The sequence below is a fragment of the Haliotis rubra genome, unplaced genomic scaffold, assembly GCF_003918875.1.
Source record: "Haliotis rubra isolate DU_JTF1 unplaced genomic scaffold, ASM391887v1 Scf238, whole genome shotgun sequence".
NCBI classification, from domain to species: domain Eukaryota; kingdom Metazoa; phylum Mollusca; class Gastropoda; order Lepetellida; family Haliotidae; genus Haliotis; species Haliotis rubra.
The window spans coordinates 475,944-620,122 of NW_025766425.1; the positions used below are offsets into that span (position 1 = coordinate 475,944).

At 40.4% G+C, this 144,179-nt stretch overlaps 1 protein-coding gene, 1 long non-coding RNA gene and 1 pseudogene across 2 annotated transcripts; 2 read left to right on the forward strand and 1 right to left on the reverse strand.

Annotated features, from left to right (window-relative positions):
• Positions 1 to 19,645: 19,645 nt before the first annotated feature.
• On the forward strand, positions 19,646 to 94,380 carry LOC124278475 (annotated as a pseudogene).
• An 8,992-nt stretch (positions 94,381 to 103,372) lies between these two features.
• Positions 103,373 to 111,289, forward strand: LOC124278472. Its single transcript, XR_006899101.1, has 3 exons — positions 103,373 to 103,507; positions 106,287 to 106,292; positions 111,279 to 111,289. It is a non-coding gene; the product is annotated as an uncharacterized LOC124278472 (long non-coding RNA).
• A 20,073-nt stretch (positions 111,290 to 131,362) lies between these two features.
• Positions 131,363 to 137,304, reverse strand: LOC124278476. The gene is made up of 5 exons (XM_046714177.1): positions 137,259 to 137,304; positions 136,519 to 136,665; positions 135,569 to 135,831; positions 134,314 to 134,624; positions 131,363 to 132,221 (listed from the first exon to the last, which is right to left on the reverse strand). The coding sequence occupies exons 1-5, from the start codon at positions 137,302 to 137,304 to the stop codon at positions 131,924 to 131,926; spliced, it is 1,065 nt and encodes a 354-aa protein (XP_046570133.1). The 3' UTR covers positions 131,363 to 131,923.
• Between the last annotated feature and the right edge of the window lie 6,875 nt (positions 137,305 to 144,179).

The window sequence follows — 144,179 nt, forward strand, 5'->3', positions numbered from 1 at the left end:
AGAACAATGTTCTGATGTCACCAAGCTAAAAGATAGTGAAATCTAATCCGTACTGACCGTTACCCATAAACACCGTTATCATTAATCTATTCGTCAAATTGTATTATATAATTCCAGGAAGACAGAGCAGCTAAAGGTCACAATAACAACCATGTCGCCATTCTAATCAGATCACACGATTATCTATAGTAGTTTGGTTATGCGTAAACACGAACGACAGGCACACATCACTATCTGGCTGAGTAGCAAGCTCGCCGTATATTTTACTCAGTGTTGTTGTGTGGATGGTGACGTGAGGTGAGGTGAAATGGGGTTTAACGTCGTACTTGAGAATGTTTTGCTCATATGACGACGTGCATGCGTGTGTATGTGTGGCTGCTTGTACATGCTCAAACTTAATTGGTTTATAGTGCTAGCTCACTGAAATGCCATGCCGCAGTTAAGCATAAGGGTCGGTGGGGTAGCCTAGTGGTTAAAGCGTTGACTCGTCACGCCGAAGACCCGGGTTCGATTCCCCACATGGGCACAATGTGTGAAGCCCATTTCTGGTGTCCCCCGCCGTGATATTGCTGGAATATTGCTAAAAGCGGCGTAAAACTAAACTCAGTCAGTCAGTCAGTCACGCCGAAAATCCCCACTCATGACGCATTATACTGACTCCGAGCCGATATAGTCCTTATTGCTACCGCCGTAATGCCGAACTCAGTCAGGCAGTGACGCCGAACAAGTTCGACCATATGGGCACGTTTCTGAAGCCCATTTCTGGGTCGGCCGGGGATCGAACCCGCGACCTTCCGCTCTCCGGGTGGACGCTTTAACCACTACACCACAGAGGCGGTTGGGGTGGTTCTGACACATGTCATCGTATCCCAATTGCGTACATCGATTGATCACTGGACTGTCTGGTCCAGACTCGATTATTGACAGACCACCGCCACATAGCTGGAATATTGCTCGGTGTGGCGTTGAACTACAAACTCACCACCACTCTCAACGAAAAGGCTACTTCTATTGTTAGATTTTGAGATAAAAGTACAAATGACAAGGAAAGCAATGTCCTCTAATGTATTTATTAATATTCTGAATGATATTTGTCAAACTGAAAAGACCCTTTCTGAACAAAAGTGATAGAGTACATTGTTTACAAACAAAATGGAGGCAAGGAGTTTAATTCAAAATCGTTGTGCCAGGTGAAGCCTTCATAAAATATTACATTCATGTGTTCGATTGAGTTGAGTTTAGTTTTAGGCCAAACAGTTGAGGGCCTAATGGTTAACGCTGAAGACCCGGGTTCGAATCCCCACATGCGTACAATTTGTGAAGCCCATTTCTGGTGTCCCCCGCCGTGATATTGCTGGAGTATTGCTAAACAAAATGGCGGAAAAACATACTCACTCACTCATGACATTTAGATCACTTGGTCTGCAGACCCGTCTTTTTCAAAAGTGCAGAAGGGTAAGTATACTCTTGGATCACATGAGGGCATAAATTTCCACAGGTGCGGGGAATTTGAGGTCAGAAAACAAACGTTTTTTGTTTCACGTCTGAAAGAAAATTCAGGGAGAGCGTAAGATTAGACAACCTATAACATGAATCTCAAGTCATGAGTCACAGTTCGCAGTGGGTGCACAACGCAGACAATAGCCACCAGTGTTGTTGCTTGGTTTTATGCAATGCAGTCTGTAATATGATCGTAGCTTTGTAGAATTCAGTGTTTAACAGGGCTTGAGCTCTGTGCTAGTTACTAGTGTTTTAACGTGACCTGAATACCTTCAGTTTAACACAGTCGTTACTTACGAATGCCCAATGCTGACACTTTTTCGGCTTTTTTTTAAATTCCTCGTTATTTCAATTTTTTTTTCTTTTCGGAAGTTCGGGATTTTTTTGCCTTTACTCTGATTATATTTTCCTAATTTCAATTATTTTCCAATTACTTTTATATTTCATTAAATGAAACTTTCGAGTATTTTCTGGTCGTTTTGTGATCGGGATATTTCAATTATTGTCTCTACATTAAAAGGGTTTTCGTGTTATGGCTTCATTTGTCAAAGCACTGAAAATTGCAAGTTTCTATCTCGATCTTTCGGATATTTTGCTGTTATTTCAATTTTTTGTACATCTTAAGTACATTTAAGCGATCACTGTTTCAGTTACGACAATTTTGAGCCACGGGTAGGATGTTCGCCAATTCTTTTCCGTTGTAGTTTGTAAGTTTGAACCGCCTGAGTGACTACGACAAGACGAACGAGTGATACTGCAGTAGTAAGCAGTTCGCTCATTATTTGTACAGCAATTTCATTACTTGACTGTTGATAACACAGGGACCAAAAGCCGGATAGTACAACATTGAAATATACGTAAATAAAGTAGGAAATACATGCTATGACCGGATTTACGTATGTTTCCAGAGATTTCCCAACTTCGGGCATATATTTCATACAAATCTATACCTTTGAAACATATGCTGGTCGTACGTTTCCGTATGCACAAGCACCTCGTTCATGTATGCCATGACCGGGTTGTCAGGTATTTCCAAACGTGAATTGCAACACAGATACCCCAGTAAATACATGATTATACAGTATTTCCAGTGCATTCCTTTGAATTTCAATGGGTGCTGAAATTTCCGATTTCGTTCTAGGTTTACTCGGGTTGGAAACATGTACATTTACTTAGGTGGGGAAACGCATGTAAATTTAGAAATTTGCAAATGTTTACACACCCTAGATATGTATGTATCATATCGGATATCAGAGGTATGTAAATGAACGGTTCATACATCGTCATGATACCTGTGCTCAAGCAAGATGATGGTATGTTTCCATCATCTGAATTACTTGGTTCATGGAATTTTACTTTCACACATTTTAGTACGTTTGAAATCAACGTCCACGTGGCCTCATTATTCTTATTACCAAAAGAGCCTGACAAAGAAAGCAGTGTTACGCAAGCTAACACGCCTTATTAAGTAGACTAAGGCTTAGTCTCTGAATCTATATAATTTTGATAGTAACAAACAAGCCCATTTATATTGAAAAGGAGCCCTAGGGAGACCAGAGATTCAGAGCCTGAGGAAATCTAGACTTGCTTTATTTAGGGCTTTAGCACTGCAGAGAGGGCTTGGAAGTAGGGAAATTAATGTGGTTCAGGGACTGTGAGACAGACTACTTATTAAGCTGCACTCGCTCTTGCTACCAGTATCAGTTACTTCTTGTCTGCGGTGTTGGCAAATCTTGTGGGGTGCTTGTTTCGAGGGATTAAAAGGTTCAGTGGTGAACAAAGGGCGATAAGGTGCCCCTTTGTCCTCTCAAGTGTCCCTAGCTGTCCCAATAGAATACCACTTTATCTCTCTTAGAGCTCAGCCAAATATGCCACACGTACCAACTCGTAATTTCTTAAGTTTATTCAGCTCACTACTGTAAACTATTGTTCGGCAGTACATAATTGGAATATGATTGCACTCCATGTGACCTTTCTTAATAGTCTCACAGCGCCTGAACCATGTTATTTTTCCTTCCGCTCAGCCTTTGCTGTAATAACGCCATACATCAGCTTTAAGTTGTCCACATTTGTTTCACTAGCGCAAAAGTATGCGACAACAAACAATGCCATATCAAATTATATATTCTGTGAGACATGAAATGAAAAATAGTTTTCTTTGTGTTCCGTTGTTTGGAGCAGGCCTATATGACTATTACGCCCCAGTGCTGCTAAACAACTCGCAGACCTTAAGTCTGACATAGACGCAGACCTCCCATGTTCAAGTTCACATCTGATAGGTGCCGAAAATATTGATTCCGACATGAATGCAATATCTCATTAAGTCATTGTTTTCCTAAGTAAGTGGAGTGCCTTCTACAACATTGGAGATAAGTGTATCGCTGTCCTTCTGATATTCCCCCTAACGGAAGCTCTACCCATTTTAGGTACAATGTGTATGTTACAGAATAGTAGGGAATAGTCTTAAGACTTTTCAACTTTGACCAGGATTCTTCGAACTTGTAACAGTCGCTTGAGAAGATCAAAAGAGAAAGGGGTAGTGCGCGATGTACTAGCGACGCAAGTTCTCCTCCATCACACATATAATTGTATAGATACCCAGTGATTAGTGATAGCGTTGAAGCAAAATTATTAAACTTTACGACAGACACTATCAACTGCAGTAGTACTGCCACACCCAGCATCGTATTTATCACTCTCTTACATAAGGTAAAATATCACAGGGTTGGCATGGTAACGATAATTTGACATACTATTTATTGTCTTACTCTTTAATCAGCGATTAGAAATTAAATCAGTTTTGAGGTCAGCATGCTAAGAGAAAAGAAGCTGTAAAACAAAAAGTATTGTGATCGAATGTATTGGCCTTTGTAAAAGCAAGTTTCAAGCCACCTACATAAAAACCTGTTTTCATGATAAATATCTGCTAATCCGTGGCATGATTCCGACCATATCATGAGCATGTGTTTGTGAATCATTATCAAATAGTGATGTTACAAGGCGTCCATGCCGCGTCAACAACACATGCAAACGCACGAGAATTGCAATATGGGCCCCTGCACCAATGATTCTCCGTGACCTGGAGACACATGTGATTGAGCGTATGTAGGGACGTAGTCTGTCATATAGACCCTGAAGCAAATATATCTTAGCCCACGCAAGTCTAGAAAATGTGGCAAGTGTAGATTTCCACAGCTTCTGGAGAATGTCTCAGGGCTCCTTTTTATTATATTTTTTTTTTTTACTATGAACCTTTTTCTCTGTAAAATATGTTCATTTCAGAGACTAGTTGTTAGTCTAGTAGGGATAAATGTATATTTTCCAGTTTCAACCAAATGTACATTCGAAGGATATCGAAATCTAGGTTAAGCCATTTGAATTATATTTACAATTAAAAGACCCAAACAATGGTCTGTTGTCCAAATTTTTGGTTTTCCATATCTTGTCCCAGCCTGTCTCACAGTCACAGAACGATATTATTTCCCCTTCTGTCCAGCCCTTACTGTAATATGTATACTGCAATACTGTATATGTTGCACATATACTACACAATGTATTATGCATGTATTTCAATGCTATGCTAAGCAACGTCTACTCGTATTCGAGATTACACCTGGTTAGAGATGTAAACAAATGTGTATTCGTATGTGCATTTTAATAAAATGAGGAACCAAGCAAGCAAAATCATAGTATGCATACAACTCAAGTTGTTACACTGGGACTCGTTATCATCGGAGGAAGCTAAAATTTTACCTGTATGACCGATCTATTGTAAGTACGTGTTGTCAGTCTGTAGTAGACAGACACCTTACATAGCATGTAGAGCACGGACACACTGCTCGTGCATCCCACACACTCATGTGCACGTGCTTCACAACATTCGCAGCGCGTTCACCGTTAACATCTAGCGGTGAGTGTCACTGACTGACTGACTGTCTGGTTTTACGCCGCTTTTAGCAATATTCCAGCAACATCACGGCGGGGAACACCAGAAATGGGCTTCACACATTGTGCCCATGTGGGGATTCGAACCCAGGTCTTCGGCGTGACGAGCCAACGCTTTAACCATTAGGCTACCCCACCGCTCCACACTGACTGAAGACGTGAAGGGAGGCGTTGACAACTTCATGAGCGCATATTATCATATTTATCTAAATCATATAAATTGTTCATTTATATCACATGTGAAGCTCTGCAAAAGCGCAATGTCACTGTAAACAACACATTTTTATGCACAGTTACACTGATGTTACACTGATGTAAAGCATGGAGTCATGATGACTATCGACAGTGACTGTCCATGAGATCGTGCAAGGGCATTATGGGTATCTCATACAAGTTATCTCATGAATGTTATAGTGTTCATTTGTCCTGACGCAGACTAATCACCACCTTGAGTTTAGTAGACTCGTACACTTCATCGAAGTGCTGTTGGCGACCTTTCTCGCCGTCCCGTCCAGCATCTTTATGAGGATGCATGACCCCACTGGTCACCCATGATGCCTTTCTAATCCAAGACAAGTTGGCAGGCCCTTCGAGCTAGCGCTGCTCGGGATCCGGTAAGATCTTCACTGATAATAATTCGTGTCAACTGACAAGTTATTCTTCTCCTAAGGTCCTCATATAGCTTCCCGTCTCGATTACGATTTGTGAATCTTAAATCTGAATCTTATATGTGTTATTCAGAATGGTTGTATTGTATTCTCTCTTCAGAAACAGTTTTAAAAAAAAATAAAACTATGTTTTTCGATGGCAATGCTAGAAAATAAAATGTTATATATACACATATTTCACTTTCTGAATGAAAGCATGTATGAAATTATCTGCTGTGTCCATATATGAAAACAACCATAGGAATGTGGTTGTCCCGGTCACGTGTCCACGTTGATCATGGCGGGTCGGTTTGCTTGCCTAGTGGTTAAAGCGTTCGCTCGTGGATCAGGTTCAGTTTCCCACATTTGCATAATGTGTGAGGCCACCTCCACCCGCGATATTGCTGGAATATTGCTAAAAGTGGCGAAAACCATACCTACTCGCTCACTCGTTGATTACAGGGTAACAGCATGCTACGAGATTCCTTCTTATTGTTTATTTGCATATCTCCTTAAAGGCTTTGTAACTCTTTAACCTTGCACGAAAACGCAGTTAGGTGATATCAGCTTTTACTGACATTATTGTAACATGCAATTTGTATGTGTCTCTGTATGGTTCATACACGGACATGGGCGACGGCAAAATAATCGGGGCTGCATGAAATACATGGACAGTGTCGGTTATAATGGAGTGAGCGGGTGAGTTTAGTTTTACTCGCTTTTAGCAATATTCCGACAATATCACGGCGGGGGACACCTAAAATGGGCTTCACACATTGTACCCACTGGGGGAATCGAACCAGGGTTTTCGGCGTGACGAGCGAACGCTTTAACCACTTGGCTACCCCACCGCCCCTATAATGGCTGATCGTTTGTCAAGTTATGTTTATCAATAATACCATTTGCAAGGCATTGCATGTACTTGAAATTCATACTCATAGGCATATAATAGATTTGAGATATTATTCATATTGGTCGACCCATTTCGATCGTAATTAAAAAGTCATTACTGCAAAATTTACACTAGTCCTTCATGTTAAAAAGCAGTCTTTGAGACACAGAAAGTATTCCAAGCTGATTTGCTTTTCAGTCACTTCACGTCCCACGCCCAGCGATGACATTGGCATTATGCGATTTACACTATTTTTTTTATAGTCTTGCATGTTAAATAGCTGTCTTTGAAACACAGAATGTATTCCGCGCTGATTTGCTTTTCAGTCACTTCCCGTCCCACGCCCAGCGATGACATTGGCATTATGTGATCTGACAACGGAAAACAAATGGAACTTCTTGTGTTTATTTACTCTTTGCAATTGAAGTGTAGCGTTTCTACAACTTATCACATGCTAAATGATACATAATAGTGGATAAAAAGAAACCTGGCCTTTTTTTATTTAGTTTGTAAACTACTGACTGGTTTTGCTATTGAACACTCATTGTGACAACAACCATCTGTCGTCGTATATCTCATAAAGCGAGAGCGTGTAGTGAATGCCTGTGTTTGTTCGTGCTGGTCTTTCCTTTGTGGTTATATCTGAACATGACGGGAACATGAACCTAATCAATGCCCCGTATGGTGTTTATGCATAAATCCATGTTGAGTCACTCACTCAACAACGCTGGGAGTTTAAAAAACTCTTGTTACCTTTGATCGCGCAATGAATATCGAAGACATTCAGTCGCAGATGATAGTGTGAAGCTAATCTTAACGCCTTTCGTGTTGAACATGTAACGGATATTACTTCATACGTTTACACGCGCACCACCTCCTGTACAAACTTGACAGAGAACGGTTCCCTATGAACGATTCTATGTTCATGATAACTAATACTGTCTCTTACAGTACCATGTAGAGTTTCAAGTTCGGGTTTAGTACTATGGAAGCGCAGTAGGGCCACGGTGAAAAAATGTTTGGTCTCACTATCTCCTACGTAGGACTTAATGTCTCCTACGTAGCACTTAATATCCCCTACGTAAGACATATTTTCTCCTACGTAGGACATAGGACGTAGGACATATTTTCCCCTACGTAGTACTTAATATCTCGTATATACGTAGGAGATGAGCGATATATTAATAGACATTAATCTGAAATGGTCGACTTAAATCCCCAGACACGCAAACAATCAGTCCCTGATGCATATAATTTATGTATAGTTATATAGTTTTTCTACTGGAGTATATCATCCGAGTATTTATGGTGCTGCACATCCACGTGACCTCATTATTCTTATTACCAAAAGAGCCTGACAAAGAAAGCAGTATTACGCAAGCTAACACGCCTTATTAAGCTGCACTCGCTCTTGCTACCAGTATCAGTTACGTCTTGTCTGCGGTGTTGGCAAATCTTGTGAAGTGCTTTTTTCGAGGGATTAAAAGGTTTAGTGGTGAACAAAGGGCGATCAGGTGCCCTTTGTCCTCTCAAGTGTCCCTAGCTGTCCCAATAGAATAGCACTTTATCTCTCTTAGAGCTCAGCCAAATATGCCACACGTACCAACTCGTAATTTCTTAAGTCTATTCAGCTCACTACTTTAATTAAAATACTTTCGGCGGTACATAATTAGAAAATTTTGCACTCCATGTGACCTTTCTTAATAGTCTCACAGTGCCTGAACCATGTCCCTTCCGCTCAGCCTTTGCTGTAATAACGCCATACATCAGCTTTAAGTTGTCCACATTTGTTTCACTAACGCAAAAAGTATGCAACAACAAACAATGCCATATCAAATTATATATTCTGTGAGACATGAAATGAAAAATAGTTTTTGTCGTGTAGCGATTATGACCCGATAGCACAGGCGGGGGCGTTCTCTGAGTATACCACAGGCATGTTGGACCTCCGATTGTCCTGTTTAAACTAACGATCGATGAACTCAGATTGGGAAAACAAATGTCACACAAGTAAATGTGATGTTGCATTGCTGTATCTTTACCCGTCGGAGAAGTCCTTCTCAAAAGATATATATTCCGTTGTTTGGAGCAGGCCTGTATGACTATTACGCCCCAGTGCTGCTAAACAACTCGCAGACCTTAAGTCTGACATAGACGCAGACCTCGCATGTTCAAGTTCACATCTGATAGGTGCCGAAAATATTGATTCCGACATGAATGCAATATCTCATTAAGTCATTGTTTTCCTAAGTAAGTGGAGTGCCTTCTACAACATTGGAGATAAGTGTATCGCTGTCCTCCTGACATTCCCCGAACGGAAGCTCTACCCATTTTAGGTACAATGTGTATGTTACAGAATAGTAGGGAATAGTCTTAAGACTTTTCCACTTTGACCAGGATTCTTCGAACTTGTAACAGTCGCTTGAGAAGATCAAAGAGAAAGGGTAGTGCGCGATGTATCTGACGGACGTATATATGGAGAACGTTCGAAGAATGTTACTGTATAAATACAATAATTGAAATACCGGTTTTGATTAAAAGTACCCTCAATCTGATAGCCAGATAGATTATTGTAAAAGATCGCAGTATGTATCATCATAAACGGGCCAAGATAAAGGTACATGTCATTCATCCCCATTTTACATCCCTTCTATAGACACGGGGCATCGTTGTTACAGGTAGGGCAAACACTTTCTTCTATAGGTATCTGCCGGTTTCACGCTACATACATGTATTCCGATTATTGAGAAAACTAGCGACGCAAGTTCTCCTCCATCACACATATAATTGTATAGATACCCAGTGATTAGTGATAGCGTTGAAGCAGCTTATTAAACTTTACGACAGACACTATCAACTGCAGTAGTACTGCCACACCCAGCATCGTATTTATCACTCTCTTACATAAGGTAAAATATCACAGGGTTGGCATGGTAACGATAATCTGACATACTATTTATTGTCCTACTCTTTAATCAGCGATTAGAATAAATCAGTTTTGAGGTCAGCATGTTAAGAGAAAAGAAGTTGTAAAACAAAAAGTATTGTGATCGAATGTGTTGGCCTTTGTAAAAGCAAATTTTAAGCCACCTACATAAACACCTGTTTTCATGATAAATATCTGCTAATCCGTGGCATGATTCCGACCATATCATGAGCATGTGTTTGTGAATCATAATCAAATAGTGATGTTACAAGGCGTCCATGCCGCGTCAACAACACATGCAAACGCACGAGAATTGCAATACGGGCGCCTGCACCAATGATTTTCCGTGACCTGGAGACACATGTGATTGAGCGTATGTAGGGACGTAGTCTGTCATACAGACCCTGAAGCAAATATATCCAAGCCCTCGCAAAAAGAGAAAATGTGGCAAGTGTAGATTTCCATAGCTTCAGGAGAATGTCTCAGGGCTCCTTTTGTTATATTTTTCCTTTTTACTATGAACTTTTTTCTGTACAATATGTTCATTTCATTGACTAGTTGTTAGTCTAGTAGGGACAGGTAGAAGACAAAAGACAAAATGAATACTCGTGCTGTTATACTTTTGAAGTATATGGAAGGATATTGAAATTTAGGCGAAGATATTTGAATCATATTTACAATTAAAATACCCAAACATTGGTCTGTTGTCCACATTTTTGGTTTTCCACATATTTTCCAAGTCTGTCTCACAGGCACATGTCTATATTATTTCCCCTTCCGCCCAGCCCTACTGTAATGCTAACGCCTTATATCTGCGAACGCTTAATTCGCAAGTGGTGAGGGCTAATGAGGGAAGGGTTGTTACGACGTAAATTGTAATAACGCGGTAAAATGTAATAAACTGCGGCAAATTGTAATAACACCGCGGTAAAATGTAATACCGCGGTAAATTGTAATAAAAACGCGGTAAATTGTAATAACTGAGGGTCCTGTACTATGATTGTGAAATATCTATGATGCCTAGTATGAAGTTGTTAGGTTTTTATTGTGTGTTTTTTGTTTCTTTTTTCTTCTTTTTTCTTAATGATCTAAGCAAGTCTATCTATGTAAGTCACTGCTTGAAGAAAGGCTTCATTACAATTTTATTTGGTAAATGTTAGTATTTCACTGACTCAGTGATATTGTCATATTGGAAATCACATGTCAACCTATACTTCTTTGTAACTATGATTAAGGCATCATTGTAAAACACAAGGGTTATTTCCTTTGCGTTAACTGCCAGGTTTCGGTGTCAAATATTTGGAACTCCGGCCAAAGGTGATGTCATGCTGTCTGGAAATATGGCCTTTATGTAATGCTTTGGTTGCAATTAATGATAAGTAATTGTTAAATTTACATATGATGTTTTTAAAGGATAATCTCAGCTGACTCAGATGCTTTGCAGATGTTTTTCCCCACTCGTTCCATACCCGTAAAAATAACTTTCTATATATGTCTGTAGGAAAATACTGCATAGAAATATTGTTAGTCTGTAATTATCTTCCAAATTACTTGGTCTTTTTTTCCATTGAACATCTGCACAGTGATACTTTAAAACTGGTATATGAATAATAATTGTTTGCAATCTTTACCAAATTTAGTTTTCCATTAATTTAGCAATTTTCAGTTTCTATTTCCTGGAAATTCTGTACGAAGATACATTTAACAGTTTCACTCAATAACAGTAACGCATACAGACAATAAGTTTCGGCACTTTGATAGATTAATAAGTAAACATTTTTTCCATGATATCGGCAAACCAAAATGATTAACATAATTATGTAATGTATAACAAATCAGAGAGCAAAAAGCAAAATGAAAACGCATGAGTAACAAATGCTGTCAGGTGGTAAACTTCCAGTATTTATCGAAACTGCGTAGTTACCTAAGCTTATGAACTAATTGTAATCACAAGAATTTCCTATGATCTACCCTAGAACTGGAATCAAAATAGGTGTACACTTATGTATATTCCGTCGGGGAACTGACATTTTAGAAAACGTCCGTATGGGATAATATCTAGATTCCGAATAAAAAAGAGGTTATACCAAGTACGCGTGTGTATGTTTACACATTTACAACAGTAATTTACCCCAGGAATCATTAATACATTGTAATCATCATTTTTGAAAGAATAGATAATAACATTTGTGCAGCTATGATCAGTCTGATAACTCATACAAGTGTGCACTAAAATAAGGGACCTACCGGTTCATGTCTGTGTGAACACACCTGTCTGTGTTTTATTGCAATAAGCAGTCTCTCCTTGCATGTTATATATAAGAAGTGTACCTAAGATCAGTTATTTAAGCTGTAATGTAATTTCCATTACAAAAAGTATAAACGATATTACCTACTGACCAGCTGCAGAAAGGCTTATCAGTACCCCACCGCCATCACCCCAGCCTAGGCCTGCCCCATCAAACACCCCTCCCTCTCTCTCTCGCACACACTCCCTAACATACATATCGCTCTGGCCCATAGACCCAATATTTGAACCTTTTAAACAGACATCATGTGTATGTCAAGAAAGGCAGGCACGTTAATAGTGGTGCTCAGTAATGGGTATCACTTCGCCACGTGTTTCTAATGATCTCCGTGCATTATGGCTAACGAACCCGATGTGAAAGTTACATTACAGAACCATCGAAATACCTGTTAAAGTACTATTAACACGGTAAAACTAGACAAAGTTTTACCAATATTTATGACAGTATATATTATTGAAAACTGGACATGTACAGATTAACTGACCACGGTTCACAACCTTCAAGCTGCCAAGGGTCACATTGATAACGAACATCCGAAACCAGTATCTGGTCCGGGTCTGCAGATAGCAATAAACTAATCAAATTCACTGTGAACTTTGTCTAGTTTTACCGTGTTAATAGTAGTGTAAATCTTGTAACACTATATTTATCCATTACCAACCATTTACGCGTGTACTAAATATATGGCAAACCTAACCCTGGTCATACGAGATTTCAAAGGTATTAAAATGCATGTCCGACAATCACAGCATTTACATATGTTACACATGCTAGGAAACACATGAAAACAATAGTCAGATTTACACACCTGTGAAATACATGTAAATACAAAGTTGAGTGTTCGTTAATTTAAACACCCTTTTTAACGTATGTAAATCTGACAGCCAGATGACACGTAGATTTCAAACGTTGTTCATATGGCCACCGGATGAAACGTAATTTGTGTCTGTGCCGTCATGTGTACATGCACGTGCGCAATTTTGACCAATCAAATTTAACCGAGATGATTCGCTGCGGTATTACGGTATGCGTGTTCCTTAGCAACCGGGATGCACAATACTCCATTCGCTGGACCTTTGCTGTAAAAACGCCATACATAATTTTTAAAGTTGTCCACATTTGTTTCACTAACGCAAAAGTATACGATAACATACAATGCCATATCAAATTATATATTCTGTGAGACATGAAATGAAAAATTGTTTTTATCGTGTAGCGATTATGACCGGATAGTACAGGCGGATGCGTTCTCTGAGTATATCATAGGCATGTTGGATCTCCGTGCCTTTTGTGAAATTCGTATATATTGTCCTGCTTAAATTGACGATCCATAACTCAGATTACGAGTATATATCACGTAAGTAATTGTGATGTCGCATTGCTGTTAATTTCCCTGTCGGAGAGGTCATTCTCTCAAAATATATATTCTCTTGTTTGGAGAAGATCTATGGCTATTACGCCCCAGTGTTGCTAAACATCTTGTAGGCCTTTAGTCTGACACAGACGCAGACCTCGCATCTTCAAGTTCAGATCTGACAGGGGCTGAAAATATCATTCCGACATGAATACAATATCTCAGTGTTTTCCTAAGTAAGTGGAGAGCTTTCTACAACATTGGAAATAACTGTATCGTTGTCCTTCTGATATTCCCCCGAACGAAAGCTCTACCCGTTACGGAATTGTAGGGAATAGTCTTAAGACTTTTCTACTTTGACCAGGATTCTTCGAACTTGTAACAGTCGTTTGAGAAGATCAAAAGAGAAAAGGGTAGTGCGCGATGTATATGACGGACGTATATGGAGAACGTTCGGAGAACTTTATAAATACAGTAATAGAAATACCGGTTATGTTTAAAACGTACCCTCAATCTGATAGCCAGAGGGATTATTGTGAAAGATCGCAGTATGTATCATCATAAACGGGCCAAGATAATAGTACATATCATTCATCCCCACATTATATCCCTTTTATAGACACGGGACATCGTTGTTACAGGTAGGGCAAACACTTTCTTCTAAAGTATCTGCCGGTTTCACGCTACATACATGTGTTCAGATTATGACACAAGTTCTCCTCCATCACCCCAGAGACCACATAATCTATCATATGGCCTTTGATCACACATATAATTGTATAGATACCCAGTGTTTATTGATAGCGATGAAGCAACTTATCAAAATTTACGGCCGACGGTATCATCTGCATTACTCTCTTACATAAGGTGAAATATCACAGGGTTGACATGGTTACGATAATTTGGCATACTATTTATTGTGTTATTCTTTAATCTGCGATTAGAATTTAAATAAGTTTTGACGTGAGCATGTTAAGAAAAGAGAAGCTGTAAAACGTAATGTATTGTGATCGAACCTATAGGCCTTTGTAAAAGCGAGGATCAAGCCACCTACATATAAACCTGTTTTCATGATAAATATCTGTTAATCCTTGGCACGATTCCGACCATATCATGGACATGTGTTTGTGAATCATAATCAAATAGTGATGTTACAAGGAGTCCATGCCGCGTCAACAACACATGCAAACAGGGGCGTAGCTACCATTATAAAAAAACAGCTTGAGCTTACACATGATCTTTGCTAAACAATAATTTTTCTTCTAATTCTTGCCATAAATACCTACAAACACGTTCCATTTAAAAAGTGGAAATCCCTCTATGAATCATACTGACTACAATATTCTTTGATTAAAGCATTACCATGTACAATAAACAGGTTATTCTTCATATCATAACTTTCAGTGATGATTGTTTTTCCATCGACATGTATGAGGATGTTTTGTTACAGTCATGATTACATGTGAATCATCACTGAAATGCAGATGTTTATTTTTCATTTGTTTATCAATTATTTTAGAAAAAAAACACCAAATACCCGATGTATGGTATTGTAACAATGCAGCAGACATGTGTAAACTATGTCCAAACATATTTGTATATTAGGAAATCCCCCCCCCCTTAATTTAACGATGAGGAAAACTTTCTTTGAGTGGCATTTTTAGAAGTAGAATATGTCTTTCAGTATGTTCAGATACAATAAACAAAACACGTTAAAGCTCATCCTTATCAGATGAGGAATATATATTCAGGTGATATGATTTGACTAGAAGGAAATTTAAGGGGGGATACAGGTGGACAGACACATGTGACAGCGTATGTTGGGACGTCGTCTGTCATACAGACCCTGAGGCAAATATATCCAAGCCCACGCAAGTCTACAAAGTGTGATTTCCACAGCTTCAGGAGAAAGTCTCAGGGCTCCTTTTCATTATATTATATAATTTTTTTTACTATGAACTTTTTCTGTAAAATATGTTCATATCAGGGACTAGTTGTTAATCTAGTTCTGACGGGTAGAAGGCAAAAAACAAAATGGATACTAGTGCTGTTACATTTTTTTAATTATATATAAACATTCGTCCTTGTCTCGGTATAAATGTATATTTTCCACCAAATGTACATTCGGAGGATATCGAAATCTAGGTTAAGCTATTTGAATCATATTTACAATTAAAAGACCCAAACAATGGTTTGTTGTCCAAATGTTTGGTTTTCCATAGTCACAGAACGATATTTTTTCCCCTTCCGTCTCTAGGAAAACTCACTGCAGGGTTGGGTTATGGAGTGCCATACCAAACACCAGCTGGCGGGACCAACATCTCCAGTAACATTTACATCGCAAGTGGTGAGGCAATAAGCTAATGAGACTAAGGGTCCTGTACCATGTTTGTGAAATATCTATGATGCCTTATATGAAGTCTATCATCTAAGCAAGTCTAGCTATGTATGGCGTTAAGTCACTGCTTGAAGAAAGACTCCTTTTGAATTTTATTTGGTAAATACATGTACATGTATTAGTATTTCCATCATATTGAAAAATACATAGACTAACGCTTAGTGTCTGAATATATATAATTTTGATAGTAACAAACAAACCCATTTAAATTGAAAAGGAGCCCCAGGGAGACACGAGATTCAGTCCGGCTAGCCGTGGCAGTTAGCTATAGATATGTTTACTTTGTAACCCGACCCCCAAAGTGAGTTAGGTTTCTTGCAGATGTTAACAGACCCTGGACCTGAGGAGATCTAGACTTGCTTCATTAAAGGCCTTAGCATTGTAGAGAGGGCTTGGCAGTACGGGAAATAATGTGGCTCAGGGACTGTGAGACAGACTAAGCAGTAAGGAAAATAATGTGGTTCGGGGACTTTGAGACAGACTAGAAAATGCATGGCAACCTACACTTCATTGCGACCATGATTAAGGCATCATTTTAAAACCCAAAGGTTATTTCCTTTGCGTTATTTGGAACTCCAGCCAAAGGTGGCGTTATGCTGTCTGGAAATATGGCCTTTTTGTAATGCTTTGGTTGCACATAATGATAAGTGATTGTTGTACATATGATGTTTTTGAAGGATAATCTCAGCTGACTAATACTTTGCACGTGTTTTCCCCCACTCTTTCCATACCCGTAAAAGTTAATTTTCCATATATATGTCTGTAGGAAAATACTGTAAACTAATGGGATGGCTGAATATGGCCACCTGAGGTAGTGACCACAGCACTCTGGTTATACTGCATTGAGAGAGGACAGAGCTTGGCAAGATACCAATAAATATGCTTGTCATTTAAACCTTTATCTGATGTTTGTGGAATGTGATTTTATAATTGAAGATGCGTCCTGCACCTGCAGCCCCAATATAGATGTTGTTAGTCTGTGAATCTTCCAAATTACTTCGTCTCTTTTTTTCAATTGAAATTAAGATCTTTGCATTTTATCAAAATAATATATTTTCAGTCTTAATGTGCCTATGTTGGGAATCAAACACCGGCTTTTAACCTGACAGGCGAACGCTTTAACCACGAGCGTACCCCATGATTCCTTGATACTGTTAAAGAATATACATTGGTACATTTATTATACATTCAAGATTGAACCCAGTTTTGTCACCATATACCATTCAGTTTTTATGTTAGTGACATGATCTGCCCACTGATAATTTAAAAAGTGGAATATAAATAATGATTGTTTGCTATCTTTATCCAATTTAGTTTTCCATTTATCTAGTAATTTTCAGTTTCCATTTCCTGGAAATTCTGTACGAAGGAACTTTTAACAGTTTCACCCAATAACAGTAAAGCATACAGATAATACGTTTCGTAACTTTGATAGATTAATAAGTACACATTATATTCAATGATATTGAGATACCAAAATGATTAACATAATTATATAATGTATAACAAATTAGACAGCAAAAAGCAAAAAGGAAAACGCATGAGCAACATAATGCTGTCAGGTAGTAAGCTTTCAATAATTATCGAAACTGCTTAGTTATGAGCTACTTGCTCATCACTACAATTTTCTATAGTCTACCCAAGAGATGGAAACAAAATAGGTCTATTATGAAAATTATGAGCTAATTGCAATCACTACAATTTTCTATAGTCTACCCAAGAGATGGAAACAAAATATGTCTACAGTATATTCCGTCGGGTAACTGAAATTTGAGAAAACGTCCGTATGGGATAATACCTGTATTCCGAATCAAAAAGAGGTCATACCAAGTATGTGCATGTTCACACATTTACAACAGTAATTTACACCGGGAATCATTAATACATTGTAATCATCTTTTATGAAAGTATAGATAATGAAATTTGTTCAGTTACTCATACAAGTGAGCACTAAAATAAGGGACCTACCGGTTCATGTCTGTGTGAACACATCTGTCTGTGTTTTATTGTAATTAGCAGTGTCTCCTTGTATAGCATATATAAGAAGTGTACCTAAGGTCAGTTATTTAAACTGTTATGTAATTTCCATTACAAAAAGTATAAACGATATTACGTACTGGTCAGAAAGACTTATCAGTACCCCAACACCGACCCACCGCCACCACCCCACCTTAGGCCTACCCCATGCCACACCCTCTCCCTCGCACACACACACACTCCCTAACATACATATCGCTCTGGCCCATAGACCCGATATTTGAACCTTTTAAACAGACACCATGTGTATGTCAAGAAAGACACGCACGATATTAGTGGTGCTCAGTCATGGGTATCACTTCACCATGTGTTTCTAATTATCTCAGTACATTATGGCGTGGTCGGACGCGCTAACGAACCCTATGTGACAGTTACATTACAGAACCATTGAAATACATGTTAAAGTAGTGCTAATCTTGTAACACTATATTTACCCATTTCCAACCATTTACGCATGTACTAAATATATGACAAACCTAACCCTGGTCATACGAGATTTCAAGGGTATTGAAATGCATGTCCTACAATCACAGCATTTACATATGTTACACATGCTAGAAGACACATGGAAACAATGGGCAGATTTATACACCTGTGAAATACATGTAAATGCAGAGTTGAATGTTCGTTTATTTTAACACCCCTTTAAACGTGTGTAAATCTGACGGCCAGATGATACGTAGATTTCAAACGTTGTTCATATGGCCGCCGGATGAAACGAGTATTTCCTGAGGTTAGTAAATTTGGCTAATACAGTCATTTTGTGTGGTGTTAGTATTCAATCTGATCCATGTAGAACTAGTATAGCCCCGCTTCAATGAGTAGCCAACTGCATTGAGGTCCTGGGTTGCAGTCTATAACAATACTATTTTAAGTTAAAAACTCGTTTATATTTCCCCTTTACTTCAATATACTTTACCTTTACTCTAATATACTTAGCTTGGCTTGTTGTTTTCTATCATATAAATACAAGAACATTCACTAACTATAGCATACCCTTCCCTCTTGTCCTTTACTTTCTTGTTATTAGATTCCTATACAACAACATAATTACTGGTCAATAGGATTTTAAGCATGTAGTTCTTCATGAAGAGCTGATTGGCTGTGCTCATTACATGCCATGGGGGTGTTTCTACTCAGATAATTAATCCCTAATTAATCCTTGTAGTTAATTTAAGATGTAGTGCAAATGGGATGAAGTTCGTATGGGAGTAAACCGGGTTTTTTTCACATTGCGTATCTGTTTAGTGAGGCCGAGATGTAATGACAGATAACATCGCTGTAGATAACGTTAGAACACCCACGGAACAGACAGCTGTTCCAATTTCCTTTTAAAGTCAATCATCCAAACATTATATTTATTAAAACATATATAGCATTTAATTATAATTAACACATGATTTAAAATTATAGCGTTTACTGCGTTGCAATATGATCTGTCCGTTCTGTGTGGGCACAACACAGATGTGTCGGGATGTTACAAAACCGAAGCTAGCATTACAGCTGTGTCCCTACAAATACAGGATAGAAACCAGGGGTCAAAATGACTAGAGATCGTACTGACGCGAATCACCTGATACCTCTCACAGAAAGTAGGACAGGATTCTTGATTGGGTCACCTGATTCAAACAAGTGTTTATCCCAGTAGTCTTGTCTCAGCGTGTCTTGAGACCAGCTGGGATGTTCCGTAAGTGCGTTTAGACGGACAATGTGATAGTCAAGACCTGCATGACTGCTTTCAAATTACGATAGTGGATGTTATTCTCGGAGGCGTCTGATCTGACTTAATTACCACCGACAGTCAAGGGCAAGACAGTGTTGGACAACATAATTCCTTACTAGGGTAAGCATCAGAATAAGGTAATTCAACGCTTTTATATGTTCATATAGCACTTCTGTTTGTTTTGTTTATTGTTTAACACCCAGCTTAGTGTTGAAAAGAATTAGAAAAGTGGAGCTTGTAATATAGAATAGGGATTTTGACAACATTGCCAATGTTGAGATGAAGTTGCATTAGAATACCGTTTGTTTGTTTGGTTGGTTGGTTGGTTTTTCTCGTTTAACGCCGCACTCAGCACTTTTCCACCTTGACGGCAATCTGTAGATAATCGAATCTGGACCAGAGAGTCCAGTGATCAACAGCATGAGCACCGATCTACATAATGTAGATACGATGACATGCATCAACCATGTCAACGAGCCTAATCACCCGATCTCTTACCTGACAAGCTTGGGATGCTGAAATTTTGTTTGTTTCATGAATTAAACTTTAGCCAAACGATATTCATTTTAAGAATTACTTATGATGTTTAAGCAAAATGCATTTTGTTGTCTGTAATAGAGTAACCTACGTTTATAACGAAGGGACGGCTAATTTTAGTTCGTTATATCCGTAGTTCGTATTACCCATTTTGAAATAAAATATATATTGGACGGTACATAAAAAAGACTACTATAATGACTTATTTTCTATTGCAATAACGATTTACAATAAAGCCAATTTTTAATTTTCTCCACAACTCGCAATGCTGTGTTACGTCTCAAAGCTTGGCTTCAATCATGTGGAATCGAATCCAGGTTCGTCCTGACTGTGTTTCGATTTTTGTATGCACCGTAATCTTCCGAATGATGTTTTACCAAAGTAGGTAATGGCTCTAATATTTCATGGTTTCCAAGTCGATGCAGAACAGACCCTCAACAGATGAGAATTGTGACATTGTGTTATTTTTTTGTTTCAAAACACGTCTCTTATATTACATAGTTTCCAAGTCGATGCAAGACAGGATCTCCACAGATGATTATTATGAAATTACATTTCTTCCTTTCGAAACAATTCTTCTATATCGCAGGATGTTTTTAGTCGAAGCAAGAGAAAGTTTGGCTACTTGAACCAAAATCGGTCAACTGTCCAGCTCAATAAATTATCAAAACCCGGTCATATTCGTGCTTAGCATATAAAATACTTCTCAGATCTCGTGCGTGAAGTCATTGTAGCTCATTGTAGTCATTCAGAGCTCCAGATAAGATTTAGCTCACGTGGGTACTGTACCCACTGTATTTTTTAGGAGTGGGTATTATGAATGTTGAGTGGGTATTTCATGTTTCCGTTACCCACTGCTTTCAAATATGTATGTATTTCATGTATTACTCAACTAAGTATTACGTCATTGAGTAAGTTTACTAAGTAGGTATGTTCTGCGTTATGTCATACCTAACCAAAACCAATGATTTCATAAAAGATCACTCATCCTATACTGACAGTACAACACTGGTCCTATACTATCAGTACGACTTGATAGCAATCGATGTCTTTTTCATTACGCAAGCGATTTTTATAAATATATTCCGTACGCATTTGTTTTAAACTTTTTGCGTATCTAACAATTTAAATGCGTAATTAGTACTCAAAAATTATTTTTCACTGCGTAATTGAAAATTTTCTATGCGTATTTTACCCGGATACGCAGCTTATCTGGGCCTCTGTCTGTCATTGTATGTGTGTGCGTTTGCGTGTGCGCGTGCGCGTGACGGTGTGTGCGTGCGTGCGTGTGGATGTATCTATACGTGTGTGCATGTATATCGGTATGTATGTATGGTTCCATACGCGCGCACGCACAAAGGCAAATCAAACGGAGGCTTATGGTTTATTAACACGTACAGATAAATGTAGCATTTGTGAAAAAACAAGCTGAACTAGCCCAGCGGGTGAGACGTCCAACCGGCTAACAAACACAACACAGACAATAAACTACTTATTGCTAAATATACAACTGATAGGATCTTGTTAAAATGATATATTTATGACTACAATCTCTGAGTAAACTACATATTCTAGTTGCTTTGAGGTTTTAAGTTGTTCTGTGTTTCATCCGGGATTCAAACCACATCAAGTGTCCAGCACACCCAGAAAGCATGCTAACCACTCAACCACCACATGTCAGTCAACCCAACTGTAATAGAATTTGTTCTTTGTTTAGAAAATGTAACCCTAAATATAACACTCGTCACATTTGACTAGTTAATTTTTGTACAAAGTTCAATGGCCACGGCACCATTCAAAGTAACGGACATCGGTTCTAAGTACCCTTTACTTAACCAGCTTCTGTCTTCAGAGCAGGACAACGAAGCCACATTTGATTTTGCATTGGATAGCGATGGGGGAATACGAACCATTACTCAGCGCATACATTTTAGGGACCGTTTCTAGGTCAGTTGCAAAAAGGCGCGGACGTCGGAGTAGAACATCTCCCAAAAGGTCAACCAAGGTTGTTAAGTGTGTTTGTTGAGGACGTTAATCCGATAGGGGCGGTGTTTGCTCTATTGAGTATGTTTCGTATACAAGAACAGTCCACGTGGGTATTTAGTTACCTCAGAAATAAACTACAAATCCAAGTAAATTAACATTTAACCTATCTGAGCAATACTGGTAATAGAGTCGGTCTCCCAATAGAATAGAATCAAATCTTAATCTCAATTTCAATAAAACGTTACTGCTACCAAGATCTGAACCTGATGCGGTTGCAATGTACAAACGTTTCACTTTGGACACAGGTGTGTCTGCAGTGGGACGGGTAATCATATTTATGTAGATGACACCCGACGTCTATTTGTCTTATGTTCGGTATTGACTGGCTATTGTGTAGAAGTTTGTGATTTGATAACATAGTTCTTATAACGTTTAATACTATCTTTTTCCTTTTCCTTTATAATCATGCTTATTATGCTTGGGTTGCACATCCATTCAATAATATCAATATATCTAAAACCTCCAGCCATTCCTATGTTAATTTTAATGACACACGTTGTGCTCAGTCATCCTTAATGTACACCGCTCATACTGATGTTACATTTCAATGATAAATATACAAGTATCTTTATAGAGCCACCATTTTCCTGCAACAGCGAGGAATTCTCATGCTTAACAATTCCCCTGGCAGTAGCTATAGCAATGTTCCTGTTTACAATCCCTCCAGCCTTACGAATTTCCAGTAAATGGTCATAGACAAGTTTATCCAGGTCTCCTAGAAGCAGTGGGCGACCACGGCTTTTGTGTGCAATTTCAACAACTTCATCAGATCCATGTTTTGACACTTCAGAAAGGTACGCCTTTTTCATGACCCGAGCTGTACTTTCTCCGACGCTAAAATCCAACTCTTTGCTGAAGTGCTGCGCGGCACGTGTTTCCGTTTTGAATAGCGTACTTTGCTATTTTTGCTCTGGTTTCTGGAGAATAATGGCTGTTGTTTCGCTTCCTTTTGACGCCACGTCTGGAGACTAAACGAGTGAGTGAGTGAGTAAGTTTAGTTTTACGCCGCACTCAGCAATATCCCAGCTATATGGCGGCGGTCTGTAAATAATCGAGTCTGGACCAGACAATCCAGTGATCAACATCATGGGCATCGATCTGCGCAATTGGGAACCGATGACATGTGTCAACCAAGTCAGCGAAACTGACCACCCGATCCCGTTAGTCACCTCTTACGACGAGCATAGTCGCCTTTTATGGCACGCACATGGGTTGCCGAAGACCTATTCTACCCCGGATCTTCACGGGTCTGGAGACTGAATGATCTTCTGAAGCAGTTGAGGTTATAATAGCATTATTTGCAGCCTCCACTCGAGCAGTCTTTTCCGGAGTATCCGCAGTAGCTGGATCCGGAAGACCGATAGGTCGGCGCCTAGTGACAGTTACGTGGTTCAGTATAATTGTTATGTGAAGTTTGATGCATGATACATCTTCCAAACGCTTTTGTATGCTACTACTATTGACTATTTGAGTTTGAAATGTCACAAACTGAGATCATCCTGTCTACTGTCAATTACTAGTACTAACAGTTGAAAGGAAAGCCGTCTTTGATCCAAACGCCCATGTGTTCGGGGAATTAAGATGTTTACACTAGAGTCGGATTAAATACTAGTATAGTGTTTCCCAAAGTTGTGAGTGTAGTCATTCTGATCAACCATTTCCTGATTTGCCTCCTCGCATTAATAAATGCACGCATTTTTGTTTTGAGGTTTGCACTCGCATTATTTAATACACGCATTAGTTTGTTGATTTACAGTATACAATAATTTAAAACATTGCAGTCATGGTTCATAGTTCAACATTAATAGTATTATTCAAAGTAATGTTTATAAAAATTCATAATGATCATGTCATCTAGTACTGCCATATTCTTACGAATAATAAGCTTAATGAATAATCATAAATAATATTTTCTGATACAATTTAAATACTGCGAATTCATCATCATGTATTTACATCTGTCGTATTCGTTATTAACTGTTCAGCTCATAGACGACATAATGTAGCAGCTATTCAACCGTAGTTGTACTGTACAGTACCGGACATAAATACCTTGTCGTTTAGTACACGGTCTTCACCGTTTATTCACCGGCTGTACAAATCTTCGGCACTTGCTCAATGAAACATCGTAAGAAATGTGTAATGATAAGCATTTAATTCCAGTTGAAGGTCATGGAAGATCCCATTATTCCCACTATATTGGAATTTTGCTGATAACAACAACAGAACGTAAGAAATGTCCTACCCGACTAAAATCGTAATTCAGTAGCCAGACTCCGTGTCACGACCTTATGTCGTGGATGTTTGCTCATGGTGTTGACAGGTCGCCTTGCTGTCGCTCGAATAAATATGACATTCATTCTCTAGCTATAAATCAAGATGGCGATAGATACAACGACATATTCCGGATACCACTCAAAGTCTAGAAACTGAGTGTCCTTGATACACATGTTATCCTTGTCATTGACAGACCCGTTTGCCATGACATGTGTCCTTATTGTGCAGGAATATAATATTAATGGTCCAGAAGCCAGACCCCCAAAATGGTGAAAATGTCGTGCAGTTCTGGCGACCGAATGAGATGTGATTTTTCACAATCAGGAATGATTTAGCTTCGATTTATAACCGGTTGTCATCAGCTACCGTGCGTGACTACCGTGCAGGGGCCCTTTAAAGTGCAACATGTCATGTCAGTTATGGCAATATTTTAACCGACAACTGGATGGGTTAGTTTAATAACTCTCGTTTGGATTGACCGATTTTCATCAAAATAGTAGTTTTGGAATGCTCATATCATGATTTAAAATTGCAGACAATAATATTATGTATATGATCATCGCCAAAATGTTTTGGTAGGTCAAGGGTCAATTTCATAGAATGTGCATTTGATGAGAAACATATGAGTTAAACTTTACAAATAAAGGTAATTTTACTAATATTATGTTTTTCTAATTCATCTATATCATTTGAAGATATGTATACGTTTGGTCGGCACTGTATACATGAATAACCATTACAAGGAAACAAAAGCTGGAACTTTGTATTTAGGTCAGCAAAGTATTACATAATATCCATGTTTTACAAAGTATCAACAGTACCACACATATCGAATTGCTGTTGGGCTATCATGCAAATTCACGTTTATTGACAGTCTGGCAGAACAACAATTCAGCTCATGTCAGAAGAAGATGTGTTTTGATAAGTGCCACTTCACGCTTCAGCTGCAGTGCACTGCACTGCACTGCACTGCACTGCACTGCACTGACATGCGGCAAAACCCTTAAAGCTGACTGAGAATCATATGACATCCTAATGGAAGGTTTCTAGGTGACATTATGTTATTATGGTGTGCACATTTTTAAGTGTTTACAATGTGAAATATTTCGACTTTGCTTTTCTTGATTCATTTTACACCGGCAATCATTAATACATTTTAAATATTACACACTGATCAGAAAGGCTTATTGGTATCATGCCACCACATATACACACCTCTCATATACCTCAGAAATGTTTAATCATAAAGTATTTCCAGTACCTTCCTTTTGATTGTAATAGGTGATGTAATTTCCTATTCTTTTATTAAGACCCGCTGAGGGGCTGACTAAGCAAAACATTGTTATGCAAGCGGATAGGTTTCCATTAGGTCACCAACTTAATTACTTTGCTTCAATCCATAGTCAGTTCTGTAGACAAATGTGAGTGGGAGAAAAGCTTCAGATGTTACATGTGTAAATGTTGTCATTGAGACTGAGGTTTGATAGTTGTTTAGGTTATGCAATATGTTATTACTTTCTTCTGGTTTATTGGGTGTTTACTGACGTTAACATTACATTTTGCGACATGTTTTGCAGTGAGTGAGTGAGTTTAGTTTTACGCCGCTTTTAGCAATATTCCAGCAATATCACGGCGGGGGACACCAGAAATGGACTTAACACATTGTGCCCATGTGGGGAATCGAACCCGGGTTTTCGGCGTGACGAGCGAACGCCTTAACCACTAGGCTACCCCACCGCCCCACATGTTTTGCAACCATGCATTATACAATGCAGTTTTTGATTCATGATTCATGCAGTCAATCAATAACAAAAAATCTGTAAAAATTAGGGGTGGGTTTTGCAGAGAATTTTCATATTGCGATATATTGCGATTCGAAAGCATATATTGCGATACGTATTGCAATATATTGCAAGAATCTTTGTTTCATTAAAAATTACTTATAATCGAGTTAATGCTTGATTTATAAAGCAAAAACACAACAAAATCACTATGCTTGATTAAGCTTTAATAAAAACTTTTAATCATGTTAAAATGAAGGAAACAAGGAAAAGAACAATTTAACATCAACACAGTGGTTACTAGTTTGAACTAGTTTCTCCACTCTTAAAAAAGCCCTGAGACTTTAGACAGCAACTTGACCTGGTCAGGACATATCAGGGATCACTGGTCAATAATGAGTAAATTAAACAGTTGTGTAATGTGGGAGTAATTCAGGAATATAGGTATGGTCTTGAAAAACCAATAAGCATATCCGGGGTATGTTTCGATCAATAATTACAGGATCCTGGCAAGTTATGCAAAGCGTAAGTCTCTGATAACAGGAAAATTTGAGAGAAATAGATAACTCCATTTATGTTGAATTAGCCCCAGTCAGTCATCTCGGAGATTCAGAACCAGTAGGAGTCTGGACTGGCTTCGATTTGGACTATTGCATTGTAGAAAGGGTTGGGCGGAAAGTTTGGAGTACGAGACAGAGTACTGGCATGTCGGAGGTCCCAGCGATACAGAGCGGATGTGGTTCGTATGATGGGAGAAACATCTAGATCTGGGCAAGCAGAAGATGCGTGGTGTGTGGTGGGCGAGCTGTCCAAGGCGCCAGGCTAGTGATCCAGCGAGCTTGAGGTGCCGGGATCGAGCCCACCTGTGACCGGGTGTAAAAACCTTGGAGTCAACTTTGTGTGCAGACTCCTTCAGTGTTGTCACAACCCCTAGTGTACAGTGCACAACCCTGTGCACTTAAAAGAACCTCACGAATCTGTTGGTATATGACCAGATGGTGGTCACAAGAATACGTGCAAATACGTGCAATGATGCCCTAACTATTGTCAATTCATTCACTCTCTGCTTGATTGCCTACGTAGTCATGCGACATACTGAACTCTTGAAATGAACGCTGTCAACGCCTATACACTAACTTCTGTGAGTGAGTGAGTGAGTTTGGTTTTACGCCGCTTTTAGCAATGTTACAGCAATATCACGGCGGGGGACACCAGAAATGGGCGTCACACATTGTACCCATGTGGGGAATCGAACCCGGGCCTTCGTCGTGACGAGCGAACGCTTTAACCGCTAGGTTACCACACCGCCCCACTAACTTCTGTACGTGTATTGAATAGCTGATAGAGATTCAATATAACTTGAGGTACGATTTAAGGTACGATTATGCAGAGACCAGTTGATATTGGAGACATACATTGTGTTGTCTATAATAGCATTTGGAATGACCTACAATACATATCACGTTTCTGACTATGCATATATTCATTAACCATTCTCATTTTTCCACAAATATGTTGGACTCGTAAAACACTCTTGTTCTTCAGCATCCCATGTTGTCGTAAGATGAAACTAATGTGATTGGGTGGTCGTTCTCACTTACTTGTTTGATGTATGCCATCGTATCCCACTTGCGAAGATCGATGCTCATAGTGTCATGACCGTGTTATGTGTAACTATTTTGTGTATATCATTATATATTACTAAAACAGAGGCCTGCATATGTTTATGAACGTTATATTAGAATCAAAATGTTTTCATAAATATTACCTTTGAATATCTTTGAGTTGTCTTTCAGTGGCGTTTAGAAGTTGTACATTGATGTCCAAGATATTTTTATGGATTAAACTTCTTTTTAATTTCTCTCACGACGTTTCGAGACCATTCCAGGTCCCTTCATCAGGTGAACTGGTAGATAGTTCTAACTGCCAGTTCACCCGATGAAGGGACCTGGAATGGTCTCGAAACGTCGTGAGAGAAATTAAAAAGAAGTTTAATCCATAAAAATATCTGGGATATCTTTGAGTTGTCCATAAATGTTTTGTATTTTAAGCAATACGTTTCAGTCGTAATAGATCTTCATCAAATATTCCTCTGTGATAAAATTGCAAATACATTTAGACTACAGCTTCATATATGAGCATGTAAAAGTCAATGTGTAGCTATAAGAGGTTGAACCTGTTGTGTACTTCAGCATGTGGATGTGGACCTGAAACATGTTCCCGTGATCATGATATTGTCGACACTATGACTAATAAGAACAATAGATACGAATCGATATGAAGGAAATGTTGCTTGCATTATGAAGCCATGACTGACCCATCATTCTTTGATGAGCAAAGGATGACCTCTGGAATAATAGAATTAGAAGATAAAGCTACTCTGTTTTCAATTTTGCGGTCCTTTATCGTTGATTTAAGGCCGTTAAATGTAATTTAAAAACCGAACGCGTTTGTACATTTAGAAGCTTTCTGTTATGTTGTGTGATTTTAATAATAGTCCAACAGTATCTTTGACATATGTGGTATCTTTGATACTACGGTACATGTATGTAAAGCATTACGTAATATTTTCCTTATCTAAATACAACGTACCAACAATAAAAAAAAAAACCAAAAAAAACCACCAAACTTTTGTTTCCTTGTAATGGTTATTCATGCATACTCTGCAAGCGAAACGTATATATTATCTTCCAAGCTGAATTCACTATTTTGAGGGTCTGGCTTCTAGACCAGTTATTCACCTGCTGTACACATTTTCGACACTTGAGTGAGTGAGTTTAGTTTTACGCCTCACTCAGCAATAATCCAGCTATATGGCGGCGGTCTGTAAATATTCGAGTCTGGACCAGACAATCCAGTGATCAATAGCATGGGCATCGATCTGTGCAATAGACCGATCCAGTCTGTCAATCAAAACTGGCGCATGCGTCAATGTGTGGATTTGTCAGACTTATTTCCGGGGGTCAAACGATGCCCCAGAAGCGATGTGCTTCGAATTATGCCATTTACACTCGCTATATTTATTACATGTTGCTGCGATTTGATGTGTACCATTACGGTCGAGACAACACAAATGGAGGCGGATCAAGAAGCGCGATAGGCCTAACGATCAGTTAAATGTCTGCACCATCGTTCAGGAAACCTACGTCTGCCTGCTGATGAGATTTTGCACGAATTTCCACACTTTTGCACATGTGCAAAATCATTACCAATTGATGACAACAAATAGCAGTTTAAGACTTTGCAAGTGTTATAAACACGGACAATTCTTGTAACTGCAACATTGTTTTTGCTTAACGTTTTTAGTCACTACTAGGCATTGAGTTGGTACGCTATAAAGCTCAAATGAGAGAGGCGAGAAAGCCGTGACACAATGTTAACAAATCTGACGGCGATCTGATTTCGGTTAGGGTCATCCGAAATAGCAAAACTTGTTACATGAAAGAACAATGTGGCGGATATTGTCCCATTCGCTCTTAGATATTCTTCAATTTGTCACACATTTTAGGATGTTTTAAGTTTCATAAGCACAATCTGAAGGCCTACAGTATCTTGTTAACAGAGCAAAATATTCCAGGAGTAGATCTAATATTTTTTATACAAACGGAAATATTGTCAGTGTTATCACTTGCCCATCATGCAATATCCAAGTATCAAAATTAGTTCATATGAGTGCCTATAAAACCATGCTTTAAATATTTCAGAATTCTTATAAAGAGATGCATGGGACTTTGAATTGAATTACCTTCCTCCATGTTTTGTTACCACATAAATTATTCACATATATTGGTACATTTTAGGAGTAATATTACAACTGTAATTTTGATTAATTCACTAGAAATGATAGCAAAATATGTTTTAAGAATCTTGCTTTTTTCAGTAAACGTGGAAGGGTAATAAAATAAATAATCTAATCAATAAGAAATAATTATTTGATTGATTGACATATCAGATTCGTATGATTTTAAGGCAGGTCTGGGCAAACAAACACCATACATATCATGGCAGGACAATCACTTGTTATTAACTTAGTTTTTGGGCTCCTGCTTTTAGATGTTTTGTTTTTAATACTATATTTACTAATATAAGTGATTGCTAGTATCATAACTCATTAAAAGTTATTTCAACATCCAGAGAATTGGAAAAAGCAAAGGCTACGTTTTGGTCTAACCCTGGTCAGGCATTATCCAGTCCTGGAACAGAATAACTTACAAAAATCTCAGTTGACTTTTCATGTAACGGAATAAGTATTGAAACATATATTTAACCCATATTTGATGTAATTCTTCTGATAAATCATCAGGGTTTTTAAGGAGGTTACTAATATTTGAAGACTGAGCCAAAGCTAGTGTTTATTAAGATGATGGATTTGGACAAATTGTTCAAGGTTTGTTGATGGTTATGTGGAAAATGAGCTTCATATTAAATTGCACACTGTTTTGTAGGAGGTGAACGCTTCAGGAAATTTTCATTTGTGTCTTCCTAAACCTTTGTTATGACTTTTACCAAATTTTGAACCAACTTTACTATAATTTTTATGACACCAGTAAGTATCTCAGAAAAGGAAATAGATCAAAATCAGTGTTATGTCCTCTAGGGATATGGTCTCAGATCTAATAAAACAAAGATTATCATTGTTTAAGAAGCAATAATGTCAATATGTAATTGTATTGACAAAAAGCTTTGAACATAGGATATATTCTTTGCACCTTATATACACTAGTAGTTAGCAGTTAAACATCTCTGATGAAAAAACAATAGATCTACATTTGTATTTTGTTTAACATTCTATTTCAATGCTAGTTAACTGTTCGGATAACTGTGGATCCTCTGTTCAAAGAGTTTGCGTCACATGTTTCCTATTTCTGGAAGATGGGTCAGTGTACAGGTGCTGACTGTATGTTGGATCTTCTTTGTGTCCTAATGCTGTGACATACCTGTACATAAACACTGGCAGTTCATGAAGTCCAGTATTGTGGAAGTTTGTATGTAAATTAGGATTCCGCAACAAAGTACATATAGACAAATAAAATGGAAATGATGATTAAAAAAATGATTTCCTTATATTCAGTGTCATCTTATCATGGTGTACAGATTTTGAAGAGGGAAACTTTACTGAGAATTGCTGCAGATCAGCTGTTGAATATTTGCTTCTGGGTATGTCAAGATACGTCCATGGAAACATACTGTTTACAAGCCCAATGTACCTTTTCCAGATTTCCAAATAAGATCCAATAGGTTATGCTGTGATTGATTTGTTTACATTAATTATATACAGACAAATAAGGCGCACGAAGTAGTAGACGGGAAATAGTTTCTGCTTTTTATTTACCATTCTCTTAATTCATTAAAAGAAAGAAACCCATGTTTTCAGATTATTGAACTAAATTTGAACAACGCCAACGAATAACTAAGTAAAGGCGCCACGCGCAGTGTTGATAATCTTTTTATAGATACCGATCGATCTGCAACATGAACATGTGGTTGTGTTCACGGTTTTTATAAAATTATAAACCCAAACCAAAAAATTCAGTTACCCTTCCCATGCTAATATCTGTGACGGAGGTGAATTACTAGATAGATTAATTGATTCGAAAGAAATTACGCTTCCTACAGTCTCAGCAGCTAGTAGAGACGGTTTTTCATCGGCATGTAACTCATTTTCACTCGCCAATTGCAATCTGCCAGCTAAAATATATTCAAAATCACATACGTATAACTTGCCTCTTTAAATAACATTCACAAACGACGGATACCAAAGTATCACAAGATTTCATCAACAACGTTCGCAATCACGTACGTTTCGCCGGCGGTGACGCCATTGTGATTTGTCAGTGGTTGTCCCCCCTAACGTCAAAAACGAAGTGGGCGGGGCTTATCGGCTGGGACTGGATCGGTCTATTGGGAAATGATGACATGTGTCAACCAAGCCAGCGGGCTTGACCACCCGATCCCGTTAGTCTCGACGCTTGAGACTGTTTTAGTTATTCATTGAAACTTCGAAGGCGATGTTTTAATGATGAGGATTTATTTCCAGTTGAAGGGTCTTCGTAGGTCATGGAAGATCCCATTATTCCCACTATATTGGAATATTGCTGATAACAACAAAACGTAAGAAATGTCCTACCCGACTAAAATCGTAATTCAGTGGCCAGGATCCGTGTCACGACCTTATGTCGTGGATGTTTGCTCATGGTGTTGACAGGTCGCCTTGCTGTCGCTCGAATAAATATGATACTCATTTTCTGGCTATAAATCAAGATGGCGATAGATACAACGACATATTCCGGATACCACTCAAAGTCTAGAAACTGAGTGTCCTTGATACACATTTTATCCTTGTCATTGACAGACCCGTTTGCCATGATATGTGTCCTTATTGTGCAGGAATATAAGATTAATAGTATTATGTAATAATTATATTATGATAACCCGGACCTCTGAAGCACAAATTCACACCATTGCTAACTCATCTCCTTTGTAAACACAGATGACACAGAACTCCATGTCCTTTTTTAATGATCAAGGAATGACATTTGAACTCGATAAATGCATTCCTCTTCATGTGATAGGTGCCAAAGTAATGACTGACGCATCGGTCAAGATAAAATGTTGAGCACCGACTGACCATCTTTCGGAAGATCTGACCAACACCTATCTTGGAATGCAAGTTCGAGACAAGTCATATGTTTGGACCGACTATCCCGTTTAAAGAAAACCAGGAGCTGAGCTATATGCTCGAAACAAGGTCAAAGTCACAAATTCTTTAGCTGTGCCAGTCCTTTCTTATTCCTTTGGAGTAGTTGATTTGACTGCTCACAAGAAGGCAGTCTCTCCCACCACCTTCGTTCTTCTCTTATTCCCCATCAATTTAGCAGGTCCGGCTTTGGTTGATGTGTAGGCTATAAGTGGTAAGGAATTAATTTTAATGTGTACAGAATAGCAAAGTCCTAAAGGTGAAACAAGGAGCTTACTTCTTGATGCCCAGGGCCAGTCTCTTCCCACTTGCAATCGCCAAATAATGATTCTTGGGGAGAATGTTAAAATGAAATGTGGGTTATCTAATGCACTGGCTGAAACCTCGACAGTAGAAACTTATGACTTCTTAGAGAATAGTTGTATTTCATGTAATCTATATATATTTATGCAATGGTAAGTATCGATGACGTCAAATCCTCCATTTTCATGTTGTATTATATGTTGCATGGGAGCGGTGTTAATATAAGCAGTAATGCTTGTTCACCAACCCCAATTCATCTTCATGAATAAAAATATGTTTAAATCAAACCTCGACAGTGGATGTCCTTAATTGGCACGTTGAGGCACGCGAACGATACGAGACAAAGCTGAAGTATCGGCAGGGCACGCTCTTTGCCTGACCCGTATTGTTTGCGAAACGGCAGGGTGGATGATCCGACAACATGGCCAGGCATAACTTTCACGGATATTTATTTCTATCTGATAGACACACCAGGTCAGTTCACCCACGAATCTATGAGGGTCTTCAAGTCACTGAAAGCATATGAATATGTGGAAAGTGGACACGTTTATCCCATACAGTACCACAAAGTCGATGAAGTCTGGATTGTGCATATGGTACTTTCCACAAATGATTTAACAAAATAAAGGTTGTGTTCTTGTCTCATTATACAACCCAAACTACTCACTTACATAATTCAGAATGCTTAGTTATAGCATACATACTAGCTATAATAATGATATTGTCTTTTTCCTGGAATACCTTTGTTTGGTGAGGGTTCATTTTCTTTTTCCTCCTCTACTGGTGCGCTGCTCTTGTTAAGCGACATTTCCATGAGAATAGAAGCAACATCTTCTTTTTCGCGAAGGTCCATTTCCTTTCTTCCCTTTTCATCAACCCGCCTTTGAGCCCTTAGAAATCTTTGTTTTTTTGCTTCCGGGGTGGCCAAGGATGTCGACTGATATCCCATATTCAGATGTGGGACAAAGTCAGGATCATTCTTGTCAGAGTTTGCAGATCCTATGTACAATAAACAATGCAAAATATGATACATACTTTAATATATAATGATCTGATATTTTAAAGAGTTATGGTATTTTGAATTGCTCAGTTATCTATGGAATTTGAAGCATTTTATAACATAGTTATTTTGCGCCAAATTCAAGTGAATAAATTTCATCATTTGAACTTAATAATTAACATATTAATACTGCAATTTACTTGGTAAATAGTTTAAAGCAGGACCCTAATTACTAACATGTGCAGCTTGTGACAGTTTTGGTGATCGAAAACAGGACAATTATAAGTGATATAATTATTTGTTCAGGTAACCACCGTGGAACTTCTTAAAAGTGTTGATATAGTTTTGGTATTAATCAGTCTCATACCTGAGATAGAGTGATCCCCGCATACGCGATCTCCATTGTGTTCAGGGGTCCAGCCTTTCCGATTGATTGCCTGTAGACACTTCTGTCGTCTGCAAGTTTCAGTCGGTATGCGATGAAATTTCACGCCTGAACCTTTCTTGAAACGATTCGCGCAGCCCACTACCACACAAGAAATGACCATCTTATCAAGACACTGAGTGTCAAGCCAAAAAAACAGACCGGAAAGAGTTGTTACGTATGTAAAGTCGACGATCAAATGAGTGCAGCTTGTGTGGTTCTCTCATGTTTATGTTTACCTTTTGCCTACCGGAAGTACTCGGGCGCGTCACGTGATCAAAACACTGACGTCACTGTGGTCTTTCCTATAGCATGGTTCGTTGTTTCCATTATGTGATACGGCGCTGAACATGTCAAGGTCGCCATGTAAAAACGGTACTTTTAATTTCTTTGGAATAAGCCAATAAACAACCTAAGAAAACATATTTATGTCATCCAATTTTCTGCCCCTTCTGACAGTAATGCGATTAACAAAATTCAGGAGAAGCATGATAAATATGCGGACCTCGTCTTTAAAATCTCAAGTACACTGTTTTGGTACTTCTTGATCTCTTGACGCAGATCAGGAATGTGCTCGGATTCTCCAATGAAAGCACAGTCCTTCGGATTCTCAGGGTAATGCGGTATGCTACAGTGTTAGGGAGTCTACACATTATCGGGAAGGTTCTTGTTGGTTTCGACTTGGCAGCGGTTCCTGGGAGAAGTCCCATTCGCTCTCTTGACAGTAATGCAGAGGGCCCAGGGTACCTGAGCTAATGATGGCCTTACCAGTCTGACCGTGCCAAGACCACGCATCTCCTCTCTGCTTCATACTATTTGTATTCTGTAGAACATAATAATAATATAAGTTTCACAAAGTCAGAGATGACCGCCTCCGTGGAAGGTCGCGGGTTCGATTCCCGACCACGTCATACCAAAAGACGTTAAAATATGGTACTTGTTGGTCCCTGCCTGGCGCTCGGCATTAATGGGTACAACAAGGACTGGTCGGCTCGGAGTCAGTATAATGTGTCTAAGTGGGGTATTCATGCTTCACTGCGGCGTGGTATCTCAGTGGGCTCGCACTATAAAACCAGCTTAAGTCTGGGCTAGTACAAGCTGCCGCACATACACATACACACGCATGCACGTCGTCATATGAGCGAAATATTCTCAAGCACGACGTTAAACCCACTTTCACCTCACCTCACAAAGTCAGAAGGCTTGGTCCTTGGTTCCAATCCAGGTTGATTTTAAGTTTTGGTTGCTCAACAAATATGGTATACGTCTAAAAAGTGCATCTTCTTTTCCCCATATTCACATCACCGTGATAAACTTTTAATACTGATCAAAGTGGCGTAAAACCCAACTCTCTCACTTGTTTATTAACCGTTGTTGTACATTGTTTTCAGGATTAAGGTTGGTCCACTTAGTTTGCACTAAGAAGAGAGAAGCGTGAAGGAAGTACATCTCCATTGATTAGCATCATGACTGGGACGGAGCTAGTCTTCTTTGTCAATGGCGCAAAGGTACAAACACAGCAGAAGTTGGCACTGAAATTATGCCAACTGTCTGTGATTAATACTGTTGCTAAGCGACAGATGACAACAAGGAAAGTTTACTTATATCTTTAACTGTTAAATGCATAGATGATTCATATCGAATGTTTATTTATTATATTATATTTTTATATTCATCTTCGTCTCTTTCTTCTTCTTCCCTTTCTACTTCTTTTATTCTGTTTAATTAAGAGAAATGAATTGCCAATGTTGAAAGACAACTTTGAAGACTTGATTATTAGAACCAATATCAGACCGATGTAGGGCCTTTTGTATGAACCCAGTTGGTTGTACGTGTCTATCAATAGGCCATTGCTACATATTTCTGATGCTACTACTTGCCCCGAGCAATAAACAGTTAAATTTACAAATAAAAACGAACACGACTAGTTCCATGATACCCTTTTGTAAATCTGGTTAGTTAGATTTTGAATCTGTTTCAGGTTGTGGAGGGCCACCCGGATCCCGAGATGACATTGTTGACATACCTTCGAAAACACTGTAAATATGATTCATGTGATGTATCATTAGTAAATATTGCATTTACAATGTAGGCCTTTGTTACTGATTGATGATACTTACTTAATTTTCGATTCGATGTGCTTTCCATGTACATGTTTGTGCTTTCTCACTGTAACTTCCCTGACATTTTGTTTGGTTCGAGCATGTAATATACTTGCATATATTCGGGTTAGAACTGACGGATTCATCATCAGCGTCGCCATCGCCATCATCATTATCATCGTCGTCGTCGTCGTCGTCGCATTCACTGACTTCAACACCATCATCGTTGTCGTCATCATCATCATCATCATCGCCACCCATCATCATCATCACCACCACCACCTACATCATATTCATTACTATACATGCATTGATTGTTGCGTGTAGTATTATATCCAAGTACGGAATCGCTTTCAAGCTGATGATACTGTCAGTTGTTGGCGATCTATAGCCTGTTTTTATCTTCTATTGTCCTAATAGTGCTATTAGTTTTAACCTTCCACACTAGTTTTAAATCTACTTGTGATATTCTAGTTGTTTTACTGTCCTTCGATGACAGGTTTTGTAATATACACATATTCCATTTCACTGTAAAATGTTCTCGTCACGATATGGCCGAAATATTGCCGATGTGACGTTAACTATTAACTCACTCACTCACTCACTGATGATACCGAGAAGTGGCAATGAGCCTGTACAAGACAAACTCTGTGGAAAGAGCTTAAAGCAACTGCTATGACTGATGTGACAGGCATACTATGTTACATGGAGCGTCTACAGAAGAAATATACAATCCACGATCCACTTGTCACGTTCCACACTGTATTCTCATCAGTATTGTACATGTATGAATATATTTTGTCAGAAGGTTACAAAATGGTTGTCAAGGGAACGTATTATTGTTCCAGTGCGTCTCACAGGAAGTAAACTAGGATGTGGAGAGGGAGGGTGCGGCGCCTGTACCGTCATGGTGTCCAGATACGACAGAAACACAGATGCCATTTCGTATCCTGAAATTCAAGTAACCTGACATTCATGATCATTATTATATTGAAATATTGATTTTTGTGTCAGTCAAGAAGCTTATCACCATTTACCATCATGTGTTGGGATAGGGCATACGAGGCAGGTCAACTTAACCAGTAGTGTATGTCATAATTGCTCTTGGTGACCTGCATTCTCTTCACCACAGAGGTTACTTGTCATATCTTCCTACGAACCTCTGTTCTAATACGGCCTTTTCATGGTGCGAGTGTTCAGGATTCGTGATTTGTTGCAATCAGATTTAGTTGGGCAATCAGCGACGTTTTTTCAAAAGTGATTATTCGCAAGGCCTCAGCAACTTCCGTATGCTTCGGGAAAACTAGAACATCTTCCCATGCGCGATGCGCAAACGTTTCTTCTAGACAGAACCCAGTCCTGTAACGGTGAATCATTGGCGGATCTCCATCGCCCTCGTTGACATGCAGACAATGGACACGCTAGCTATTAAATGTCTTGTGTGTCACATCAACATACGTCCCCGGCAGAGGAGGGATATTTGTGGCCCCACGTTTGCTTGTATTAGTCACGTTGGATCTAAGTCGATGTAACACGTGTTCTGATTGGATAGAAAGAAGGAAGATAGTTCGTGTTGCGACTTTTTGCCGCAAGGGGATTTTTACCAGAACCGGGAAATATGGACGTATTAAACAGAGGTTCGTAGGAAGATATGTCTAGTAACCTCTGTGGGAAGAGAATGGGTGACCTGTTGATCACTGAATTGTCTGGTCCAGATTCGATTATTTACCGACCGCCGCCATAAAGCTGGAATATTGCGGCGTTAAACAACCAACCAACAAAACAGTGTATGTAATTACCTGTTAAATCACCATTGATTCGTATAGGGCCCGTAAACAGGTCACGGCACTTCCCGAGACCATAGTACTTCCGGTGACAAACAACGTTTCATACCTTTTCGAATAGTGTCATGGTTGTCAGTTGACGTTAAGGAACCGATAATTCTTGCAGGAATAAAAAAATTCCAAACTAACCATCCCCGATTTAGACACCTATTACGACTATCAACAGCTGTGACAGCCAAGCATGGTTGTACACTTTGTCCGGTCTAGTAAAGTCATATTTAGCGATCGCGCAATTTGGAAACAGAACCGGTTCTTGAATATATGCTTGTCACCGGAAATCTGGTACAAGAAGTAAGCTGAGCATATCGCAAGTTTGCGCGCACAAGGAGAGCCGGGAACCAGCTTAGTACCGGAAGTAGCGCCTCACGAGATTCACAGGCCCTATTGGCTTAAATACGTTCCAATGTCGAAGGTGACGTTCAACACTTTGGTATTTTCCACCAGCACTTGCATGGTACAATTAGAGTCGATTATGTGTGAATGATTCTGACTATATAGTGTTACTATCAAATTTTGTTAATACAGTTTTGATACAGAAAAGAAGAGTGTATCCTGCCCCATAGGAGGAAAACGCAATAAATACATGCAATGGCAAGTCAATTCGTCAAGAGAAAAATCACGGAAACATTTGATATATTGTTATAATAAGGAAGAGTTGTGACATCATTTTTTGTCACTGAGACATCAAAGTTCAAAAAGATAACTTGGCCAGGACCTTTCACTTTTCTCCTCCCGAGCATTCTCTCCGTCAAAACATGTCACTAGGGACTAATGTGTAAAATGCAATGTAGATATTGTTAGTCTGTTGTGATACTTAACTGCACAGTCACTATTCAATGAACGCATGTCTTGCGCCGTTGTGTTCTCTGCATGGTTTAGCAGTTACTACAGTGGAAGGGATTGGCAGTTGTAAGACTAGACTGCACCCAGTTCAGGTAAGTGGATTAGATAAATATAGATGTTTTTAATTCGCAAACCTTCATTCATTCAGGTCGTGATATCAAAATATGGAGTCTGAGAAAAATGACAAATACAAACTGTTTTAATACAGTAGGTGGGATATTTCTGACTGCCGTTACAAACAAACAAGGGGTGTCCTAGTGGTTAAAGCGATCGCTCGTTACGCCGAAGGCCCGGGTTCGACTCCTCACATGGGTACAAGTATGAAGTATTATTTCTGGTGTCCCCCGCCGTGATATTTATATACTGGAATATTGCTAAAAGCGGTGTAAAACCACTCACTCAGTCATGACAGTTAGATCATTTTGTCTGCAGACCCACTCACTCACTCAAGGCATATATTTCTAAAAGCGGCGTAAAACTAACCTCACTCACTCATAGCACAAAGCAGACACTGACACCTTACATAATCAGCGCCATTTGCAGCATAAAGATGATGTTATATGAAGCACAGGTTCAGCACATCTTCCATGAAGAAGTACTCTCGTGGTCAAGCAGATGATGTTCTGTATGATTAACTTTAGACCCGTGAAGATCCAGGGTGAAAAGGTCTTCAGCAACCCATGTGCTTGCCATAAAAGGCGACTATGCTTGTCGTAAGAGGCGACTAACGGGATCGGGTGGTCAGTTTCGCTGACTTGGTTGACACATGTTATCGGTTCCCAATTGCGCAGATCGATGCTCATGCTGTTGATCACTGGATTGTGTGGTCGAGACTCGATTATTTACAGACCGCCGCCATATAGCTGGGATATTGCTCAGTGCGGCGTAAAACTAAACTCACTCACTCACTCACTATGATTAACTTTAACTTTATATTGCACCATCAGGAACAGCTGGCTAACTCCCACGGGTCGCAGTGTGGCTTCTGTACCCCGGGTATCGTCATGTCAATGTACACCCTCCTCCGCAACAACCATCAGCCAACCAGACAACAGATAGAGGACAGCTTCGACGGTAAATAATCTTTACGCCAATACAGTTAAACCATAATATACTCTTCAAAAAATGTAGGGGAAGTTAATGTTTTATTTACGATTGAAAACATTGGGAGATATATCGGAGTCAATCAATGTTGATATAATAATGAATGTTTTGAGAGTGCATCACCTCTTGCACTTCCTTATGACCATAGTTGTTTGCACAGTAATCGCTCTTAAAAGATGACTGGTGTATGACGTGAAATTTGCACGTGTACGATTTTCATTTTCAAACAAAAAAAACCCGACTTGAAACAAACACTAACAACTGTGTGATGCAAGATGATAGTCAAAATTAATGGTCTACAGTGATTTATCTACCTTCCTGAAAACCGTCAAATTCAAGAATGACACCCCATGCACGTCTATGGCTCTATTGCATTGTGCACGTACATCCCGTTCATAATGTATAGGGGTGGTGATAAAGAGAAATGGATATTGCGTTCACAAGATGTCTGTCTTTGAAAAGTCTGTTAACGCTTATACTCCCTATCCAAATTGAAACTTCAGGTTCCCCTACTTTTGAAGAGTATACAAGGACATTCTAGGTATGTACTAGTATACAATATGAATCGTATACGTAACTCAAATGTAAGCTATACATACATACATACATACATACATACATACATACATACATACATACATACACATACATACATACATACATACATACATACATACATACATACATACATATACATACACACATACATACATACACATACATACATACATACATACATACATACATACATACATACATACATACATACATACATACATACATACATACATACATACATACATACATACATACATACATACATACATACATACATACATACATACATACATACATACATACATACATTTGTATAGCGCCGATATCCAGCTCAGCTCAGCTGCTCAAAGGCGCTTTGTTTTTCCCTCGTTCACTGGATGTCAATCTCAATGGCACATCGTATTGTCAATCTCAACTCCCTGGGGAGCATACAGCTCATACAAGCTATGTCACCATTAAACCCGAAGAGGGACAATTTTATGGACTTTCAAATTCTTTATTGCAATATATGTGAGAAGCACGTTATCATCTACACCGAAACGTCGCATCTGCAATAAAGAGGTTGTCTGTCCATAAAACGTGTTCCTCTTCATCATACCAGCTTCTAAATGTCACTTGAAGACGTGACCGTGTGTTTTGCAAAGCAACGAGGCAAACTACCGTCTGCATTTACACCAACACGTCGCGGTATATACTCAAAATAATACATGTGGGCTAACTCATTCACTCACTCGGCGTTTTACCAACGTTACTCTTTCTGTTTTCCTTCACGTTGAACCTGTGACCATCACTGAGTTTATATCCTCTACTGCAGGCAACCTGTGTCGCTGTACGGGATATCGACCTATATTGCAGGGCTTCAACTATTTCGCTAAGGTAGGTGTTTACGATGGAAACATGCTTCATATGTCAAGTATACGTCGTACGTTGACTGAGGGTATTTTTGTAATACTTATTGTATCCTGAGGTCGGCTTTGTAATGTAGGAACAATTGACACATGAGTACGTGAGTTGCATTATTCAGTGTGTAAAATGACACTAAACACAAAACGGTCCTGTCAATAACGAAACAGGTTTTTTTATGCTGACAACTTCTTCTTTATTACATACATCGACGTTCTGATATAAACTCTGACACAGTTATCAGGCTAAAGTGGCTACAACCAAGTTGTCCATCATGTAGTTGTATTTGTAATCATTTTCTTACCAACTTCCGATCAAACAGTTGGTTCCACCAAGATCAAGATGGTTTATTGTACATAAGGCCTCTGGCCCGTATACATATTATTGTAATGACAGGCAAGGTATGGACATTGCAAACAGTGGAAAGCATCATAACATTGTGAAATTAGTTGACAGACTCCACCAAAAGCATGAAGACAACCTCATTAAATATATCCTGATAGTTTGATATTTACTTGGTGTGTGTGTGTGTGTGTGTGTGTGTGTGTGTGTGTGTGTGTGTGTGTGTGTTGGGGGTGGTGGATTCTGTTACATTTACCATGGAGTATAGAGCTGAACAGCCGCTCCTAATATCGCTTTTGTTAGACCATCCGAGGGAAAGGTGTTTAATTTTAAAACGCCTAAGTCGAGAACCGTTTGTCTCGAATATCTACCGAAATAGCAGATGTGACACAGTTACTGCTCATTGGATGTCCAAGATGTCATACCTTACTAAGCAACTGTCACATCATTTTTAAACAAAATGTGTTAGTTTGTTTGTTTGTTTGTTTGTTGTTTAACGTCGCATCCAGCAATATTCCAGCTACGTGACGGCAGCTTGTAAGTAATCGAGTCTGAAGCAGACACAATCAGGTCGTTGATATCATGTGCAATGAACATATAATTGGGGATCCGATTACATACATCTACCAAGGCAGCGAAGGAGACCACCAGTTCAACGCCTCTTACATGTCCAATTTTAACCTGGATAAACAACAAATTTTTGGTTTGGTAATCTGTCTGTTCAAACTAAAGCTAAACTCAACGAAAGTGTTAACCAGGCACGCAAAATCATTGGCACTGAGTCAATAACATCTATCGGCCGACTTTACGAGCAGCAAATCTTAAAAAAAGTGCGGAAAATTGTAAACGACAGCTGCCACATTCTTTTTTATGATATTGAATTTTTTCGATCAGGCCGTCGTCTGCGCATGCCGATATCTAGAACAAACAGGTTCCGTCAGTCTTTTGTACCAACCGGTATTCATTATTTTAACAAACAGTTAATCTTAAATATTTATACATTCACCTGAACATCTTTCCATCATGTATACCATTTCACACCACTGCGTTTTTTACCTCAACATTTCAGTTCATCATATCCTACTCCTCACCCGTTTTAGTGCTCTCATCTATTTGTTTGTTTACTATCTCAGTGCTTACTGAAATGTGATATGTTGCGACTCCTTGTTTTGTTCTGCTTGTGTTTTACGATGTAACCAAAATTTCCTTCGGGATAATAAAGTATTATCTTACCTTAAATAAATAATATAACACGTTCTATTGCAGGATGCCTGTGGAATGGGGGAAAACTGTTGCAGGGTAAATTCAGGGACAAAGTCAAAGGTACCACAATAATACTGTTCATTTGATCTCATTTGATCACATTTGATCATAATATATTATCATGCCACATATTCTGAAAACCATGCAGTTTAATTTACCTGATAAAAAGACTGAAATCCTCTTTAACGACATAGAAACTGCAGAGTTAAAGAAAACATACAACTATGCTTCATGGTAACAGGAACATCAAACAAACGGGTATGTCATGGTGATGTATATATACTGGACAAAAATAGTTAGGGATATACGTAAATTTTGAAATTATGAATAATGATGTATTTATTCATTGACACATTGATAAACTATCAATCACAAAAATACCAATATCCTTAACTTATTTTGTCCAGTATATGTGATACGAGTATCATATTACAAGCATCGTATCAGTGATATCTCACAGTAGGGTTGAACCTCATATCGTTTTGACAATGTTTGTAAATTTGGGGTCAAATTTTCAAGTGTATGCTTTCTATTGCCCAGTCATTTATTTATTGTCTGCTTGTGGTACCCCATTGTTAACGAATAAATCTTTCAAGATCCAAGTACGCAGTATATTTACAAGCTGTCATAATACATGTACTTGACTTGAGAAACGTCATGGAAGCGCTTACATTTAAGTTTATCATGCTTAACAGGGCAATGGTATACTCTTGTAACGTCCATCAAAATTGAAACATCAAATTGAAACATAGTTTTATCATTGTGCTAGCGACCTATTTCGGATTAGCAATGTGACACATGGCATTAAGGAGCTATAAATCTGTGGGTCTGACAAAAATGGTCCCAACTTTGACAAGCATGAAAACTCTCACGTGACTGAAGTTGGTCAAGTGCCCAAAAGGACCCATTAAGGGCAGGGAAAATGCTTATGTCAATTACATCATGGATGTTTGTTAACTCATCAGAACGGGAAATATCTCAACTTTGTATCTGAAATTTAGAATTACATAACCTTATTTTGTTTCATCGTTCAAGGGAACTCAAAATGGTACAACGAATGGAGATACTGGTGATTCGGCCTCACTGGCAAACGGGCAAATGGCTTATGACCCTTCACAAGAGCCCATCTTTCCACCTGAGCTGAAGGTTATAATAAAGATTTATGTATTCAAAATTCTGATTGGCTGGGAGCTCATCAAAACCGTGCTTAAATGGCGGTTTAAGGACCGCTAATTAAACACCGACTCGCCGCGTATGAATACAATGAACTCGTTGACCCTTTTGTTTGTTAACAAACATGTCGGACATCGGCGATTTCTACCTCGGCAGCATCTTTGATGTTTTTAGTAAAAAGCGAATGGTTTGAAGAAGAATTTCACGACCCTAATCAAAGAAACTTCTAAGCACGAAAAAGCGGCCAGTATTCCGCCATACTTCAAACCGGGTCTACATCTAGCGGGCATGACGTCCACTCACACGTAGGCCCACACGTCCTAACCTGACCGTCCCGGCGGTAATGCCCAGTCCTTTCACTTCTACAGTCTATGTTTCCCACATAGATGCTGGCATGTCAGGTATTTTCCAAATTGGGAATAGTAGCGTGGTTACCAACAATCACGGCTTGAATTGGGGCGAGTCGATTGTCATACAGTAGGGGAGATTAATCATTCGCTTGAGAAAAATCCATTAATTGTACTTGCTCACAGCATAAACTGTATTTTGTATTATGTATTTATGCTACTTGTTACAAAAACAATCATATTGGTCCCTGAAATAAAGCATTTATGTTGTTGAAAATGTCTTATTTTATTCCTACACCTCCCACAAGTGGACGATTCCTATTGATTTCCAAAAAGGCCCCTTCACGCCTTGTGTTCTTGCGCGCCAAAGAATGGAGTTTTACAACGCTTATCAGTCGTGCTAGAATGAACATAAAGCTACTCTGTTTTCAATTTTGCGGTCCTTTATCGTTGATTTGAGACCGCTAAATGTTCGGTTTTTAAATTACACTAAGCGTCTTAAGTCAACGATAAATGACCGCAAAATTTATCTTTTAATTTTAATAACTTTATCTTCTAATTAACCTTTCTCGTATTAGCAAGACTCTGAACAAAATGAACGAATAACAACCCTACCACATAACAACTCCCGGCTGTTACGTCCAATGTATGCTTTTAAAATGCTCATTCTGACACAAATTTTTAAAAAGTGATAAATTTGATTTTTACCGGTGTTACCAAGTCAACCAGAAATAACATTTGGATAAGGACCCTTCAGACTGTTTACTATGTTCATACGTATTTGTCTCTATTCATGTAGACAAAGTCAACGTGCTACCAAACATCTCTGAAATTCTCCACCGATCGAGTAACATGGTACCGCCCAGTGACACTGGAAGAACTTCTGGAAATTAAGGCTGATTTCCCAAACGCCAAACTTGTCCTTGGGAATACTGAAATAGGTTTGTACACACCTAAATAGGCAGTGAGTGTTAAATTTTAAAATGTGTAACCTGGACGTCAACGATAAAACTTTAACTCACAGATATATAAAGCAAGAAAAGGCGACTTATGGCTAAGGCCCTATTTGATCGACTAGATATATAATTTTATATATTTCACAAATGACATTACACGGGACGTTGACACAATCCTATGATTGAGGACAAGCATCCCTTTCAACCACTAAATCATCGGGAATATTTTGAGGGAATATATCTTTGACACAAGCCATTTTAGGGCAAATATTTTCATGGATAGCAACTTCTCTGTTGTACATACCTTTTTTGGGGCTACCTTCTCTCCACCCATTATGTGAAATAATGTCTTAACTACACTTATACCACTAGGGTGTGATATGTCCATTGTTCTGGCAGGTTGATTTTCTGTGTATCAACCTTCTGTCTGCACGTGCAGAGGTTGATATGTGGATAACGACCTTGGCGGTGCAGGAAACGCACGTGCAACAAGCAATGTACGAGGCCATTCGGCGCCCACGTGGTATAAGTAGGTTAGCACCACACCCCACCCCCCCTCTGCGGGTGATATGGATTCAACGCTCTCGCCTGACGGCTCGAGCGTTGAAATCCATATCACCCTTGAGGAGGGTGCTAACGTATACATACACAATGTATCAGGGGGTACTTCTTGCACTTTCCTTTAATAAGGAAGTTGTTATCCATGATAACATTTGTCCTGAAATTGAATGTTATCCACAATACTTCTTGCCAAATATATACTTCCAGCCTCAAAATAAATACCTTTAAGGATTGTCTTCAAGCTTATTCCTCTCGAAAACACAGATCAAGAGCATGAAACATCATACTGGTCAGAAATTTGGTCAGTTCAACCAACCATTTATGTTTGTTCTAGAACTGAAGACCCGTGAAGATCCGGGGTAGAATAGGTCTTCAGCAACCCATGCTTGCCACAAAAGGCGACTATGCTTGTCGTAAGAGGCGACTAACGGGATCGGGTGGTCAGGCTCGCTGACTTAGTTGGCACATGTCATCGGTTCCCAAATGCGCAGATCGATGCTCATGCTGTTGAACACTGGATTGTCTGGTCCAGACTCCATTATTTACAGACCGCCGCCATATAACTGGAATATTGCTGAGTGTGGCGTAAAACTAAACTCACTCACTCACTCTATAACTGAAGTAAAAGTCACGAGGAGAAGCAACGTTGCCTGACCTCTTCAACGCCCTCCGCTGCATTTGTTACAGGAATCGAGACCAAATTTAAGAATATGCACTACCCAGTATTAGTTGCTGCCACGGACATCGCAGAACTGAACGTAGTAGAGATTATGGCCAATGGAATTACTCTGGGAGCGTCCGTTACCTTGGCAACCATGGACGATGTACTTCGGAAGGCAGTAACAGATTTACCAGGTAGGAATATGTCTTTTCGAGGGCTTAAATATGTTAATTTTTTAGAAGGTAAACATTGCATAGTCCTATGCATGGCGTCAGTATATTAAACCGATATGTTAGACATGGTAGTAGATAAAATTACTGTTTGGTTTAGAATCATAAATACATGCTTAGGATAGGATATTGTCAGAATCGTACAATGGACTCTCTTCCGTATAATTTCTTGTGGTTATGGAAATAGCATCTTCGCTTTCTTTATTATATGATCTTTAGATCATGACGTAATTACTTTGCAGAGCACAAGACCCGCTCCCCTCAGCGCCTTTGTTGAGATGTTGAGGTGGTTCGCAGGTCACCAGATTAGGAACGTTGCTGTGAGTTGGTAATACTATATGGAAGATAGCTCCATAATTATCAGGTCCTATTATGTTTGTTTGTTTCGTGTCTAACACGGCACTCAGCAATATTTCTGCCATATGGCGGTGGTCTGTAAATAATCGAGTCTGGACCAGTCAATCCAGTGATCAACGACATGAGCATCGATCTGCACAATTGGGAACCGATGACATGTGTCAACCAAGTCAGCGAGCCTGACCACCCGATCCCGTTAGTCGCCTCTGGAGCATGTGGTCGATGCCCTATGTGTGTCTAAAGGGAGCAGCCATGTTAAACTTCTGTATGGAATTCAACTTTGCTAGTTTACGACATCATTGCACATATCGTTGTATCTTTTATCTGTATTAACGTTTTGCATGTGTTTATCAATTATAGAGTATTGGAGGCAATATTATGACGGCCAGTCCAATATCAGACCTCATCCCCCCTCCTCATGGCTGCAGGAGCAGAGCTCACCGTGGGATGTAAAGGTACATTTTGTCAGCTCTGTTTACGGCTAGTAAAGACAGTTCGATTCAACTGGGACATCCACAGGTTTATTTGTTGAGTATAGTCCCATCTATAACAATTTATGCTTTGTTTGAGGATGCACATCATCACCAGCTATGCTCAGGGTGAAGGCAGTTGATATCCTTTTTGTGTCTGAGCGAGGCAGCCATGTTAAACTTCCCTGAAGTATATAAGGAACCAGACGCTTGTACAAAACACCCATAACGCTGGACACACACATATGGATACTTTCAAAGCAGTCAAACGTCCGAACTAGCTTTGGGACACGCACACGTGTATGCAGAAAGCCGTAAAAAGTCTGGACTATTTCAACTAGACGCACTAACGTGCATGCTCACACCTGTCAATAGACCAGACTATTTCAAGCAGACACACACGCACGCAAGCTCAAACTTGTGAAAAGGTCGGACTATTCCAACTAGACACACACGCGGTCAAAAGATTGGACAATTTTAAGCAGTCTCACGCATGTGCATGCACAAAGCTGCCAAGAAGCCAGACTATTTCAACCAGACGCACACACGTGAATAGACCGGATTATTTCAAGCAGACTGACTGACTGAGTTTAGTTTTACGCCGCTTTTAGCAATATTCCAGCAATATCACGGCGGGGGACACCAGAAATGGGTTTCACACACTATGCCCATGTGGGGAATCGAACCCGGGTCTTCGGCGTGACGAGCCAACGCTTTAACCACTAGGCTACCCCACCGCCCCTTTCAAGCAGACACACACACAAGCATGCACAATGCCGTCAAAAGATCGGACTATTTTAAGCAGACACAAGAGCATTTAGAAACCGTCAAAAGGCCGGACTATTTCAACTATACACAACAATAAAACCAGTTACTCTATAACGCAGTAATCTTGAACGAAATACAAATTTTCGAAATCAAAATTTATACAGTTTCAAGTATGCAACCTTAACGTTTTTCCTGAAATTCAACTGAAACTTATTTCCGTGGTTACACGCATGGAACCCATGGGACTCAAACGCGTTGCACACGGGACTCACACGAGTTGCACAAACGCGTTGTTACAAGCGTTCCGAACGCGTTCAAGGGGAATGAACTTTTAGGCAGTAGTGTAACCTCCTCACATCACCGATTATATCCATCCAGTATTGGACCGATAAAACATTCGTACTTTTAAACACACGGCCCCGTTGATGCCACACCAACTGATATTACTTTACGTTATAAAACTTTGCACCATATCCTAAATGACGCCAAGTACATTCATAACTGAACGTAATTATTATTTCCAGTTAATGTTATATATTTTATTTCAGCATAAACCCATCCGCATGAGTTTGTTGCAATTCAGGTCACACCTGCAAATGCAATGCACATTATATGTATGGATAATAAGGATATAATTGGGGGTATAAGGCAAGCTGTCGTTTTCCTGCATTTCATTATGAATTTGCAATGCATGAATGCTATAAGTAAAAAACTTGAGTGAGTGAGTTTAGTTTTACACCGCACTCAGCAATATTCAAGCTATATGGCGGCGGTCTGTAAATAATCCAGTCTGGACCAGTCAATCCAGTGATCAACGACATGAGCATCGATCTGCACAATTGGGAACCGATGACATGTGTCAACCAAGTCAGCGAGCCTGACCACCCGATCCCGTTAGTCGCCTCTTACGACAAGCATGGGTTACTGAAGATCAATATTCTAACCCGGACCTTGATATGAAGCGGGTATGTAAAAACTCACCCCTGAAAAATAGAATATACTTAGTCAAACTAGATATTTCACAATCATATAAATATATAAAAGAATGGACATAAGAATGTGGTATATCATTTATTTGTTAAGGTCGATAAGATGAACTGAGAATAAACAAAATGCCCAAAATCGTTTCCATGTGGTTACAGAATATATTAATGAAAGGCGTAAACAAAGTGTCTAGTCACAAGAAATTATATCTGGTGTTTCAAACGTTCAGTAGCGTGTATGGCTACCCCGTGCGTTCACAACTGCCAAGCAACGTCTCCTCATGGAATGTCAGATTCGTGTAAACACACTATTGGGGAGTCGGCGCCATTGTTCCTGAAAGCAGCACCAAGATCCTGCAAATCCTGGGTCTGGTTCCTGAGAGTGCGCAGACGTCTACCAAGAGCGTCCCAGATGAGAACATGTGCGATCGAATGGACGTGCAATTATAAGATCACGTGACCAGTGGCACGTGAAAAACAGGTTTCAGCACTATCGCGGGGTGCACGATGTTTGGATCGACTTAAAAGTGCCGTGGTGATTTTTTTCTTAGTCGATACTTGGGATTAATATTGTGATACCCGAAAAAATGTCTACTAAATAACAATTCATGTTTTTTTCACAAATATGAATTGTGAAGTTTTTAATTTGACTCAGCATACATAAATTTATATCAGGACTTCCCACGTGACATATTTACTTTTAACAGGTGAACCTCCAAAGAAAGTTAAGATGGACGGGGACTTTTTCAAAGGTTACAGGAGAACAGCTGTTCATCCCAAGGAGGTTCTGCTGTCGGTTTATATTCCCTTCACGTCAGAGGTAAATAAATCGTCATCGTGTTCATTGTAATTCCGTCATTCTGACTGGCTGAATTGAAGGTGAAGAATAAAGCCAAGCCCACCAAAGCGGACTACTTTCACCACTGTAGGTTGTCGGGGAATGACATTTATGTCAACCTGTATCATTCTTGCGCAAGACATTTTAGCGATATTCATACATATTCAGTGAGTGAGTGAGTTTAGTTTTACGCCACACTCAGCAATATTCCAGGTATATGGCAGCGGTCTGTAAATAATCGAGTCTGGACCAGACAATCCTGTGATCAACAGCATGAGCATCGATCAACACAATTTGGGTACGATGACATGTGTAAACCAAGCCAGTGAGCCTGACCACCCGATCCCGTTAGTCGCCACTTACGACAATACAGCACAATGCGACAATAGGTAAAAATACAACAATATTGGTGTTAAAGTATATAACACGGTATACAAAATTTCATATTGCTAAAAGTAATACCAGTATCGTGCTGGTAAACTATAAATGAACATTGCGACTATTTGTAAAAAATACCAACTCGCCAACCGGATGAATTAACTCATAAATACCAAAGCAATAAATGTAGTATCTCCTTCTTGAACCTGACAAGTGCACAAGAATAAATGTTTAAACGAATACAGTTCCAGAATGTAAATTATTTTTACGAACGCCAGCAGGTTCATGTAATCCCTGAATAAAATTCAGATTGTTTATAAAACTACTGTTGTATCCGTAATGTGACCGCCTCTGTGGTGTATTGGTTAGAGCGTCCGCCCGGAGAGCGGAAGGTCGCGGGTTCGATCCCCGACCGCGTCATACCAAAAGACCTTAAAATATGGTACTTGTTGGTCCCTGCCTGGCGCTCGGCATTAATGGGTACAACAAGGACTGGTCGGCTCGGAGTCGGTATAATGTGTCTGAGTGGGGTATTCATGCTTCACTGCGGCATGGTATCTCAGTGGGCTAGCACTTTAAAACCAGCTTCAGTCTGGGCTAGTACAAGCAGCCGAACATACACATACACACGCATGCACGTCGTCATATGAGCGAAATATTCTCAAGCACGACGTTAAATCCAATTTCACCTCACCTCACCGTAATGTGGTTAGTAGTGTTTTCTGTTAATGCACATTTTGAATGACTCAAGTTGTTTAGGGCCGAGTTGATCTTTATTCCGATAATTCAAGTAAATGGTCAATGCTCAGTCGTGACCATGACGAAACAAGAAAGAACAATCGCTTATTTTCGATCGTGTTTACAAATACCATATGTTCTCAAAGTAAAAAAAAAAGGCTATATGTTTCCATATTTGATAACTGTCTCATAAGTTTACATTTTCCATCCACTTGCAAACATTGGAGATGCAGAAACTGCCTCTTTTATTGTTTTAAATAAACATTGCCTTCAGTCTTGAATCTTCACATCATAAAATGAAGGACAAAACTGCTGAAATCTCGTATACCAGGATCCTTCTTGGGTCTTCAAATCATCTAATGTAGGACACAACTGTTGAAATCTCACTAACCTGGATCCTCCTTGGATCTTCACATCATCTAATATAGGACAAAACTGTTGAAATCTCACTAACCTGGATCCTTCTTGGATCTTCACATCATCTAATATAGGACAACACTGTTGAAATCTCATTAACCAGTATCCTCCTTGGATCTTCACATCATCTAATATAGGACAAAACTGTTGAAATCTCACTAACCAGGATCCTTCTTGGATCTTCACATCATCTAATATAGGACAAACTGCTGAAATCTCACTAACCTAGACCACTGTGTAAAGCGCCTAATAAAGGTTTGTAATGCAATTTATAGTTTAACCAATTCTTCGTTGTAAATGAGTACGCACATCGGGGTCGAGCAATAGGAATAAAAGCCAAATGAAATGCATTGGCTTTACGATTGTGATTGCGTCATGAACATGCGTTTATGAGTCATTATCAAATAGTGATTATACCAACCAATTTGTCCTGTCTAATTTACAGGATGAGTACTTTCGCGGATTTAAGCAGGCTCATCGGAAAGATGACGATATCTCCATTGTGAACGCTGGAATGATGGTCCGATTCCAGCCAGGGACGAGTGTAGTCGCTGACGCCATCTTGGCATATGGCGGCATGGCTCCAACCACCGTGTTGGCGAAGAGGGCAATGGAGGGCATGAAACATCAGTGAGGAAGCACGGTTATGATGACACTCTTCCTCCCTCCGGCTTTCGTTCCTCCCCGCTCGTTGGTTTCCCTTCATGTCCACTTCCTTCCTCTCCAGTCCACTCAACTCCCTGCCCACCTCTCTCTCTCTTTCAACCGGCTTCACTTACTAACCCCTTCCCTTCGACTCCCTTCGACTTCAGTCCCTGCCTACTTCCCTCTGTTCCAACCGGCTACACTTCCTCTTCACTCCGTCTACTCAGTCCCAGCAGGCACCATTCCATGACCCTTCCCCTCAAGTCCCATCATCTCAGCTTCCTTTCCACTTCCTCGGCTCCACTTCCTCTTCACTCCGCTTAGTCCCAGCAGGCACCATTCCATGACCCCTCCCCTCAGGTCCCATCATCTCAGCTTCCTTTCCACTTCCTCGGCTCCACTTCCTCTTCACTCCGCTTAGTCCCAGCAGGCACCATTCCATGACCCCTCCCCTCAGGTCCCATCATCTCAGCTTCCTTTCCACTTCCTCGGCTACACTTCCTCTTCACTCCCCAGCTATTCCAGTCCCAGCAGGCACCTCATTCCATGACCCACTCCCTCAGGTCCCCATCATCTCAGGTCTTCTCAGCTTCCTTTCCACTTCCTCGGCTACACTTCCTCTTCACTCAGTCCCAGCTTAGTCCCAGCAGGCACCCGCTTCATTCCATGACCCTCTCCCCTCAGGTCCCATCATCTCAACTTCCTTTCCACTTCCTCGGCTACACTTCCTCTTCACTCCGCTTAGTCCCAGCAGGCACTATTCCATGACCCCTCCCCTCAGGTCCCATCATCTCAACTTCCTTTCTACTTCCTCGGCTACACTTCCTCTTCACTCCGCTTAGTCCCAGCAGGCACTATTCCATGACCCCTCCCCTCAGGTCCCATCATCTCAACTTCCTTTCCACTTCCTCGGCTACACTTCCTCTTCACTCCGCCTTAGTCCCAGCAGGCACTATTCCATGACCCCTCCCCTCAAGTCCCATCATCTCAACTTCCTTTCCACTTCCTCGGCTCCACTTCCTCTTCACTCCGCTTAGTCCCAGCAGGCACTATTCCATGACCCCTCCCCTCAGGTCCCATCATCTCAACTTCCTTTCCACTTTCCACTGCTTGAGCCGGTTCCCGTAACTGACCCTTCCCCCTGAGGTCTCGCCGCCTCAAATCGCCGCCTTTTCACTTTCCTTGGCTCCAGCCGGCGCCACTTCCTATATACTCCGCTCAGCTCCACCCCGGCTCCATTCAATGACCCCTCCACTCAGGTCTCGTCCCCTCAACTTCCTTTCCACTTTTCTCGGCTCCTGTCGGCTCCACTTTCTCTACTCTGCTCATATCAATGAGGCTCCTCTTCTTCTAAACTCCGATCCTATCCCATTCCCTCTACTTTGTTGCCTTCCACTCCATTCCGCTCTGCTCAACACCAACATCGTTTCCGCTCCTCTTCGCTCCACTCCATTCGTCTTAATTCCAGCCAAATCCACTCCTCTCCTCTCCATTGGTGGGGTTACTGTGTTACGAATTCCGCGCCACCAATCTCCCCACACATATCTGACTACCATTTTTTACTGATGTTAGAAAGGAAAAAACTCAACATTTTCCACATCATATGATCCAATAAACACCTACTATCGAAAAAGACCACGTACAGCCTGATTTGCATTCTGTCTCACAGTCCCTGAACCACATTATTTTTCACTACTGCCTAGCCTTCTCTGCAATGCTAAAGCCCTAAATGAAGCAGGTCTTGATTTCCTCATGTTCAGACAATCTCCGGTCTCCCTTGGGCTCCTTTTCATTCAAATGGGTTTGTTTGTTACAATCAAAATTATATATTCAGAGACTAAGCGTTAGTCTACCCGATTTGTAAAAGTCGTTTTGGAAGTATTCAAATGAAACGTGGATATTACAGGTAATTATTGTAATGCCGCTTTCTTTCAGGACCTGGAATGAGGGTCTGCTGGAGAAGACATGCGAAAATTTAGCGAGTGACCTGCCCTTGGTCCCCGGCTCACCAGGTGGCATGGTCGAATATCGTCGTACTCTCACAACCAGCTTCTTTTTCAAGTTCTACACCGACGTCACACAGAGACTACAACAGGTTAATAAGCTTTAATCATAGCAACCGTGCGTTTCGACAAACATACCTAAGTTAACGTTTTATAATCATTATAAGTTTCATCCGAAAAATGAGTCCGAGTTTGAATCGGTGTTGGTTGAAACGTATCGTCACGTCAGCAGTCTTGCAGGGTAGAGCGAGTGAGTTTAGTTTTACGCTGCACTCAGCAATATTCCAGCTATATGGCGGCAGTCTGTCAATAATCGAGTCTAGACCAGGCAATCCACTGATCAACAGCATGAGCATCGATCTGCGCATTTGGGAACCGATGACATGTGTAAACCAAGCCAGCGAGCCTGACCACCCGATCCTGCTAGTCGCCTCTTACGACAAGCATGGGCTACTGAAGGTTCATTCTAAGCCGGACCTTCACGGGTGCTTGCAGAATAGAAGGTGCCAACTAAGTGTCTCTTGGATTCCAGATAACCACGATTCATTTGTCTTGGCATCCAAATTTAAAGTCATAGCAGTGTACAAGGCTGGTACAAATATCTGTGACTGGGTGAAACTGTGAAGATCCGGGTTAGAAGTGGTCTTTAACAAACCATGCTAGTCGTAAAAGGCGAGTAACGGGATCAGGCTCACTGACGTGGTTGACACATTTCATCGTATCCTAACTGCGTAGATTGATGCACATGCTGTTGATCACTGGATTGTCTGGTCCAGACTCAGTTATTTACAGACCGCCGCCATATAGCTGGAATATTGCTGAGTGCTGTGTTAGACAACAACCTAACAAACAAAACGCTTTGATCGTAGTTTCAAATACTACTTCGCGCTGTTTATACTTCTAGGTTTTTCAGTATCAACGTTCTGAACGTCTACGATCACTTGGGGTTTTCTTCCAACAGTAAGCTTAACATACCTGGCCGTGATTTAACTGGAATACAACTCACAGAAGGAAACTGCACAAACACCTTCACGTTTACGGTGAATGCACAGTTAAAACAATCTTAATCCTATAACCAGTGTAAAACACGCATTTGCAAATCTTTAACCACTCCGTAACTGCAGGTACACTGGACACACACACTGAAACTGTTTACTGTAGGTATATTCGGTCAAAGCCCCCGTTGCGGTAAGGTCAAGTAAACAGAAAAGGTGGACCATCTATCTTATCACCAGCTGCCATTTTTACTCACATTGACCTCGCGTAAGGACAATGGGACGTGTAGATCATGTTATAAATCCGTTCTCTGACCGAGTACTTGAAAAATGAATGTGTTGGGTTTAACGACACTTTGGGCATTACTCCAGTTTTATCACAGCGTGTCAGCTGTTATCTCTCATTACTCACCCTGTGTTATAATTTCAAATGATCGCAGTTGAATAGCGGGGAAGGTAGTACAACAGGAATACAGCAGTAAATCCCCTTACACTGATCACTCGGGTGCCCGGTCATTAAAGATACAGTAGACTGCATTTCATCCATGTTAACCCGTGAACTATATCAGCCAATCGCTCATCTGTTATTGCTTTGTCAGAAATGTATACGGGTTAGGATTAGGGCTGCGCAATATAACCGGTTTACCGGTATATAACGGTTCAGACATGAAAACGACACGTATTGCGATACGTTGATCGAAAACCGGTATTTTGACATACATTCGGAAAACTTCGTAACACTCGGAAATCTTCGGATAAGTCCGTTTTTCACACAGGAAGTCATGCATTTGTTGTAAAATCTCGACAATACATATCGCAATATATGCTTTAGCATCGCAATATATTGCCATATGAAAATTCTCAGCAATACCCACCCCTAGTTAGAATTGATCTTCAGCAACCCATGCTTGTAGTAAGAGGCGACTAACTGGATCAGTTGGTCAGGCTCGCTAACTTGGTTGACACATGTCATCGTATCCCAGTTCCATAGATAGATGCTCACGTTTTTGATCACTGCTTTGACTGGTCCAGACTCGATTATTTAAAGACCGCCGCCATATAGCTTGAATATTGCTGAGAGCGGCGTAAAACTAAACTCCCTCACTCACTCGGAAACAGTTTTATATCGGGCCAAAAAGGTAAAATATAGCCATTTAGCTTGAATATTGCTAAACAAGAAACCAACAAGCCATCTAGACTTAGTTTAGTGTTCAGCATCCCTCGAAGGGATCTCAGATTATAACTTGTCCCCAGCAACGTATCATTGTTGTAGAAGCATCACTCAATGGTCGAGCCCAGTTACCTTGCCTTGTTGTGCGTGTCAGTATTTCTTTGCGTTCACAATAACGTTTGCTCATAATATCAATCACTGGTGTGAGTGGTCGCCCGCTATAGCAGGAATCCTTTCTCGTTATAATGTTACGCAACAAAAGAATACTTGTTGAAAGAGCTGTTGCAGTGTACCATTACTAATCTGGTTGCTAGTTTTCCGATCGTTTTACGGTAATGTCCTTGATTGCGAGTGTTGCGACGAATCACAGGTTTGTCCCCATTTCTGCTCTGGGATTGAATGTTGTTGACTCTTAAAACAACATTGATTCACTCACTTCACTCGACCATATTTCTTTTCAGATTGGCTATATGGTTTTCCTTTTGCCTTATCATTGGTAAATTTGAGATGTCTGTAGACTAAAGGTAACCCAAAACTCTAATCTACCTTCAGACAACAGAGGTCATCCCAAGTGACGCTGTGAACGACATCGAACGATGTGTCAGCGAAGGGGTACAGTTATACCAGGCTGTGTCAGACGATCAAGACCCGGATGATGCAGTTGGAAGACCACTCGTACACACTTCAGGTCTGCTGCAGACGACAGGCGAGGCTATGTATGCAGATGACATGCCCATGGTTGATGGTAAAGATACTTGTCCTTACACAAGACCTGCCAGTAGTTCATTATTATTGTTGTTTTCATCAAATGACATGTTCACGGTTCGATGTAACGAATACACGATCCGTGTTTTTTGGTAACCTGCCTACAGTAGTTCATGTTGTATTGTTCCTATCCATGACCGGGAATTGGTTGATGGTAAGGATTATTATTGGTAATGACTAACGTCCCTATGCAGTGTCACCCTGTTGCTGGTGTTTAGGATTATTGTCCCTACACGTAAGACGCATAAATGTGATAATAAGGATTATTGTCACGTTTAGTGATGAGATAGTCAAATGGTCATCTTCTAAAACACTCGCATGTATTTTGATTTCATTGTGCTGGGTGATATCGCTTGATATGCCACATTAACTGTTCACACAATGTCACTGAGTGTCTGCAAATACCACAACTTCAGCGAAAATAATAATACTTGCAATCAGCCACAATTTCAATCAGTGCCAGCCGGGATGTGGTGCTGTGATTTATGTCTGAGATAAAGTTTTAATGGGAGAAATGGGAGCGCAAAACAATCGGAGTCCCTCCACCCCACCCTAAATACGAAAACATTAACTGTCCATTGGTCATCCCCTGTCCTGTCATCCCCTGGATGTTCTTGCCACTTGCGTCAAACCTTACTGACTCAAATCACGTATTCAGAGAAAGCAATAATGCCAATACTGCAGTGACACGTGTTTGGTAGACAAGAAGAAGGGAAAAATCCAATGTCGTTGTCCAGCAAGTCTAAACGCCGCCTATGCAGACTAAAGAAGTTGTATATCCATAAAAATTGTCCTCATTCTTCATCTCCTCAACTTCTAGAATGCCAATCAAAGAAGGCGTGTTTGGTAGTTATACGTTTTACTGTTATATTTCCAGGTGAACTGTATGCTGCGTTTGTATTGAGCACAAAGGCACATGCTAACATCCTATCTGTGGAAGCCTCTGAGGCACTGGGTATGCCTGGTGTTGTGGACTTTGTCAGCTTTAAAGACATCCCTGCACTGACAACATTTGGGGTTGCAAAACCTGATGAGATGGAAATATATGCATCCAAAAAGGTAAGCAATGTACCGTTAGGTGATAAAATGAAGTCCCCTATCAGAAGGTTAAATGAAATACACATCGTCAGTGGTCAGTGAGGTGGACAGTTGACCATCAGTTGGTGAAAGATCGAAAACAGAACCCTTCCAGTTGTCAAAGTCAACAGTTTACCATTAGGCTCTCACATAAGGTAACCAATGCACCATCACTTGTCAATGATGTTAATAGTGTACCTGCAAAGGTGGCAGTGCATCATAATGAGCTCAAAGTAAATCTGAAAGGTGGATATACATGTCCTTAGGGACCGTTCATAAATTATGGCTAGGGGATGATGATGATTTTTATGGAGAAGTACATACAATGTGATGACCCCCACCCCCTAAAATTTACGTACAAAGTAAGTGACCCCCCTGCATGTCATATTTTAAAAAATATTTTTGTGTACAAAATTGCTGACACCCCATAGTACATGTGTACAAAACTGATGATCACCCCTACCTCCCCAGAACAAAATGGGTGCCCCCGATCCTCAAAATTCATCATCCCTCAACTTGCCATAAATTCTGACCATATTCAAAACAGTTAGTCACAAGTCATTGTGTGTGAGATCCAACTAACTGATCCAGTCCACACTGATGCGTCCAATGTTTCGTTGGTAGACATACATATATAACATCGCCTTTGGCCTTTTCCTTCAGGTAGTATTTCAAGGCCAAATCATTGCTTGCATTCTGGGAAAAACTCAGATCGAAGCACAGAGAGCGGCAAAAGCTGTGAAAGTTGAATATGAAGATCTGACTCCTATCATTACCATTGAGGTAAGCTCATTACGTCAACACGTTTTCAAAGAGTTTAGATAGTGTTGACGCTTCATTTTAATAAATTAAATTATCATCCAATCCTTATTTTGTTTGGATTTTTCCTACGTCAAATTGCGAAATTATTCAGAAATGAAAGATGACTAAGAGTATATACCTTTAAAATAATATGGTCAATGTATCAAAGCCAATGGACAGTGTCCAGCCAAATGCTTATACCACACGACTTGTACCGTGTATAATAATACGAAGGTACACAAATAGTAGTATAAACAATGGGGGTACGGGACCAGCCTATATAAGGCAAGGAATCAATAAGTATCTATTCCTAACTCATATTAATTTTTAAATCCATAACACAACTACTTTTTATCTCCCCTGTAAAAAGTATCCATAGTCTTACTCGAAAGACTATGTGCAACGGGACCATAAACCCATAACACAACTACTTTTTATCTCCCCTGTAAAAAGTATCCATAGTCTTACTCGAAAGAGTAAGACTATGGCTACTTTTAAGGGAGATAAAAGTAACCATAGTCTTACTCGAAAGAGTAAGACTATGGTGTATCGGGTCATCCTATATAAGGCAAGCAATCAATAAGTATCTATTCCATAACATAACTACTTTTCACCTCACCTGTAAAAAGTAGCTTTAGTCTTACTCGAAAGAGGAAGACTATGGGGTACGGGGCATGGAATCAATAAGTATCCTATTAATTTGTAAACCTATAACTTTTATCTCCCCTGTAAAATAGTTTTCCCGAGGAAGACTGTGTTTATGTCTTTTTCTCACCATGAGAGTGTCACATTTCATGAAGCAAAGGGCATCAAGTCCCTCGATGTACGAAAGGTGTATGTTACGGGTTAGATTACACAATCCTATATCTATTACATCATCTTATGTTTAACATGAAGTATGTTGGTCTATTTAGAGAATTGTTTTCACATATAATATCAACACTGTGTATCACTTTATGATATGTTTACAGTACATGAATTGAAAAAGCAAGCACGGGACCGTGGACTTCGAGGTTATTCTCGTATGAGAAAACATGAATTACTAGATTTATTAGATTTAAAGTATCAAAAAACACCTACTGTGAAAGAACTAACAAAGCAAGCTCGTGAACGTGGAATGCGAGGTTATTCTCTTATGAGGAAATCTGAGCTCATTGAATTACTGAAAGAACAAAAACCTATAGAATTACAATTCACGCCTACTGAGCATGCTGTAGGTAAAAATTTGAGAGGTTGGAAGATGGAAGTTCAAAGAAATATAGACGTTGAAGATATAAAACAATTGGTATTTGACAAAGTAAACAAAGAACTGAAAGATTTAAGAGGTATTAAATTTCAACTCACGTTAAACATTACACTAGAGAAACAACAGTCGAATGAAACAACTGAATACACCAATGTTTACTTCAGAGGTAATCAAGAAGTTACAACGCAACCAGACACTATCAACTCTTCTATAGACAGATCATTAGAAAAAATGCGAGAAACACTAGAACGTAATACACTAATATGGGTTCTGGTTGGGTTGTTAACAAGATTAACATGGTCTACCTGGATATAGCAAACTATATACCATTGAAAGGTGGATCGTACTTACCCCTGCCTGAGTATTTCAAGAAAAAACAAGCTATGGTTAACGTTAAAAACCGAGGCAACAATTGTACGAGGATAACGATAAGATCCACTAAATTTCCAGTTGAAAAACATTCCCATAGACTTTCCAGTTATCCAGAAGATGACGGGCTCAATTGGGAAGGTATAGACGAACCCACCCCCATTTCTCAGATCCAAAAAATAGAACAACAGAATCCAGACTTAGACATAAACGTTTTTGGACACGAAGGTAAAAATGTAATAGTACACAGGATAAGTCCTTTATTGTATAAGGATTGTCGTAAAATGATCAATATATTTATGATCCAACAAGGTGAAAAATATCACTACACTTGGGTAAAGAATTTCAGCAGACTGTTGTACAATCAATCGAAACACAGGGAAAAGAAACACTTTTGTGAAAGGTGCCTTCACGGGTTTTCTAGGGCTGATCTGCTAGATTCGCACAGGGTTGATTGCCTAGGTGTAGGGGAGACAGCCGTACGAATAGATATGCCGAGAGAAAAAAACAACATCTTGAAATTTATCAACCACAAAAATCAAATGCCAGTACCATATATTATCTACGCCGACTTCGAAGCTATCATTAAACCAATCGATACAGTAGCTCAATCCACTAATCAAAGTTTCACACAAAAAGTACAAGCGCACGTGGATGTGAGTTCGGGTATGTGGTCGTTCGTTGTGATGGTCAAACTAACCCTCCAGTTATTTATAGAGGACCAGACGCGGCTGAAGAATTTCTAAAGTGTTAACAACACGAAGAGAAAAAGATTATTAAAAAACTATGCAACAAAACACCAATGCGTATGACCCAAGCAGACCGGGAAGCCCACAACAAAAGCACACATTGTCATGTGTCATACGGATCTACCCGTATGAATATATGGATGACTGGTCTAAGTTTAATGAGACACAGTTACCTCCCATTGACCGCTTCTATAGCAAGCTGTCCGACGCGTCTATCACACAAGACGATTACGAACACGCTAAAAACGTACGGGAAAAACTGGGTTGTCAGAATCGAGGTGATTACCATGATTTGTATTTGAAAACAGACGTGTTATTGCTGGCTGATGTATTCGAGATATTCAGAAAAACGTGTTCGAAGCAATACGGGTAGTAGTATAGGGAATGATAAGAAAAAGACGTATAGGTGCACCTTTGCTTAGAAGCTTCCATACGGCTAATTCTGCTACCAGCCTAGTAAAAAATGAGTGTTTACCCAAACCCTTCGACAAGACCACTTTCGGCTGCTCCCAACTCAGTGCACTCCCAATTAGAGCTATGTGGGTGCATGGATATAGAACGGAGCAATATTTGGCATACCCCATTGCCCAACTATGGCGGGTCCAAGGATATGGAAGTGGCAGCCCCTCCGTGCAGTGAACACCGAAAAGCCGCGGACGTCCCAGAAGGAGTCTACAAGTGCAAAAAGTTTGCTGTAGCGAGATACAAAGGGAAGAACCGGCTGTTGCTGCTACTCGATTCCCCGACTGGGGAAACCATTCCAATCTACGGCTACAAGATACGAGAAACGATTCGGGCCGCCGGTGGAATAGAACGCCTACGGTTGGTGCGGGAACCATTTCTGTGCATGCTCGTCAAAATCTGCCGCTCGCCCATATCGAAAGAGAAAGACGATAGAGAAATCGAGCTGCTGCTTCCAGACCTTGGGCGAGAATAGGTTCTATGGGTCCTTCCAGACACCGCAGGGCTAGGAGGAGTAGTCCCTCTGACAGCTCGCCTAGTATATTTGCAGATGTACAGTCACGGGCTTGGGGTTGCAAAGGACGAATGGAGTCATACACTTGTCTAGGCCCGTTTTCGTATTCCAACTGCTTTTCGTGGAATTCGTGGTACGGAAAGTAGGACGCCCTAGTTTCCCCATATAGGCAATTTTTGCGAATGTAGATACATAGTACTACCAAATGCCTTCAAAAAGACCAAGTGGGGGAGATTCTCAAGATGCGTGGAAAAGGCCCAGCACAAGAAACGAGACAACGAATCGGCATCAGTTCCAGTCGACTACGCAAAATATGGAATACAGCCACAGAACCGTCTACCAACACCACTGGAGAGAAAGCTCCAAATCCGGCGTCGACCTCAAGTACAGACGCATTGCCTGCGGCCATCTTGCCCGCTAGCACATGGTCTACCGGCAGTGTATTGCCTGCTGCCGGCAGCGTATTGCCCACTAGCGAGCCGTCTACCAGCAGCGTATTGCCTGCTGCAGAGTCGACTGCACCCACCGTCCAGGACTTCTACGACCGCTTGGGGAGGCTTGAGGCTCGTGTGGAACAAAACGCGACGATGTCAGCTGGTGTGGAGGAAACTGCGATGATGTTGTTGGCTTGTGCGGGGCAAACCACGAATTTGTTGGTCGACATCTTGTCTAGGCTAGACAAGGACGACGACAAAGAACTCCTGGAGGAAATAGAAAGCGTCGAGGAGGAACAAGAAGAGACCCGTCTTGGAATCGAGAAGGTGCGGCAGATGGTAGAATCGGCCCAAAGGTTTGTCTACCTTTCGATAGCTGCCTTGTTTCTCTGGAAGGTCGTCCACAAGACCTGGAAGCACAGCAAACCAGTTTCCCCCTTCGTGCACCCCCTCCACACATCGACCAAGAAGGTAGAAACACCCAAGACCAAACGTGGGGATCCCTTCCATATGGAGTAGAGTGTGGAATGCAGCCTTTGAAAAAAGGTATTGTAGTAGGGTATACGAACCATGCGTTTGTTTTGGGGTTTTTCATCAGGGTGTGCCTATATGGGGAAACTAGGGCGTCCTACTTTCCGTACCACGAATTCCACGAAAAGCATTTGGAATACGAAAACGGGGCCTAGACAAGTGTACGACTCCATTCGTCCTTTGCAACCCCAAGCCCGTGACTGTACATCTGCAAAAATACTAGGCGAGCTGTCGGAGGGTCTACTCCCCCTAGCCCTGCGGTGTCTGGAAGGACCCATAGAACCTATTCTCGCCCAAGGTCTGGAAGCAGCAGCTCGACTTCTCTATCGTCTTTCTCTTTCGATATGGGCGAGCGGCAGATTTTGACGAGCGTGCACAGAAATGGTTCCCGCACCAACCGTAGGCGTTCTATTCCACCGGCGGCCCGAATCGTTTCTCGTATCTTGTAGCCATAGACTGGAATGGTTTCCCCAGTCGGGGAATCGAGTAGCAGCAACAGCTGGTTTTCCCTTCGTATCTCGCTACAGCAAATTTTTTGCACTTGTAGACTCCTTCTGGGACGTCCGCGGCTTTTCGGTGTTCGCTGCAAGGAGGGGCTGCCACTTCCATATCCTTGGACCCGCCATAGTTGGGCAATGGGGTATGCTAAATATTGCTCCGTCCCTGTGGTACCTCTGCTTTCCCCGATAGCTGCCCGAAGATACAAGACTCTTTTTCCTTGCACGGACAATGGTCCACCAATTTGCTGGCGAGGAGTGCGTACCGTATGCTACAGAAAGCGCAGGCGTTGTCGTACAGGTTCTCTACATTCACGAAACAGCTGTCGACCATGATTTCTTCTGGAACCTCGAGTGGAAGTCGCTCCTGGGGTGTGTAGTCTATCGCTTTCTTTTCCCAGAGAACACATTTCTTGCCGTCGGTGCAGTGGTCGATGGCACCACACCTGCATGTAGAGTTTTCTGGGCCGAAGAGAGCAGGCAGTTCCGATAGAGTGGCGAGGCAGTCGGTGCATTGGTTGTGTCTGTCCTTTGATCGCGGATAGCAGGTGTGGCGAGAATGATTCGGAGTTTGCCCGCCGAGGGTCGAAATTGGTGGGGTGGGTAGATGTAGACGAAATCGACTATTTTGCTGGCTTCTACTAGTGGGCGAAAGCACAGCAAATAGAGTTCGAGAAACTGGTGTGGGATCTGGTAGCGTTTGTAGAAGGTGTGTCCTGATTGCTCCAGGATTTGTTTCTCTCGGTCGGAAAGCAGCATGGGGCGACACTTCTCCAGCAGACCCTCGAAGACTTCGGCCATGTCGGGAGTTGTCGTTGTGTGGGGCTTGTCTATACCACCTCGGATTCGCGTGTATCGGGCTTGCGATATGTGGTACTTCCTCTTCGCTTCCCGAAGGGACAAACGACCCCGATCGGATCTCGGTATAGGCTTTGCGCGAGAGCTTGGTTCCTGGCATGTTTCTATATCCATGCACCCACATAGCTCTAATTGGGAGTGCACTGCGTTGGGAGCAGCCGAAAGTTGTCTTGTCGAAGGGTTTGGGTAAACACTCATTTTTTTACTAGGCTGGTAGCAGAATTAGCCCGTATGGAAGCTTCTAAGCAAAGGTGCACCTATACGTCTTTTTCTTATCATACCCTATACTACTCGAGTTGGACCGGGCATGGTATTATTCAAGTCCTGGGCTCTCGTGGGATGCCCTACTGAAGAAAACCGGTGTGAAATTAGAATTATTCACCGATTACGATATGCATCAGTTTATAGAGAAAGGGTTACGCGGTGGTATTTCCATGGTATCAAAACGTTATGCCAAAGCTAACAACGAGTATGTGAAAGGTTACAACCCTAAAAAAACTACAAACTATCTACTCTACCTCGATGCCAACAACCTGGACGGCTGGGCCATGAGCCAGTATCTACCTACCTGTGGTTTCGAGTGGACGTCTGAGATCGATGATGTTATGAGCATCGCACCGGATTCGAACAAGGGTTATATACTCGAAGTGGATTTAGAATATCCGGAGGATTTACACACCTCACACAACAGTTATCCCCTGGCTCCAGAGCGTTTGAAGGTGAATATGGAATGGATGTCTGACTACCAACGAAATTTACTGGGTCCTACAGGACGGGTGGTAAACGTTGAAAAACTCGTACCTAACTTGATGAACAAAACCAAGTACATTATTCACGATCGCAATTTGCAGCTGTACCTGTCGCTGGGTATGAAGCTGACTAAAATACATAGGGTACTAAAATTCAATCAAAGCAAGTGGAAGGAGCCATACATCAGAATGAACACGGATTTACGTAAGATAGCCACCAGCGACTTCGAGAAAAACCTGTACAAACTCATGAACAACTCCGTATTCGGTAAAACGATGGAGAATTTACGAAAACGCGTTAACGTGAAGCTAGTCCGGTCGAGTGAGGAAAACAAACTCAGGAAATTGATATCCAGCCCGGCGTACAATAGAAGTATTATATTCGATGATGACTTGGCAGCGATGCATATGAAAAAGAGCCACATTATACTTAATCGACCGGTTTATGTTGGTATGAGCATTCTAGACCTATCCAAACATCTCACATATGACTTCTACTATAACGAGCTCAAGAAACAATACGGTGAAGGGAGTGAGGTGTTGTACACGGATACGGATTCATTACTCATGGAAATTCAAACCGAGGACGTGTACGAGGATATGAAAAACAATATACACCTATACGATACCAGCGATTACCCAAAAGACCACCCTATGAATAGCCAAGTCAACAAAAAGATGTTAGGTAAGATGAAGGATGAATGTGCTGGCATACGAATAACCGAATACGTCGGATTGAGACCTAAGATGTATTCTATCAAAAAAGCAGACGACGCTGAAATAAGAAAGGCTAAAGGGGTGAAAAAGAACGTGGTGAAACGACATATTAAACATACCCTCTACAAACAGACCCTGTTCGAGAAGAAAACATTCAAACACCAGATGAACATACTTCGTAGTGACGGACACAAGATATACGGGATGACTATAAATAAGACATCTCTATCACCAATGGATACAAAACGATGGATAGCTTCAGATGGTGTCAAAACCTATGCTTACGGGCATAAACAAAATTTTTATATATAATGGAGAAAATTTACTACAGCCCGCGAGGATATTGGAAAGGGGTAGACGCTATTACAAAAATCTAAAGCCGCACGTGTTTCAGAAGAAAAAGCCAAAGCCTGGTTACAAAAACAAGCTATATGGCAAATATACTTACCAGCACCAAAATATATACCGAGAAGAAAACTCGGTATACATACACCTAATCAAGTTCACCAGGCCGACCTGTTGTTTCTTCCACACGAGAGGGTGAGAGGTAAAACCTATAAGTACGCCCTTACAGTTGTAGACGTAGCCAGCCGCTATAAGGAAGCTGAACCATTAACCACGAAAGACTCGGATCAAGTAGCACAAGCGTTTAAGCGAATATACAAGCATAACGTAGAAGTTAGACGCGGTGAGGTGGGAGCCCATCGAAGTCAAGCTATAGTAGAGAGATTCAATCACTCCATAGCCGAACGTTTTTTTCACACCAATATTCACGTGATTTAGCGGATCCTAATAACAGAAACACTGAATGGGTAGAACGATATAGTAGATATGAGGGTTGATCTCCTCTGGGGGTGTTGGTGATGGCTGTGGTTGTATTTGTTTTGGTTTAAATAACATAAATAATGAAACAACAGCAGTGGCTACAACACCACCTACGGTAAACCAACATGTGTACTTATTTTTATGGTGCCTGTCTAAGGCGTTTTTTCTACCAGCTTCAACTCTTTTTTTGTTCTTCTTCTTTGTGACATGCGTCCCTGGCTCCGTCTTCGGTGTTTCCTCCTCTGGAATCTAGATTATTTCTTCCTGGGTAGTATCCATCTTGTATATTATTATTTTTTTTTTTTCCTCTTTAAATTGACAATGCTTTGCTGTGATAATCGCCGCCGTCACTGGGGCTAAAAACATCCCATATTTGTGGTACAGCACGCAGCTGATAGAGCTCAAGGCGTGTTCAATAAACGGGTCTTTCTCTAGATCCTCCCACAAATAGAGTCGACGTTCCGGTGGGATGGGTAAAAATAATGACGCTATACCTGTGTAAATCTGGGTAATAGTAGAACCTATAACTTTTGTCATCTCAGCCCCGAGTTGTGACTCATACCTGGCGTATAATTTATTTATTTCCTCATCTGACATTTTCTGAATTTTATCAGTAGTTATATTATCTCCTAAATATTGTTTTGCCTTACCACCAACAACTAGTGTTACCAGTCTGTCTCGCTGCTTGTCGCCCTTTTGTTCATCTGAAACTAACATCTCTTCTAGTAATTCATCACAATCCATTTTATAATATAGTAATCTAGTTTTAATTTTAAAAAAATAATAACCAACCCACACTAAATACAGAGAGATAAAGGTTAGGTTACACACGACTATAACTTCAAAAACCGACATTTATACTTAAACTTACTAAAATTACTAAAACATTACTAAAATTTACTAAAATTACTAAAACATTACTAAAATTTACTAAAAATTACTAAACTATTACTTGGTAGTCCACTGGTTGGTCGGTTTTCAACACGAGCTTGGCATGTTTAGGTTTGGCGAGCTGTTTCTTTACCCGTTCCCGGTCTAGTTTACTCATCACATCGTTCTCTCTCAAGCATTCCTCGAACGAATCCCTGTCCTTGCAGTGAAATAGAGCTACCCATCGCGTCTGTTCACGTAAATCCTTTAACACAGAGTTGAATTTTTGTGTCAGCACCCAGACGCTATGTTTTGCGTGTCGACCTGAAAACGCTAGGTAGGACAGCATATCTCTCTTTTTCGTTATCTCTCTATTAGTGCTGCAGTCATCCAGGATGAATAGCGTCGGCTTCCCTTTAAATTTGTTGTGATAAACTTTCAAATAGTCCTGCAGGTGTGTTCCCGGATCGATTTTATATACATCGGGATCCGTCATCACCCAAGATCTATCCGTGTAAGTCTTGTTCATATTTATAGTAGGACATAAGATAATGATATTGTCAAATACGTCTTTATAGTACCCTCCAACAAATCCAGTACGAAAACTGTCTTGCCACAACCTGTCTGCCCACATATTATGGCGCAGTGCGGATCTCGTGGTAAATTAATAGATGGCTTGCACAAATCTCCCATTCTCTATATTAAGTTGCGCGTCCATAATTACATATAAATATAATTTTAATTTAACAGTTGGTTGAGCCTTCTTCATTATTTGAATGGTTATACCCTCGCTTCCGTTGTCGATGCGACGACCACTACCGTGAAGAGTGTCGTCATCTGTCGATCTCATATCCAACCATAATGCGTACTTTGTGGTTAGGTAATCCCCGATATGCACGGAGGATAGATCCAGGTCATTGACTACGTTGTTGACTATTGAGTTTCGTTTGATAGCCGGTAGCTTCATTATTTCATCCCACTGCTGATATGCCTTCATTCCATGGCTAAAAAGTTGATTAGGCACTCCCTTTATGGTCACTTCCACTTTGGTGATCCCTGGGTTGAAAAATTTCTCGCTATCTCTTTCGAATGGATCGTATTCCTCCACGGGTATGATTAATATACCTTTCATCGATCGCGCCGGCACGTTCATGTTGATATTCCATACCGTGTCGCTCTTGTCACGTAATATCATTCTATGTCGCAGTATCCTATCCTAGAGGATGGTCATTTTCCCAGAGTACTGATTTCGAATCTGCCGGGCGAGATCAGTACTAGTCACCATGTCGAACTCCAACGAGATGTTATCGATCTCGTAACTACCCTCTTCACCATTCGGCGTATACACGACTTTGCTGTAATCATTGAACGTGAGTTCATATTCCAACCTGTCACCTAATGCGGCTTGGTAAAATGGTGCGTGCCCCCGTTAGCAACTCAAAGTCTAGCGGGATACAGAACCTGTTTCCATACGCTTCGGCGATCGCTTTTTCACTATTCGATAGTTTGGCTGTCTCGTCTTGTGTGAAGGCGTACCCGACGTAACCTAGTCGATTTACTGATTCCCTGGTACACGTCGTTGGCGCGTTCTCCCTCACTTTTCCATAGGTCTATGTAACAGTAATATACATCGCTGTCGTCTATGCTAAGCACCTCGTTACCACTAATTTTTATGGAGGTCCTCTTGACTATAGCACGGCCCACATTATTCACTAGCTCACGTTTGTCGTTGTCTGATTTCAACGTGATGTTAAATGCCAATCGTACCGTACCTGGTACTATGACGTCGTTCTCCCCCAAGTTGGGGAATCTAACCAACAGTACTTGGTTCTGGTCTATCTTGCTGGGGTTGTTTGTAATAGTCACCGACTGACGCACGGCTTTGACGCCTAGTGGTTCTCTTAATCTTCGAAAAGGATTTAGTTTTCTACCATATGACATTGTTGTATATTTATATTAATATAATATAATTTCAAAAATATGGACGATATTCCGATGGATGATTTTGGATCTATGGCCTCTGCTGATGTTGATTACGATGAAGACATTTCGTTTACTAGCTCATCATTGAGCAGCCAACTACTGAAAACAACAGTAGACGATTATTACGATGGATTAAAAATTTTTAGAAACTACGTCAAGCCTCAGTACAATGACTATTCGAAGTTTACCATAGATGATAAGGGCATTCTACGCCTTAAGGATAACCTGGAGTTTGATATCATGAACACGCGCACTAGAAAACCACTTGCCTTGTCAACGCTAGCCAGTCGCCATGGTACCGAATTTATCCGTAATAAACTAAACATGCAGGATTATGGTGGTGCAAAACCTAAGATTCCTCCGAAGGTAGTTCAAGATCTGCAAGCTACCAGGTCCGAACTCAGTAGTGGTGGTGACATGACACAGCGTGCTACAGAAGCGTCGGACAGCATCGAAAAACTGTTGGGCACGTACTGGGATAAACCATTGCCTGGTTTTAAATTTCCAATGAGGGAACTGTACGGCTTAGATGAAGCCTTGAAACATGTACGTGGAGAACTCGTGAACAACATGGGTAAACTGAACGAACTCGACGAGCACATCGCAAGTGAAAAAACCAAACTCACCGAAACTGAACACAATGATATGAAGCGGCGTATCACAGAACGACTACGTAATTTACAAGATGAGAGACAGACCCGATTGGAATCCGCTTCCTCGAATCGAGAACAGCTTCGATCTCAGATCAGCCTCGTGCGGGAAACCATCGATCGAGTACTGAACGAGGATACCACGTTGGCTGAAAGGATCAGAATATTGTTCCGAGAGCAAGGCATCACCATTGCCAGCGTTCTTACAGCATTGGGTTCCATCATATCGACCCTGGTCGTATCGCTGACTGGTGGTGGAGGAACACCAACACCACCAAAACCACCGAGTGGTGGTGACGTCAGAGACTGGATAAAAAAACATCTGAAATCACTAGGGGAAGTCCTGGCTAAACTCGCCGGTAAAGCCGCCGAAGCCCTGCCAGGTATCCTGGGTAGCATCGTCTTGTGGTTGCTTAGCACTCTCTCGAAAACAGTCACGTGGCTCAGTCAAAACCTGTGGGCCTTCATCGTCGCCGTTGACGGGTTGGTGTACGTGACCGCTAAGGAATTTTTAACCAGATGAAACCCAAGCCAACCGCGATCCCAACAACCACCAGCGCTGTTTTACGGTCGATGTGCTGCTGATTAGACACCTGCACGTGTGGTGGTTGGGGTTCTGGTGGTCAGGACTGAACCACTATGCCCGTTTCACCAGTATGCGTGGGTGGTGGTACATGGGAGACGTTGACGTCGGCGTTAACACCCAATTTTTGGTCGGCTGTGGCGATGATTATTTCATTGTTGTAGCCTGTTATTTTATTGATTCTCAGACGCATAACACTCGGAGCCATGTACAATCCAACACCGAACACGTAGTCGACTTTTGACCTGGCGTATTGCAACGTATCCTGATATCGTTTTATAGCACTAGGTAAATCTACTGGTGATGCGATAGCGTCCTCAATACTAGCCACGAACTGTTTTTGAGAATCATAAGCCGTTCCCTTACCTATAATATTAGAACGCATCTGTGATTGAGACCCTAGAATAGCCCACACATACATTCGAATCCAATCGTTCAATCTGATAACACCAGCACGAGTAAAACCCTTCGACGTGTCCAGCATAAATATTTTCCAGCCATCCGGATCCTGCTCGAACCTCCATACTCGGTAATCCTTGCTGTCGTTGAAAGACATGAGATCATCTCTCCACTCGTTACGTAAGCATTCGCATATGTTTTATCACCCCATTCTTTTAGCTTTTTGCTGGCTTCCACTAGGGGTATGTTGTGAACGATAGGGATACCCAACCCATGGTTCGGGCCCGTCAAACGCCAATCCGTCTTTGGGTCTAGTTCGAATTCATTACAAATCCGTTCATACGCACGTCGATCGTACGGATTGTTTACTGCATCCCATGCCTTGTCCTGTGGGACTGGGGCGCTGATTTCTTTGAGGATACGCCTTACCTGGAAATACACGTGAAAAGTGAAAACGGATTTACTTAGCTCATTACGCCTAGTGTCTGTCAATGTCAAACCACATCCAGTTGTCGCACACCACACGGCAAAATTGAATTGATTTTGCCAGAACTGCATAGGGTTGTGAAACCAATCGTGAACCGTTTTAACATTAGTGACCGAAAACCTATAGCTTTTAAACACGTCTATAAACTGGGTTTTGAAGTACGAACCAGCCGTGTCAACAACTATTTTCATGTGTGTGAAGTCATAAGCCTTTATGTTGTCGTTTTTTGGGTAACGTACTTCGGGTTTATACATATTATTATATAATGTATAAATATATATAAATATGTACATTACGCTTCTGGGTGTAACGAGCGGTGAGGCCTTTCAACTTATGCACGCTATTGATAACACGTCTGGTCAACTCGAAATAGCACTATGTGATATAACCTACTACCCGCGATGGACAAACATCAACAACAATAATAATAAGGTGTTCTTTGGTGGATTCCTACGTAAAATAACAGATGGATACTACAGCGTGTGTTCTCTCAATGATGAAGTTTTCAAACCCTTAGGAGCTGAACTCAAAATAAATGACTCAAACAGAACAGTGGTGTTTATTAACAACAGTGCAAACAAACTGAGACTCGGTCGACCGTTGGCGAAGATAATAGGGCTGCCACCAGAAGAAATAAGCCGCTTGGCTACCCCACCTCCCCACCTAAGATTACCGTCACTGGTACGAAGTTACCAGAGCTAGTTCTAAAAATATCAAGTTTAGATACAAAAAATAATAATATAAATATAGGATACCTCAGCGTAACACTACATATACAATAATGGCTAGCAATCAAGGCCCAGGAATGCGAGTAAAAAGATGCAGTAATGTAAGATTATCAGACCTAGGTGATACTAGGGGGTTTGATGACTCAGGAATAGATGGTAAAATATACGCTTTTAAGCTTGTAAACAGCATTTACAAACGAGTTGAAGTTCCCGTCGTCTGGTAGTACTTTTAACCTAGATACATCAAGATCTGTCAGCAACACTCGATACGATCTAGTTCACAACGACGATGATGAATGGAGAATATACCCATCGTTCAGGGGTTAATTGTTCGATTTAGAAGACTTTGACAGAACGAACGTTGATCAAAACAAACTGTACTATCTAATGCTCACTAACGATAACAAGTGGATGATGTTACCATCTCGAATCAACTGGTTTCTCAACATCACACTAAGTTCCCCATACGTATTCACGGAAAACAAAGACCACTTACTAAACAAAGTCGTTAACAACGGAACCCTAATCGTGGCTTACATCCCATCAGAGAGATGTAGTGTAATCATCAGCCCACTCTCGACTATGTCAGCCCACATGCTATCGGTTAAACCAGGGGAGAAAAACGCAGTATTGAAGTTGGTGTCTGAATTCGACGGCGTGCCCAACATCTTGCAAAATCTACCGGAGAATTCCACGCTGGCCATTCTAGTCTACCTAGGCAAAACAAAGCTGACTATAATTGAGATCGTGAAGGGAATCAAAATCCTGTGGGAAAAAAGACACGAGTATCACGTTTGCACTATTTACGTGCGGGTGGGAGGCGATTCACACACCAGTCTTGAGGGTGTTATCGTTAACGTGGAAGACACTATATCTCTATCCAGTATTTTTCTATTCGAGAACATACATTTTATGGAATTGAAGTTAACGCCTGAGAAATTATCAGAAAAACAATTGGAAACTATTTTCTAACAGTTATATAAACAATGGTAAGTCATCACCCCAATGTAACACTCGGTGATCTAGGAGACACAAAGCGGTTCAATTTACCTGGTGAGGAAGACACCCCGTACCTTCTATACTATAAAGATGACATATACGAACGAAAGCCACTAGCAGATTTTTCAGAGCTTGAATGGTTAATTAAAATAACACTAACCTCACCTTACATCTTTTTTAATCAAAATGATTTCGTTTTCAAAATTACAAACACCGGGATTCTTCTTACGTCCTTTAATCCCTTCAAAGAAAATACTGTTCAAGTATTATGAATACCAGGGCACACTGGTAACATGTTAGCTCCAGTCGGCTTGAATGCCAGTTTATTCATTCGCAGCATTTACGATTACCAACGTGATTTTTTTTCAGATTCAAATTATGGTATGAAATCACACACCACGCTAGTTATAGACGTATATCTCGCAGAGATGTCCAGTCCAAGAATACTTTTAGACGGCCTGAGAATAATTTGGTTTAAAAGACACGAGTATAAACGTTGCCGAATCATAATAAGACAAGGTTATAAACCATTAATAAGCCTAGATGGGGTTCGTATTTTAGACCAAAACTTACCTATTAATGTCTCACCCATTTACCTGTACAATAATCAAAACCTTATAAGCCTCAAATATATTAATCAAAAATTAAATGACATATAATTAAAAAATAATTTATAAAATATATTATAAACACATAAAATGGGGCTATACCCAGTCATAGATGAAGAAGGAAATATAAAGGGAAGTGTAGAAGGGTTTCGACTTAAACAGATCTGTGAAATAAAACGTCAGCTAGAACAAGACCGTGATATTCGGGCATCGCTACACAAAAAATACAATAGAGCTTTAAACTACATGGATGGGGCTGATACCACTCTTATGACAACTAGCATGGGATTAGGAGCAGTAGGAGTTGGATTGTTGACCACCATCGTAGCCGCACCAGTGGTGTTAGGCCTAGAAATAACAGCTGTAGTGACAGGAATAGCTGGGTCAGTGTTTAAATTTGTATCTCGCAAATTGAATCGTAAAGCTAAGAAACACGATGAAATTAGAATTCTTGCTGAAGCAAAGTTAAACACGATAGAAGACCATATTTCCACAGCTCTCAATGATAATAAAATCTCAGAGGAAGAGTTTCGTTTGATCCTATGTGAACTCGAAAAATATTAAAAAAATGAAAGAAGAGATTCGATCAAAGTTTCATCAAAAAAGTTCTGCTATCGGCGAGAACAAGATTTTTTTTTACATAAACCAAGGGATACAACAAGCCCAACAAGCATTTATTACGAAAACCAAAGACATCATAGAAGATACACGTTAAATTGTTTTGCTGAAGTCAATATTTTAAATTGATGTGATCTTATGGGTTTACAAATTGAGGAATAGATACTTATTGATTGCTTACCTTATATAGGATGACCCCATACACCATAGTCTTACTCTTTCAAGTAAGACTATGGTTACTTTTTATCTCCCTTAAAAGTAGCCATAGTCTTACTCTTTCGAGTAAGACTATGGATACTTTTTACAGGGGAGATAAAAAGTAGTTGTGTTATGGGTTTATGGTCCCGTATCACATAGTCTTTCGAGTAAGACTATGGAAACTTTTTACAGGGGAGATGAAAAGTAGTTGTGTTATGGATTTAAAAATTAATATGAGTTAGGAATAGATACTTATTGATTCCTTGCCTTATATAGGCTGGTTCCGTACCCCCATTGTTAATACTACTCAAATACATGTACACGTGGAACCTCCGAGGCGGCAGACACGTTGGTAACTTCAGTGGTATGAAAATGACAACTTTTGGGCCAATCTACGCGTCCTGATTTGGCTTGATGTTCGTTCACGTATTGAATTGCAAAAAAATCATTTATAATTATGTAAATATACTCCACGTGATAAAATTGTGGGTATTATGCACGGTAGGTTATGGAGATCCAGGGAGGGTCATTTGTTGTATCTCTTCTGACGTGCTGTATTTCAATGTTTTTCAATGAAAACCTTTATGAGCGATGTGTCACATGACGAATATTTTATGTCAATTCATTGGTGAATTATTATTTCTTTTTCTTTTTCTTTGCAGCAAGCCATTCAGGAAGATTCTTTTTTCAACCCCAATTTTACTGTGACAAACGGTGACCTTGACCTTGGTTTCCGGGAATCAGATCATGTGATAGAGGATGAACTACGGATTGGTCCACAAGAACATTTTTACCTGGAGACGCACGTGGCTGTAGCAAGACCCACCAATGAGGAGGGAGGGATGGAAATTATCTCCAATACCCAGTTCCCATCTTCTATTCAGGTTTGACCACCAAGCTCTGAACGTCAACAAATATAGGTGCAGCTCGAAGGCAGAGTTAGCAACATCGTGTCATGTGTCGGAAAACTTGCTCCGGGTCTTTCCTGTTGTCAAATGTAGTTTAACAGAGCACATTCTCGTAACAGAGATCCGACACAAGTTATTACAAATTAGATAGACCTCTCACCGCTCTATACCTAATTCAAACATTAAATATTCAGACAGGAAGGTAAAGAAATTGCTAAAGGCGTGTATACCAGGAAAGAACATGCTGTGTCATATGAAATTATGTAAATTTTGTTCATTTTATTGGTCATTCATCAGATGTTTTATTTAATAAATCAATTGCGTTTATTCAGGCATCGGTTTAACATTGAAAATAAAAGAGGTTTGAAACCAGACTGGGGGATGTCGTTTCAAATGCAGTGTCAACGGAACATTTATCCTTACATGCTATATCTAGTCTAGCTGTATTCTTGTACGTTTTCTGAATCTATCGTGTTTTAATTCATTATCTCCTTGTTTTAACTTTGTTTGTATTATTCTAAACTTTCTAAGACCATGTGAGAAATATATGTCGGTTGATACTACAGGACAAGCTACAGTTTCACTGATATCTTGACTTCAGCATCAGATTGCAGCTGCCCTTGGAGTACCGGCAAACAGGATAGTGTCAAGGGTTAAACGTATTGGTAAGATAGTAAAGATGCTTAATTATAAATTAATTGTGTGTCCAGTGCGATTTTGCGAAGATCCTTCGACGCTTACAGTAACCAATAAAGAAGTGTAAGAACCAGTTTCATTCAATGACGGTCTTTGGAGAAGCCTTGACAAATCGGGGGTTCAAACTCAGTCACTTATTTGATGGCGTTTAAACAGGAGATTTGCTCATAGCATCAATCACTGGTATGTGCAGACCAGATGCTGCTATTTACTATCTCCGCAAGAATATTACTGAGTGTGGTGTTTAGCAACACACAGATACACATTCGAAGCTTAAAATCGGTATTTATTTTAATACATGGATTTTCGGTTGTATAACGCCCACTTAATAACCTGGGCCGTTATTCTCGAAACGTTCCTAGCTGTTAGAATTCTTAACTCTGATCGTAGCCAATGTTTTACGAATGGGCTTAGGGTTCGTAGGGTTATCTTCCGAAACAGTACTCGTGAAAATCCGGGTTAGAATTGATCTTCTGTAACTCATGCTTGTCGTAAAAGGCGTCTACCGGGATCGAGTGGTCAGGCTCGCTGACTGGGTTGACACATGTCATCGGTTCCCAATTGCGCAGATCGATGCTCATGCTGTTGATCACTGGATTGTCTGGTCCAAACTCGATTATTTACAGACCGCCACCATATAGATGGAATATTGCTGAGAGCGGCGTAACACTAAACTCACTTACTCACTCGGAAACAGTTTTATATCGGGCCAAAAAGGTAAAATGTAGCTGAAAAATATGTCAACTGATCCCTAAAAGTCACCCTTCATGTTGATCGCATTTGCTTTAAAAGTCAAGACGATAGAAGAGCAAGATCGATAGTAAACTATACAAAGGGTGCATCAAATTATTTGAGCAAGTTAATTTCAACCATAAAAAGTTGAAAACACATGCCTTTGAAATACTGCAACCGAATTTTATGGTCAGCAAACTCCACCCTCTGAAAGATGCGTAGCTTTGTACACCATGTATCTCAATGTTCTTTCAGTGCTTATAATCATTTCCAGGTGGTGGTTTTGGAGGGAAGGAAACTGTGACGTCATTCCTAGCTCTTCCAGTTGCTGTCGCTGCTGCTAAGTATGTGAAATCTCTTTCTGATTACGCCCGTGAAGATCCAGGATAGAATTTGTCTTCAGCAAATCCAAGCTTGTCGTAAGAGGCGACTTACGGTATCGGGTGGTCAGACTCGCTGACTTGGTTGACACACGTCATTGTATCGCAGTTGCGTAGATCGGCGCTCATGCTGTTGATCATTAGATTGTCCTTGATTATTTACAGATCGGCGACATATAGCTGGAACATTGCTGAGTGTGCCATTAAACAACCAACCAAATAAAAGCTTTGTGTTGTAATCACTCTCATCCACGAGTGTCTTTCATATGGGTAACTGAATGTTAAGCCAGCCAGAATCCAAAGCGATGTCCCCAAATATGTGGCACAGAAACTAGACCAGGGGCATTTCTCTGAAAAGTAATTCTTTGTCAATAAGTAAGCCAGGCAACAATCATACCATCTTCAAATTGATCTTGAGAATATTAGAGGGCATTCATTGTGTGTATTTCATAGTTGCACTTGACGAAGTATGCCGAGTGCCCTGCACTGTTGTGGCTTGTAGGGTATGACCCCCAACACGACTGGTTTGATCAGATTGTCAATAGTGAGTATGCATTCAAGTATGACCGCCAAAATAATCATTTCCGGATCTGATATCTTCCCGGCTGGTTTTGCCATACCCGGTCTAATCTTCTTGCGAGTCCCTGGTTGTCAATGGCAAATGTGTTCCAGAAGGTTGAGACCTTGACAGAGAACAGTTGTGATAGCGTTTAACTTGAAGTCTGGTTCCGGGCGCTAAACAATATATGTTTTGTTATATAGTACGCACCTATCAGCAATAGTCCATGTATATCACAGAAAGCGGTAAGTGGAGAACAAACAAACACCAAGTCACAGAACTCAACAACTCATCTGCAACAGCCCTCGGGAACCGACCCGGAATTTCCACAATGGACATTCTCTGATGTCACAGGTAAGGTGGTTGTTCGCAGAGCATTCCGTTGTATCTCACGATGATTATTTGTTGTCGCAGAGCCAACCGTCCAGTTCGCTGCATGTTGGACAGAGATGAAGACATGGTGCTGATGGGAGGGAGACATGCTTTCCTTGCCCGTTACAAGGTAAAACATCTTCATCTCTCATGCATGACTACGCAAACTATGGAAAGAATATGACTTGTTGGGACATGTTGTGGTTCAGGTAAGGTGAGTGAGTGAGTTTAGGTTTACGCCGCACTCAGCAATATTCCAGCTATATGACGCCGGTCTGTAAATAATCGGGTCTGGACCAGACAATCCAGTGATCAACAGCATGAACATCGACCTGCGCAATTGGGAACCGATGACATGTGTCAACCATTCCAGCTAGCCTGACCACCCGATCCCGTTAGTCGCCTCTTGCAACAAGCATGGGTTGCTGAAGGCTCATTCTAACCCGGACCTTCACGGGCTCAGGTAAGGAGTGTCCAACACTGCCAATCATTCTTGCTAACATTGTATCTGTTTTAATGTAAGAAATGAAAGATAGTGTTTGTACTGGATTATTAATGCTCTATGTACATAGTGTTGGTGTCAGCACTGACTCCACCTATCCCATGTGGCCGTGTTAGACCAAAGACTGCGAAAGAATGGCTTTCTTGTAACCATGCCTGTCGTTGAGCATTAAGGGAACAAAAGAACACTAATCGGTACTCGGTAGTGTGTCCGAGTAAAGAGTTCGTAGCTACGACATTCTTAAGCCTATGATAAACTCTAGAGAGTTACGAGAAGTCGTAACGTTACGGACGCTTTGTGGTTCGGGACCCTGATCGCCTGACTAGCCTTTGCCTTTTTGAAGCAACTGCATATGATATCAGGGATCCAATTTCATTGTTCACCACGGGACACGAATTTCCAGGCGAGTTCGGAGGGTGGAAATCTGATTTCAACAGTCAGTTAATTCCATTTACCCGCGAAGATATTATTTTTAATTCTAAATGGTTGCTTCTATTCCTTTAGGTAGGATTCAGTTCTTCGGGGCGCATACAAGCCCTGGATGTGAAGCTCTTCGCAAACTGTGGATGTACGATGGATCTCACACAAGGGGTAAATGAGGGACTCACCTGCGAATTATCTACTTTTACAAATTTATACAAATCACAACAACGGTATTATATTGGCAGTACAGAATAGAGGTTCCGTACAAATTCAAAGGCAGTAAGCCCGTGATTATGGCAATAAAGACAGAGATGGTAATATTCACCTCTCTGCAGCAACAGTCCTAGGCTGAGTGTCCAGGGTAAGAGTGATCTCTACACAACAGTTGGTCTTCTTGTAACTAGCGGTGTATAGGGAGAGGCCATGCAAAAGTTAGTTCCCTTTATATACCTAAGTAAAAGACTCTGTTGATTCCCCAACTGGAGGGGTAAGAATATAGTAGAAACTCCTATAGGGTTGTAGTACCCTGTTATACTTTCCAGAGCTGTATTAAACATAATACGAGTCTAGATATAGCACACCACTAGCACCCCACCGAAATCCACGATATGGTGCTGAAACGAACAAGAATTATAGCCAGTTCTAGGCTAGATTCAGACTCTCAAGCATGGGTTCCTCACAAGCCCAAGGGACGTAACTCTACAGGCAGAATTAGACAACTGGAGCACCCGTGGTCCTACTTTTATCATACATCTGACTCGTAACCCTCACTGACATCATACGTGCTTCTTCCCGCCAACTAGGTTGTATCACGTGCCGTGCTGACAGTGGAAAACGCCTACAACGTGCCCAACATCCGGGTCGTGGGGTACAAGTGCAAGACCAATATCCCATCAGCCACAGCTTTCAGAGGGTTCGGGAGTCCACAGGCCATGCTTGTCGGCGAGACACTGATGGATGCCATCGCTGACGTACTCAAAAAATCACAACATGAGGTATATCAAATATACAGTATATCTATTAATCTCATGGAGGGTTCAGTGAAGTAGCCCAGTAGTAGGGCGACGGTCCTGGTTCTATTCTCCACATACGTTCAACACATTCTGGTCTTCCCAGGTCGTTTTCCATAAAAGATAAACAAAGTGGTGAAAACTATATGAACTGATTACTGGAAGCCAGTGATCACCTCAGGTGTCCACGGACAGTACAGCATGTCCTACCTAACTATAACAAACTTCACTCATACAATCAACCTTATCAACGACTAATATCACGGGTAAAATCTTATTCTTTTAATGCCTTTATAAATAATAATTGACGATAAGTTCATCTTAAAATTCATTTTCCATCACATGACTCTTAAAGATATGGGTTAGAACTTGAGTAATCATGCTTGTCGCAAAATGCGCCAAGCCAATTCATTGTCTACGGGCGGACATTTGATTATGGAGGGACATTCACACTACGAAACTGTGGAACATTACATCTCAAGAGATGCTTCTGGTGGGTGTTTTTACAGAGCAGAGTCTTTTTTGTCACATCCGTACATAAACTTCCATAGAGGCGGAACATTTAAGACAAAAACTGTATATTATACTGAGGGAAACAAATAAGGGAACAACACATCATCGCAGTGTTCCTTTATTTATTTCTCAGTTTTCCCCCACAGCGCTATTCAAAACTGGTGATGAAAACTGGAAAATATTAAAGCAAAGCTTGAATTTTCCTGTGTTCCTTCATTTGTTTCTCTCGGTATATTTCACGTCAGAATGTCAAATCTGGTGGGAGATGGGGAAACACAGTAATGCACATTTATAGCCTAATATTATGAGTGAGACGTTGAACATCAGAACAACCAGATAGAAGCGACGAAGCCCTTTCCACATTCATAAGAAAATTCTGCCAAAAACAGAGCGGATTGTACAATTGTTACTATATCAAGAGTAGATATTTGTTTCAGCAACATTACAGCTGTGTGATGTTGTTTGTAAACAAATCGGTTGTGAACCAGACAGTCCTGTCACCATGCGATACCATGGCAGAGCATGTGTTTATGAATCACTATGAAATAGCGATGATACCAGGTGTTCGCGAAAAGGTGAGCGTATCCTGCCCCACTGGTGGCACCCGTCATAACATATGCTAAGTCTAGTCATTTGTTCACCTGACAAAAGTCAAAATAGTAAATTGCATCAAATTTGGACATTTCCTCCACATGTCTACCATGAAACGTCTTGAAAACGTTACTGGGGCCTTGAATGTTGTAACCTTGATCCAGGGTATGTGTTCGTGCAGGTGCGCCATCTGAACCTGTACCACGAAGGGGATCTGACCCATTATGGCCAAGTGGTGGAGGATGCCAACATCAGGAAGCTATGGGAGGAGTGTATGGTGCAGTCTCAGTACACGAGCAGGGAGAAGGAAGTGGAGGAGTTCAACAGGTGAGGCAAAACTCTCTCGAGATTGAGGCTGATGGACAAAGTCATCAAATACATGCAAATACGTTGTTATTAAGGTAGTAAATTAAGGTGAGGTGAGGTGAAATTGGGTTTAACGTCGTGCTTGAGAATATTTCGCTCATATGACGACGTGCATGCGTGTGTATGTGTATGTGCGGCTGCTTGTACTAGCCCAGACTGAAGCTGTTGTTTTTAGTGCCTGCCCACTGAGATACCATGCCGCAGTGAAGCATGAATACACCACTCAGACACAATATACTGACTCCGAGCCGACCAGTCCTTGTTGTACCCATTAATGCCGAGCGCCAGGCAGGGACCAACAAATACCATATTTTAAGGTCTTTTGGTATGACGCTGTCGGGGATCTAACCCGCGACCTTCCGCTCTCCGGACGGACGCTCTAACCACTACACCACGGAGGCGGCCTAGTAAATTAAGTTATTAAGGAATGTAAACGATGTTGCTCCCGTTGATGAACCCAATACAAGTCCGTCCGAAACTGTCCAACGCTTATTCGTTCGAGCTTTCTTCCAATATCCATAGGGCCAAATATGCAAGGGTGTCACGTATTTGTATCTACCAACACTTTCAATAATCCCAGGCTGAGTATCCAGGGTAAGAATGATCTCAACGCAATGCTAGTCTTCTCGTAACTTCAGATGTGAAGGGAGATGCGAGGTAAGAATTAGTTCCCTATATATACATACGTGAGCGACCCAGGACTGTAGATTCTGCAACTGATTGGGTAACAAAATAGAAACTTATTTTCCAGTCCAAATATGCAAGGGTATCAGAAATGCACATGGACAGTCCAATATTGCTGCGCGAGGCGTTACACAATGAAACTACCAAAGGGTAAATGATCTAGGGCGTGTTTTCGTGTAAAAACTCTCTGAACAGTCCCAAGGGCACGCCAGCAATCGTAGGTTCTAATCCGGTTTCGCTCTAATTGCTCTTCTAAGTTTTGTAGCATATCCGTACTCGTCAGATGTTTGAGTCCAGAGTCACTTAGCGGTGGGGTAGCCTCGTGGTTAAAGTGTTCGCTCGTCACGCCGAAGACCTGGGTTCGATTTTCCACATGATTACAGTGTGTGAAGCCCTTTTCCGGTGTCCCCCGTCACGATATTGCTGGAATATTGCTAAAAGCGGCGTAAACATAAACTCACTCATGCTGACACACCGTGATCTATCTGGAATACTGTTCACTTCGCCGTTAAACAAACCTAGCGTTTCAAAGACATAAATCTTTTTATGTTATTACACATTATGCTTTCAGGTGTCATCGATGGAAGAAGAGGGGCATTGCTTTTATCCCAACCAAATACTGCCTTTCCTATCCGAAGTCAGTAAATTTCTATAATCAGGTCTGTCACGATATATTTGCAATGTTCGAAATAATTTAAAATTCTTACTGGCCAGGACTGACTGAATGACTGAGTTTGGTTTTACGCCGCTTTTAGCAATATTCCAGCAACATCACGGCGGGGGACACCAGAAATGGGCTTCACACTTTGTGCCCATGTGGGGATTCGAACCCGGGTCTGCGGCGTGACGAGCCAACGCTTTAACCAGTAGGCTACCCCACCGCTCCTACTGGCCAGGAAGGCTAGCTGCAGTTCAAAGTTACTACCGGACATCAATTTTCTCAAGCTGGAGATTGAGGTTGACTGAGATGTATATAGCGAGGAACAAACCACCATTATATATTCACTAGCCAGTCGGGTTGACACATTTCAGGTTTTCATGCCCTTCAGAAACTTTATTCAATGCAGGATAGTGATTATTTCGCTCACTAATATTAGTATAACCTTTGTTAAATACTTGCATATTTATATATAGTGTGTCAACATGAACTTTGTTCTTTCTGTTTTCTGTAAAGGAAGCAACGTTATTTCATAGGTTTGGTTTATAAATGTATATTGTTCTCACGTTGAAAATTTAATACACCATAAAGTACGAAACGGTACCAAGCGTATATAACTCTTCCCGACGTATGAAACAGAGAAGCGATGGACACTTTAAGTTATGAAACACTGTCCGACGTATGAAACACAGAGAAGCGGGAAACAGAATAGGAACCACTTCACAAAGTATGAAACACCACCCAGCTTATGTAACATTGCCTAAGGTATGAAACCTACAGAAGCGGTGAGAGAGTATGAAACAGATATTGAAGTAATTCACAAGGTCTGACATAGAATGATGTATGAAACACAACACGAAGTGGGAAATGCTTCACAAATATTAAACAATGCATATCATGTGCCGCTACACAGAGCATGCAACTCTTTGTGGATCATTAGACACTACGCAGAGCATGAAACACAAGCATCACTAATTCTGTCAAACTACAGGAAGTATGGAGCAATACAAAGAACATAGTGAGCAACGCTTTACAGAGTATGAAACACTCCACGAGGAATATATTTAAATCATCAAAATGTATGAAACACTACACAGTGCACAACAAATGATATGCAACACAACATATGAAACACTGTATATTGTTTAAAATACTACACAGTAGGAAACACAACAAATGATATGCAACACAACATATGAAACACTGTATATTGTTTAAAATACTACACAGTAGGAAACACAACAAATGATATGCAACACAACATATGAAACACTGTATATTGTTTAAAATACTACACAGTAGGAAACACAACAAATGATATGCAACACAACATATGAAACACTGTATATTGTTTAAAATACTACACAGTAGGAAACAAAACAAAGAGTATTAAACACAATGCACAGTTTGAAACACTGCTCACTGCCTGAAACACAGAATGGAACCCTACACAAAGTGGGGTGAGGTGAAATTAGGTTTTACGTCGTGCTAGAGAATATTTCACTCATATGACGACGTGCATGCATGTGTATGTGTATGTGCGGCTGCTTGTACTAGCCCAGACTTAAGCTGGTTTTATAGTGCAAGCCCACTGAGATACCATGCCGCAGTGAAGCATGAATACCCAACTCAGACACATTATACTGACTCCGAGCCGACCAGTCCGTGTTGTACCCAGTAAGGCCGAGCACCAGGCAGGGACCAACAAGTATGTACCATATTTTAAGGTCTTTTGATATGACGCGGTCGGGGATCGAACCCGCGACCTTCCGCTCTCCGGGCGCACGCTATAACCACTACACCACGGAGGCGGTCACATTACGGATATGTTATGTTGTAGGCATGTGCCCTGGTAACAGCCTATATGGACGGGTCGGTGCTGGTGTCCCACTGCGGGACAGAGATGGGACAAGGACTTCACACAAAGATGATACAGGTTAATGTATAGTGAGTGAGTTTAGCTTCACGCCGCGCTCAGCAATATTCCAGCTATATGGCAGCGGTCTGTAAATAATCGAGAGCAGACAATCCAGTGATCAACAGCATGAGCATCGATCTAGGCAATTGGAATACGATGATGTATGCCATCCAGGTCAGCGATCCTGACCACTCGATCCCGTTAGTCGCCTCTTACGACAAGCATTGGTTACTGAAGATCAATTCTAACCCGGATCTTCACGTGTGATTAATGTATAGCCTCATCTAGATTCCAACACAAACAATTACATAATATTATAACTGTTGTAACAGAAAATAGATCATCTTTGATGATAACGTGCCATCGTATACCGAAAGCATGGATCCATGCTCACAGTATCGGGTTTGCCTGGTCCAGACTTCATTATGTATGAATACACAATGCCAGTTAGAAAGTAGTCAAATGTAACATTTGTCATATTTGGGATTACACTTTCTCAGTAAAGCACTGATTGTAGTAATTTTGTTGGGTTGGGTCCCATCCTGGCTGAGGGTTTGGGTTCGAATCCCGGATGGGACTCAAACAAACAAAATTACTAGAATATGTACTTTACTGAGAATGCGTAATCCAAAATAAAACATATGATCCATTATGTACAGGTCGATGTCACATGATGCGAAAACTCTGATACAGGCGTTACACACAAAGAAACAAAGAATAGTTTCTTTGGCATCGTATTAATTGTTTACACATTGTGTATCATCCAGACTTGTTATGCTGTGTATGAAGGAGAACTTTTTTTCAATGATGACTGCGTGGGGTTAAAGAATACACAATAGTGGCATATATGTGTCTGTGATGAACATCGAATGATCTCTTCTCAGAATCCCCAGCACGCCTTGCTCTAACAGCCTGAACGATGCTCAGGTCAAACAGCTCAGTTGTGAATAAGAAACGGGTTTGTGGCAGCACAATGCAATAAATGAAAAATAATTACATTATTTAATTGTGCCACAGTCATACAAAATGTGTGTTTCAGGTTGCCAGTCGAGCCTTAGGGATCCCAGCTTCCCAAGTGTACATCAACGACACGTGCACGGACAAAATCCACATGACATGTGCCACAGCAGCCAGTACGGGTTCGGACCTGAACGGTGGGGCCGTGCAGGTTGTACAGAGTCATCAATAAGAATAAATACTTAGATGATATGTATGTGTCAAGTGAATGAATAGTGTAAACATCGAACCTTCATCCACGAAGGATATACAATCATACAGAGTGAAACAAAATCCAAAAATCGTTATTAAGGACGTCATTGGGACAAGTGTTGCATTAAACAATGAAACAAAAGCAAACATGAAACAAACAAAGTAAACATGCAACAAGCAAAAGCACACATGAAACAACAAAAGCAAACATAACACAAACAAAACGAACATGCAACAAGCAAAAGCACACATGCAACAAACAAAGCAAACATGAAACAAACAAAGCAAACATGAAACAAACAAAGCACACATGAATCAACAAAAGCAAACATGAAACAAACAAAGCAAACATGAAACAAGCAAAAGCAAACATGAAACAAACAAAGCACACATGAATCAACAAAAGCAAACATGAAACAAACAAAGCAAACATGAAACAAGCAAAAGCAAACATGAAACAAACAAAGCAAACATGAAACAAGCAGAAGCAAGCATGAAACAAACAAAACGAACATGCAACAAGCAAAAGCACACTTGAAACAACAAAAGCAAACATGAAACAAACAAAACGAACATGCAACAAGCAAAAGCACACATGAAACAAAAGCAAACATGAAACAAACAAAAACAACTGTCGCTTCTCCACACGTTAAGTTTTCCCCATACCAAACCCGGAAACATTTACAGAGTGAATGAATTATCATTTACACACAGACTACGTGGATATGTTTACGATCTTTTTATGTTGATTTTCTATCGATTATACTAATTCAGATACATTAAAATGTGCCAATGATTTATCTGTTTCATGAAGGGTTTAATGTTTAACAGAACGCCTGTGAGATACTGGCGAAGAGGTTGTCCCCGTACAGAGAGGCCAAACCAACAGGAACATTCAAGGACTGGGTGAGAGTGTGAGTGAGTGAGTGAGTTAAAATTTTACATTGCATCGGCAATATTACACCCGTATAGCGATGAAAACAAGGTAATCATTTTAAAATATCTGTCAACAAAAGACAGTAAAACCAATTAGACTATCACAGATATGTATTTAAAACTAGTAATTAAATCTAAAATACTTTAACTATAGAGGACGATACAATATAAAAACAGGCTATAGATCACCAACAACTAAAGGTAGATCCCCATACTAGGGACCATGGGGACTTACAGTACCTTTGCTACCTGCATGGACCCTAGCTGAATTTACACCATCCCCTCAGCTGCTGGCGAGTGTAGTCAAATCTAGCCATAATTTAAAATTTCAAAAATACTACGTTTAAAAAATATGGTAAGTATAAATTTATCTTGAATACTTTGGGACTTACGTACCCCCAGGGTGAGAATGTGAGAATATAAGCGTGGTGCTTACGTATACCAATAACAATTATCAGTGTCACATGCAACAAGATATTTGTTTGCGAGAGCAATTCCAAGAACTCTTATATCAAGACGTGTATTCTATATTTGTACTGACGTGTCTCACAATGATTTCACAGGTCAACGCTGCGTACTTGGACAGAATTCACCTCTCGGCAGCGGGCCATTATAGGTACGATTACATCAGATAGTACTTAAACATAGATTACAGACGCAAACAACCGCTGTGCAGTTTCTACTGAAGGCTTACCGTTGTAAATATAAGAAAGGTTCATTCTTAAAGATGTAGGTCAACAGTAAAACCTTCGCAGACTGATAATTTATTAATTTACAGAAAATAAATTATAGATATTAATAACAGAACGAAATCAGTAATGCTAAATCATCTCCCCATTATGATATCAGCCAGTCAGGACAGAGCAGTCAGTTCGATTTGTCTCATCTCAAGTCATCTCACTTCACCACTTCTCTCATTCATACATTCTTTCATTCATTCTTTCATTCTTCATTCTTTCATTCATTCATTCATTCATTCATTCATTATTCGTTCATCATTTATTTTACTAAAAAAAACTTTTCTTTCAGATTTCTGTATTTAATCTATCAAGCCATATCAGCAAGATAAAACACGTACAAATTCTGTTCAATAATCGATGGTTTGTTTCACATAACTGATACGGATTATTTCATTACAAAGGTATTAATTTGTATTCAAATTGGTCATGTCGGTGTGTTTTATTACGGTACCCAACCAATATCGTGTTAATGGTCGGGAATGTTTTAATACGGCACCAAACCAATATGGGTAAATGTGTCTGGAATTTGTCTTTTAGAATTGAAGGGTTGGACCACGATCCAGTAACAAACAAAGGAAGAATGTTTAACTACTTCACGTGTGGCGTGGCCTGCTCGGAGGTCGAAATAGACTGTCTCACCGGCGACCATCAGGTGAGTGAGTTTATACAGTATCTCTGATCACCTATGGTTAAAACAAAGAAATAGTATCTCAGAGAGAAAAAAAAATATACATTGATAGATAATAAGCTATTTATTTGAAATAACCAACTTCTCCAGATCCATAGATCCTAGGTTGATGTGAATCAAAGTCATGCATCCAAGTAACAAACTGAATGGTTTAGTAACTTCTGGAAGTGTCAAAGTTTTTTTATGTCGAATAAGATCCATTTCATGAGTTGACGGTGACGTTTTTGTTCTTCACGACAACTAATTGCGCGTGTGAAAACGTCATTCAGATTCCAATAAGACTTTATCTAAACGTATTTAGTGTATTGCATATTCCTAGGTCACAAAGTTCATGTTTTATAAGAACCTGTGAAGTCCAGAGTTGGTATTGGTCTTCAGTAACCCATTCTTGTCGTAAGAGGCGACTAACGGGATCGGGTGGTTAGGCTCGCTGGCTTGGTTGACACATGACAATTGCATAGATGCTATGTTGATCACATCCTCGATAATCTCCAGGGTATACGTTACGATCACTCTCCACTGTGGAGAGTGATCGTAACGTATACCCTGGAGATTATCGAGGATGTGTTGATCACTGAATTGCATGGTCAAGATAACTTACAGACCGCCGTCGTATAGCTGGAATATTGCTGACTGCGGCGTTAACCAACCAACAAACATGTTTTATATAATATGGTTGTGATACAAACTTTCAGGTGCTACAGACTGACATAGTCATGGATGTTGGGAAAAGTTTGAATCCTGCAATAGACATTGGACAAATAGAGGGCGCATTTTTGCAGGTTGGTTCATGCAAACCGTAGTTCCATCCCTATTGAAGTTAGAGTTGACTGATCGGATGACTATGGATCACAGTGTGTGACAAGGCTTAAGTGAAGACTCTACGTTTAATGGTAGACATTAGGAGAACATTTCGAAACTTTTGGCGTCAGTAACAAAGATTATGTCCAATGTTTTTCCTGTTTTGACTTTACCAAGCTCCCATGTTTTCTCATGTGACAAATTGACTTGCATTTGCATGTGTTTGTGGCGGGTGCTTCCGAGGGAACACCAGGTGTCATCATTATTTGACAGTGATTAACTTGTTCGTGATATAGTCGGAATAGCACTTTTATCAGAGATTTCCTATGTAAAGACTATTATCACTTTTCCTCCTTGTTTACTCAAGATCATTGAGGCAGTATGATAAACAATGGAGATTAACCACTTATTGGTATCAGCCGAACCGCTAGGGTGACGGTGTAGCCTAGCGGTTAAATCACCCGCTTGTCCCCGAAAACACGGGTTCGATTCCCAACATGGGTACAATGTGTAAGTCCATTTCTGGTGTCCCTTGCCCTGATGTTGATGAATATTGCTAAAAGCGTTGTAAAATCATACTCACTCACTCACTCATTTACTTAGTCCAACTAATGCTACATATTGTTCCAGGGTTATGGCCTGTACTGCCTGGAACAACACAAGATGAGTCCTTCAGGCTCTATTCTCACACGTGGTCCAGGAACGTACAAGATTCCTGGTTTTAGGAACATCCCCGTCAAGCTCAACGTGACGCTGCTCAAAGACAGCGGCAACCCCCGTGCTGTTTACTCTTCAAAGGTAAGAGTGAGTGAGTGAGTTTAGTTTTACGCTGCACTCAGCAATATTCCAGCTATATGGCGGCGGTCTGTAAATATTCGAGTCTGGACCAGACAATCCAGTGATCAACAGTATGAGCATCGCTCTGCGCAATTGGGAACTGATGACATGTGTCAACCAAGTTAGCGAGCCTGACCACCCATCCCGTTAGTTGCCTTTTACGACAAGCATAGTCGCCTTTTATGACAAGAAGTGCTTGCTGAAGATCTATTCTACCCCGGATCTTCAAGGGTCTCAAAGGTAAGATCACTAAGGGAAGTATGTTCCACTTTACACAGATAGAGGAAAACATAATAATGAGGACAGGTATAATGAATTAATCAACATAATGAATTTGTTAACCACCTAGTGACTAATTTCATAAGCACCGTCAGGAACTGCTAATGGAAACTCCTAGTCGGGAAATAACAGATTTTATAAGTTATATGAATGTTACTGTCAGGGTGTAGGTGAGCCGCCGCTGTTCCTAGCTTCTTCGGTGTTCTTCGCCTTGAAGAACGCCATCAGGTCGGCGAGAGAGGACGCAGGGGTGACCAGGGACTTCCGACTGGACAGTCCAGCCACGCCAGAGAAGATCAGGATGGCGTGTCAGGACAGATTTACTGACCAGGTGAGACGACTACATGTCTACATCGCTCCGTCAAACGAGATACAACAAAGTGAGTGAGTGAGTTGTGTTTTACGCCGCTTTTAGCAATACTTCAGCAATATCACGGCGGGGTACACCAGAAATGGGCTTCACACATTGGACCCATGTGGGAAATCGAACCCGGGCCTTCGGCGTGACGAGCGAACGCTTTACCCACGAGGCTACCCCACCGCACCCCATAAAAGTATGAAATACAGTTGTTGTTGTTGTTGTTGTTTAACAACGAACACATTCCACCTATATGGCGGCGGTCTGTACATATTCAAGTATGGACAAGACAATCCACTGACCAACAGCATGAGCTCCGAAATACGAAATTGGGTTACGATGGCACGTGTCAACCATGTTAGCGAGCCTGACCACCCGATCGCGTTAATCGCCTTTGACGACAAGTATGGGCTGACCAATTCCAACCCGGAACTTCACGGATCATTACTGCTACTACTACTACTACTACTACTACTACTACTACTACTACTACTGCTGCTACTACTATTACTGCTGCTACTACTACTACTACTACTACTACTACTACTACTGCTACTACTGCTACCACTACTACTACTACTACTGCTGCTACTACTACTGCTACTACTACTACTACATCTCAACTACTACTACTACTACTACTGACCGCCTCCGTGGTATAGTGGTTAGAGCGTCCGCCCGGAGAGCGGAAGGTCGCGGGTTCGATCCCCGACCGCGTCATACCAAAAGACGTTACAATATGGTACTTGTTGGTCCCTGCCTGGCGCTCGGTATTAATGGGTACAACAAGGACTGGTCGGCTCGGAGTCAGTATAATGTGTCTGAGTGGGGTATTCCTGCTTCACTGCGGCATGGTATCTCAGTGGGCTAGCACTATAAAAACAGCTTAAGTCTGGGCTAGTACAAGCAGCCGCACATACACACACGCATGCACGTCGTCATATGAGCGAAATATTCTCAAGCACGACGTTAAACCCAATTTCACCTCACCTCACTACTGCTACTACACCTCAACTACTACTATTACTAAACAACACCTACTACTACTACTACTACTACTACTACTACTACACTACTACACTTCTAGTAATACTACTACTGATACTACTGCTAAGGATAATGACGATGATGACCAGAATTGTATTGATACAATGACGATGATGACCAGATTTGTACTGATACAATGACGATGATGACCAGAATTGTACTGATACAATGACGATGATGACCAGATTTGTACTGATACAATGACGATGATGACCAGATTTGTACTGATACAATGACGATGATGACCAGAATTGTACTGATACAATGACGATGATGACCAGAATTGTACAGATACAATGACGATGATGACCAGATTTGTACTGATACAATGACGATGATGACCAGAATTGTACTGATACAATGACGATGATGACCAGATTTGTACTGATACAATGACGATGATGACCAGATTTGTACTGATACTATGACGATGATGACCAGATTTTTACTGATACAATGACGATGAAGACCAGATTTGTACTGATACAATGACGATGTTGACCAGATTTGTACTGATACAATGACGATGATGACCAGAATTGTACTGATACAATGTTCTCAGATTATCATGTCTTTTTTGTGATGTTCAGTTTCCGGCTGCGGAAAAAGGGAGTTACCAGCCGTGGTTCGTGGAGCTGTAACCTGGGAAACGAAGAAAATCCGCCCTTGTCATCTGCAGGAGTAACTGTGTCGATATCTACTTACAGATACCCAGAAACAGATTTACAATAAAACAGGAAGCACACGTCATCAATATCCCATAACCCTCTTAAATGTCACAAACGAATGTCCAATACCTCATTATGACAAACAAATGTCATCATAACGTTTGTGAGTAAATCTGAGATTATGATTGACTGATTGTGTTGTTAGGTTTCAGTAGGCAGAGATTTTCGTTTGCGGTAATGTTACACATTGTTACATGTTGATTCCAAGTGAGTAAGTGAGTGAGTATAGTTTTACGTCGCACTCAGCAATATTCCAGCTATATGGTGGCGGTCTGTAAATAATTGGGTCTGGACCAGACAATCCAGTGATCAACAGCATGAGCGTCGATCTGCGCAATTGGGAACCGATGACATGTGCCAACCAAGCCAGTGAACCTGACCACTCGACCACCGCCTCTTATGACACGCATGGGTTACTGAAGATCGGTTCTAACCCGGTTCTTCACAGGTCAATTAGTCGATCACGTTAGTCGCTTCTTACGACAAGCGAGGGTTACTGAAGGTTCATTCTAACCCGGTCCTTCACGGATGTTGATTCCCAAGTTGAAAAGCGAAGGTTAATCTGGAAACCGTTACGGAGAGAACAAATTTGAATCATTCAATAACCAAAACAGATCAATGTCTATTACACAAGTATTAAAGCACACACGATTAGGTTAATCATAAATGCAATACAATAGGTCAAATGTGTGGTAGCATCAAGACCCTACCATACAAGTATCTTGTTTGTTTGTTCCTCATGGTGATACGGTATCACTGTATCATTGGCCTCCCGTGCTTATATTCTTTACCCCATCAAATGTTGTTTTAGCAAATCACTGACCTCCTCGCGTTTGTATAATAATAATAATAACAATAGTTTATTACAGTGTCATATGTTACATGTAGTAATACATTTTGGCATACATTTATACAAACACCGACCAGTGCTGGCCTAAATGACTTAAGATAAATAGATATATTTTTCAGTGAAATTGAATAAAACAATATTATAAAAAATATTCATATATATATATATATACATCAATCACATCCATTCTCACTTCATGATCTCTCACAACTATTAAAAGGGAGCTATATTATTAATATCAACTTTCTCATCTCTCGTACAGTATTTACCACCCGTTTAAGAGACAGTTGGTAATATACAACTAATCACAGAATTATATTCCATCACATCTATTACCATGTTGTTTTTGTGTTATCACTGGCCTCGTGTTTGCATTACACGTTCATTTATGTGCATTGTTAAACATGTTTTCTTTGTAGTGCCTCATGTATATATATATTTACCCCTGATACTGCCTACCATTCACCTGATGAAGGAGCAAGCATGCACTCCGAAATGTAGTGTTATTCTCAATAAAGAAGTTGACATCCATAAATCTTGCTTTTCTTACGCATTCCACAAAAATGCCCTTCAAAGATTTCTTTGTTGTTGTTTAACGCAAGACACAGAAATATCCCTGCTATATGGCGGCGGTCTGTAAATAATTATGTCTGGACCAGACAATCCACAGATAAACAGGATGAGCATCGTTCTGCACATTTGGGATACGATGACGTGTCAACCAAGTCAGCGAGCCTGACCACCCGATCCCGTTAGTCGACGTTCAAAATGACAATAGTGCAATGTTAGAAGAATCAGGATTACGTAGATAGAAACGTGATTGACATGTTACATACCGACTGACAGCTCTAACTGTAAAGAAATCAGAGCAAAATATGTGGAGTTTTTTCAGTACTGCTTGTTTATCGTACCCTCTGAAATGTCAAACGGACGCCGTAAGACAAATGAGAACCTGGCTCAGTGTCTCGGCGCTAATCTGTGTGTCAATAAACTGTGTTATAAACATCAGAAGTTGGATCTTAACTAATCCATTCAAGCCGCCTCGACAAATACCCCCAGGCTGTGAACGTCGAATCATTTTGTGATTATGGAAAGTAATCGAGTGGCATACGTTGAATCCACGACGTGGGCATTTAAACTGACGAGTGAGTGAGGGAGTTTAGTTTTACGCTGCACTCAGCAATAATCCAGGTATATGGAGGCGGGCTATAAATAATCGAGTCTGGACCAGACAATCCAGTGATCAACAGCATGAGCATCGATCTGCGCAATTGGGAACCGATGACATGAGTCAACCAAGTCAGCGAGCCTAACCATCCGATCGGTTCTAACCCGATTCTTCACAGGTCAATTAGAACTAGAGTGAGTGAGTGAGTGAGTGAGTATGGTTTTACGCCTCTTTTAGCAATATACCAGCAATATCACGGCGGGGGACACCAGAAATGGGCTTCACACATTGTGCCCATGTGGGGATTCGAACCCGGGCCTTCGGCGTGACGAGCGAACGCCTTAACCACTAGGCTACCCCACCGCCCCAAAATTAGAACTAGAATCCACACGGGGTTGAACTGCAGTCAGCAAGCATAATTTGATATTACACTGATTTTTACATTTATCTGAAACATATTTGAAATAAATAATAAAAGGATAAACGATGCAATAACAGGTAGTAACAGATAAAGAAAGACCCATGTGTGATGACACGTAATTGTCTACGTCATAAGGCCATCACCCGATCCATCTTTGTCGTCTCCTTGCACTCAGCAGTTGTCCCAGCTATATGTACGTCTTTAAACAACCATGTCTGGACCGGACAATCCAGTGATCGATAGCCGTCAATCAACCGTGAGCCTGACAAGCGATCTGTTAGCTGTCTGTTACGGCACTCGTGGTTCCTTGGTGTCGTTTCACGAAAACCTCTTAGCGCTACGACACAATAGCCTGTTTGATCTACTTTAGGATGTCCTAGCGTTTTGCTGTACGATCGTAAACTCCTCTTAAGATAAGGGCGTGTTTACGATTTTTGTCCTAACAGCGCCTACGTAATCGAACCGGACATGGAAGTGCACCTGTTAAATTTCATCAACGAAGAGCCAAACGTTAAACATGGTTTACGATGTCGTAGCGCTAAGAGGCTTTTACAGTTCGAACCCATATTTTCCTGTCACCAAGGTGTCAGAAAATTGACCTGAATGTACCACTTACCTCATCTGTTACCTACACACGTTTGTCTACATTTGGTTACGTGAATATTGTTTTACGCATTGGAATAGTATCTCTTCCGCCTGCAAAAATCAGTTCTCGAAAAAACAAACCGATGCCATGAAATAATGCATGCCTTCAGGTCGCATATCTTCCAATCCTCATTATATTCGGCTCTATTGACAAACACGGGGTACAGGTGACGTATGCCAACGTGTATTGGTCAGTGAGAAAAGTAAATTAATGAGTGAGTGAGTGGGTGTGGTATTACGCCGCTTTCAGCAATATTCCTGCAATATCACGGCGGGGGATACCAGAAATGGGGTTTACACATCATACCCATGTGGGGAATCGAACCCGGGTCTTCAGCGTGAGAAGCGGACGCTTAAACTATTAGACTACCCCACGACCCCCGTACAGAAGTAAGCAGTGACAGCATTTTGATGTTATAATAAAATAAAATAAAACGTAGATCACCATTGGAATTTCGTGCCAGAACAGATCCCAGGCAGACTGTGCTTGTCGCCAGATCCGACATTGTGGATCGGGTGGTCAGACTCTGTATCTTTGGTTCAATGGTGATATCGTACTTGTAAGGGTTATTGGTCACAATGTCGGGGCGGTGGGGTAGCCTACCGGTTAAGGTGTCCACACGTCATGCCGAAGACCCTGGTTCGATTCCCCACATGGGCGCAATGTGTGAAGCCCGTTTCTGGTGTTCCCTGCCGTGATATTGCTGGAATATTGCTACAGCGGTGTAAAACTAAACCCACTCACTCACTGACAACGTCGGCCTCTCGATTGTCTGGTCCAGACTCGAGTATTCACAGGCCGATAGAATAGTGCCGCATTACACAATGTTATATATATATATATATATATATATATATATATATAAAACTTTATTCAGTAGAAAGGCCACAAGTCCATGTACAATGTATATTACAATACAAAGGGTATGATGTGCACAATAACTAGAACATATTTTTATATATTCACAATAATAATGCGTTACGTCGCATAAACGCTTCCTTAATATATTTTGGAATACATACATGTATATAAGTACTTGCTATTTTCATTTTGAAGAAGGCGGATGAGAGAGTTTCTATCTCTACAGTCAATATTTAACATATATCCTGTTCTTAAATCATTATATTGTGGGCAAATAAACATAAAATGAACCTCATCTTCTAAAATGTTCTTACAAAATGGACAAAATCTTAATTCTCTTGCGATATTATTTCTTCTACCTGTATTTTTCATAAAATCTAATTCAAAGAGTCTTAAAAGTGATAAAAATCTTCTTTAATCTTTGTTATATTACGTTGACAAGTATGATTCCATATTAAACGTACTTTTGACACATGAGAACTCTAAATGTTCATTTAACATAGAAAATATACACTGGATGTAAGAATCTTTAACTAGTTGAGAAAACTGTTTAAAAAATAAGTCAGTGTTAACAATATTTTGAAACTCCCACGCATAGCTGAAACCATAAATATAAATTAATTTCCTCACTTCAGTTACCCATGACTTGCGGTTAATATCGTCCATACTAGCTGGCCGTTCGGGAAATAGGGTGAGTGAGTGAGTTTAATTTTACGCCGCTTTCCCTAATATTCCAGCTATATGGTGGCGGTCTGTACATTATCGAGTCTGGATCAGACAATCCAGTGATCAACAGCATGAGCATCGATCTACGCAATCGGGATACGATGACATGTGTCAACCAAGTCAGCGAGCCTGACCACCCGATCCCGTTAGTCGCCTCTTACGACAAGCTTGGGTTAGGGAGATCAATTTTAACCCAGATCTTCACGGGTGGAAATAAGGTGAGATGATGTGGGGCCAATTATTAATTCACTTCTCTCATCACTATTTTGTCATAATTACCTTCATGACAATCACCTCACCTCACCGTGATGTAGTCACAGTTTCAAAGCTTTTAGCAGAGATTCCAAAAGGTTTTTGGCAGAGATTCCAAAAGGCTGTGTAAAAAGACGTCGATTTTATGATTATAATGTTTTATCATATATTAATATTATATGAATCACTCAGTGCATAACTACATATGAAAGAAATTTATTCCTTAAAGCAAAACGCATGCCTTCCGCAGAATTCGTTTGTATAAAATCGATCAAAGTTGACAAAACTACCGGAAAACAAAAATGCTGTGACAAAAATGTAATTTATTACACACAGAGATATAAACTTTGCAATAAAAGATCGTAAATAATTTTTATTTTGACAGAATAGCACGGAACAGAATTTAATTCTCATGAATCATACAAAATGATATAGTGTATAATACAATAATACAGTTGTATGTAAACAGTGACTCATTCAACATCCGGGTCATAATGGCTGCTGAGAGTGAAATAGCGACGACTGGTAAAAACAAACGTGAGTTTTGTGCCAATGTGATTTTGAAATCGATACGAAACTGATTGATTATGTGATTTTATATGTATGTTATGCCATCTATGAATGTTAATAAATGATATCAAGGATATATTGTTATATGTTTTATCACTGTGAATGTTTTTACATACGAAGACGATAACCAGATCTCCAATTTCTGATATGCATGCAACAGTATGCCGATCATGACATTAAGTAAACATTGATATTTTCACACAAATACATTAATCCGACATTCTCGGTAATCCGACATATTTCTCTGCAACCACAAGTGTCGGATTAACGAGAGCTGACTGTATATAAGTGGAAATATTGGTTTAGAAAAGACTAAGGGTAGTTTAGCAGATAGCGATATTTAAAATGAGAGTAGTGTGTAATCTGATTTCATAAGTAAATTTGTCCATATGTGGATTATTACAAAATAAAAGGGAAGTATCTTCTTTCGTTTAACAATTGACGCATGTACAATTTGACAAAGTATCACTGATCGACAGTAATACTACAAGTACAAGTGCGGTTAATGATAATGTTTATGACGATAGCTCTAACATGCCCCGAGGCTCCATACTACAAATGATATGTCATCACTTATCAAACCAGGATTATTAGGCCTGGCTCTCTTCACAATCAAAGACAGGACGGCTCGGTGTTAGAATAATGTGTCTGAAAGGAGTATCTATTTATAACATGAGCATGATATCTCCGTGAGGTAAAATAATAAACTGGTAACAATTCGTAAAGTATAAACATTCACACACATCCATGCAGGTCGCTATATAGACTAGAAGTGGCAAAACCCATGTACATGGATTGTATATTCACTGGAAAGTTCTAGTAAACGAGCGAGATGGCTCTAGTGATTCAACAGTGAGTCAGTTAAGTTTTACGCCGCTTTTAGCAAAATTCCTGCAATATCGGGGCGGGGGACACCAGAAATGGGCTGCAAACATCATACCCATGTGGGGAATCGAACCCGGGTCTTCAGCGTGACGAGCGAACGCTTTAACCACTAGGCTACCCCACCGCCCCTGTGATTCAACAAATGCTGATGGTGGCAAGCGATCGCGAAAACATAACCTGCTATACAGGGAACATCCGTCCTAAACATACGCAAGGGCAAGTCAATTCTTCACATGAAAATACATGGGAGCATGATCTTTAAACAAACACAGAAAAAAGAAACCTCATCTCGTCACTCAGGCGTCAAATTTGGAAATGCCCTTTACACGTCAAACATGAAACTTTTAAACAGCTTTGCTGAAGCCTTGAACATTAAGTCAATGATGTGCGATGCTGTTCCATATCACGTATGTCTTTTTCCAGGTGACCTATTGCCTAGCCTTTGCATGAGTTTATGACGGACATCACCGACGTGACAGGATAAGCTCACCCTTTCGCGAACACCTGCTATTATTCCTATTTGATATTTATTTTCACACACATACTCATGATATAATCGTAATTTCGAATGGATGTAGAAAGGGTTTTGTCGCGTTTATTTCATATGTGATGTTATAAATTGACTTGCGACAGAAAGTAGTTCCATGGCATTTTTGGGGCGGTGGGGTAGCCTAGTGGTTAGAGCGTTAGCTCGTCACGCCAAAGACCCGGGTTCGATTCCCCACATGGGTACTAAGTGTGAAGCCCATTTCTGGTGCCCCCCGTTGTAATATTGCTGGAATATTGCTAAAAGCTGCGTAATACCACACCCACTCACTCACTCATTACTGTACGTTTCTCACTGACCAATACACGTTGGCATATGTCACCTGTACTCCATGTTTGTCCATAGAGCCGAATATAATGAGGATTGGCTGTGCATGAGGGTTATTGTGCATGAGGAAGAAAGTTCTCTTTCCGATACGTTCATCGAAAGAGTATTGAGATCAAAGGGTTGTTCGTATCGATCACTGTTTTTGACTAGGAAAGAACAAAGGTTCTGTGCGTGCATGACACTACATGCAATCTTTTTTCTCTGTGAAGTGAGCATTAAGACCACGAGTCCAACACTGAACGTTCTTTTCATCATCCTTTTCGAAAGCATGTACTACTCCTTAATACACAAATCTATACCCTTCCCATTTGGGCTGTGTATTGCCCCAACTTTCGTATTGCGATATATTGCGATACACTCTTCTGTATTGCGATACGTATTGCGATATATTGTGAAAAAAACAGCTATTCAGATCTGTCCACTTTGTAATATTCTTTTACCTTCAAATTGAATCACAGTAGCTGCGAGTAACCATTGTACATTGTCTAGTTTCTTTCAAAGCAAGAAAAAGGAAAAACCAGAACATTCTTCTGTTTATATGTTTATTTTAAAACAGCAGGGATCGACACTCACTAAACAGTTTAACTAGTCCTCCGGGCTAGTGGATTTTGCATTTCATTAGTCCTTTCCAAATATTACTAGCCGTACACTTTATTATACAAAACTTTCAACAAGTCTTTCTTTTAATGGTAACTGCTGTCCAAAGGAAAGTTAACACAGATATATGTATGATTTCTCATTTCATATATATGACAAATTCAACTGAAACTAGCTTACATCATGTCCTCCATCAACTCACCCATACTATTTATATACTTTAACTTCTTTAAACTGCAAAGGATGTTGAATTTCAAATAATTTAAAAAGTCTGAGCTACTGTGCACATCTGTATTACTCAAGAAAAATTGAATTGAAGTCACAATCATGTGACATGACATCTTGAAGTGCACATTCTAATCAAAACAATGATTTATGCACCTATGTCTTTGAATAAAAGCATTATTAACATTACATATTTCATGAATGACGTTTGGTACACTTTCTCATAAAGAAATGAGTTAACAAAGCACTCAAGATGGGCAAAAGTCTCTCTGTATTAGGTAAATTTAGACTGAATAGAATAATGGAAAAAAAGTGAAACATGAGAAACATAGCCTTATGATAAGATAGAAGCCTACGTTTGTCAAGGAAAATATCAGCTCGTGAAACATTATTGCTACTACATGTCACACACCATTTAATTTTTTTAGGTCTAACCCAACTGTTGATAAATACCAAAGTTATTTTAACATATTATTCAAATTATATAACGTCAACTTAAAAAGATTATTTCTAATAAAAATACAAGTTTACACACTTATAATGTCCAGATAAATCACGAAGGAGGCGAAAATGGCATAATATCCTCTTACCTATTTCATTTATATTTTCATTTTTACGTAATCAGAAAATTATTATAAAAAGATTAATTAAATAATAAATATGGTCGCCTATTTCCTGGTAGCCGTGGCTTGTCGCTCGGTAACATAACACAACATTGGGAAATGCCTCCGTTTTCGAAGCTCCGTATGAATAACACTCGAGAAGATTCATTTGATGGCGGGTATCGTTCGAAAGCTCTAATCATCAATAATATCACAGTAACCCTGTCAGGAGTATTTTCGCAGTTGTAAGAAGCGATTCTATTGGATAAAGATTGGTTTCTAATGACGCTTTTTCACCACAGTCTGCTATAAGTATCGTGATTGGTAAAAATCATGTACGTAGCCAAAGGCAGCCAATCATATTACAGCAATGGATACCGTCCTCATAAACTTTTAGACAAATGTTTTGGGCGCAATAATGCTATTCTGAGCGTGTTAAGCAGGCAATCGCCACAAGTATGTAAATTGTGGAACGTATTGGACGTATCGTGGTAGCTGGCGACCTGTGACTAATATTCTTTATGCAGTTTGTTTCACATTAAACTTCGAATTCGTGTCGGAGAATGAAGATCGAGGCGACGAAAGCCGAGATGTCACTTGACTTACATAACATGATCGCACGAAAATATGGAAATAGTAACTTAGATGTACGTTTGACAACTTTTAGGAAAAATGTAGATTTTATTCATTAATTTATTCAAATTTAATTATTTCCTTGAAACATCGATACTTGTTCTTTGACAATCTGCAAGTGGACCCGTTGCCAATCATTTGGAAAGACATCCGCCCAATCCCCACCCACCACCACCACCCATATTACCTGAATATCCACATACATCTTTTTCCTCACCATTCAAATTTAGGGGGTATACGGGCGGTAGTCTTACCTGCGGTGTTGAATGGATTAAAATTGAACAAAGAAATCTTTGTCGGTATACCGCTACATCATAAATGTATCGCGATACGTAATTGTTACAATGTCGTATTGCGGTTTACCGGTAATACCGTGCAGCCCTACTTCCCATATTAGGAAACGGTTACGCCGGAGGATATACCACACATATTCTGGATCCTACCGTATCGAATTATCAGTTCCAAGTTGGATCCGTTAAAACATTTTATTATCTCGTATGCGTTATTATATCAGAGCCCCGTGCAGATCCGGATAGAACAACTGACATTCAACAACCCATGCTTGTCGTAGTAGTTATGCACTGAGTGATTTATATAATATAATATATCATCATACGTTATACTCATAAAATCGACAACATCTTTCCCACGGCCATAAGGAATATCTGCTAAAAGCTTTGAAACTGTAACTACATCACGAGTATGTGTTTATCATGAAAATAATGATGACAAAATAGTGACGAGAAAAGTGAATACATATTTGGCCCCATATCATTTCACCTTATTTCCACCCGTGAAGATCCGGGTTAAATTTTATCTTCAGTAACCCATGCTTGTCGTAAGAGGCGACTAACGGGATCGGGTTGCCAGTCTCGCTGACTTAGTTGGCAGAAGTCATCGTAACCCAGTTGCGTAGAGCGATGCTCATGCTGTTGATCACTGATTCAGACTCGATCATTTACAGCTGGAATATTGCTGCGTGTGGTGTTAAACAACAAACCAACAAATATTATACTAGAGGTTCGTGTACTTCATGACCAGCAATGTTGGTTCATGAAGTGGATGTGGACTATCCATAGAACTTGGTTTTCCTTCATCTTTACAACTTCTAAAATGCCTCTCAAAGAATGTTGTTCCATTCAAAGGTAAATGGATAATTCATTTAACTCTAGGGCTGTAACGATGCATCGAACTATTGATGGATTGCAATTGTTGAGTCTCCGATAGCAATTGATCGATGGTAGAAACGAAAAAGTACCGAATCGGATGCATATGTGACTATCGATTGTTTAGTAATTGACTTCCGTTGAAAATGCGCTGCGCAAAATACAGGATGTTTGGGTGCAGACTTGCAGCTTTATTGAGTTAATGTTTTACCTGTTTACTTGATCTTGGTTTCAAGTTTCTTGTCAGTTATTAAAAGAGACTGAAACTACTTCAACTTGTTTTTATTTCATATAAACTATACATTCATTTGGGAAATGACTTCAAATGCGACAAAGGAGAAAAAAACTATTGCAAAAAACTATTGCAATAGTTGGTCGCAATAGACTATTCGCTATTGCAAGAGTATGTTGTAACGGACTATCGCTATCGCAATAGTATGTTGCCCCCTCAATAGTCACAGGGTATGATCTCATACAGTGCAAACCGGATATAGTGCGCCGTACGTTCGTGCTTTGGTTGATAGAAATGTCGTCTGAACAGGTATGCTCGATCAAAAAAAAGTTGATTTAAAGGCAAAGTAAAGTATAATTTCACATGCAGATAGGCTGCTTTACAACATTAGATAACTTGGATATAACATTTACATTAATTATTAGCGAGATATCTGTATGTTAATGAAAACACAATTGTTTTCACCTCTTGCGCATCGAGCCAAATTCGACCAGCTCGTGCACTTTCGCTTTTACTCACATATACCATCATGTTAGCCTACAGAGCTACCAGTATTATATTCGTAATGGATTGTACAATGTTTGTGTGAATTTTCATATTCCAAAGTTGTTTAGTTATGACGTTATCTATGAGATCACTCGCAACAATGCAGTATCACTGTACTGGATTATAGCCGAAACCGTTTGTTTCTCTGTGCGGAATATAGCGCGTATCTGAAAAACGTCCTGACTGAGAGCTTATTTAAAGGTGGGCTTTATTGTCATTTTGGACACATTCAACGTATGTATATATAGTTCTAGTATATCTTCGAAGTATGTTATCGCGAACCGTGAAGGAATACATGAGATTGCTTATAAATTCGAAGAATGTATTTACTGCAATTTTACAGAATCTTAGTCATCTCTTCATAGATTGTTGTCTCAGACACATGTCAACAAACGCAATATTGGATAATTCTAACTTTGGTGAACATCGTTATTACATTGTAACTATAGGTTTATATAATCAATGATATATTGACCGAGTTTATAGTTCTTGCATACACTTGTCATTATGATGTGATACAAATGTGTTTGTTTTCGTCATTATTCATAACGAAAACAATATAAATTTTGCAATATAAAGTGTGATGTGTTTCATTTTGAAACAAGAAGCCTGAGTTTATCTATGCCGTGTAGGAGGTTTTCGATGGCACAGCTTATCTGGTACATGAGAGAACTGATTACGAAAGCATATTTGGTCTGTCTCCAATCACCATTTACAGCTTTCAGAAATTTGTCAAGTGCAAGAGGTTTTCCAACTTTGAGTTCTCACGTGACCACTGCAAATCCTAATGACACCATTAATCAACGACTAGAACTACTCTTTTGTTCGTCTGAACATTCGGTAACCTGTTTTAAACCACCGAATTTCTAATCAATTAACAAATTCTTCACAACTTTCCAAAATACCAGTTTCGTGTGATAGTTTCCGACGAGAGTCAGATGTTCCTCAAACCCCCATAAATCAACATCCCTTAACTTTCCACCCGTACAGGCATTGAGTTTGATTATATTAATACACATTTTGTAAATGTTAACTTGTTCTGGGTCAGTTTTAGCATTCATGTCCAGCATTTGCATAACGCAAGCAGGTACAAGTTGGTTGTCTTTTAGAGGACCTTTCATTTTGCCCAGAACAGTCCTATCAGGAACTACGAAGTTTATTTTGGAATCATTTGGAACATGCACACCTCTAGGGACTTTTCCCTCTGTCACTGTGCCTGACATGAATTTAAAATTTTTCCCTTTGAACAAATTTAGCCCAATCCTCCAAAAACATTTTGGAACCTCGCTGCATCTCATCAGTACGGGTGTGAAGCCCATTTCAGGTGTCCCCCGCTGTGATATTGCTGATATATTGCTAAAGGCGGAGTAAAATCATATAATCACTCGCTCACTCATCAGTACAGTGTTATCGAGTGAATAGGAAACAGCATGAACGCAGTACTATCCAAGGGAAATGAATTAGAAGCAACCAATCGTTTGAAGTTAAGAAACATATCATCATTCCCGACTTCCTATAAGGTAGTTAGACAAGCTGGAGCCATTCTATCATTCCTTTCATAGAACCTCGATCAAAACTTTCACATGCAGGAATAACAATTGTCGGTGAGATCTGAGTGCCATCTGCATGCGATGAAAATGTTTCTGTATTCCAATCTAGTTTCTCTGTTAAAGGTAACATGCAACTTAAAACACAACTTTGCAGATTCTGATACCTTTCGGTATGGACTTACCGAAACAAATCATCAAGAATGCAAATTCAACTTATAAAGTTGAAAAATAACGCCATGACAAAAACCGCGCGAAATCGGATTCACTAATTTTCCCCAAGCGCTTGGGGGAATTCAAGTGGTTTCAACAGCTGGGCTGCGCTCATAGCACGTGCGCAGTGAAATAGGTTCGCGCAGCTTGGAAGCGTGTTGTCCGGTGAATTCTCGGTGAAGGCTTTGGTGTGAGCTATTTTTCTAATGTTTTGTTGATATTTCACAGGCGCGAGCTTTTTATATGTTATGACAGTAGATTAACTGTTTATATAATTTCATTTGTCTATTTCACCAAACGTTCTTCTTACCGAGTCACTTTCTCAGTTCGATACTTACAAGCAATGTCATTATTTAGCGTTGACAGAATTTCTAACTGTGATATAGATATGTCGTTGTCACAGACAAAACTCAATGTCTTTGTTTTATTGACACCTTTGTGTCTGCCTGCCTGTCTGCTAATGACCATATTCAATACACAACTGGGATCACTGACCACATGCAATTTGAACTTAACACCAATCAGGCTATACACCATAAACAAAGGTGTCAGCCCGATCTGTCGACAAATGAAAAATAGGATGTTGCTAACCGTCGACAAAACAAAAAACCCGGAGTGTCGACATCGCGTGGTCAACATACCGTGACAGTGTTAATTTGTGAAAGAGAATGTTTGCTTAGTGGTTTGCAAGTGGCTATGGCGGCTACAGCTATGCTCGTATCATGAGTAAATGAATTAAGTTGATTAAAGAGAATGTCTTTTTAACAATTTGCAAGAGAATTAAGGTTGCAAAAACAGACTATTATTTTACGTTATGCGAGTGGAAGGATTACTATTTTGGAGTTTAACATGCAACAACACCCGGTAAGAAACAGAGAGCTTACAAATTATTTTGTGATATTGGGAGTTGCTGTTGTAAACATATAGCATTTGGGTATATATTATAGATCATGAATATTTGGTTACCACTGTCAGAATGGCAAATGCTATAGTGCGGGTTACATTGATTGACAACATTCATAGAGGTCAGAATCTTTACCACAATGGATCCAAGTACAGAGTCAACAGACGCAGAGCTCAGAAAACATACTGAAGATGTACAGATGCAACGCACCACTAGGTGAAAAGGCGACACAGCTGATGGATTACGTTACTACCACCTGGGTAGAAGGTCCATGGACACTGCCAACTTGGAATCATTTTGAAAATGATGGACACAGAACTAACAATAATTTGGAAGGTTGGCACAACAAAATCAACAAGTATGCCATGAAGACACATCCGAATGTATTTGAGGTTGTGCGAATGGTACAAAAAGAACAGTCATCTACTGAAGTAAAAATTCAGCAGATCCAAGGACAGCAGAGAGAGATCCCTTCCGTAGACGTCGCTACCGAATCATCGACGCTAGGATTCGATCCTTGAAGGCCGACCTTCTTGCCGACAGACTTACTGACTTGCATTACACAGACCATGTGTCAGAGTTGCTTCATCTTGGCTGAACATTCAGATTACTTTAGTGCAGATAGAAAGGAGTTTTGGCAAGAAGAAATAACTGGACTCATCTTTTATATATTTATTACTTATACACCTGCAGAAATCACTTATTAATATAAAACACACACACAAATATATTGTGTGAGCTTTATGAAATATATATACAAATATGTTATATTGTGTGACATATGATACATGCATGATACATGCATGTTGTTATATTGACTGAATAAATATATTGTCTACTATATATATCACACTCTGTTTTAATTGGTTTGTTAATTTCGAGAACACTGGGAGTGAAGTCACTCATGTAGAACATCACCTCCCTTTTCCCGGACTGCCGACAAGTAATTTGGACGGATTATTTCTTGTTGTCGACAGTTCGGGCATAAACCATAAACAAAATGCATTGATTTATGGTCCGAGTTCGGTCTCTGTCACATTATGTAATTACACAGACAGGCAGGTGTGATACTTGTACACATGACATGTTATGATGTCTGTTGATTGCAAAATGTTATACACAAAAAAATGAGCATATATTTACAAAACCCAACATCTCTATACATACACACACAATGAGCCGTGAAGGCATCTGCAAATGAACCAGCCGTTACACTTGAGTGCACACTCACCCGCTCTGACTGGGTTCGGTATCCCGGCTGCTTCGTTTCTTGGGAAGTAAACCCAAGTACACAATATTGCACTTTTGATTTGCGATTGTACGCTTATAATTTTGTTTATATGTTTTCTCATAACCAGCAATATATATTATATGTCATGAATAAGTGATAATTGTGTTTTAATTATGTTTGATTTTTTGGTTGCATGTGACCTTTAAATCATTCATTGACAAGGCTTGCCTCTGGCCAAACATATCCTCCTTCATATCACATTTAGACTTTTTCTTAAGGGTACTTAATACTTCATTGTTTGAATGCTTGGTGATTTCTGTTTTGTTGTCATTACAAGGTACAATGCACTTTCCTACAGATTTTAATACTTCTGATATGATTTGGAATTGTTTTGTTTCTAGATAAGGGTTGTGTCGTCATGATATTCGAATTTGCATTTTAATTCACTGGATGGGTGACTGATAATACAGTGGTCAATAATTTGATAATGTTGAAAGAATGTGTCCGAAAATCACAAAAATAGCAAACAGAAGTGTTGTCGGTATGTATTGAATTCAGCAGTACCTTAAGAAAACGAAGGAAAATATTAAATTATGAACTTCAATTACTTAGAAATGATTATAGTTTATAAGAGTAAGAAGAAGTATTTTGCTTATTTTAGTACTTGAACTATACTCACAGTAATCAAAACCAGAAAAAAAGGAGCCCGTGACAACATTTCTATCAACCAAAGCCCGAACGTACAGCGCACTATATCCGGTTTGCACTGTATGAGATCATACACTGTGATAGTCATCCCTATTAAATTCATCTGCTATAATGCACCAGGGACAACGTTCTATCGTTAAACTCACCCTTCTACACGATCTCATCTAACGGAGGCCTTCCAACGTCACCCTCGGGCCTACCGTCGTGATTGATTGAGCTTCTGTCAAATGTATATAATCATAAACAAGGGGCACGCCATTTGCCGAGCTGGTTCATCCGAGATAATGAAAACACCAATCGTTGAGACTGTCACTCTTTGAGAAGAGGAGGAATTCTGAGTAGGACCCGCCACCTTCAGTAGCCTCATCCAAAGACTTATCTGGTATGTATACACTTAAAATTGATCATACAACGTATGTTTAATAGAAGCATAACATTCGATATTTGAAACGAATATTTTAGTGTGATTGAAAAGTTCGTTCGCTACGAGGATAGATCGATTTCCCACTCTGGGACTAAGTTGCTGGGTAACAGAAAGTAATGCATTTGACCAAAAATTTACAAACGTTGTCGAAACGTCGTTGGCCGGAACAAGGTTGCAAACTTGACGACTGAAAAATAATACGCTTGTCTAATACATCATAAATAAACGGGAATTCTTTGTATCATTCCTCCCCCGCCATATAGCTGGAATATTGGTGAGTGCGGCGTAAAACTAAACTCACTTGTATAATTTCGTTTCAGCCTCTATCAAACAAGGGCGTATACTTTCTTTTGTCCTTCAGTTTATGTTAAATATGTTAGCATAATGACAGTATAGAATGGTGGTGCAAAGTAGTGCTGAGAGTAGCTGCTCTTTCTTCGCTGCGCCCTACGTACCTTATGCATTAAAGACGCATCTTGTTTATTCAGGCTGTGTGAATATAAGCCCTATTACTACAGACCCGTGGAGGTCCGAGTTCAATCACTGGATTGTCTGGCCCAGACCCTAATATTTACTATAAGTTTAATAATTTTAGTTCATTTTAGTTCATTTTAGCATAATATACTCATGCCAATATGGTTGTCACCCCTTCAATTTTTTTAATTGAGAGGGGTGTGGGGTGTGCCGAGTGCGGGGTGAAAACCATTATAAGCATGAGTATATTACTTGAAATTCCCTGAGTGCAACGCTGAGTGCGTTGAACAATAATCAAACAAAATTTGATATTGCATCGTTTAGCCTTGTATTTTATATTTTAAATATGTTTCAGATAAATGTAAAAATCAGTGTAATATCAAGTTCTGCTTCTTGACTGCAGTTCGATCCCGTGAGGAATCCAGTTCTCATTGACCTGTGCAGATCCGGGTAAGAACTGATCTTCAGTAACCCATGCTTGTCGTAAGAGGCGACTAACGGGATCGGGTGGTCAGGCTCGCTGACTTGGTTGACATATGTCATCCTATCATCCTAGATCGCTGCTCATGCTGTTGATCACTGGATTGTCTGATCCAGATTTGATGATTTACATTGCCATATAGCTGTAAAACTGGCTCACTCACTCACTCACTCACTCCATCCAGTTCACATCAATCGCTAGCAACCTATGCTTTACACAAGAGGGGTGGTGGGGTAGCCTAATGGTTAAAGCGCTCGCTCGTCACGCCGAAGACCCGGGTTCGATTCCCCACATGGGTACAATGTGTGACGCCCATTTCTGGTGTCTCCCGCCGTAATATTGTTGGAATATTGCTAAAATTAAACCTCACTCACTCACTTCACATAAGAACGACCTAACTGATCAGGTCTGTGTTTGTGGCGCGCCATCAATCTCCCACGGCGCGGGTCGTTGCTCTTAATGACATAAAACAGGATTGCCCTGTCTGTATATCCGGAATATTACTTATTGTCGTATAAAACTAGAACCATAAATTCTGAAAATAGAGATCAGAGGAATCAGTATTACCATTAAATTGTTTTGACGCCAAACAGATTTGACCCTCAAAACCGTGACATCTTTTCCTCCGTCGATGACAGTAATAGTCAGAATTAATTAGGGCTGCGCAATAAAACCAGTTTACCGGTATTTACCGTTTTTAACATGAAATATTGCGATACGCTTATGACAACAAATTCAGGAAACTTGTAACACTCAAGTCTTCGGATATTTCCGTTTTTCACACCGAAGCCATCTTCGGTTTGAAGTTGTGTTCTTAAGTTTGTTCCCAATGTTCTGGATCTGAATGTTTTAAATATTTACTCATTAATGACCTGTGATCTCTGACATGTCCTGACCAGGTCAAGGTGCTGTCTAAAATCTCAGGGCGTTTTTGGAGAGTGGAAAAACTAGTTCAAACTAGTAACCACTGTGTTGATTGTTCTCTTCCTTGTTTCATTTGTGCCAAATATTATTTATTTTGTCATGATTAAAAGTTTTTATTTCGGCTTTTCAAGCATAGTGATTTGTTGTGTTTTTGCTATATAAATCAAGCATGAACTCGATTATAAGTAGTTTTTTTGACAAAAATAATGCTTGCAATATATTGCAATACATATCGCAATATATACTTTCGCATCGCAATATACATGTATTGCAATATGGAAATTCTCTGCAATACCCACCCCTAGAGTTAATATGTGTTTTATCATATTTGTTTACATTTGTTTACTCCGGTTTATGTTTCCCCAAATGGCAATCAGTTAATAGTGATTATTCATAATACTGAGTGTCCATAGGCGTATAGTATACAGTTGTATTACAGTAATTTGGGTGTAATATATTTGAAATTATTACGAAACATTTTTTGGATTTCTTAGCTTCACAGTATTTAATATGAACATTGTCATCATTTATTTATTTGCTTTAATTAGTAAACATTGTTTTATTTGAATTTATCCAAATTAACTTTGTGTACTATGGTAATAGATGTGAGAGTTTTGGGTTTTGTGAATTCAGCACTCAACGGACAATTTAGTAACAGGTGTTATTCAGTGTTTAAATAATATTAGCACATTTTGTGTTCGATAAATATCCCATATATCTTCCCGTCTCGATACGGATGTGTGGTACATCTGAAGCTTGCTAGTGCTCTTTGAAATGTTTTAGGGGGGCTTTGGAGTAGCCTAGTGGTTCAAGCGTTCGCTCGTCAGGCCGAAGACCCGGGTTCAATTCCCCACATGGGTACAATGTATTAAGCCTATTTCTGGTGTACCCCGCTGGAATATTGATAAAAGCGGCGTAAAGCCATACTCACTCACTCATTCACTCACTGAAATGTTTTAGTGTTACAGTATGTATACTGTTCTCTACAGAAATTGCTTTAAAGAGGGAATAAATTGTTAATATTTTTGAATAATAAGGTTGAAATAGTCTTGAATACATTCTTCCAATTTCTGAGTACTAGTACGTATGGAATAATTTATGTACATTTTTCGTGGCATTCGTGTACAAAAAATCTGTTTTCTACAATATTAATTCCTGATAATCTGTATGTATTGTTGCGTCATTTTTTCCCTTTCTTACCTGCAAACTACTGGTCCAACCACCACACCTGGCTGTTCTGAATTGTAAATACATGTACCTGCAAGAACAACAGAAACATGCTATCACATGTTCAAATTAACCGAAATAGGCAAATAGCATTTATTAAATAATAATAATAATAAATCAGTTTTATAGTGCCTAGCATCCATATGTCTAGTTGCTCGCCGGTGCTGATTATTATTACCCCGGATAACCCAAGCTGCCTAGATGTTAATAGGACATGACATATCTCACCGGGTACCCATTTTCTGCTGGCCGCACAGTGGCATTTTTGAACAAACTCACATGCAGTGTGATGTCACTTGTATCAGTGTATGTAGTTCCATCTGCCAATTGAAATACACAGTAAATATCCTAAAGCTGTAATTTTTCCTTTCTACAGTATGTTAAAAATGTGATTATTAAAATACAAACAGAAACACATGTGTTCGCTGAGTTTCTAAAACCTTAAGTGATTCCAAATGAAAATGGAAATGCATATTCCAGAATGGTTCAATGTTTAAATTATGGGAGTTGATTTTGAATTATTGATTGACCTTCCAGTGATGCAAGTGTTACAACGTATAACTGATAATATTGAATCATTGATGATAAAATATACTCAGCAAAAAAATCCCCGCAAAAGTAGAAGGATATATCGTACGAGTTTGATTACGGTGATTCACAATAAATATCAAATACGAATTTATAGTGCGAAGGTCGATGCTCATGATGTTGATCACTGGATTGTCTGGTCCAGACTCGATTATTTACAGACCGCCGTCATATATCTGGAATATGCTGAGTGCGGCGTAAAACAAGAAACGAAACAAAAATTGTAAAAGTTATAGTGTCAGTGAAAACGTACAGATGAATTTCACTTTAAACAAAAAAGTAAATCAAATAAAGTGAAATTAAGATTGCGAATCCTCATAATTTTACCTCTAAATCTCAGAATTTTATTCAACTTAGGATAAAAGTTGTTTAACAAACGATCATAGTTTCAGATCGCTATTATTGGTTTGTATTTCAATGGGGTAAGCGCAGTAGTTGAAACAAATGCACGTGCGATACGTGATGAGCGTTAACTTAGACCATCCCTGCTTGTTCTCGGTGTTTCATTTGATGTGCATACCCCCTTGTAATAATAACTAATGATAGCGATGTAAAACTATGATCGTTTGTTAAACAACTTTTACCCTAAGCTGAATAAAATTCTGAGACTTAAATGTTCAATTGGCAAGGTAAAATTATGAAGATTCGCAGTCTTAATTTCACTTTATTCGATTTACTTTTTTGTTTAAATTGAAATTCATCGGTACGTTTTTCTCTGCAAATAGACTATATGTGTTGTTTCTGTTTCAGACAATATGGTTTCCAACACAGCCATTCCCATTCTCATCCATCTTGCGGGGTTAATGATCCAGTACGGTCAAGGTCAACTGTACGAGCCCCAGTGGGATCTGCCTCGATATCAGCAATCAATTTATACGCGTAAGACATAAACAACCCGTGACACATTTCTTTGTCTTGAATACCCACTTGGCAACGTATTGTTAATTTTTACACACAGCCCACTTACCGTAGATACAGTTGGTTGGTTGGTTTGTTGTTAAACGTCGAACTCAACAATATTCCAGCTATATGGCTGTGGTCTATAAGTAATGGAGTATGGACCAGACAATCCAGTGATTAACAGCATTAGCATCATCGTACGATTACATATGTCTCACCACCCGATCCCGTTAGTCGCCTTTTACGACAAGTATGGGTTACTAAGGACCAATGGAGAGCGGAAGGTCGCAGGTTCGATCCCCGACCGCGTCATACCAAAAGACGTTAAAATGTGGTACTTGTTGGTCCCTGCCTGGCGCTCGACATTTATGGGTACAGCAAGGACTGGTCGGCTCGGAGTCAGTATAATGTGTCTGAGTGGGGTATTCATGCTTCACTGCGGCATGGTATCTCAGTGGGCTAGCACTATAAAACCAGCTTCAGTCTGGGCTAGTACAAGCAGCCGCACATACACATACACACGCATGCACGTCGTCATATGAGCGAAATATTCTCAAGTACGACGTTAAACCCCATTTCACCTCACCTCACCTCACTAAGGACCAATCCAACCCGGATCTTCACTGGTACCGTAGATGCAGAAAGAGCAGGGCTAAAATAGTCCTAGTGACTGAAAGCAGGTGTTATGGAACTCGATGTTTAGTTAGTATGGTCAATATGGTTTTAGCCATATATCGTCGAGATACTAGGCATGAGCTTCACATTGTACCCATATGGGAAAATGAACGTGGGCCTTCAGCATGATGCTTTAACCACACAACACTCCAACATCACCGTTTCTTTCTGGTTTGACCAATATGGAACTTTCAAGGTCCTGAATCGTAGGGTTTTCGTTATTAATCCGACACTACCAAAACAATGTTCAAGTAGCATTATCTAGCCCACTTTGAGTTGCAATCTCAATTTTGTAGGTGCGAACAGTCCTGCACTGCGAATACCTGGATTAAACCTACGAAGAGTCCCCGGTATAAGATCTGCCAATATCGGATTGGGAACAGCTGGGCATCGAGGAACCGGTCTAGGGATGAGTAGTGCCGGTGATGGACGTACTGCCCTTGGCCTTGGACTCGCTGGTCGAGAGGGCAGAGGAATCGGAGTTGGCCAAGCTGGTATAGGAGGTACTGGCATAGGCCTCGGGCGCTCTTCCGGGAGTAGAGGTGAGAGTGGAACAGCGCCAGGAAGTCTTAATTATAATACAATGGATATGAATCGACTCGGCGGAGGAGAAGTTAACTCTGTATATGATCGCAGTCCACTGGATTTGGGACTGGGGTCATCTGGTGGCAGAGATGCTAGAATTGGTGTCGCGAAGGCTGGCGATAGAGGTACTGCCATGGGGATTGGAAACGCAGGAAGCGATAGTTCTTCTGTTGGTTTTGGCACCGCAGGAACACGAGGAAGAGCTTATGGAATAGGAACGGCTGGTAACCGTGGCACTGCTCTTGGTACGGGAGTCTCTGGTAACTTTGGGACAGCCTACGGTATTGGTACTGCCGGGCAAGACGGCAATGGAATAGGCGTTGGTCAATCCGGCATACGAGGAAAACAGTGGCAATCGGAAGTGCAAGGTATGGTGGAACCGGCGTTGGTTCTGCCAGAGCTGGTGAGGCAGGTACAGCAGTTGGTATAGGACGTGGCGGTAACGGTGTCGGTGTTGCAGAAGCTGGTGTTGGGGGACAGCAATTGCGATTGGTCAGGCCAATCAGGGGAATGCACTTCCGAACATTAATACTGTTGGAGATGCTTTGAACTATGCACAATCCAGTCAGTCTCAGAGGGCATTCGGACTCCCACAATATGTTACTGGTAATCAACTGGCATTTGGCCAGAGTCCTGGTAATCAACTGGCATTTGGACAGAGTCCTGGTAATCAACTGGCATTTGGACAGAGTCCTGGTAATCAACTGGCATTTGGACAGAGCCCTGGCCGTTCAGCACTAGTTCTCGCGCAAGACATCGGTAATTCCTTAGGATACGGACATGCAATAAGAACCGCTCTTCAAATCGCACAAACAGTTGCCCGAAGTTCAGGCCTTAGATTTTAAGGAAATGTATAAAAATTGTCAGTTCGATTAAACCATATGCAATATATGATTCAATTAATTTATTGAAGGCCACTCTCATTTGTATATTTTATATCTTTGCGGCATAGCAATGTGGTTCACACATGGAACGATACACGAGCTACAACCAATGGAACATACTCGATGGTCAGATCACTAAGATGTATCTGGAACATTTATGACCCCTGAGGAACATTACATTCATTCATTCATCCACTAGTGAGGGTGAGTTAAACTCGAACGTCACATCGGCATTGTTTCAGCCATATAGCGACCTCATCCACTAATCTAGACAGTCGTGTGATGCAGGAGCCAATAGAATCCATCATGATTAAAGAGGAATGGGGATTGTGGAACATGACGAATGTATTCAACATTTGTAGTTAGCTCCGCAGATTTCATCAAATAGATGATTGATGTCAGCAAAAGTTGTTAAGCAAAGCCAATATTTTGCCACAATCATGTGTTTTAAGTGAGTGATTTGGATTTTACGCCGCTTTTAGCAATGTCACGGCGGGGGACACGAGGAATGGGCTTCACACATGATATCCATGTGATCGAACCCAGGCCTTCTGCGTGACTAGGCTATGCCTCATGTCATTTGAACTTTGTTTTCGTCCTTTCGAGGCGTTGTGTTAAACGATGTGAGTGAGTTTAGTTTTACGCCGCTTTTAGCAATATTCCAGTAATATCACCGCAGGGACACCAGTAATGGTCTTCATACATTGGGGAATCGATCACGGCTTGACGAGCGAACGCTTAAACCACTAGGCTACCTCAGTGCCTCTGTGAGTCGACGTAGGAGGGCCTAGCGACTTACGGTTTGCCAAGGGACGTGAGTTGTCAATCCTTAAAATCATTTATGCCCATGTGGGAATCGTTGCGTGACGAGCCAACGCTTTAACCACTAGCTACCCACCGAGTGTTGTAAGACAACAGTTATAGCTGAAGACAAAACCTTTATTGATAACTTCTTCACTGTTTGTTACAATACGTTCTAACGCAGACTTTCTGTCCGGCAAGACCCGTGAAGGCCCAGGTTAGAATGAACCTTCAGTAACCCATGTTTACATAAGAGGCGACTAACGGGATCGGGTGGTCAGGCTCGCTGGCTTGGTTGAGACATGTCATCGGTTCCCAATTTTGCAGATCGATGCTAATGCTGTTGATCACTGGATTTTCTTGTCCAGGCTCAATTATTTACAGACCGCCGCCATATAGCTGGAATATTGCTAAGTGCGGCCTAAAACTAAACTCACTTACTGTGTCCGGCAAGCGACTGTGTAATATACATACCACCAGGTATTTCAGCATGTATGAAGGGCAAAATATGATTTATAATTAAATCAATGCTTCACATTGACATTCACTGCACAGCAGACATTCACTGCACAGCGTTGCCACTGAATGTGTGTTCCAATCCATCTTGTATTTGGACTTTATGAGAACCAAAAGCTGTACTTAAGTATGTATGAAACATGCGTCACTTTAAGATCACAGTAGAGGCTGTAGTCAATGGGTTGGCGACGGAGTTGCGACCACCCACGTTCTTACTGTAGCCGGAGATGCTGAACTTCCTAACTCTGGAAATCAACAAGGATATGGATGGGTACATTACCGATGAGGCGACTGGATAGCGAAGTGAATTCAAGTGGAAGCAACAGATGTACTTTCATTCTGGACCGCCTCCGTGGTGTAGTGGTTAGAGCGTCCGCCCGGAGAGCGGAAGGTCGCAGGTTCGATACCCGACCGCGTCATACCAAAAGACGTTAAAATATGGTACTTGTTGGTCCCTGCCTGGCGCTCGGCATTAATGGGTACAACAAGGACTGGTCGGCTCGGAGTCAGTATAATGTGTCTGATTGGGGTATTCATGCTTCACTGCGGCATGGTATCTCAGTGGGCTAGCACTATAAAACCAGCTTCAGTCTGGGCTAGTACAAGCAGTCGCACATACATATATACACACGCATGCACGTCGTCATATGAGCGAAATATTCTCAAGCACGACGTTAAACCCAATTTACTCGAAGGAAAAGGTAGGAACTGCCATTTTCGTGCATTCTGCAAAGTATATCTATAATAATGTTTTCTAGATGTAACATCAATAAAGGTATGGGTTTAACTCAATGGTTCAACAATTCACAATGTGGCACTCCTTTAGTCACAGGAACGTATCATCCTCAATTGTGTTCCTTGATTTGTCAGTGCTCGTAAGTTGAACCAAAGGGATAACGGCCTGTGCCTTGTATCACATCGTGTTTTCACATTAAGATTACACCTCATGACACAACTGAAAATCAGCTCAAGGTGGGGTTAAACTCAGTTCAATTTCAATCGAAGGTTTGATGTTGTACTTTCGTTCTGACACGCCACGAAACTCCTCTCTCAAACTGAATAGTGCAAATGTTAACATCTTCAAAGAGATTTTGATGAGGGGAACGCACCAAAAATCAGTACACAGCAGAGCACAGACACGCACCGCACCGCACCGCACCGCACTGCACAGCACCGCGCAGCACCGCACCGCGCCGCACCGCACCGCACCGCACCGCACCGCACCGCACCGCACCGCACCGCACCGCACCGCACCGCACCGCACCGCACAGCACCGCACAGCACCGCACAGCACCGCAAAGCACCGCACCACACACAAACTGAAGTTGGACACCATCTCAGAGGTTTTAAGAAGGAGAAAGCACAAAAATGAAAATGGCATTGCATTCATGTTGTCGCATAAAATGTGGAGCAAAAACAACAGATCAATGGAAGATGTTGGAATGGCACGATCTGCCATATATTTGGTTTACCTTCAAGAGTTATACAGCTTCATAGAAATTGAAATATGGCGTTAAGATAGGTGCAATTTATTTATTATTGGATATTATATAGCGCACATATCCACAAACTAGTGATGGTCAAGGCGCTGGCATTTATCCTCGATCATTGGATGTCAATCTCAACGGCACATCTTATTATCAATCTCAACTCCCTGGGGATCATACAACTCTTGCTGCCACGAGGCGCACCGAGTTATTGGACTTTCCCATCCTTACGAGGTACCCATTCACAGCTGGGTGGACTGGGACACATAGTCACAGTACTTTGTCCAAGTTTACTGCACGTTGCTGTACCCGCAACTAGGTGTTTGCACGTATTCACGTGGCCACCATCTGGTCATATACCAACAGATTCGTGGGTTCTTTTAAGTGCACAGGGTTGTGTACTGTACACTAGGGGTTGTGACAACACTGAAAGTGTCTGCACACAAAGTTGACTCCAAGGTTTATACACCCGGTCACAGGTGGGCTCGATCCCGGCACCTCATGCCCGCTGGATCACTAGCCTGGCGCCTTAGCCAGCTCGCCCACCAAGCCCTTTTTAAGGTCTTCGTTTGTAAATAAATATAAGGAAAACTTGTTAATCTCGTTACTGTTGTCAATAACTTCGTGCGGATTAACGAAGATCCGGATCATCACTTTAAGGTATTTCCTTTACTCTAAACAGGTGTCTCCAACACTAATTGTTCGGAACAGTGGATCCGTGATAATGAAGTTACACTATACTTTAAAACTTACTAACACCTCGAGAGAAGAAAAGGAGTGAGTGAGTTTGTGAGTATGGTGTTACACCGCTTTTATCAATATTAGAGGAGTAGCACGGCGGTGGCCACCAGAAATGGGCTTCACACATTGTACCTATGGGGGGAATCAAACCCGGATCATTGGCGTGACGAGTAAAGGCCTTAACCACTGGCTACCCCACCGCCCCAGTTAATATAGAACAGCAAATGGGTGTACTTAAGAAAGTTTTGTCGTCACGTTTAACACGCGCTAAAGAAACTGCAATTCGTTGAATGGTTACCTTGAGATGAAGTTGCAGTATCATTACTGGAAGGCTGTTCCGTTGTCGTGTGCAGAGGCATGGATGCACATGAATCTGCATTAGTTTCCGTACAGTTATATGATCCTCCAGCGGCTTTCATATGCGCTATTTCCTGCTTTAAACGTTTGTTTTCTGACTTCACGTGTAAGGTTTCTTCGATACTCTGCTGCTTTAGTTCCATTTCGAGTCTAGCGTTGTCCCTAGACGCGGATGCATTAGAGTTACCTCCCTTTAATATGGCCGCTTGAAACACACTCATCTCGTCCCGGAAGTCCATGAATGTTTTACTGACGTGAATCAGGTGCTGCTTCATCTGATGGTAGCTCTGCTTCATCTCCTTCATCTCAGCGGCAATCTTGGTACTCATCATCTTTTGCAGTAAACCATCTTGCAACATCTCCGACATAGCCTCTCTAACCTCATTGCGTATCTGCTTTTCACCCCTCTTCTCAGAGAGACCTTGTCGGCCAAAACCTTTTGTTCTAGACGATCGATGGCTATTTTCATATCCAGCATATCTTCCTCCATGTCGTCTATTCTGTCTCCATCCGACGCATCGTCCATGTAACTGACGGAGCGGGTTATTGACATGAAGAACAACAGAACGAAAACGTACCTGACAGTCGCCATCTTCACCTTTACCCACTAATAGTGTCGAGGGTGATGATAAAGGATCAAATGTGTCATTTAATTTTATCAATAGCCAGTTGTCTATGTTATCACCACTGCTCAAAGATCATACCACACATACGGGCAAAAGAAACGATACCAAGTCGTAATCACTGATATTACAAAACGATAAACCACCATTGTGAAAAAGGAAAGTGAATTTTAATGACAGGGATATGGGCAAAATCCACTTCCCATACACCTGTTAATAAAATTCACTCTCCTTTTTTACAATGGTGGTTTGTCGTTGTGTAATATCAGTGATTTCGATTTAGTATCGTATATTAAATTAGTTTATTACGTTACTAAATCATAGTCCAAATCTACTTTCGCATGCATTTATTGATAAAGAATGTCAAGGAAGAATCCCTTTGACATTTAATCATTACTGTTGAAATGATATATGTAATGCTTGGTTTCCGATATGTTTATTCAGCCAAATAGACAAAACTACATTTTGGTGACAACATATCGAATGCTTTCGATATTGGTGAATACCCTTAACATGTACATAAAATGTCTTTAATGGGAGTGTTCGTCCAGGCTATTACAACTGAACCAAATACAAACTGTAAAATACAGTTATTATGCATGAAATGATCCTCATGTTGAAATCACCTTCAAGTTACAGGGACACGATTGTGGTCGATTGTTGTGATATGAAAAGTTCACTCCGAATTAAAATTGTGTATTTTCAAGACTTTAAAATCAGATATAGCTACTCCATGCCAAAACTGAGGCACAATGTCACACATTTTCGACACTAGTTTGACCTAGATTATACATATACTGTATATTGAGGCATATGCTCTCACTTCAGCTACCTGTTGCTGCAATAGAATACCTAATATCAGTTACGACTTCGCCTGAAATCGATAATTGAAGTTTCTAGCCTCCGTGTGGGCTGATAGTATTATTGAAAGAAAGGCATTATATATTTTTAGGGGAGTGCGGTGTGATAATTTGCCTTTAAGTGTTGTTTGTCTAAATGCCATTGTAAAAGCATACTTAAATCGTATATTCCTAGATTTTAGGATATCCAAACATAAGAATACACACAAGAATATTGACAAACTTTAGACATAATAGATTTATCAGTAAGTTTATATGTTTTCTGCAAACTCTCCCACACCTCAATTATACATAAATTGTGTAAACAACAATATTTAACTTATTAATTATGTCAAAATAATTTACAACGCTCACATGAGTTCCATATGAACGAATATATATTTTATCATCAAATAGTGTACAGGGTGTCTTAAAAGAGACTATATGTCTGAAACAAATTTTACAAATGAATTGTAACCAAGGCTGTTAGATTTGCAAGCGTCTTACCGACCACTGTCCCCATAATGAAAACAATACATTGAACACCACCATCAGATGTAAGGATAATGGTTAAATCTTAACAGTTCAAGTTAGGGCCGACGGGACATGCAAAATGATTGACTATATTTTTCACAACAGAGCAAGAGCTCTGCTTCCTGTCTGCAACATCCGGGTTACACTGAACCCGGATGCACTTGAAGAACGCGAAGTGGATCTGGGAACGACCCGCCCTCGCTTGAATACATTGTGACATATCCCCGAGGCTGGACAAGAGACTTCCGCATATGCGCAGTGCGTCGAAAGCTTGTCTCGGAGAACAGCGAGCTAGATCGGACCGGTACTGTAGGCACTTCCTGTATAACAAAAATATTTGAATGAACATGATCTAGAGAGTAGTTCGTTTTAGGATTTTGTTAGATGTCAGCGGTGTTTTGTTTCTTTGTTTGGTTGTGTTTGTGCTTATGATATTATTGTTATTATATCTGTACTTTACAGTCCATTTGTCTACAAATGACCACAATCAATCGAAAAAAATCCAAATCGGGAATAGATAAAAACGTCAATGGTCATATCAGTGCGATACAAGACAATGAATACACTTTAGTACCCACGTGGGGAAGACACAGAAGATAAGATACAAAACTCGTACAACCCAGACTGGCCTGTGTCGTACGTTTAACCCCGATTCGAGTGTTTTGAGTGGAAAATCATTTTCACTAGATATCAATCACTGTTCATGGCTGCGCAATATAACCGGTTTACCGGTATTTACCGGTTCAGACATGAAAACGATACGTATTGCAATACGCTGATCGAAAACCGGTATTTTGACTTGCATTCGGAAAACTTCGTAACACTCGGAAGTCTTTGGATATTTCCTTTTTCATTTGTGCCAAATATTATTTACATTTTTATTTTGTCATGATTAAAAGTTTATATTAAAGCTTAATCAAGAATAGTGATTTTGTTGTGTTCATGCTTTATAATCAAGCATTAACTTGATTATTAGTAGTGTTTTGTTTAAAAATACTTCTTGCAATATATTGCAATACATATCGCAATATATGCTTTCACATCGCAATATATCGCAATATGAAAATTCTCTACAATACCCATCCCTACTGCTGTGTATACACTGGATGCGGCAAAGTGTACAGGCTCTTCCTTAAGCGAATTTTCAGGAACATCTTTCTTAAACGGATTTTCTGTTTTTAATGCAACAAAGGAGATAAATAAATACCACACTATTTCGCGATAGATACAATCTTTACGAATCATTTAAACTTTCTATTGTATCCCACCTGGTTTTCGTTTGGTGAAATAGCATACTAGAGAGTTCATTGTTTCGTAAAAGGGTGTCTCACTAGCTCTTGTGTAATATTCTATGTACACCAGAACATTTCTGCTGTTTGTTATTATGTCACCCATCATCACGTTGTTACATGTACAAGTTGACATGTTGTAAGGCACAACAGGAGGTAGTCTGTTCACAATCCATGAACCATATTACTTTCCCTACAGCCTAGCCACCCTGCAAAGCCTTAAATGAGGCAATTTGAAATTTTCCTACCATGTGAATCTCTGGTATCCCTGGGTCTCCATTTCAATTTAAATGGGTTTGTTTGTTACTATCAGTATTATATATATTCAGAGACTAAGCGTTAGTCTAAACAGGAGGGGGCAGGGCAAACACAACGTGCGGTCCGTTGAATGATATCACTAATTTATTATAGGATATTTATAGTATAACCAGAAATTATTGAGAATTTTAGGAATATGTTTAATTGGATTTCTAATATCAACAACCTTGACCAGCTGTCAAGTGCTTGGTTTCATTCAAGAGAGACAACTCCGTTATTCCTTTTTCATTAGTTTGTGAAGAGTTATCCCCCTTTGTTTACTTGCTAGCAGACGACATTTTCAGTGATCCTCAGTATGGATGATTTAGAGAAGAGGAAGTTGATTTTGGAGTATTATAACGAGGACATCAGATCAGCTAAAGCTGATTTTTTTTGCTGAAATGAAAGAAGAGGTGGTCCGATATTGGGACAGCATGGACCACGGTCGTGACTTTCTAACTTCTTTGATCAGTAGTATGCCCCGCCGCACTGAAGCCTGCATTGCTGCCCATGGTGACTTGACAAAATACTAACTGTTCACCTGTCTTTGAATCTGGAGTTATGTTCTGCTAATATTCACATTAATACGTGATTAATGAGTGAAAAAAGTGAAAAACATTACAATCTTTGAATTCTCAATAATTTCTGGTTGTACTGTATGTAGCGCACATATCCACGCAACTCGTACATGCTCAAGGCGCTGAAGAGTCCCCGTGATCAACGGATGTCTTTTTTTCTGGCATTCTTTTAACCAACTCAACTCCCTGGGGAGTATTCAACTCATGCCGCCTTTTGGGCGCAGCGAGTTTTCACACAGCCTTATCCTCACAAAGTACCCGTTTGCAGCTGGGTGAACTTGGACACATAGTCAAAGTATTCTGTACAGTGATACTGTACGTTAATTGTACCCACAACTAGGTGTCTGCACGTGTTCGTGTATCCCCAGTTTAGCCACCTACCATCGTATGACTTGGTTCTTTTAAGTGCACAGGGTTCTGTACTGCACACTAAAAGCGCTTGCAAGTAATGTTAGCTCCAAGGTTTTTACACCCGGTCACAAGTAGGGATCGATCCAGGCACCTTTCGCTTACTAACGCGGCGCCTTAGACAGCTCGCCCACCAGTTACCTTTTAATATATTTAATATATTTCTTATTGTAAATGAAACATGATCAATCAAACAAATAGGTATAATTCGTTTGCTCCTCATTACTGGTAAATACCTTTCACCTCCTTCTATCAGTAGCGAAGTATGATAGAGCCAGCCAGTCAGAATATCTTCTTCGGACGTCAGATTCATCCCAACGCCATCCGGAAGTGACGCCAGAGGATGCGTGTCACCATCGCAACTACCACACAAATATGGTTGTTTCTTCGTTACTTTATCTTGTGGTGTAACGACCATAGCCAGTCCGTTGGTATGGTAACGCAATGTCGTATCACACGACGGTACGTACACGGTGTAGAATCCTGCCATGTCTTCGTAGCACTGAAGGTGAAGGTCACCCTCCGAGATGATGGATGGGAGGTTGAACCCAATGTTGTCACCCATAGTGTCATTTCGTTTCTGGTCGACAATATAAGTGGTGAGAAGGTATTTTCGTTAAAAAGAGGTGTATTCATATCTAGCTTGTCTAAATGTCATCATCCGAAAGAGTTTACGTGTTGATCAAAAATAATTTTCAATAGCTTTTCTGTGTAATGTGTTTATACTGGTCATAAAATAAGGTTATGAAGGCTCAACAGTTTCATTTTTATTTTCTATTGCTGGTAGTAACTGATCAGAACCTCCCGAGCATTTGAAGAGTGACCAACGTTGTCCAACGCTATCGCCGCAGAGGACATCATTGATGAGTTTCACAATACATGCATCGAAGTGAACCTGCTATGGCCTAAGGTAACCATCGCCAAGCGCTTCAACTACTAAACTGAATTACTACCCCTAACTGTTGAACATTATGATTAACGTCCACTCACTCACTCACTCACTCACTCACTCACTCACTCACTCACTCACTCACTCACTCACTCACTCACTCACCCACCCACCACTCACTCACTCACTCACTCACTCACTCACTAACTCACTCGCTCACTCACTCACTCACTCACTTACGCACTCACTCACTCACTCACTCACTCACGTCAGCGCTCACCTGTACACCTGAATTGTTGATGGAGCCAAATATTTTATCCTTTCCACTATCCACGGAGAACTGGACTCCTCGCATCTCCACACTGGTGCCGAATCCAAATAGCGTTTCACTGTCTAACGTCACCCCAACGTGACATCCGGTGCGTGTTGTGACGTCAGTGAGGTAATACTCGCATGGCAGTAGGAGCTGGCATTCCACGTTGTCATAGTTACGGACTGTGCTCTCATCACTGACGTAACACTGGCAGTAATCTAAACAGAGTTGGTGATATTTTCAAACAGGTCAGGGGAAATAGGAGTAAACGGGTATTGTTTAAAGAATACCTCCTCGTAGGAGCGTAACTGACAAAAAGGCAAAAATGAAGTTGCCTATCCATAATCCTTTAAAAGAAAAAATATTCCGCTTTGAAAATTTGAATAGTGGTAAACATATCTATGTAAATAGAAAGTGAGTAAGTTGGGTTTTTCGCCTCTTTCAGCAACATTCCAGCAACATCACGGCGGGGGACACCAGAAATGGGCTTCACACATTGTACCCATTTGAGGAATTGAACCCGGGCCTCCTGCGTGACGAGCAAACGCTTTAACCACTAGGCTACCCCACCGCCCCTTTCTCATTTAAGACGTTGATGATTCCAGTAAAGAGCTAAATTATGGAAGGCACTTCTTGTACATTATAAAGGGATGTTTCGAAGCTATTCTTTCTGGTTCATTTCTAGCTACAATGGGTGACTGTATACTGTCGTTTTGTTCTACAGGTAAGAGAACATACATTGACATGTACCCACATTGCTCTGTAGGTAATAGAACATACAATGACATATACCCAAATTGTTCTACAGGTAATAGAACACACATTTAAATGTACCTACATTGCTCTACAGGTACTAGGACATACACTGACATATCCCCTCATTGCTCTACAGGCAATAGAACATGCATTGACATATACCCACATTGTTCTACAGGTAATAGAACATACATTGACATATACCCCGCATTGCTCTACAGGTAATAGAACATACATTGACATATACCCACATTGCTCTACAGGTAATAGAACATACATTGACATATACCCCGCATTGCTCTACAGGTAATAGAACATACATTGACATATACCCAGATTGCTCTACATGTACTAGAACATACACTGACATATACCCGCATTGCTGTACAGGTAATAGAACATACATAGGCATATACCCACTTTGTTCTTCATTTAATAGAACATACATTGATATATATCCACATTGCTCTACAGGTAATAGAACATACATAGGCATATACCCACTTTGTTCTTCATTTAATAGAACATACATTGATATATATCCACATTGCTCTACAGGTAATAGAACACACATTGACATATACCCACTTTGTTCTACATTTAATAGAACATACATTGACATATATCCACATTGCTCTACAGGTAATAGAACATACATTGACATATACACACATTGCTCTACAGGTAATAGAACATACATAGGCATATACCTACTTTTGCTCTATAAGTAATAGACCATACATTGACATATACCCAGATTGCTCTACAGGTAATATATCATACATTGACATATATCCACATTGTTCTACAGGTAATATAACATACATTGACATATACCCTCATTGCTCTACAGGTAATATATCATACATTGACATATATCCACATTGCTCTACAGGTAACCGAACAAACATTGACATATACCTACTTTTTGCTCCACGAGTAATATAACATACATTGACATATACCAACATTGTTCTTCAGGTAATATAACATACATTGACATATACCTATTTTCGCCCTGCAGGTAATAGAACATACAGTGACATATGCACTCTTCAAAAAAGAAACGCATATCAGTTTTCAGCAGTTCATTTCGACATATTTAACAGCGATCGTCATTTAGACAATTCCTACTGTATACCTACTTTGTGTGACGACTCCTGACAAACGTACACCCAAGACGAATACTAGCGCCAATCTCGACATGTCTCCGCTCCAGCCTCACAGGAAATAATGAACCGATGCATTAGTCTCACCGCAATATACTTTAATATAAGCGGAAGTATGTATTCGTCGTGACAGGTTTAACCTTGCAAGAGTCTTAAAAACAATACACAACGTTTCTCAATAAGCCAAGGCTATACAAATTTCATAAATATTTCATACTTTGAAATGGAAATTCATTAACCTTCACACGCGATACGCGGTGGCCAAATCTGTACAGATTTCACAGTAAACCGCGTGGTGCGGTGTTTATTAGCATCACCCCAGGTGATTGCCTCTGTACCACAGGACCAAGCAGGTTTAATGGATGTATTGACAATTCAGTCACCGTTGTTTCCTGTTTGGCTAGTGTATATGGTCGCCTGTGGTGATACCGTCGTTGATGACATGGATTATGGTACTTGGTGGATTACTGCAAGGGATGATCCTTAAATGCCCCGTAGTGGTTTACTGAGCGTGTGGGTATATAGACCTCAGGTTTCTGAGCGTTAGGGTTAAATATGAGGATGTGATAGTTCATGGTCTTTCGGTACCCCACAGGGTACCCCACAGCTGTTGTTAGAATCAAGACGGTGAGGGGAAGGGGTTGAGGGGAAAGCGTTCGCTCGTCAGGCCGAATACCCGGGTTCGATTCCTTATAATTCCGGTGTTCCATGCCGTGTTATTGCTGGAATATTGCTAAAAGCGGCGTAAAACTAGACATGATCAGATTGTTCATTTCACGATCAGTGGAATCGAGTCACTCGGTATTATTTCGATAATGTGTCTGATTTATTTTGTAAGCATCGATGGTTCAATCTTAACTCCATCCTAGCCTGACCTAGCGCAAGGCTGGGTAAGACTGGATAGTTCATTTTTAATTATGACATTTAAAATGATTTCGAAATGTTCCACTTTTCATTGGCAGAACGACATGCCAGTTTGACTAAGGACCCTAGGAATCTCATTTGATATATATTATATGTGTATTGTATAAAGAGTATTTCCATAATCCAAGAAATTTCTACAAAAGCCAAATCCAAAGTGCGATTTGAACACGTTTTGTCGGTTAGTTTTAAACAGGGATGATATCAGCTGTAAGACACTTTCACACATCTGTTTAAAGTGAGTGAGTGAGTATGGTTTTACGCCGCCTTTAGCAATATTCCACCAATATCACGGTGGACGAAACCAGAAATGGGCTTCACATATTGTACCCATGTGGGGAATCGAACCCGGGTCTTCGGCGTCACGGGCGAACTCTTTAACCACTAGGCTACTCAACCGCCCCTACGTCCTTAAAGGATTTACAATCAGTATATATCACCACGCACATATCGGGTATAGGTGAAGTGAGTAAGATGGGTCTAACGCCGCATCGAACAGTAGTGGGGCGATGGGGTAGCCTAATGGTTGAAGTGTTCGCTCGTCACTCTGAAGCTCCCGGTTCAATTCTGAGTGAGTTTAGTTTTACGCCGCTTTTAGCAATATTCCAGCAATATCACAGCGAGGGACACCAGACATGGGCTTCACACATTGTAGCCATGTGGGGAATCGAACCCGAGTCTTCAGCATGACGCTTTAACCACTGGGCGCTTTAACCACGCTACCTCACTGCCCCGTTTTCCGGGAACTCTAAATCCTCAGCAAAGTATTCTTGTTGGGAGAGGCGACCAAATAAATCGGATGGCAACGCTCGGCGAATTTGTTGATGAATAATGTTAATTGTCTGTATGCCGTGTTAATCAACACACAAACACAAACAAACAAAATTTAAAAAATAAGTTGTACCGTTTCTGACTTTATTCACACGTCACACCTCATGGTCCAAACATCAATAATAACGTAAATATCAATCATAATGTACAAAATAAACATGACGACCTTTTCATTACCCCAATTAATAGGGCTGCGCAATATAACCGGTTTACCGGTATTTACCGGTTCAGACATGAAAACGATACGTATTGCGATACGCTGATCGAAAACCGCTATTTTGACATGCAATCGGAAAACTTCGTAACACTCGGACATGTTCGGATATTTCCGTTTTTAAATTGTTCCTTTCCTTAAATGTTTCATTTGTGCCAAACATTATTTACAATTTCATCTTGTATGATTAAAAGTTTTTAGTAATGCCTAATCAAGCATTGTGATTTTGTTGTGTTTTTGCTTTATAAATCAAGCATTAACTCGACTATAAGTAGTTTTTTTGTTAAAAAATAACTTCTTGCAATATATTGCAATACGTATCGCAATATATATCCACCCCTACCAATTAACATATTGTAGTTAATGTTGCACATACCGTTGATCCCAAAGTAACACCCAGATGAGATTAACAGATCCTTCTAATCCAAATCAAACCGCTACTAATACTCTCTCCTTCAGTTGGTGGGTGGGGACGGGGTAAGGGCGTTATTTCTAGTTTTTTTGTTTTTTGTTGTTTTTCACTTTTGTATATTTTGTATTTTGTATTGGTGTGTGTGTGTGTGGTTTTTTGCTTTGTTCTGTTTTGCTTGTCTTTTTTTGTTGTCTTTTCTTTTTTGTTCTTTTGTTTTTGTTTGTTTTTGGGGGATGGGGTGGGAGGGTGGGGCTAGTAGGTGGTTGTCAAGTAGAAAAGTTCAGCTTTGAAAGTTCATTATATCGCTTTAAATCTCATACCCATATTATTTCAGGTTCATATTTTGAATTTATAATAATTCAAATTTATTCCCAATAATCAAAGTTCTGGTCTAGCCAATACCTATTATATGAAGCGTTAAAAGCGAATGTCGGTTGTACTAAAATATATGCCCCTTGCGCTGCGTCTTATCCGTAGCTGCGATATCGGTAGGGCAGACATATCCAAACATTTTTAAATGGTTAAAAATGACGTCGATAATGTCCTTCAGTATTCGTCATATCCGTATTTGTGATTTAAGGCGGGCAGACATATCCAAACATTTTTAAATGGTTAAAAAGGACGTCGATAATGTCCTTTAGTATTCGTCTTATCCGTATTTGTGATATCAAACGTAATTAATAAAAATGCTAATATAAACGTTCGTCCTATCCGTAGCTGACATTTAAGGCGGCAGATATATCCAGCGGTTCGAGAATGTAGGTTAAAAGAGGAAGGAGATATTGCTGGTGCCATTAGTTCCTCAGTATTCGTCTTATCCGTAGCTGTGTTTTAAGATGGACAAACATATCCAACGGGAAGGGTACAGCCAGTGGGGACGAAGGCCGCTGGAATTCCTGCTGCTGCAGGGATGTTGTTGAGGCAGTATTGCAGCATGCAGTTCTTGAAGGTTCCCAGCAGCTGGGCCCGAGTCAGCGGGCTGACGGCGTTGGTGAGGAGGCAGCCGGCATATGTGGAGTCGTAGTAGACGCTGCAACATCTGATGGCGTTGACGAGGAAGGCGTCCACCATACAGGCCGTCGTGTTTGCAATGAGTCTCAGATTAGTGCATTCCACACCGTCTGGGGTTCTGAAAGACAAGAAGTAACTCTTTTCAGGCACTATACATGTATACCTCACACAAATGTCCATTAATGTGTGTTGACCAGTGAAGATCCGGGTTAGAACTGGTCTTCAGCAACTCTTGCTTGTCGTAAAAGGCGACTAATGGGATTGGTGGTCAGGCTCACTGATTTGGTTGACACGTCATCGTATCCCAATTGCGTAGATCGATGCTCATCACTGGATTGTCTGGTTAAGATTCGATTATTTACACACCGCTGTCATACAGCTGGGATATTGCTGAGTGCGGTGTTAAACGAACAACAAACAAAACATTAATGCGTGTTAAGCGATATAAACGTATAAATGGCGTAAATAAACCTGACCGTCTGAATGAAAAAAGAAAATATGTGTCCATTGTATTATCTAAAGTACTTACAAACAATCATCAGTGCCACGCTTTGCTATAGGAACATACCGGACACATTTTTCGACAGGTTAACAATACAATTATCATTGATAATTTATTTTTTCAAATATTTCATTCACATATGCATGAAACGTTTATCTGCAGAAGAAGCATCATAATATCTCGAGTTTTCTGCTCATTTCATAAAATCTTAAAATCATGCACATGTATTTACGTAAATTTCTAACGTGGCGATATTACAAGCATGACGTCACATCAGCGCAAGGACGTCATAAAGTTGGGGAACTAGCTATACACTATGATGAGAATTTGTCGTTTCCTTTTGTTTGAGGGGCGGTGAGGTAGCCTAGTGGTTGAGGCGTTCGCTCGTCACGCCGAAGACCCGGGTTCGATTCCCTACATGATCACAATGTGTGAAGCCCATTTCTGGTGTCCCCTGCCTCGATATTGCTGGAATATTGCAAAGCGGGCATAAAACTAAACTCACTCATTCCTTTTAGTTTGAAATATGAACCCGTTCCTTTCAACGATTTGACTGACCGCATTACACCCCAATAGACCACAGTTTCAGCTGTGCAATGGTTCGAATTATTCAGTCCAGGATGCACAGAGTGTGATATCATCAACATGAACTCACCTAAATCCACAAATATTAGAGATGGTTGGTTGGTTTGTTGCTTAAAGCTGTGCTCAGAAATATTCCAGCTATATGACAACGGTTTGTAAATAATAGAATCTAGCCAGTATCAACATCATGAGCATCGATAAACGCATTTGGGATACCATGACATGTGCCAATCAGGTCAGCAAGCCCGACCACTGATCCCGTTAGCCGCCCCTTACGAAAGGATGGGTTCCTGAACACCAATTGTAACTAGGGCTGCGCAATATAACCGGTTTGCCGGTATTTACCGGGTCAGACATGAAAACGATACGTATTGCGATACGCTGATGGAAAACCGGTATTTTGACATGCAATCGGAAAACTTCGTAACAGTCGGAAATGTTCGGATATGTCCTTGTTTCATTTGTGCCAAATATTATTATAAATCAAGAAGTAACTCGATTATAAGTAGTTTTTTGTTTAAAAATACTTCATGCAATATATTGCAATACATATCGCAATACATGCTTTCGCATCGCAATATATCGCAATATGAAAATTCTCTGCAATACCCACCCCTAATTCTAACCCGGATCTTCACGGGTCACAAATATTAGAGACTAGTTCTCATCATGTTAAGTGTGTGAACCAGGTCAGAATTTCAGCAATATTCCAGGAATATCACTATGGGAGACACCAGAAATGGACTTCACACATCGTACTCATGCGGAGAATGGAACCGATGCCTTCGGCGTGGCGAGCAAACACTTAGGCTACCCGACCTCCCCATTTATTTTGTATAATGAGATCCAAGCAGTGTTTTGTTTTGTATCCCGCTGTATATGAAAGCGGCGTAAAACCCATCCCACCAATCACTCACTCACTCACCTCTCCACAGAACATCTTCACAATAAAGAAAACTTGCATACTTAGTCACTGAAACTTTGCCAACCCACTCACTCACTCACACACTCACTACTCACGCACTCACGCACTCACTCACGCACGCACGCACGCACTCACTCACTCACTCACTCACTCACTCACTCACTACTCACTCACTCACTTACGCACTCACTCACTCACCCCTGATTGTTGGTAAGTTGTCTCAGACTTAGCCCAAAGTCAGCTTCAGCTTGCGTTACACCAGGTACAGCGAGAAATGCGTTGTCGTTAGTCGGATTGCCGTCGCAGTTGGCGCAGAACCCTTCGTTTGTAAAGATGGTGGTGGGTACGGTCGACACCGTTGCTGCCATTAGGGACGGGTCGAAGGCGATGACGGTGTCACATGGTGTAAGCGTAGCTCGGTAGAAACCGTTGAACTGGGAAGACGTCACTACGATGTCTAGGAGTCCAGGTATGGCGTCCAGGACGCCGGGTATAGCAGCTACAACAGGCTGGATGGAGAGAGAAAATGACATCATAAACAGGCATCTACGCTTCCACAACAACATTTGAAAATGAACACCCGTACAAAAGACTGGCACGTAGGATTTAACGAAAAGAAATATACAAACATTATCAAAATGTTACCAGGCTGTAAACAGTCGTCAAAACACTTCAAACGATACGAAACACAATTAAGATACTCGTATAGATGCATCAACATCCATTACTAAATTCGTTATGAATTTCATGGACGCAAAATATTTTTTCCGTTATAATTCTAGAAACCCACTTGTCCCCAAAGTCCACGTTGTTTTAATGAGTTAGTTTGTTTGTGTGTGTGTGTTCTGTAACTAAGCACTCTGCAATATTTGGCAAAGGGTTGTGAATAATCGAGTCTGAACCAGAAAAAACAGTGATCAACAGCATGAGCATCGGTCTACGAAACTGGGATACGATGACATGTGTCAACGAAGTCTAAGAGCCTGATCACCCAATCCCGTTAGTCGCCTTTTACGACACGAGTGTTCTACTGAAAGCCAATTCTAACTACGTGGGTAGATAAAGTTTATTAAAAGTATGAATTATTTTATCATCTGGATTGTGTCCTTTGATTAACGCTCACTCGCTATAATGTATCTACAAATCTACCAAAGCAAGCCAAGGGGTGGTGGGGTAGCCTAGTGTTTAAGGCGTTCGCTCGTCACGCTAAAGACCCGGGTTCGATTCCCCACATGGGTACAATGAGTGAAGCCCATTTTTGTAGTCCCCCGCCATTGAATTGTTGGAATGTTGCTAAAAGCGCCGTAAAACTAAACTCACACCCCCAAAGCAATTGAAAAATATTTTAACTTTATTGAAAAGGATTGACCAGTTATCTGGCTTGATATGAGCTCAGTTTGGTTGAAGATGCAACATGCCAGAAATAGGGACTAAATATGTAAAATATACGTACCGTGGACTGACCTCCTGGCCCCAGGGTGAAGGTCACTACAGTGTTGTCCCTGGAGGCGGTGACTAGGAGCTCCCTGTTGAAGATGCGGAAGGGGAACTGGGGGTTGTTACGGAGCTTGGTGACAGTCTCTACTTGTATGTCACATCCGGTGGCGGAAATAAACCCAGCCAGGTTAAACTGACACGGAAGTACGGTGCGCGTTCTCCCATTGTCGAATTGTCGTGTGTGGGGATCGCCGAAGCTGACGCAGCCGCACTGACCAACTAATAATAATAAACATAAAAATACACTTAACCACATAAAACCTTTTGAAGACCTTACTAAGGCTTCGAATTTGGGTAAATCTGAAATATTACCAATAATCTTCTAATTTTCTGAGGCGTAATAACGTATTTTTTCACATTGTGCATTTTAGGTATTCTTACTGCTGATTTTTCAATTGAAGCAATATGACGTCACAGCGCTAAATTAACGAACAATACGAAATAACGTCATACAGTGTTCATGATATCATAGTTTCATTACACCAACAATAGGCTGCCTTCGATTAAGTATATTTTAGGGTGACATTTCCTACGGGTTTTTTCATTTTCTCTATTACAATTTCAGTGAGGGATAGTATTATGGTAAAGAATAACCAAGTTGAAACGCGAAATTTAAGATCACATGTTCCTAATTCAGGATTGGCTGTGGGGTAGCCTAGTGGTTAAAGCGTTCGCTCGTCACGCGAAAGACCCGGGTTCGATTCCCCACATGGGTGAATGTTTGAAGCCCATTTCTCGTGTTCCCCGCCGCGATATTGGTGGAATATTGCTAAAAGCGGCGTAAAACTAAACTCACTCACTTCTAATTCAGGATTACGTGTATACCATTCATTTGTTGGGACAGATCTATTGTGCATCTGGGCGAATCGTAAGTCTTTAAACACACCTGTTATGCTCGTTACTTACCCGGCACACAAAGAAATCGACCAGAACCGACGTAGCCCGCCGAACAGATACATTCTCCGTTAGTACATCCTGCAAACTCCGCACAAGTGAACTGCCCGCACGGAACTCCCTGACCTGATGTGAAGAGATTCATTGATTGATTGTTGTCTGTACCAGACAATCCAGTGATCAACAACATGAACATATATCTACGTAATTGGTATACGATGACAACCAAGTGTCAACCAAGTCAGCGAACCTGACCAACCAATCCCGTTTGTCCGATAGAGAAACATAGATTCACAAAAGATGGAAACCTAGCCATTTTTTCAAAATCCTACTTTGTTATCAAAATACATACAACCAGTTGGACCTCAGTGAATGACATTCGTGTAACAATAGATATGATATAGGTGAAATGTGCGCATTTAGGGGCGGTGGGGTAGCTGACTTGTTCGGTAAACGTTCGCTCGTCACGCCGAAGGCCCGGGTTCGATTCCCAACATTGTGTGGAGCCCATTTCTGGCGTTGTTTCGATCCGACCAAACCTTAATACTATCCACTGAATGCCATGCCATGCTCCATGAACCGTAATACTAGTAAGTACTATCTTTTAACATCTTTTCTTACGATGGCATCGATCCATCAACCTGTTCTCCAGATTCCACGGGGGTAACTACCAAACAGCTAAAAGACAAACTTGCCATACACTGATACACGTTATTCCTGACTTTACTGGAATTGCCCGTTTTCTAAAATACCCTGCCGTCTCTTGACATTGCAGATCTTGTAACCAGACACTGACATCTTTCGGAATTGCAGATGTTAGAACCATAAAATGACGTATCTAGAAATTGCAAGTGTTATAATCTTACACCGACGTCTTCAGAAACCGTACCATTATCATACATGACATGACCCTCCAGAAGATGTATATACAAACGAGTCCGGTAATTCCGCGCGTCCGGTAATGCAATAGCGTACTTCCGTATCAAGGTAAACATCGTCTGCTACCACATTTACGCTTGAAATCGGGACATTTCTACAAGGGACTGGCTTTTAATCACTAAAGGTAAGTAAATGACAGTATTTGACAGATAAATTGACAGTTCTTCATTATTCATAATTGGATTTAATATGAAACACTCTTCCTTACATTGATGAAGTGATTTTTGATGATATTCTGGCCCTAATACGCTTCTATACTTAGGATCTCAAGCCGGATGTTATGAGCAGCAATTGCTGCGCAGAGTTACCGGACAGCAAGCGATGTTGTCGGAACGCCGTATAGGTCAACCGTAAGGCATAATGCAACGTTAGAATCTTATAGTCTTCAATATAATATGATGCATACCAGCATGTTTAGTCACGTAAACCACAAAAAATAAGAGACGTTAGTTGCCGTGTTGCGATCGATGTGCTTAGGTGCGCGGAATCACCGGACGGCATTGTATACATACTTTGCTTCCGTATTTTTGCTCAGTCTGAATTCAGTTCCTTACGATTGTTATATAACGAAACTAAAGATTGTATGTCCAGTTTTTGCCAGTACAAGCATTGTACACTAGACGATGTAAACAGCAAGGATCGGTTTTACGAACAATAATAGTGCATTTCTATGGCGCTATTTCCAAAGCGCACAATCTGATCATTGTTAATCCGGATAACCCAAGCTGCCTGTGAGGCGCTAGAAGGTAAATAGTCACATGAATTATCTCACCGGGTACCCATTTTCTGCTGGGTGAACAGAGCCAAAACAAATTCACTTGCTAAGGTGAGACCACGTGTGTCACATGTGCTTCGTTGAGTGGCAGGACCGAAGTCCTAGAAACTCTCAGGAGTCAAGCTGCCAAACACGGGCCACCCATCCGAGGACTCTCTGTGCCCAACGTTGCTTAACTTCAACTGATTTGTGACCTGCGCTCTATGCCCAGGACCACACAGCACCACTAATGTGGTTCACAAAAGACGTAATTCAAAATTAGGACATCGCTTTCAACATGATCAGCAAACGCAATGAGGTGTCACTAAATTGTCTGGTACAGAAATGGTTGTTCGTACGCCATGTTCAAACAAACAAATATTCTTTTAAGCAAATTGCATAAGTGGAGAAAGCTACCGAGACAGTGGAACATGGTTAACATGTCAGTAGCATAATTTATCATAGCTGCTTGTCTGCATCCATTAATTATGATGACCTTTGGGCGGTGGGGTAGCCTAGTGGTTAAAGCGTCCGCTCGTCACGCCGAAGACCCGGGTTCGATTCCCACATGGGTACAATTTGTGAAGCCCATTTCTGGTGTCCCCGCCGTGATATTGCTGGAATATTGCTAAAAATGGCGTAAAACCATACTCACTCACTCAGTATGATGACCTTTACGCTCAGTGGAATCTGTTACGGCACTTGAAACAGCCTGCATGTTCTACGACCTTAACGTTACAGTATAGAAACAACAGACTGGGTCAACTTCCTGGAACATCCATAGATCGTACCAGCATACACACTAACATACTAGGACTGTGTATTGGCAAATAAATTGTACTGCAATATATTGCGATTCAAGTACCCGTATTGCGATACATTGGGAGCTTAAGTGTTTGACAGTAAGTGACACTAATTGTACATGTCGATCCTATTTTCTACAGTCCAAGACCCTAAACATATAATGTTATGGTTCTGATAACAGCAATCTCAAAAATTGTATAGTCATTCTATTTTCTGTTATTATTATACAATATATAGTATTACAGTATGCCGTTTGTCATTGAATAATGAAGTAAAATATCTGTTGTATATGAAAGTCTGTGTAGATATTAGTGTTGGGAATTGGTTGAAATCTCACAATTGATGATTGCTTCATTACCAACGAACAATCATCGAAAAAAATTGGTTAGCGTCATTTTTCAGATTTTCCTATCCAGGTTGTTATTCCAGATAGGTACAACATGATGCAACTTACTACTTTAAAGTGATGACTAATATATCATGAACATAAACTTCCTTGAGTCTTAGAGAAACATTCAGTCATGGCTTTTCAGTTAGTAAAGTGAGTTTTCTAAGAATTAAACACGTTTTCAGGCCCTGACAAGTTCCAAAATCGTTTATGTTCGATTATGAGAAATTGTGATCGATTGCTTGGTCGTTTGGTCACTGCGACCAATCATCGATTATTTCAATTAATCGGAACACCACTAGTAGATATTAATTTAAACCATAAAGATGATCACAAAAACGTCATATGTTCTTTACCCAATATACCGGTTCTGAGAAAAAATATTGCAATGCGTATCGTTTGAAAAGCGTATTGCGATATATACCGGTATACCGGTAATACCGTGCAGTCCTATAACATACCAACTCATAACGCTAAACAATGCATTTGGAACTCCCATCAAATAGACTGGCAAATTCAGCATCAGTTTCAGTACCATCGATTTTGTAACTACAATGGACACACAGAATGGTTCTTACCACAGCAAACCGAAACCAACGCCACAAACGAGATGCTGAACAGGACAAGGTGTGAAGTGTTCATCTTGAGGAGTTTTCATATGAATGTTTCTGGCCACGGTTTTACCGGTATATATGCATTAAGTCCAGATGGTGTTGGGATATTTGTTATTGTCAACTAAGCTGGGGCGAGAGCTCTTTGCAGCAGCTGCTTCAGAGGTACACCATCTGGCTTAATCACCTAAGCATGTAATAATCTTCATTATGACTTTACTCCGTTGTTTTAACGCTAATTGTTATTGACCGCAAGGTCAAATGCTTAAATAGTTTACATTGATTGGCGCGTCCAAGGTCATTCATACCTCTCAGCTTGGCAGTCAAGATTCTACGGATTAAGGTATGCATGTTAATCATAATTGACTGGCAGTCTATTTTCGTTTTGATCCTTTCTTGTTGGTGATATGTTTTAAAAAATCATTCATCTATTTGAAGTTAATACATTTGTTAGAGTGAGTTAGTGAGTGAGTAAGTTTGGTTTTACGCCGCTTTTTAGCAATATTCCAGCAATATCACGGCGGGGGACACCAGAAATGGGCTTCACACATTGTACCCATGTGGGGAATCGAACCCGGGTCTTCGGCGTGACGAGCAAACGCTTTAACCACTAGGCTACCCCACCGCCCCTACATTTGTTAAAGAATGGGAGAGGCAACGGTTTTTCAAAGCCCACAATATAAAGGCATAAAAAACTTACATAGCACTTACTGAGCATATAAATAATAACGAGCAATTTTTAGAAAATGTTAAGCAAGGGATGATAATTGTTCCTGGGGAAAAGGGTAAAAAAATACTAATAAAATGTTGGCTTCTGTCAGTTATTCTCTTTATCATTTCATTACGTCATAAAACAGAAAGTTCGACAAGCTATTACATATACAGAGGGTGTGCGGCCTTGCCTCAATCATCTCACATTACGAGACCAGCAGTTCGCTTTTCCCCCGAGTGCTCAGGCTAGGCCTGTTTTGACCACTGTTGAAGCCAGGTGAAGAGAATATTATCATCACTGTCTTTATTGCTATAGTCACTACTTTTACATTATATGGACATATACTTGTACTGCCACACTGTTTCGTAATTGTAATTATTTTGCTGTGATTTGTATTCATTTTTAAACTAGAGGTGGTGGAGTAGCCTAGTGGTAAACGCGTTCGCTCGGCACGCTGAAGGCCCGGGTTCGAAAAACCCAACTCACTCACTCACTGGTATTCACACTTAGGTAATATTCCAATTTTATTGTTAATTATATCACATATTTTTGTTGGTTTCGCACGGAGTTCTTTCAGCGACTTTTTCCTGTCAATGTATATTTCAACAGGTAAAACTGTTGAAAATGTCTAGGTATCGCACTGTCGACCTTTGGCCAAAATGCAACAAGTACTTACAGCACCAGATTATTTTTATGGTTTAAACTGAAATCTACACAGACTTTCATTCACAACAAATGTTTTCCGTTGTTATTCAATGACAAAACGGCATACTGTAATACTATAAATTGTACAAAGAAGAAAATAGAATCATTGACTATGCAACATAATTTTGAGATTGCTGTAATTATCAGAACCATAACATGTGTTTCGGGACATTAATGTAGAAAATAGGATCGACATGTACAATCAGTGCCACTCATTGTAGTGGTGGTCCGATTAATTGAAATAATCGAAGATTGGTCGCAGTGACTAAACGACTAAGCAATCGATCATGTTTTCTCATAATCGATCACAAACAATTCTGGAACACTTTGTTTTCATAAACAATATTTTTCACGTGGTTGGTTTTGTCTGTTACATTTCATAGGCACTACAAGCTCGTTTCAAGTCATGATTGAATTTATCTTAAAGACTCCAAACATTTATGTTCCTGACATACTAGTCATTCTTTAAAGAAGTGAAATCTTGCCCAAAACACCCCAAAAGAACTACATGTTTTTTCATTATTTTTATGTGCATTAACAGATTTCATTAATGACGCTAACCAATTTTTTTCGATGATTGATTGATTGTAATAAACCATAAGAGTAAGAAAGTTTATGGATAACAACTTCTTTAATATATATGATGCGACGTTTCGGTATGGATTCTTATACCGTTGTCAAGCAAGAGTGAAGTACTACAGCACAGAACAGACTTATATACATGAACAGGGATTAAGTAATAACAACATGTAGGAATGAATCAGGGGGATTAACAACAACAACAAGGCACGGTGGCAATAATGTAGTGACAATGGGAAGCCAATGGTGGTGGAGGTAGAAACAGAATATACATGCTGATGAGATTAATTAACAATGATAGCTGAAGTGCTCTAATCTGTTGTTTTTATCAGATCATTGTATGCAGAAGTGCATTGTCAAAGAATAAACCAAACCACACTCACTTACTGGGCTGGGGCCCAACACAACCCCACATTTAAATTAATCACAAACAAATATAAAAACATTAAAAAATCTACACTTAAAAAATTCAAATCAAACCCACTTAAAGCACCATGCCTTACCCACCTATACAGTCTGCTACATGCACAACAGCTAAACACCTTACAACACACACCTCCCATTACAAGCTACATTCACGACAAACCTCCACCCATCACAGACATGTCCCTTGACACAATCATCAAACAACTACCTAAAAACACCCGTCAAACCACCATAACTAATATCACAAACAACTACTTAAATACAAACTACCCCAATCACACACACATATATACAGATGCATCAGTCAGCTCAAACAAACCCACAGGCCTAGGCATCCACGTTCAACAAACCCTCTCCATCACAACAAACTTCCACTACACCAACTACACCACAATAAACACTGCCGAACTCACTGCCATTCTCACTGCACTACACCTAATTCCCTCCCTTCCCCAAACAAACTTCCTTATACTATCCGATTCACTCAATTCTATCAAACAACTTCACAACATGCATTCTAAATCGCGCCCAGACCTCATACACAATATAATAATCCAAACAGACTCACTCACACGCTCAAACAAAAATATCACATTCACATGGATCCCCAGCCACTCAAACATCACAGGAAATGACACCGCCGATACAGCAGCCAAACTCGCCACATCCCATTTTTCACCCTACCTCAACTTCCACACATCCAAATCAGAAATTAAAAAACTCATTAAAACAAACATATCAAATACCAACTTTCAACACAACATCAGCACAAACAAATCAACCTGGGTCACATCCATCATCAAATCCCCAATAAGAAAAATTCCCACATATTCAAACATCAAAAACATTGACACGGCAATAACCAGACTAATCACAGGCATCACTAACTTAAACTACACACTCTATAAACAAAACAGACATCCAGACGGATTATGCACACACTGCAACACCCAGGAAGACATAAACCACATATTCACTCACTGCCAGCTGCAACAAACAAACATTAAGCAATTACACAACAACATTCCCACGAAATTCCACAATAACATACACCTCCTACTTAACCCCACAATCCAACCATTATATTCCATGCCATAGCCACCTTTCTTGAAAACTCTAACTTACTCCACAAAATTTAGAACCTCCCAAACAAACCCTCTCATTACCACTCACTTCTAGCTTATATATTTAGATCAGGCGTCAAAATTCAATTTACCCATAACTATCACTCTATCACCAGCACGTGCCTACACATTTAGACCTGGGAGTCAATTTCATTCATCTATAGTGCTTAAACCCGCTGCGAGGTCCGCGCCCATCCCTTAGCCAATCACAGTCCACTAAAACGTAAACAAAGCAGCCCAACCCCTCTAACGCAAGGTGAATGCCATCCACCCAAGCCAGCTTACCTGTAATCTTTACCACAGCCACGGCCCCTTACCCACAGCCTTCCTCGCTCCCTTTACCCCTAATCCCCACCCCCACCAACTTAACCCATTTTTCTTTCCTTATTAAATCCTTTATATAAATCATGCAGCTTACCTGCATCCCTATACATGCCCCACTATGCTATACTTCCTTATCATCCCTCCCCAACTACCCCCACCCCCACCACCATAGGCCCAACATTTTCACCATTACTATTTAGTTATAACTCTATCTCTTACCACTAATAAATTCTAGTGTATTGCTTTTTCTTTTTTCTCTCCCTTTCCCTTCATAATATCGGCTTTTTATTTATTTTCTCTCATGTTT

What these genes read in the sequence shown, in the direction of transcription:
- LOC124278476 (XM_046714177.1), bottom strand. Translation starts at nt 137,304, where the DNA reads ATGTCAGTGTCTGGTTACAAGATCTGCAATGTCAAGAGACGGCAGG. An exon ending in CAATGTCAAGAGACGGCAGG is followed by an intron (nt 136,666 to 137,258) that starts GTATTTTAGAAA and finishes TGTCTGGTACAG; the next exon opens with ACAACAATCAATCAATGAAT. An exon ending in TCGATTTCTTTGTGTGCCGG is followed by an intron (nt 135,832 to 136,518) that starts GTAAGTAACGAG and finishes TATTATTATTAG; the next exon opens with TTGGTCAGTGCGGCTGCGTC.